This window comes from Antechinus flavipes, chromosome 4 (assembly GCF_016432865.1).
Source record: "Antechinus flavipes isolate AdamAnt ecotype Samford, QLD, Australia chromosome 4, AdamAnt_v2, whole genome shotgun sequence".
In the NCBI taxonomy this organism is placed as follows: domain Eukaryota; kingdom Metazoa; phylum Chordata; class Mammalia; order Dasyuromorphia; family Dasyuridae; genus Antechinus; species Antechinus flavipes.
The window spans coordinates 53,828,217-53,963,648 of record NC_067401.1 but is presented as its reverse complement, the minus strand read 5'-3'; the positions used below and the strand labels follow the sequence as shown (position 1 = coordinate 53,963,648).

Here is a 135,432-nt window from a genome sequence, read left to right as displayed (position 1 = left end):
ATATATGAATATCCTTATTATGTTTCCTCTTATTAGATTCAGCCCAATGTTCAAAAAATTCAACAGCAAAACATATGTTAAGTACTGATTAGTGTCAAATTACCATGTCACATCATGTACTGGGAGAATGTCCTAAATTGTGAGTATTCTATATAGAATTATATAAAATGCCCCACTACTTTGATGAATCTGTGATCTTACCAGTGTGAGTAAAACCCTCCAGTAATATATATGATGACCATCCATGCGCTCTTGTCTTATATAATTCTTGTCCTTTTTCACTTCCTAAAGATACAAAGCCAGAAAGAGTAAACCATTCTGGACCAAAAGATCTTGTATTCTGTAATTTAATCTGTTATCTTTTTGGATCCTAACTTTGCCTCCAACATATTTTTGCTCCTTTTAGTGGAACCCACTTGCAAATTTGATTAGTATGCTATTTATACCTTACTTTAAGTCTGTGTCAAAAATGCTAAATATCACAGAGCCATCTACAGATCCCTAGGACACCTCACTGTAGACCTCATGTCAACATCAAACCATTCATGATTCCTTTATTAGCCCAGTCATTTAACTAGATGAACAATATAATTCATCAATAATACAATCTAGGCAGCCAGCCCTTCAACTAGATGAATAATACAATCCATCTAATTGTATTATTACTTAGGCTACAATTCTTTTTCTTCTCTGCAAGAATTGCATAAGAGATTTTTATCAAGTGCTTTACTCAAATGAAATAAAATATAGCTACAGAGTTCTTTTGATCTACCATTCTAGAAACTCTGCCAAAAAAAGGGAAGTGAGCATAAGTGGCTTTTTTGGATAAAGTCATGCTGACTCTTTTTAAATGAATGAATGGAAGAACTAGAAAAAGCATTTATTAGGCACTTACTATGTACCAAGCACTGTATTAAGTACAATGAATGCAAGTTAAAAAAAAGATTGACCCTGCTCTCAAGGGGTTTACACTCTAATTTGGAGAGACATATAAAGCAACAGCTTCAGGGAAAATGTCATGGATCAGAATAATAGCTACTCTTGTTATAACCATTTTAAGATGTGAAAAACACAGTATGTGTCTCATTTGAACCTCACAACAACCCTGTTATTATTGTTATCCCCATTTTATAGATAAGGAAGCTGACACATAGTAAGTGTCTGAGGCAGTGTAAAAACTCTTATCTTCCTGACTTTCTCCATTTGCTTTGAAACACATAAATTCAGAGACATTTCTACTCCCGATGTTCAGATGTACTATTTGTGTCTGATCTTTGATAGAGCCTTCTGAGCTCATATTGGTCTGATCAGCTACAGTTGGATACATTGTACCTTGATCGGAAATAGTGATATCATTTTGGTTCTCGATGAGCATCAAGGACAACAATTATATATATATACTTTATTATCAGGTTGTTTTCTGCACCAGAAGTTTTGAAGTTGCAATTGGAGATCAGATACAAAAGTCAGGGGTGCACCAGTCATTTAGATGACAATGTTCAAAAATGGCAGTAAGGTAGTTATTAAAACCTGGTCGTCCTCCGTCTCAGCACAAGATTTGTAGATAATGACTGCTAGCTCATCCTGTGGCTATGAACAAACACAACAGTTTTCCCACTTAGCTACCTCAGAGAGGGTCTTGATGGCTTGAGGGTCCTTCAGGAAGGAGTAAAGGAAAGATATTGGGAAGAATACTCCTGCTTAAATTTCTTCCTAATTGGCCAATCCAAGTTTGTGAGGGGTTGGGCAGTCATTGAGGCAAAGAATAACAGCTCAGCTAAATACATCTTATATAGAGATCACATCTGTTGATGATGCAAGTGCATATATAACTATGTCTATGTATACAGTCTGTTAGAAGAGCAAAAGTTTACATTTCATTATCTCTTCTCTGGAGAAATTATTTTTTTTCCTATTATCCAGAGTTGATCTTTCATTCAGTGATCTTTTATTATCATAATCATTTGGTATATTGTTTTCTTGGTTTCTTTGCTTTCTTGGTTTTATTTACTTCAGCACAGATCAATTGATAGAAAATTTCCAACATTTTTCTGGTTTCCTCAATCATTCATTCTTACTTCATAAAAGTATTGCATTATATTTATATGCCCTGGAGATTTTTCTTGTTGTTCCTCTAAATGATATTTTTTCCAATTGCATTTTTAAATTTATTTTTTGCATTCTTTTTTTTCCCCCTGAGGCAATTGGGATTAAGTGACTGGCCCAGGGTCACACAGCTAGGAAGTGTTAAGTGTCTGAGATCAGATTTGAACTCAGTTTCTCCTGATTTCAGGGCTGGTACTCTATTCACTGTGCCACCTAGCTGCCCCAACATTCATTTTTTAAAGGAAAAACTTTAAATTCTGAATTTCCATCCTTTCTTCCACCCTTCCCTCCACCTACTGTGAAAGCAGGAATTGTGATATCTTATGCAAAACATATCCATGTTAGTCATGTTGCCAAAAAACCACCAAAGAAAGAAAAATAAAAAAGTGAAAAAATTATGCTTCAATCTTCATTTAGATTATATCAGTTTTTTCTCTGAAGGTAAAGAGAATTTTTCATTATAAGTCCCTCAGAACTCTCTTGGATCATTACAATATTGATCAGAATAGCTAAGTCATTCACAATTGATCATCATACAATATTGCCAATACCGTGTACAATATTTTCTTGGTTCTAAGCACTTCACTTTGCATTTAATTCCTATATATCTTCCAATATTTTTCTGAAACCATATTGCTTATCATTTCTTATAACACAATAGTATTCCGTCACAATAATATACTACAACTTGTTTAGCCATTCCCCATTTGATGGACATCCTCTCAGTTTCCACTTCTTTGCCCCCACAAAAAGCTGTTATAAATATTTTTGTAAATATGGGTTCTTTTTCTTTTCCTTGAATTTCTTTGGTATACAGTAATGGTATTGCTGAATTAAAGGGATGCACAGTTTTATAGCCCTTTGGGTAAAGTTCCAAATTGTTCTCCAAAATGCTCGGATCACTTCACAACTCTACCAACAGTGCAATAGTGGTCCAATTTTTCCACATACTCTTCAACATTTGTCATTTTCTTTTCCTGTGATATTAGACAATCTAATAGGTATGAGGTGGTACCTTAGAGTTGTTTTAATTTTCATTTCTCTAATCAAATTTGATTTAGAGCATTTTTAATATGAATATAGATAGTTTTGGTTTGTTTTCTTTCCAAATTTGCTAGTTCATATCCTTTTACCAGTCATCAATTGGGGAATGCCTCATATGCCTGTAAATTTGACTCAGTTCTCTACATATTTGAGAAATGAGGCCTTTATCAAAGAAAAGTGCTTTAAAAACATTTTCCCAGTTTCCTGCTTTTCTCCTACATCTTGGCTACATTGGGTTGTTTGCGCAAACCCTTTTTAATTTGATATAATCAAAATTATCCATGTTATATCCCATAATCTTCTCTTATTTGGTCAAAAGAGTGAGTTCTTGTCTAAAAAGCTTAAATATTTGATTTTACTGAGTTACTGTTGTCATTTTCTATGGTGTATTATGTCCCTAATCTGTTCCATTGGTCTACCATTCTATTTCTTAGCCACTATCAAATTGTTTTGATGATTACTAATTTGTAATACAGTTTGAGATCTGCTACTGATAGGCCATCTTCCTTCACAGTTTTTTCATTGATTCCTTTAATATTCTTAATATTTTTTCTGATGAATTTTGTTATTACTTTTTCTAGCTCTATAAAATAATTTTTGTTGGTTTTATCTCAATGATCTTTGAGTACACACATAGTACATGGAGTATGTAGCAAAGTCAAGAAGATATGTGTTTAAATCCTTCCTCCCTGATGGTGCTTCTGCATTAACACCTTTATGTTCTTTCAGTTTTAGAGAATGAAATTAATCTGGGTCTGGATACTGGAATCAGAAGGCAATTTGGTGCTTCCATTATGTCTTGGATTTTGATCCCATGTTAGCCATTTCAATTCTGTCTTTTTGAGTAAAAGAAAAATTGTTGTCTTAAACAGAAAAAAGATGAGAAGTAAAGTAAAAGTTGAATAAGTCTGTCTTCTTTCTGTCATTATCATCCAGCTCAAGCATTCATCTTAAATTTGCCTCAATCCTCCTCTTTTCCTCAAATAAAATTTAAAATATCCTTTTTTGTGGTTTTTAGAACTCATTATCAGCCTCAGTTCAATCTAGATTTTGGACTTCTTTAAATTTTTTTTCTATAGGACATGCTGTTTTTGTATTTATTCCCCAAACAAACCATGACTTCCATCTTTTGTTCATGTCTTTTAAGAATCATCTTTATCAATCCCTTTAGACAACTTTTTTTCCTTCTACATTGAAATTGTTTATCAGAGTGCCTTGAGAATTTGGCCTTGGAGAGTTTCCCAAGACCTGTGTACTTTCTTTCTGCAATCTTAGTTGATATATTAATGCATGTAGAGAGAGATGAGATCTTTCTTGAGAGGCAATGTATCTTTCTTGAAAGGATAGTGTTTCCTTTGGGTTTGGGAAGAATTAGATTGAAATTTTACCTTTCAAAATTACTTGCTCATAATCCTGAACTTCTGTTATCTTAACTATGCCTCACAGACCTTTCACCAAACTCATACAGAAAACATTAAAAATACTATGGAAAACTTAAAGCACTAATGTCAGCTATTTTTATTATAAGGATTCAATTTCTAGAACCATAATTATCATTGTCCCAACTGCTGGAGGAAAAGTCACACGTGGATTGGATTGATCAATCTTTTTTAGATTTAAATTCCAGTTCCCATACTTAGTAGCTAAATTATCTGAGTGAATCATGGAATGTTTTGGAGCTTGAGTTTCCTTTTTCTGTAGAATAGGGAATGTTAATACTTATTCTATGTATTCCCAATGTTTTGTGAGGAAAGCACTTGGTAAATCTTACAGCATTTTATACCTTGATACTGTCAAAGATCTGTGACTCCCTTGGTTCAGGAACCCTTCACCAGCTTCAGATTTATGCTTTTTATTCTTAAACTGAAAACATCATCATCTCCAGACACACCTTGGAGTAAGGATCTCTTCTGAGCTTAGAGTCTCAAAGACCTTATGGAGGTGATCTCTCAGCAGAGTACAAGCTGTGCTAAGCCTAACCAAGCTTGAAAGGTCTTGAAGGCAGCCTAGGGATGAACTATTCATCAGTCCACATAGGATCAGCCCAACTAAGCATGGGAATTCAAAAAAGGTCTATGATTTTGTCAGTGTGAAAACTCCCAGTGTGGAAAGTTCTTTCATCAAAGCAGAGCTCAACCCATCTATAACTTTGTAGATTAAGTCCTAGGGAGTTGCTTGTGTCACATAGAAACTGTGATTTCTCAAGGTTGAACAGATAATAAGTATCAGAAGCAGAACTGGCAATCTATGTTATCTTTTTTATTGAAGCTTTTTATTTTCAAAACATACACAAGGATAATTTTTCACCACCAACCCTTGCAAAACCTTATGTTCCAATTTCCTCCTCTCCCTCCAACTTCCTCCCCTAGATAGTAGGGTTATGTTATCCAATATATGTTAAACATGGTAAAATATATGCAAATCCAATATAGACATACATATTTATACAATTATCATGCTGCACAAGAAGAATCAGATCAAAAAGGAAAAAAATGAGAGAGAAAATAAAATTCAAGCAAACAACAACAAAAGAAGTGAAAATGCTATGTTGTGGTCCACACTCAGTTCTCACAGACCTTTCTCAGGGTGTAGATGGCTCTCTTCATCACACATTGGAACTGGCCTGAATCATATCATTGTTGAGCAGAAAAATGTCAATCAGAATTGATCACTGTATAATCTTGCTGTACAATGATCTCCTGGTTCTTCTCATTTCACTTAGCATCAGTTCATGTAAGTCTCTTCAGGCCTCTTTGAAATCATCCTGCTGGTCATTTTTTTATAGAACAATAATATTCCATAATATTCATATGCTATCGTTTATTCAGCCATTTTCCAACTGATGGGCATCCACTCAGTTTCCAGTTTTTTGCCTCTACAAAAAGGCAGCCTTTAAGATTTTCTTTGGGAATAAACCTAGTAGAAACACAATTTGATATGTCTTCTTGATTCTAAGAACAGATAATAAGTATCAGAATCAGAACTGGAAATCTATGTCTTCTTGACTATAAGGTAAGCATTTTATCCACTTGGCTATTACAATTTCTACATACAAAAAGCACATTATTGATGTGTAAACAATGATTATTATTGGGAGACAGATTGATGGGGTATACTTGGACCCAACTTCTGTAACTACTACCTCTGTGTGACCTTAGGTATATAATTTAATTTTTCAGGCTTTACTTTTTTTTTTCTAATAAAATGAGAAAGTCAGATCGACTGGTTTCTAAGATCCCTTCCAATTCTAAATCATCATTTTGTTACTATTCTACTTTTGTTCATGATGGTATTATTATAATTAAGAAAAAAATTGGGCTTGAGTTTCCCAAATAGAGTGATGGAAGGTTTTGTTTTACTTTTCTCCTAATTCTCTAATCATATTATTTAACCCTTACCACAATAAACAGGATGTGCTGTTGATCAGGCCTAGAGAATATATGAAGAACATTACAAAATTTTCTTCCATGGTTGGAGAGGGCTGTTGATAATAAGAGGAAAAATGGAAGCAATTCTGAAAAAAAAAGTGCTGTAGGGATTATCTCTGGGAATTATTTCTAGGCTTTCAGAGAGTAGTTTCCAGGAAATCTAATCAAAGCAGTTTCCAGTTTTGTCCTCTGCTTTGAGTTCAAATTCAGAAAGTATAATTTAGCAGGCAATCTCGGGACATATACATAAAGATCTTGTGTTTATAGATTGTTGTAAACATTCAAAGTGCTTTTACATCCATTATCTCAGTGTTATTGGATTTCCCCAATAACCCTCTGATATAGGCAGGTCAGATATTATCAGAATCCTCTCCCACTCTTTAAAAGTATGTATTAGTTGCAGCAGCAGATAAATTAATGAATGAATTTATGAATCAATAAACTCACAATATTAAAAGAAGATATCTGCTGGTACCTTAATAAAAGCAGGGGAAAAGATCAGCAATTTTGAAATGATTCATTTTAAATTATCTTATAAATCTAGGAAAATGAAGTTAAATGTTATTTTATACCTGGTAATGATTACTTACATGATTGGAATGCTCAGAACGCTCATATTAGTCTGATCAGCCACAACTGGACACACTAACTTCACCCTAACATAGCGATGTCATTTTGGTCTTCTTAGCAAATGAAGGATATCACCAACCAACCAACTTATGTGATACCAAGTAAAGTTCAAAACCAAACTAAACTTCAAACATGAACAAGACAACATTATAACCTTGGGTTTTTTCCAGAATTTTAGAGTTGGAACGAATCTGTGTCATTACAGCTAGTCACCAACCTCCCCCGCCCCCCAAAAAAGGACTCTCAGTACAACATATCTGGTAAGTGACCTTTCATCATCTTATCAAAGGATACTGTGAAAGGGGACAGCCCATTACACTATTATATAGCTTTAATTAGAAAAGGGTTTTTCTGATATTAAGCCTAAATTAGCCTATTTGCCAGCTATAGATATTAACTACTGACTTGCACATAATCATTGTGAAAGATCTTGTAAGAAGATCAAAGAAAAGAGATTATATGTTCAGAAATAGTGAGATATGCATACCTTACCTCTTCTTCCTTGGTCTTGTCCAAAAAGAAAACATTTAACATATGGATGGAAGTATGATTTTTGACAAGTTTGATAGTAAATCACAGTTGTCTGCTGGTTTAAAAAAAAGTCAACAAGTCACCAACCACTTATGAAGTACCTACAATGTGTCAGGCACTATTCTAAGGCTGGAAAGACAAAGAAAAGTAAATGTGATGGCTGCTCCCACGGAGCTAATAATTTAGTGAGGGGAGCAATATACAAACGATTTATTATCATTTTTCTCAGCTCTTTAATTTCACCTGCCCTCTACCAGTTATCCTTGTGTATTTTCTTCCAAAGATCCCATTATATTATTATACATATATATATATACATATATATATAAAATAAAATACATCTCTTTATCACTCCATGCAGTCTAGTAGGTTTTCCTACATGCTGCTACCAATGATCAATGTTTTCTTCCTTTGACTACCTCTCTTCTTGCTTTCCTCCTTTTATTTGCTCTTCTCCTATTTATTTAGTCCATCAAATCTAAGGGACACTGGATTAAACTCTGGCTCCCTGTCCCAGGCTCTACTCATTCTACTGAAATATCTCCCTTCTACTCCTTTACATTTCCTTCCTTTCTGGAACAAAGTGGATTTTTCCTCTCTCCTTTTTTAATCCTTTCCTAACCTTCTTCTCCATTTGGACCATGGCTTCTGATCCTTTTCCTTAACCAATACTTTCCTTCCTTCTCATCTAGATGGAAAAGTTTAATTTTAATTTTAATATATGTGAAAAAGCAGAACTTTAACTTTGGGTAAAGGTTGAGGGTGGGTATATAGAATTGTAAATGATCTGCATAGAGGTAATAATTGGAACTACCTGAATATCAAGGTTAAAAATAATGATAAGAAAGGGGATCAATAGCAGATAAAGCATGAGACCTAAAATTGAGAAAATTTGAGTTGAAATCTACCTTCATACAGCTGCTGGCTATGAAACTCTCTGCTTCAGTTTTCTCCTTTGTTAAATAGAGATAATGATAGCACCTACCCTCCAGGGGTATTGTAAAAAGGGAATGAGATAATATTTTCAAAGTACTTTGCAAACCATAAAGTGATATACCTTAAAATGACATAAATGCTAGTTATTATATTATCATTAATAAGGGACGTTGATCTTGGAGAAAGGTACTGAAGTAGGGTAATGAGACTTATGTTTCCTTCCCTTTATTTCTTTTTACCTATCTCACATTAGTCCATATATGCCTTTTGACAACTTAATTCCAATCTGGAATTATGCCCAAAAAGTTATCAAACTGTGCATACCCTTTGATCCAGCAGTGTTTCTATTGGGCTTATACCCCAAAGAGATACTAAAAAAGGGAAAGGGACCTGTATGTGCCAAAATGTTTGTAGCAGCCCTGTTTGTAGTGGCTAGAAACTGGAAAATGAATGGATGCCCATCAATTGGAGAATGGCTGGGTAAATTGTGGTATATGAATGTTATGGAATATTATTGCTCTGTAAGGAATGACCAGCAGGATGAATACAGAGAGGCTTGGAGAGACCTACATGGACTGATGCTAAGTGAGATGAGCAGAACCAGGAGATCATTATACACTTCGACAACGATATTGTATGAGGATGTATTCTGATGGAAGTGGATTTCTCTGACAAAGAGACTTAACTGAGTTTCATTGGAGAAATGATGGACAGAAACAGCTACACCCAAAGAAGGAATACTGGGAAATGAATGTGAACTATTTGCAATTTTGATTTTCTTCCCGAGTTATTTTTACCTTCTGAATCCAATTCTCCCTGTGCAACAAGAGAACTGTTTGGTTCTGCAAATATGTATTGTATCTAGGATATACTGCAACATGTTTAGCATATATAGGACTGCTTGCCATCCTGGGGGGGGGGGGGGGAGGAGGGAGGGAGGGGAAAAAACGAAACATAAGTGATTGCAAGGGATAATGTCGTGTAGAAATTATCCTGGCATGGATTCTGTCAATGCGAAGTTATTATTAAATAAAATAAAATTTATTATAAAAAAAAAAAAAAAAAAAAAAAAAAAAAAAAAGAAACAATAAAAAAAAAAAAAAAAAAAAAAAAAATTTTTTTTCTATAGGACATGCTGTTTTTGTATTTATTCCCCAAACAAACCATGACTTCCATCTTTTGTTCATGTCTTTTAAGAATCATCTTTATCAATCCCTTTAGACAACTTTTTTTCCTTCTACATTGAAATTGTTTATCAGAGTGCCTTGAGAATTTGGCCTTGGAGAGTTTCCCAAGACCTGTGTACTTTCTTTCTGCAATCTTAGTTGATATATTAATGCATGTAGAGAGAGATGAGATCTTTCTTGAGAGGCAATGTATCTTTCTTGAAAGGATAGTGTTTCCTTTGGGTTTGGGAAGAATTAGATTGAAATTTTACCTTTCAAAATTACTTGCTCATAATCCTGAACTTCTGTTATCTTAACTATGCCTCACAGACCTTTCACCAAACTCATACAGAAAACATTAAAAATACTATGGAAAACTTAAAGCACTAATGTCAGCTATTTTTATTATAAGGATTCAATTTCTAGAACCATAATTATCATTGTCCCAACTGCTGGAGGAAAAGTCACACGTGGATTGGATTGATCAATCTTTTTTAGATTTAAATTCCAGTTCCCATACTTAGTAGCTAAATTATCTGAGTGAATCATGGAATGTTTTGGAGCTTGAGTTTCCTTTTTCTGTAGAATAGGGAATGTTAATACTTATTCTATGTATTCCCAATGTTTTGTGAGGAAAGCACTTGGTAAATCTTACAGCATTTTATACCTTGATACTGTCAAAGATCTGTGACTCCCTTGGTTCAGGAACCCTTCACCAGCTTCAGATTTATGCTTTTTATTCTTAAACTGAAAACATCATCATCTCCAGACACACCTTGGAGTAAGGATCTCTTCTGAGCTTAGAGTCTCAAAGACCTTATGGAGGTGATCTCTCAGCAGAGTACAAGCTGTGCTAAGCCTAACCAAGCTTGAAAGGTCTTGAAGGCAGCCTAGGGATGAACTATTCATCAGTCCACATAGGATCAGCCCAACTAAGCATGGGAATTCAAAAAAGGTCTATGATTTTGTCAGTGTGAAAACTCCCAGTGTGGAAAGTTCTTTCATCAAAGCAGAGCTCAACCCATCTATAACTTTGTAGATTAAGTCCTAGGGAGTTGCTTGTGTCACATAGAAACTGTGATTTCTCAAGGTTGAACAGATAATAAGTATCAGAAGCAGAACTGGCAATCTATGTTATCTTTTTTATTGAAGCTTTTTATTTTCAAAACATACACAAGGATAATTTTTCACCACCAACCCTTGCAAAACCTTATGTTCCAATTTCCTCCTCTCCCTCCAACTTCCTCCCCTAGATAGTAGGGTTATGTTATCCAATATATGTTAAACATGGTAAAATATATGCAAATCCAATATAGACATACATATTTATACAATTATCATGCTGCACAAGAAGAATCAGATCAAAAAGGAAAAAAATGAGAGAGAAAATAAAATTCAAGCAAACAACAACAAAAGAAGTGAAAATGCTATGTTGTGGTCCACACTCAGTTCTCACAGACCTTTCTCAGGGTGTAGATGGCTCTCTTCATCACACATTGGAACTGGCCTGAATCATATCATTGTTGAGCAGAAAAATGTCAATCAGAATTGATCACTGTATAATCTTGCTGTACAATGATCTCCTGGTTCTTCTCATTTCACTTAGCATCAGTTCATGTAAGTCTCTTCAGGCCTCTTTGAAATCATCCTGCTGGTCATTTTTTTATAGAACAATAATATTCCATAATATTCATATGCTATCGTTTATTCAGCCATTTTCCAACTGATGGGCATCCACTCAGTTTCCAGTTTTTTGCCTCTACAAAAAGGCAGCCTTTAAGATTTTCTTTGGGAATAAACCTAGTAGAAACACAATTTGATATGTCTTCTTGATTCTAAGAACAGATAATAAGTATCAGAATCAGAACTGGAAATCTATGTCTTCTTGACTATAAGGTAAGCATTTTATCCACTTGGCTATTACAATTTCTACATACAAAAAGCACATTATTGATGTGTAAACAATGATTATTATTGGGAGACAGATTGATGGGGTATACTTGGACCCAACTTCTGTAACTACTACCTCTGTGTGACCTTAGGTATATAATTTAATTTTTCAGGCTTTACTTTTTTTTTTCTAATAAAATGAGAAAGTCAGATCGACTGGTTTCTAAGATCCCTTCCAATTCTAAATCATCATTTTGTTACTATTCTACTTTTGTTCATGATGGTATTATTATAATTAAGAAAAAAATTGGGCTTGAGTTTCCCAAATAGAGTGATGGAAGGTTTTGTTTTACTTTTCTCCTAATTCTCTAATCATATTATTTAACCCTTACCACAATAAACAGGATGTGCTGTTGATCAGGCCTAGAGAATATATGAAGAACATTACAAAATTTTCTTCCATGGTTGGAGAGGGCTGTTGATAATAAGAGGAAAAATGGAAGCAATTCTGAAAAAAAAAGTGCTGTAGGGATTATCTCTGGGAATTATTTCTAGGCTTTCAGAGAGTAGTTTCCAGGAAATCTAATCAAAGCAGTTTCCAGTTTTGTCCTCTGCTTTGAGTTCAAATTCAGAAAGTATAATTTAGCAGGCAATCTCGGGACATATACATAAAGATCTTGTGTTTATAGATTGTTGTAAACATTCAAAGTGCTTTTACATCCATTATCTCAGTGTTATTGGATTTCCCCAATAACCCTCTGATATAGGCAGGTCAGATATTATCAGAATCCTCTCCCACTCTTTAAAAGTATGTATTAGTTGCAGCAGCAGATAAATTAATGAATGAATTTATGAATCAATAAACTCACAATATTAAAAGAAGATATCTGCTGGTACCTTAATAAAAGCAGGGGAAAAGATCAGCAATTTTGAAATGATTCATTTTAAATTATCTTATAAATCTAGGAAAATGAAGTTAAATGTTATTTTATACCTGGTAATGATTACTTACATGATTGGAATGCTCAGAACGCTCATATTAGTCTGATCAGCCACAACTGGACACACTAACTTCACCCTAACATAGCGATGTCATTTTGGTCTTCTTAGCAAATGAAGGATATCACCAACCAACCAACTTATGTGATACCAAGTAAAGTTCAAAACCAAACTAAACTTCAAACATGAACAAGACAACATTATAACCTTGGGTTTTTTCCAGAATTTTAGAGTTGGAACGAATCTGTGTCATTACAGCTAGTCACCAACCTCCCCCGCCCCCCAAAAAAGGACTCTCAGTACAACATATCTGGTAAGTGACCTTTCATCATCTTATCAAAGGATACTGTGAAAGGGGACAGCCCATTACACTATTATATAGCTTTAATTAGAAAAGGGTTTTTCTGATATTAAGCCTAAATTAGCCTATTTGCCAGCTATAGATATTAACTACTGACTTGCACATAATCATTGTGAAAGATCTTGTAAGAAGATCAAAGAAAAGAGATTATATGTTCAGAAATAGTGAGATATGCATACCTTACCTCTTCTTCCTTGGTCTTGTCCAAAAAGAAAACATTTAACATATGGATGGAAGTATGATTTTTGACAAGTTTGATAGTAAATCACAGTTGTCTGCTGGTTTAAAAAAAAGTCAACAAGTCACCAACCACTTATGAAGTACCTACAATGTGTCAGGCACTATTCTAAGGCTGGAAAGACAAAGAAAAGTAAATGTGATGGCTGCTCCCACGGAGCTAATAATTTAGTGAGGGGAGCAATATACAAACGATTTATTATCATTTTTCTCAGCTCTTTAATTTCACCTGCCCTCTACCAGTTATCCTTGTGTATTTTCTTCCAAAGATCCCATTATATTATTATACATATATATATATACATATATATATAAAATAAAATACATCTCTTTATCACTCCATGCAGTCTAGTAGGTTTTCCTACATGCTGCTACCAATGATCAATGTTTTCTTCCTTTGACTACCTCTCTTCTTGCTTTCCTCCTTTTATTTGCTCTTCTCCTATTTATTTAGTCCATCAAATCTAAGGGACACTGGATTAAACTCTGGCTCCCTGTCCCAGGCTCTACTCATTCTACTGAAATATCTCCCTTCTACTCCTTTACATTTCCTTCCTTTCTGGAACAAAGTGGATTTTTCCTCTCTCCTTTTTTAATCCTTTCCTAACCTTCTTCTCCATTTGGACCATGGCTTCTGATCCTTTTCCTTAACCAATACTTTCCTTCCTTCTCATCTAGATGGAAAAGTTTAATTTTAATTTTAATATATGTGAAAAAGCAGAACTTTAACTTTGGGTAAAGGTTGAGGGTGGGTATATAGAATTGTAAATGATCTGCATAGAGGTAATAATTGGAACTACCTGAATATCAAGGTTAAAAATAATGATAAGAAAGGGGATCAATAGCAGATAAAGCATGAGACCTAAAATTGAGAAAATTTGAGTTGAAATCTACCTTCATACAGCTGCTGGCTATGAAACTCTCTGCTTCAGTTTTCTCCTTTGTTAAATAGAGATAATGATAGCACCTACCCTCCAGGGGTATTGTAAAAAGGGAATGAGATAATATTTTCAAAGTACTTTGCAAACCATAAAGTGATATACCTTAAAATGACATAAATGCTAGTTATTATATTATCATTAATAAGGGACGTTGATCTTGGAGAAAGGTACTGAAGTAGGGTAATGAGACTTATGTTTCCTTCCCTTTATTTCTTTTTACCTATCTCACATTAGTCCATATATGCCTTTTGACAACTTAATTCCAATCTGGAATTATGCCCAAAAAGTTATCAAACTGTGCATACCCTTTGATCCAGCAGTGTTTCTATTGGGCTTATACCCCAAAGAGATACTAAAAAAGGGAAAGGGACCTGTATGTGCCAAAATGTTTGTAGCAGCCCTGTTTGTAGTGGCTAGAAACTGGAAAATGAATGGATGCCCATCAATTGGAGAATGGCTGGGTAAATTGTGGTATATGAATGTTATGGAATATTATTGCTCTGTAAGGAATGACCAGCAGGATGAATACAGAGAGGCTTGGAGAGATCTACATGGACTGATGCTAAGTGAGATGAGCAGAACCAGGAGATCATACACTTCGACAACGATATTGTATGAGGATGTATTCTGATGGAAGTGGATTTCTCTGACAAAGAGACTTAACTGAGTTTCATTGGATAAATGATGGACAGAAACAGCTACACCCAAAGAAGGAATACTGGGGAATGAATGTGAACTATTTGATTTTTGATTTTCTTCCCGAGTTATTTTTACCTTCTGAATCCAATTCTCCCTGTGCAGCGGGAGAACTGTTCGGTTCTGCAAATATGTATTGTATCTAGGATATACTGCAACATATTTAACATATATAGGACTGCTTGCCATCTTGGGGGGGGGAGGAGGGAGGAAGGGGAAAAAACGAAACATAAGTGATTGCAAGGGATAATGTTGTGTAAAAATTATCCTGGCATGGATTCTGTCAATACAAAGTTATTATTAAATAAAATTAAATTTAAAAAAAAGACAACTTAATTCACTTTTAATTCACTCAGCATTTTCTTATAAAATTTTTCTGAAAGGTTTGGATTATACCACTTAGGATTTCTTTCAGTACTAAAATTCTGTTTCTGAAGCCAACTTGCAGTAGAGTATTATACTAATATTACTCACCAGAGGTCGCTCTCAGCACATCCTTCTTCCCATCTTCCTTTCATTCTCTATCACCCCTTCTATTGAAAAAGGCCACAGTCTCTTACTGCATCTATGGCCATCTCCAGTCATCCTGATCTTTATCTTGCTAATGGCTTCAGAGGAGAAAGTGAGGCTGGTGACTTTACGTAGTCCACCCTTACTTAAATCCAATTCACTTGCATGTCATGAATCACCTACCTAATGTTAATGGTCCTCTTTGAGGATGAAGGACAAACAACAATAACTCCTTCTATAGGCTCCTTTTGCTTTCTTCTCTTCAGACATCTCTGATTTCTTATTACTCTAATCTAAGATACCTTAGAGAGGAGTGTTTGAGCTAAATCTTGAAGGAAGCCAAGAATTCTTAAAAGTGGAATTGAGGAGGAAGAACATTTCAGGTACATGGGACAGCCTGAACAAAGGCACTGAGTTGGAGATGAAGTTCTTTGTGTGAGGAGCAACAAGAGGGCCAATATGAAAAGACCATAGACTGACTACATGGAGGAGAATAACATGTAAGAGATTAGAAAAATAGGAAAGAGCTAGATGACAGAAGAGTTTTAAATGCCAAATAGAGAAGTTTGTATTTGACTCCAGGGATAATAGAAAGTCACTAGAGTTTGTTGAAGTGGGGAGAATGACACAGCTAAGCCCATACTATACAAATCATTTGGCAGCATGTAAAAGATAGGTTGGAATAGGGAGAGACTTGGGACAGAGAGACCAATTAGAAAGCTATTACTATAGACTGGACATGAGTTGACATGGCCTGAGCTAAGGCTGCAACTCTATAAACAACAAAAATGTGTTGGATAGCTTCACTAAGCCACACAGTGCTAGTTTCTCTCCTATTTTTAACCATTTTTCATTTTTCTCCTTTTTCTTCTCTTTGCATAGGGAAATGGCACAATTCCAGCTAGTCTGGGAATGCTTTTGAAGTTGTTTATTCATGGTTTCTTGGCAAGAAAGTTTGATTCTGGAGAAATAGGGAAGGCGACTCTGACTCCTAAGAGACAAGAGAGTTCCATGGCATTTTCCTAAAAGTTCTTAGTATAGGACATCTAACCCTGACACTATATGTCCTATTACTATAATTTTGTCTGCTAACTTAAATTCTTATTTATGCAGTTTGTGGGTTATCTAACCCGGTACCTCCTTTGCCCTGGTTTTTCAAACTTCCCTCTCCCTACTATCCATTTTAACTCCCTACCCCTTTTGGCTCTTTCCTATTCTATAATAGTTCTATACTGTTTTCAAATAAAAAAAATTGAGGAACCTTTTTGAGTCTAAACCAGTTAAATACTAGTGAGGAGGTATGATATAGTGGAGAGAGCCCTAATTTTGACATGTTAAGACCAAGTTTTAAATCCCTCTTTAGTAAATATTATTTATGGGACTGGGGTGAATAACAAAATTTTCTGTGGCTTTAGTTTCCTTATCTGTAAAAGGAGGGAATTGGAATATATGACTTCTGAGATCCCATCCAGGTTCAGAGTATGAACCTATGAAATTTTCAATGCTTAGTCAGATTGAGTTCAGGACAATAAGGTCTCTGTGATCATGTGTCAATTTGCATCCTCTAGAGTCATCAGGTACTAACTAACATCAGAAAAGACTTTAGTATAATATCTCCAGATATGATAACATCTAACAGGGTTAAAGCAGCTTACCTAAGGTCTAAAGCTACAATAATACATTGAGGATTAGCTATGCATTTAACTCTACAGGAAAAGATAGTTTATATAGATTTTTGTTTTCTATGTTGTTATCAATCATTTTTTGGTTAATGATAATACGTAGTTTCACAGAAAAGTCCTATTCCAAAGCGTCTTCTTTATGGTATAGTTATGAAACCATAACTCTGGTTTCTACAAAGCTATACCAAGTAAACACAAGCTTTGATGTTGGAAAAGCTTTGAGCTAGGACCCTTTAACAGGCTCATCCTCATAGAGCCAGTCCAAGTGAAGGAAGCTCATTCCCAGGCTGGCTGAAAGGTAATAACATTTTTTTTAGCCAGATAAGTTTCCAAAATCATCTTTTAAATTGCAAAATGGTTGGGCTCTGTGTCAGTGAAAGAAGCCACACCAAGGCAATAATAAATTGAAAATATGAAAATACTAACCCATTCCATTACATTGTGTTTAGACTTCTCTCAGAGAACCCTCATATTTTGTTTCCCTCTCCCATCTTCATTTTATTATAGATACTGTCAATCTAGGATCTATATGGGTACACATATCTGGGACAGGCTCTATAGTCAAACAATAAGCTACACCCATAATTAAATAAGAGGGGAAGAGGATCCTGGATAACATTTGGGAAACTGTGCAGTGCTTAGCACTATCCCAAATATCTTTATGACGCAAAAACCCATTTAAAAAAAAAAAAACTGATGTTCTTCCCCAGATTTCTATATTATGATTTTGAACTATGAAACAAGAATTTCCAAAGAGTCAGAAGTATAGATATGAAAGGACAAAGAAAGAAACATAGTGGGCATAAGAACACTATCTCATATTACTCTTGAGGTTTTGTGTTCAAAAAGTAGTGTTGATGTTATTACCCAGGAAAGAAAGGAGCTAAAGATAAGGGTTGGACAGCTCCAACACTGCACCTGATTGGTACTTATGGAATTAGTCAATCATCAGGTGTTTATCAGGTTTCCACTAGACTGCTTCTAGGAGCTAGAAAATATTCAAAGACCTAGAGGAAAGCCTATATTGTGTTGGGTCGATACTCTATAGAAGATTTATGGAAAGATATGGAAAATAATCACATAGGATAAGAAGTTGTGAATAGGTAGTGGTCTGCACCAATGGAAGTTACCTTTACAGGTATCATAGGACTGCTGAAATATTGTGGCAACCTTAGCTACAGCTAGGCCAAACTCTGCTCCTTAATATAAAGTAATTTCTTTAAAGTCTACCCTACAAATTCCAAACAAGGAGACTCAGGAGAGGAACATGACTTTTTGGTGAGGTTCATATTTTCAACATTCAATAAATATTTATCCAGCTTTTCAGGTGCCCAGAACAGTATTTAGGTGCTGACAGAGGAAAAAGAATTGTTACTCTCCTGCCTTGAAGGAACTTACAATCCAGCTTGGGTAGAAAAGACATAAATGCATAAAAATTAAATAACAATATAAGAAATAATAGCAAGAGAGGCAATGTTGAGGGCTGCCACCAGGCAGTGCATAAGAACTTACTTTATGTGGGGTACAGTGAAGAGTTTGTTATGGAATGGGCCTAAAGCTGATTACACATTCTGGCTGCATAAAGTCCTTTTATTATAGAGACCTCAGGTGAGGGACAAAAAGGGGAATAAAAGACCCAAAAATGGATCTGGCTTTAGTATGTTAGCAAGTCTCTCTGAATAGAACCCGAATACCTGTCTCCCCAAAAGACCTGTCTCCTTTTTGTCTCTTTCCTTCTCTATAAATGGTGTCCCAGACTCGGCCACTACCCTGGACAGCTCCAGCACTCTCTCTTTGTTCCACCAGTGGGAAGACCATTTTTACCCAAGACTAAAGGGACCCAAGAGACTCTGCTCCCAGTCACAAACTCCAAGAACTGCAGGAGCCGCCTCCTCAATGTCCTGATTCAATCCCTGCGATAATTGCTGGTGACTGTTGCATCAGGTTGTCAACAAAACATACAAATACCTCCGAGACGCTCTTTTCCTCAATTTAGATTCCTGGGGCTGTGAGTAGCCGAAATTCATAGATCAAAAGGTCTCTTTTTCTGCAGTATCTTATGGATGGCTCACTTCAAGACAGCCTCTCTTTCCAGTCCCAACCTTTGGGGAATACCTTCAGTAACTACGAAACACCAATAATACAGCTAATGGGTGGGGCGGATGGGTGATTTAGAGGCACCTGCTTAGGGAGACACTAGAAACTTAGGGAGGGGAGATAGGTCAGGGGTCAAAAGCTCCTTTTTTTTTCTCGGTCCCTGGGGCTGCAGTGGGCGGAGCTGCTGATTGAAGAGCCAGCTCCCGAGAGGGTGACGAGGTAGGGAGGGAGGCGAGCAGAAGCGGTACGCCGGGCTGAGCGCCGGCAGTGACAGGGTTACTCGGCCCGGCGCAGTTGCGGACTCATCTTGGGCCCCGAGAGAGAACCAACCCTCAAACCCCGAGCTGCCGCGCCCCGGCACCTCATCCTCCCCTTCTGGTCCAGGCGCAGCGCCCCGTGCCCCGCGCCCCGCCCATCCCACCCCACTAAGGGCGCGCCTGGGTAAGGCGGAGCCGTCAGGAAAAGCCTCCAGAGCTGGGAGTCCACAGCCAAGATCCGTGGCAAAATCAAGAAGATTCTCGGACGTCTGGGTCTCCAGCCCAAGCCTTAGCAGAACCTCCACCTACTTTCTCGGACCACCTTCACTTCTGTCTCACCCTCCTCTTTGGCCAATCTCACACCCCACCCTCCACTTTCTCTCTCAGCCAAACGTCGTCCCCCCCGCCCCCCATCCCGACATGGGCAGAGGCTTGGATGGCGAGGCCCCCATTGCGGCTGGATCCCAGGGCCCCGGAGCTGGGGCGCTCCGCTGAGGTTGCCCCCACCCGCGGCGCAGCCCTCCAGTACTAAAAGCGCTCAGGTGCTAGCACTCAGGTCTCCCACAGATCAATCGGGATAATCCGCTAAGGGCGCCGAAAGCTCTGGTCAGCGCTACTGCCCCGCCCCTTAACACAGCTCGGCGCAGGACGCCCCGTCGGATTCCCCCGCCCGCCCGGCTCCGGCCCCCGCAACGCTGCACCCAGACGCCACCTCCCGGAATCCCACTCGCAGTCCGCGCCAAGGACCCAGGGACCCGAGCCTCCCCAGGTCCTACCCTCACCGGCTTGTTTTCCTTCTGCAGGCGCCGCCGCCTAGTCCAACGCAGCCCCTCCCCCGCCCCTCCCCCCTCTCTGCGTTGGATTTATGAATGGGGGGAAGAGGCCACATGCCGCCACCGCCGGGGCCGCTGCTGATGCTGCTGCTGCCTCGTGTTGACCAAGAGCTGCTAGGGCAGGCGGAGCCGCTGCCGTGAGAGCATCGACCGGGCCCCGGCAGCCTCTGCTGCGAGGACTTGTTGCTGCTGCGCTACCGCTGCCCCCGCTGCCCCTATCGCCGCCACCTCGGCCGCCGGCGTTACTGCTCCTAGCTTGGAAGAAGGCGCTCCCCGCCCTGAGTCCGGGTCTGGCTGCAAGAGTGCGGCTCCGGCTCCGGGAGCTGCGGGTGTGAGGCTTCTCCGGGCTGTGTGTGCGCGCCTCCCCGGCCCTTGCTGGTGCGGCTTTGGAGGCTTCTCTGTGCTTTGCGGGGGGGTGGGGGTGGAGGGTGTCGCGGGGCTCAGCGAGTCTGTACAGGCGTGTGTGTGTGTGTGTGTTGTGTGTGTGTGTGTGTGTGTGTACACGCGTGTGTGCGTGTTTGAGTGTGTCCCTGTGGGGTGGGGGAAGGAGGGTGTGTGTGTGAGTGTGCCCCTGTAGGGAAGGAGGGCGTGTATGTGTATGTGTTAGCGCGCTCACGTTGTGTTTGTGTGTGTGTGTGTGTGTGTGTGTATCTGTGTCTGTGTCTGTGTACGTGCTCGCGCGTGCCCCTACCTCTCTGTGTCCCTTATTCTGGCCCTCAGTTTTCCTCTTCCCGCTTCCCCCTCCTGCTGCCTTGCTCCCCCTCCCTTCTTCTCTCCTCTCTCTCTCTCCCTCCCTCCCTCCCTCTTTCCTTCTCTCTTTCTCTCTCCCTGGCTGCTCTGCCTCCCCAAAGCCCCAACCACCTGTGCATCTGAGAAACCTAACTCCTTTCCTTGGAGCCTCGGGGAGTTGTGCCCTGGGGGGGGAGGCAGGGGCAGAGGCACACCGCCGGGAGGGGGCTGCCTGCCTCTTTCTTCCTCCTCCCTTCCCTGCACCCCCCCCCCCGTTTCCCCTTCTCTCCTCCGCCCCCCCCCTTCAGTCTGACGCTGCCTCCTCAGGAAGGGTGTTTAGAGGGCAGCGGCCGCCCCAAGCCGGAGCCCCGCAGCGCTTCTTATGATCAGCTCGGTGTGTGTATCCTCGTACCGCGGGCGTAAGTCGGGGAACAAGCCTCCGTCCAAAACATGTCTGAAGGAAGAAATGGCCAAGGGCGAGGCGTCGGAGAAGATCATTATCAACGTGGGCGGCACGCGACATGAGACCTACCGCAGCACCCTGCGGACCCTGCCCGGCACTCGCCTCGCCTGGCTGGCGGACCCCGACGGAGGGGGACGGCAGGATCAGGATGGGGGCGGCGGCCGTGCGGGGAGCAGCAGTAGTTGCGGCGGCGGCAGCGAGTTTTTCTTTGACCGGCACCCGGGCGTCTTTGCCTATGTCCTTAACTACTACCGCACCGGCAAACTGCACTGCCCCGCAGACGTGTGCGGCCCGCTGTTCGAGGAGGAGCTCACCTTCTGGGGCATCGATGAGACCGACGTGGAGCCCTGCTGCTGGATGACCTACCGCCAGCACCGAGATGCCGAGGAGGCGCTGGACATCTTCGAGAGCCCCGACGGCGGCCCCGCAGCCGGGGAGGAGGCCGGAGAGGACGAGCGGGAGCTGGCCCTGCAGAGGCTGGGCCCTCACGAGGGTGGCAGTGGAGCCGGCCCTGGGGGCGCAGGTACCTGCAAAGGATGGCAGCCGCGGATGTGGGCGCTCTTTGAGGATCCCTATTCATCTCGAGCTGCCAGGGTGAGTAGATACCTCACCCCTTCTCATCAGGTGCACTCCCCTCACCAGAGACATCGGGGAGGTCATATCTTAACCCAGGTTTGAGTTGTGATGTAAGGGAAGTTAGATTTGGAACTAAGGTCCGGTCCTTCTCCCCCTGGGTGACCCCGTGTCTTTTTAACCTTTCCACCTGGGCCTTCATTTCTGAGGAGCTTATTCACCTGTTTACACACTTTCCTGGAAGATATATGCACCTGTACATTTTCTTTCCCATCTTAGACGCTGGACATTATTCGTTCTCTTCTCCTCCTTCCCCTAATCCCTAAAAGTAACTGTGTCCCCATCCTACCTGCTTGTCCTGGCCTGCTCCCCATTCTGGGACCATTTAAGGGTGTTACCTTGGCTTATGCCCAAATAGAAGCCTTCAGATGTGCTATATAACTGCTTCTGGCACTCCTTTAGTACAAAACTCCTCCACCTGATGGATATACATACTCTATAGTTCCCATACACGTAGGTGCCAACAGATGCAACTAAACAGCTATATAATGATTTATTTCTTCATAGGTTAGGAAAGAGTGGAAAACAAGGGCAGGGCAGGGTTGAAAGTGGAGTAGAGAGGAGATGGGCTAGTTTTCTGACCTTTAGGGAAGCAACATAGAGAAGCCTAGAATTTCAAATCAATGAAGCCTCTTTGATCCCTGATTTCACTGGTCTCAGCCTCATCGGGGCTTAGAAAAAGTGCCCACTTTGCCTGACCCCAGATGACTTGGGCAGAAATTGGGCTGTCCTTTAGGCAGCAGATTTGGATGCAGTTCTGGTGCTTGTACCTCTTCATTCCTATTCATGGCCCTGATTGTGTGTGTGTGTGTGTGTGTGTGTGTGTGTGTGTGTGTGTATTGGGGTGGAAAGAAGAAGAATCAGAGTAGTTTGAATAAAGATTACTATTCTCCTATCATGACTGGGGGACAGGGGGAAAGCATATATGAGAACATATGTGTGCACACACAAGCGTGTATGATTATATGTACACACACATATTCAACCTAGAGGAAAAAAGGGGAAGACTTCTATCCACACATTTATATTTGTGGCTAAAAATTTAAAAATAGGAATAGGATGGAGTTTAGCCCTCAAAATAACTGGAGTCATGTATGAGACAGAGACCCTTACCCAATCAGTGATACCCTTAGCCCAGGGTCTCCTCAGCTGTGATTCTATATAAAACACTAGTGGGTTATCTTTCCATCACGGCCCCTTACTTCAGCACAGAACAGTGTGTCTTGTATATAGTCAGTGGACTTTTAACTGCTTGCTAAATTGAATTGGGGAAAAGCAAAGTGCTTCCTTCTGGGAGTAGTCAGTTACCTCTAAGACATTCCAGGTTGCTTTATTAATGAGTTTTGTGAGGCAGCCATCTTCCCCCACTGCATCCTATGCCCAGTACCTCAACCCAGTTGCTGAAAAGTTCCCTTTCCCCCATCTGGGAGGAGAGAGCAGAGCAGAAGCAGGGTATGAGGTGAGACTGAAGGTAATGAGTGGGTGAGATTGAGTTGGCATCCTAACTGGAAGGAAGTATCCTTACTAAGAAGGAAGGGAGGGCCAGGGCCAGAGGGCAGTCCCCCATCCTGTGACAGTATGCCAGCAGGGACTCCTGGCCCCTGCTATGAACTAAAACAAATTCAGTGTTGTGTGAATTGGTTTCTTCCTTGAGCAAACCGGAGCCCAGGATTAAGGGAAGAACATCTGTTGAGGGTATTTGGACATCCTGGAGTCTGTGCAACTGCCTATTCCTCCAACCTGGCCTTTCTCACAGCTGGTTACACTAGCTCTTTGACTAAGGCACCGAGACGCTACAGTTAGATCAGTCACCTGCACTAATGATAAGAGACAGGGGCAAGAATAACTCCACAAAGTAAGATAATCCTCCCGATGACCTCCATTTGGGTCAGGGTCCAGAAGTAGAGATGAAGAGGCAAGAGGATTATGAATGATGGGAACTTGGCTATGACTGAAGTAGTGGGGAGGCAGCTGAAAAGATAGGAAGCTGGTGAGCTGAACAAAGGATTCCAGAATCAGTCCATTCATAAGCTTATACTCAAGATGCCCCACTTTCAGCAAGCTGAGGCCTTTGGGGGTTTCTAAGATTCTTCCCTCCAGGAATATGCCTTTCCCTGTGATGGTATCTGTGTCCCAAGCTCTTGGATTAGACTTCTTGTTTGAATACTATTACCTCTAGCTCGGGCCCAGCCATAGGGTTTCCTATACGAGAGATGAGCTTGAAATAGCTCTTCTGAATTACTCAGAATCCCAAAGCAGAACTAAGTTTCTTTGACATTCAGTCCTATATATGGTCATGGGCACCAGTTAGAATGGTGCTTGAGTGGGGCCCATTTACCTTGATCCAAAACTTGAAATGACCATATCTGGGGTTTAAGTATCCCAATTGGGGTGAGCTGCTCCTGGGGACTTATAATCAGTGACCCCTTTCTTGGAAATTAATAACTGACATTCATATAGTGTTTTAAAGCTTGAAAAGGACACTGAAAATATTATCTTACTGAGATGGAGGTGTCCTGAGAGAAACAGGGATATGTAAAACCCTTCCAGAGCTTCAGCTGATCTGGGCCTCTGGTGCTTGTATCCTCACCATTGTAGTGGGAAAAACATAATCACGTAGCATTCAGAACTGGAAGGGACCTCAAAGGGACCCCTCTGACTTGGGAGTCAGAAGACCTGCTACTTCCCACCTGTGTGACCTTCAGTAGATCTAAGACTTAGTTGCCTTATCTGTAAATTGAGGATGACCTTGGTGCAACATCTTCATAGTTATGTAAAGAATCATAGTTTTAAAACTGGAAGGGACCTAGAAGTCATCCAGTCCCACTACCCATTTTACAGATATGATAATGAACCCTAGAAAAATAAAGTAATTTACCAAAGGTCACAGACGTTCAAACAAGCGACTTTTATCTCCAAATCTAATGCCCCTTTCATTGTTTTATGCTTGGAAGAATTCTAGAAATGTCACTAAAGATATGCTGGGAAACAAGGAGAGCAGAATAAGCATTTATTAAGTACCTACTATATTCCAGACTCTATGCTAAGCACTTTACAAATATAATCGTATTTTTATGGAGAGAGGGAGGCAATTGGGGTCAATCAACTTGCTAGTGTTTGAGATCAGATCTGAACTTGGATTTTTCTGATCTGAGGGATAATACATTATCTATTGGACCACCTAGCTGCCCCTATTATTATCTCATTTGATCTTCACAACAGCCCTGGAAGGCTGGTGCTATTATTATCTCCATTTTACAGTTGAGATAACTGAGGCAGGCAGCGATAATGTAACTTGCCCAGGTAATATTTGAACTCAGGTCCTTCCCAACTCTAAACCCAGTGTTCTATACACTAGACCATTTAGCTGCCAAGGGGAGGGAAGTCCAAATGTCTCCTTCTGAATAAATTTCTTAACATTGGTATTTAGGACCTTGAATTTGGGAACTTAGGCACAAATCAGGTCTAATGTGGGGATTTATGGGGTAGAAGTCAAGAATTCAAGACTATTAGGGAGAGAAGGGCCAGACTTTTCAGACCCCAGAAAGCAGACAAGTAGCTCAGTCATTGAAGAAGTGGATTATAACAGCAGCAAAATAGAAATAAATTAAAATCAAGCAAAGCTGGTTATGGGAGCCTGTTGCTTGGCTACAGGCCTGGCAGGGGTCCCATGCAAGTTCAAATCCAGCCAGGTGCCTCATTCTTGGAGATCTATCACCTTCAAGGTGCTTTTGGAATACAGCTTGAGAATGAGGCTATTGCCTCAGCTCCTGCCTGCTCTGTTCCAGGCAGTGGGTAATGCTAGTCTGGCCCTTGGTGAAAGCTGCCACATCCCTGATTGTTGCCCAAAGGCAAGTAAGAATATTTCCTGGTGTGGCTTCAGAGTTAGATTAATGGTGATTTTGATTGAGCTGCTCAAACCAAATAACCAGAACCCCCTCCCTGGAGCCAAAAATAACTGCACCCAATTTTCTGTGGGGCCTTATAAAGTCACAGAAGAATAGGATATCAGAGCCACTGGGGACCTGAAGGATCAACACAGTGTTTGATGGTGCCCTGGGGCAAGGACTAAGATTAATAGTGAAAGTCAGAACTATAAGGAAACTTAGAGGTCACTTAAAACAGCCTGTAATTCAGAGGTCAAATGATGTTCCCAAGGTCACTAGCCAATTTGGAGCACAAAAAGGATTACATCCCAGGTTTCTTGACTTCCCACTATCAGACCTTGCTCCTTTTTTTTTTTTTTTTAAACTGTAATGATTTCTAAATAAGCCTCTCTGGACAGATGGAATAAGCCCCTTTCTGAGATAACAGAAGAATGATGTTTCTGGCTATGATAATTGTTAGTGGAATTGCTCTCTCCTGTCCTTTTGGTGGATGTCAGAGTGGGCAATGGGTTCACCCAGGTGGTCCTGGCAAGACTGGCCAGATCTCCCAGCCAGAAGAAAGGAGGAGGACAATAGCAGGGCCAGATTGGGTAGCCTTGGCAGGACTGTGGTTGGGTTCTGATACACCAGGGTTCTGGTATGGAGAAGGCTGATAGGGTCTGGTCCAAGAACCACTTTGAAGGCACTAATGTTTGCCCAGGCAGAGATGGGGGTGCTTCTGCATTTGGGGGCTATGATTGAATGCATGGCTTTCCCCTTTTCAAGTAATTCCTTCCAAGTAGTCAGAAAGAATCAGGGAAATGGTTCTTTTCATCCTCTTTTCCAATCTCTTCCCGAGCTCATTGTTATTCAGTTCCCTATGCCCCTCTCTCCCTGCCAACTTCACTCCAAGAGTTGCCTCCTACAAAGCCAGGGTACAATCTGATCTCAGATCAGAGACAGGAAGAAGGTTGGAAAAGGGAGTTATGGAGGAGGTGACAGAAAGAGCAGTGAAAGACACCCAGCGATAGTATTTGCCCTCAAAAGAAGTGGAATCAAATAAAACAATCAGAATGCCATTTACCTGTCCACCTCAAGGCCCTCGATCTTGCTCCAGGAGGACTATCCTTCTTAGAAGGATGCCTGGGACTTAGAAGGATTCAGGGATCTGTGCAGAACAGAGACATGACAGATCTCAGCCTGTTTCTTGACTCTCCTGGACTTTCGCAGCTGCCCAGTCTCTGCCAGAAAAACCAAAATTCTGAAAGACTGTGAGGGGATCTCAAGAGAGAGTGCCCAGATCTCCTGGGCCCTTCTCCTGGCTCCCTTAAGGCAAAGGAAGAAGCCTGAGTTCTCTGTTCCAGCCTCAAGCAATTTCCTACCCAAGTCTTCTGTTTTTGTTTTTCTGTCTCCTTTCTCTAAACAGAGTAACATTTGCTTTTGAACATCTTGTTTCTGGGACAATGAGGTGTTTGGGTTGTTTTTTGAGGGTTTTAGGTTTTTTTTTTTTTACTGGGGAGGGTGTTGGGAGTAGGTTAAAGAAAATAAATTTAGACTATTTTGAAAAGTGGAGAGTAGAGAAGAAGAAATCTGGATATCTGTGGCCTTCATTCTCCCTATTCCTTATCTTCTTGGGGTTTGGAAGAGGGATGAAGGGTAGGGTGGCTAGGGCCTGAGACCCAGTGCACCATTTTTTGGCTTCAAAACACAAAAGGAGCCAGTTAGCATTTGGCCTCTTGGTAGTCTTGTCTAGTTAACACAGCCCAAGTGGTCATGCTTAGAATGATCAAAGGACTGGCTTATTTCAGGGAGACTCAGCCTCTGGGATTTTTCAGGGGAAAGTAATGGATACCATGACCTGATCTGACTTGGATATTTTGGAGTGTTGACATTTTTCACTGAATCTTCCAGGTTCCAACCCAATATAAACTGTCTTTAAGAGTCCCTAATGCCAGCCTTGAATAAGATGCCAGACAGTAGGCTAAGCTTGGACAGATGTAGCCCCTTCTCTGGGCTGGCCAGAAATGATGGCAGAGGGTTGGAATTTCACACCGAAGATCACCCTGGAACACAGCTGCAAATGGAGCCCTGGTATCTGAGAGCAATCTCTCTCCTGAGCCCCTGGGCCTAGTTTTCCCAGGGACCATTTTCCATTATGAGGTTGCTGGGGGATATTGCCATTTGTCACTGGAGGGGAAACCCCTATATCAAAGTCTCATATAGAAAGGACTTCTTTCTGACCTTGATTGTCTCCTTGGACCAGAGAGATATCTTTGACACTCAACATTAGTTTTTTTTCTTTCCATGGAACGGGCAATTGATCTGCATTAGGAACAAGCGTTTCAGAGTTAGTATAAAGAACAAGGCTCCAAAACTGGAAGGAGACTTAGGCCAATCTCTTGGACCTCAGTTTTCTCATCTGACATATTTTTAAGGTGACTTCCAACTCCAAAATATTATAATTCTATGGTTCCCTTTCTTCTTCTTCCTTCTCTGCCTAGCTCTATCCCCATACTGGATATCTGGGCACATTCAGGATGCTCCGGGACACACAAGGTTGGTGGAAATAGGTTAATGGAAAGGTTTCTGTCAGATGTTATGGATCAAGAGGGGAAACTGAGGATTCAGACCTGGTGACTGAAAAGAAATACCTTGAGGGGGTTCTGACAGAAATGTGGGGTGACCTGTCCTAAGTCCATCAGCTTTGGATCTATCTAAACCCATCTAAACATTTCTTCAAACATTGCTTTGTTTCTGTGGGATCTGCAGATGGAAAAAAAGCTCAGTATTCAAACGCTGTCGCATTCTGAAACTGAGCAGTCCTATCCCCAACCCCCATCCCCTGGAGTTCTGGGAAATGAGGTTCTATTTCTCATCTTCCCTGTCTGACAGGGGAGACAATATAAGGAGCATCAGTAGGTGTCTCTAACCCAGTTTGAGTTTACAGCAACCTGTGGCCTGGTATAATAAAAAGCCCATCAGAACCAGACATCAGTGCCTTTGCCACTAACCAATTTTTTTTGTGGGGTGTTACTATGTGAGCTTATGGCAAATCAGTTCATCCCTCTGGGTCTCATTTCCTTGTCTGTAAAATGAGAAAATGGAGCTAGATGTGGTAGCCCATGCCTGTTGTTCCTGCTATCCCAGGGAAGCCAAGACTGGTGAATGGATTAAGTTTGGGAGTTCTGAGCTGCAGCAGATTCAGTGTGTACACTAACTTTAGCACCATATAGGGAGTCCTGCCTGTCCCACACCCCCATCGCTTCTCTGATCCTTTCTTCTGTTAGGGAATGGAAGTCACTGGGCTGCTTAAAGAGGGATAAACCAGCCGGAGACAGAAAGGGAGCAAATCAAAACTTCTCAGAAATGGGCTTGAGTCTTGAGTAGCCTCTGCATTTCCAGCATAGGTGAAATAGAGAGACTGTCTCAAATAAATAAATACATGAATAGATAAATACATATAGAAAACATTTATCTTGTATATATGTATAAATATACGTACATAAGCATATGTGTTTAAGTATGTGTCTATGTGACTATATATACATACACACACATATACACACATACATATGTCTGTGTGTATGTGTGTGTATTTGTATAGTGAGAGGGTTGAATATGTAAACGAAGGGTCCTCAAACTACAGCCCGAGGGCCAGATGCGGCAGCTGAGGATGTTGATCCCTCTCGCCCAGGGCTATGAAGTTTCTTTATTTAAAGGCCCACAAAACAAAGTTTTTGTTTTTACTATATTCCAGCCCTCCAACAGTCTGAGGGACAGTGAACTGGCCCCCTATTTAAAAAGTTTGAGGACCCCTGACTAAACTCTAGATCTGTCTGGGAATCTTAGAGAAATCACTTCTCTCATCCTGAGATTCTTTGGTCTTCGTTCAGCCTGATAAATATCTATTAAAAACATATCCTGTGTGCAAGGTATGAAACTGACTCTATAGACAAATGAGAATTGCTCCCTGCCCTCAGGGAGCTTACAATAGCACTATGTGGAAGACAGGCACATAACCATGGTACAGATTAAGAACCTAATGACGTCCTAAGAGAGATGTGGGCAGGGTACTCTTGTGGAAACATTACACACACACACACACATACACACATACACACACACATATACACATGTTCCTAGGTCCCACTGAACTCACTTTTTTAAGCCTTTTAGGAAATATAAAAAGGGTCTTCATCTCACCCCACCCCATCACAATTCTTCAAGATCAGAAAAGTTCAGTTCAGGTTTCCTCCCATCCCTCCAGTTCCCATCAATACTTTTGAGGGCAAACTAGGAGAACTGAAAGAGACCTAGTTATTTGTGCCTGGAAGCATCTGGCCAAATATCTTGGCTGATGAGCTGGGAAATAGATAGCAAAGAGGGGAGGAGAAACGCGTCACTCAGTGTCCATGAGCAGTGTGGGGCTGTTCTTAACTGAAGGCTGGATGGACATCAAGGGTTTTGATCTTTAAACCAACCCTGCTTCCCAGGATGTAGGGACTGCTTTTGGAGAAGAGTGGAGATGCAGCCAAAAATGCCCCTTAGACTGGAAATAAGTGGAATCCTCACCACTGCCCATAAAACTAGATATAAAATCATTCAGTCATTTTAGAAAATAAAAGTACCAAGTCATCCTTACATGAGAAATAGTTAATTTTGCAGGCACACTGGATACTAGACTGTGGATATGAGGGAAGTTTCTTAAAACCCCAGCCCCTGGGATTCATAGGCTGTTGAGCCCCCATGGGTTGCTTTCCCAAAGAGCTTCCTGTAGAGGCAGTGATACATATGGGGAAGATACCAGCTGTGGAATCAGATCTGAATTTGAATCTTACCTTCACCATCTACTCTTTGTGATCTTGATCTTGCCACTTCTATCTATTTGAACTTCCATTTCCTTCTCTGTGACTTAATTCAACAAACTTTTATTATCAAAATGGGAGGATCAGCTAGCCTTGAAAGCAGAAAGCCCTGGGTTCCAGGCTAGTCTCTCACACAAGTCAGCTAAAAAAGTTCAGGGGGAGGAGGCAAACCCTTCAGTGTATCCAGTTCGGCTCTCTAAGACTACAAGTTACAGAAAAAAAAAAAAAAAACAGTTCTTACTACTAATAATACTATTATAGTATTATCATATAATACTATATGTACCATAGTGCTTTAAGGTTTACAAAGCTTTTTACCCATGTTCTCTCATTTGATCTTCACAACAAACTTCAGTGCTATTATTATTCCCATTTTACAGATGAAGAAATAGAGGCTCAGAGATGTTCAGGACTTTTTCCCAGAGTCACACTGATAATAAGTAAGGGGCTGGGATAGGATTCAGTCTTCCAGAGTTCAATTGCAATGCTTATCCAACATGACACCTGGCTGCCTGAGATGAAGGAGGGTTTCCATACAATGATGAAATCCCAGCTTCAGACTATTGCTTATTAGGATCAAGGACACAAAGATAATATAAAGCCATGTCTGTCCTCAAGAAATCTAATTCATCAGAGAGAACTTTATTGTCCTCTTACAGGACAGATGTGGAGTGATATCTGTCAATCTCATGGCATTTTGTGGGGATCAGACAAGATGAAGCATATGAATGTACTTTCTACAATCTACAGTGCTTTGTGTGCAGAGATATTAGAATAATAAGTTGCAATTCCGTGGTGCTTTTCCTCCCAGGAACCCTGCAGGGTAGGGCAAATATCGGAATGCTCATTTGACAGATGAGGAAATCAGCTTCAAAGAACTCTGTGATCCTGCAGAGGCAGAACTGGGGTCTCCACCCAGGTTTCCTGACTCCAAGTCCTTCAGACCACAGGACAGAACATGGTCCCTGCTTAGAAACTGCTGAAAGTACTTAGACTGAGAAGAAAAGCAATGCATTATGTTCCTAGGGGGAGAGGAAGAGGCAGATGAGAGGAAAACTTGTATTCCAGATGTTGTGGGAAGAGGAGTATGCTCTTTTGTTTGGGGGTTAGACAAGCTGGAGTGATTTCCCTTGATTGAACCAATGAGGTACCTAAGATAGAAGAATGGTTTAGTAGAAGAAAGGAAAAAAAAATCTATAGGTTGGATTGAGAAACTTGAATTCCATATCTTATTTTTTTAAATTAAAGTTTTTTATTTTCAAAATATGTACATGGATAGCTTTTGACTTTTCATCCCTACAAAATCCTGTGTTCTAATTTTTCCCTCCCTTCCCCCCAGTCCCTCCCCCAGTCTACAAGTGATCCAATATATGTTAAACATGTGCATTGAATTCCATATTTTAACTACCTACATGACTCCAAGCAACTCTGGGTGCCTCAGTTACTTCAGTTGTAAAATGGATACAGTAAGATGCGCAGCCTAATTCTCAGGGATTTGTATGGCATAGAAGAAATGATTAAATTAGAAAGTGCTTTGGGGGAAAAAAAGCAAAAGGTTGTATACAAATGCTAATACAAACTGGGCAGCTAGATGTCATAGTGGATAGAGCACCAGGCCTGGTATCAGAAAAACCTGAATTCAAATCCATCCTTATTCGCTTATTAGCTAAGTGATCCTGGGCAAGTCACTTATCCTTGTTTGCCTCATTTTCCTCATCTGTTAAATGAGTTGGAGAAAGAAATGGCAAACTACTCTAGTATCTCTGCCAAGAAAACCCCAAATGGGTTTATGAAGAATAGGACACAACTGAAAAACAATTGAACAGCATTTCATTACACCAGAAAAAAAGTAATTTTCAGGGCCCCAGGCAAGTCATGGCCATTTACTGTGAGCCTTGGTATTGTTGGGTTTGCAAGTTCCTTTTGATAACACAGAAGGTTTGTCTTTGTCCCTGTAAGGAAACTGAGGCCTGAAAAAAAACAGAAGGGCTTTTTCTTTCCTTTCCTTCCCCCTTGCTTTATGCTGAACTCAGCCTCTTGGCTTCTCTATCTGCACTTGGTTTTTTCCAAATTACTAATTAACTTAAAGCTTTGGCTCCCAGATGAGCCAACTTCCCCACTCAGGAAGCAGCAGCATCCCATCACCCATTTGTTTCCATAGCCATGCAATACCCACAGAAAGAGGCTCAATCTCAGCCATCTCCAAGAGTCCTGCTTTAGTATTTTCTGCCCATTTTTCTAATGAGCAAAGAGCAGAGCAAGGAAGCTAATGTCAACTCTGGGTAAAACAGAAGCAAGTTCTTCTGACCCTTTCTCTTTCTTTGGTAGCAATCCCTTATCCTTTTCTCTCCTCACAATACACATCTATACGTATCTTAATCTGATAGGTACTCTTGTGTTCTCTCTCTCCTTCCCAGGAGGAAAACCTGTTCTCAGGAAAGGACCAGTAGATCATTATAAATAAATGAAAAGATGCAAAATTATCCTTCCTAGGAACAAGGTGAGGTAGTGAAAGGAATGCTTGCCTTAGAGGAAGCAAGTCCAAATGCCGTCTCTGCTACTGAGGGACAAATTATAACTTCAGTGGGCTTCAGTTCCTTCATTTGTCAAATGAAGGGGTTAGATTAGCTGACTTCTAAATCGAGCTCTAAATATATGGTCCCCAATCAATCATTTATTAGATGGCTACTATTGCTAAGTACAAAAAGAAACGAAAGATAGTCTCTTGTGCTCAACGAGTTTACAATTTGTGAACATTTGCATTTTATTTTTCTTTTTATTTCAATAATAACTATATTTTCAAAATTCAAAGATAGTTTTCAACATTCATCTTTGTAAAACCTTGTGTTCCAAATTTTTCTCCCTTCCTCCCTCCCTACCTTCTCTCCTAAAAAGAGAGTAATGCAGTATAAGTTAAACATGTGCAACTCTTCTAAACATATTTCCACATTTACCAAAACATTTGCATTTTAGCAAGGCAAAAGTATGACTGTTTCAGTTATCGATGAGTAGGATTCAAAGCTATTCTGGTAGCAGAGCTCTCTTTCACAAGTTGTACTACTTGACAACTGCCCATCCTACCCACCTGTAAGGCCTTAGAGCAGTGGTTCTCAAACCTTTGTTCTCAGTATCTTCATGTTGTTAAAAAAAAAAACTATCGAGGATCTATTCAAAGAGTTTTTGTTCACATGGGCTATATTTATAGCTATTTACTATATTAGAAATAAAAAAATTTGAATTTGTAGACCCTCTGTAAGGGTTTCAGAGACCCCAACAATTCTTTGGACTACACTTTGAGGACCACTGCCTTAGAGACAGGATTTTTCCTTATCTTAACTGACACCTACCCCGCTCATCCTCATTCCCAGGAATTGTGGGTCCTCAGTACGAATGCTCCTGGATCTCCACCTTCCTTCTGAAAGCATTATCATGTGTACACTCAAGGTGTCCTTGGGGTCCCAGGAGACACAGCCCAGCCAGTCCTATTCTTTCCCTGATCGCTCCCCTGCACCCCAGCTGCCTATAGAATCTGTCAATAAGCATCAATTTTGCCAGGTCACAGTGCCAAGGACAGGATATAGTCAAAAAACAGAAACACCTCCTGCCTCCAAGGAGTTTTCATTCCTAGGGGGTGAGAGACAGCACAAATGAATCATCTACAGAATAGTTAGAGGGATCCTCTACAGACTAGAAGGGGTGATGGCATGAGCTAGGACAGGGATGGGGGACCAAGAACGGTTCTGAAAGGGAGGTGGCCTTCAAGCTGACAGTGAAAGAACTATGGGTTCTAAGAATGGAAGAGTAGGAAGGAGAGTGTTCCAAGCATGGAGAATGGCCAGCACAGAGAGGCAGGAGATGGGCTTTTCCTGTGTGTGGAACAGTGGGTTAGGCTAAGATGATTGATCACAGCATGCACAAAGGGGGAAGAATATAAGATTGAAAGGGCAAGAAGGGGTCGACTTGTAATGAGTTTTAAATGGCAAACAGAAGACTTTATATTTGATCCTGGGGCCATAGGGTTTATTGAGCAGGACAGTAACATGGTCAGCCCTGTGCTTCAGGAAAATCACTGGCAACTGAGCTGATGATGGATTAGGGCAGTGAGAGACCAATGAAAATCCCAGTGCAACAGTTCAAGAGAGAAGTAATGAACTGGGGAGTGGCATTGGGAGGGAAGGGAAGGCAGGAGGAGTGTCCAAGATGCAGAGAAAGAAATTCTAAGGTTTGATGACTGATTGGATATGTGGGGTGGGTCAGAGCTGTGAAGTCTGAATCTGAGTGACAGGAAGAAGGGTAGTATCCCTGACAGTAATAGGAAAGTTCAGAAGAGGGGAGGGTTTGGGGATAAAGATAATCAGTCCTGTTTTAGAAAAATATTTGTCCCACAGGCGCCAGTCTGGCTTCTCTACAGGACAGGGGGAGAAAGTCATTGCCCAATAGGAAAACCTATGCCAGAGAGGTAGGTTGTGATACTGGAAGCCCTGAAGCTTCTCACTTGCCTTTCTGGCTCAAGGGAAAGTCAAGAGTCTCCAGGGATCTAATTCAGGGGCAGGAGCCTGCAGCAAATGGCGTTTCATGTTCTGCTAGTCTGAGGCATCTTATGTCTTACAGTCTCAACAGCCTATGATTCTCCTCTCTAATCATAGACCTCTGTGCTTCAGCTCCAAGCTTCTCAGAAGCTCGATTGGGAGGCAGTAAAAAGAATTGATTTGAACTCAAAAGACTTGGGTTTGAATGATTCTGATGTGCCAGAATTCCCTGTTCTGGACCTCATTATCCTCACCAATGAGTTTTAAGATCCCTTTAATTTTTTTTTGGGGGGGGGGGGAGATGAGGCAGTTGAGATTAAATAACTTGCCCAAGGTCACACAGCTAAGTGTCCGAGGTTGGATTTGAACTCAGGTCCTCCTTCCACTGAGCCATCTTGTTGCCCCATTCACCTCTAAATATTATGAGCTTTAAGGACCCGTGATTCAAAAATGCTACAGGATTTGAGTCCTTGTTCTGCCATTTCACATCACTTTTGTGATGAGAGCAAATCATTTAGCACAATATTTGATGTGTAGTAGGCAGTTAAATGTTTATTGAATTGAATTGAGTTGGACTTGTCTGAGCTTCCATTTCCTCATCTGTAAAATGGGGATAGAAATCTAGGATGATCCAATGATAGAATGCCAATATCAGAACCATGGAAGATGTGGCTTCAAATCCTATATCCTACATCTGACTGTGTGAGTGATTCTGGGCAAATCACTCAAGCTCTCAGTCCTCCCACCCTAAGAACTCTGGAAACCCTAAGTTTTAAGCAATTTCTTATCTTCATTGGTGGGGAAAATTTCCTCACTAAGTGTTCTTTACATCAATGAAATCTTAGGTTTAAACTCCTCCTCCCCCCAAATGGCAATAATAATACCCACCCTAGCTATCTCACAGGATTGTGGTTAGGATCAAATGAGATCACTATAAGTCAGAGAATGGCATAGAAACATCAGCTATTACTATTATGGAGGAGTTTCTGAATGAAGGTGACATACTCCCATCCACCCACTTCCCTACCTCAGCCCCCTCCAGTCCTGGATGAGGAAGTCTTAAACACAGGCAGGTGGAAGCAGAAGGTTTTGGGAGGGAAGGGGAGTGGGGATGTGAGAGTGAAGAAGCTGGCTGGCCTCCAGCTGCTGGGATCTTGACGGGTGGCGGATGGCAGCCACATGAATAACAGAGAAAGGTTCCATAATTGGTGTTATTACACATGCATTTCATCTCCATTCATAATGATTGGATATTTAAACCCAGTAGTTACTCGGCTGAGCCCTGCTCTCATCACACCAGTAGCTGCCTGGATCAGCCCCCATCACTGGTGCAGTTCTCTCTCCCTCACCCGACTTCATGAACTGAACTTCCCAGGAAACTTAGAGGCAAGAGTGATCACCCTGTCTACTCTCATCTATCCCCTTCCTTCCTTATCTCCCTTTCTTCAGAGGGTACCCCCTGTATTCTTCAGTATGTGTTCAGGTCCAGTAGTCTGGAAGGACATGGTAAAAGAGATTGAGAGGACAGTGGTGATCAGACCTCCAGCTGTGTATAAAAAAAGACTCTTCAGGCGAGAAGAGATTGAAGGATTATTTGTCCCATCCATCTACTTCTGGGCAGAGCCTTATCTTAAATACTATATCCCCTTACATTACTGTAAGTTGCTTGAGAATAAGGACCCTGTCTTAATTAAATTTTGTCTTTCCTTCAGCCCCTAAGATAGTGAAACTATTTACAGCAAGCATTTAAGGTTTGTTGTAGTTTCAATTCGGGTGCTATAGGCATTTATTAAGCACATCTTACAAGATACTGTGCTAAGTAACAAAAACCAGGACTTGCCTATCTTCAAAGAGATTACATTCTAATGGGGATACAGTATGCACACAGGAATAAATAGAACATTAGCAAGGCTGTTGAAGGGGCAATAGACAAATGGGATAAAATGTTCTGACAATACGTGAGTAAAAAGAAAATACTAAGATTTCCTGGAGATGCTGGCCCCTGAATCTATAAGAACGGTAAGGTTTCTGAAAAGTAGAAGGAGTATATTCCAAGCATGGAGTACAGCTTCTACAAATGCAAAGAAACAAGAAAATGCTATCCTTTTTTAGAAGGCATTTTTTCTTATGTTTATTATTACCCATAAAAATGTAAGCTCTTTGAAGACAAGGACCATCTTCATGTTTTCTTTGTACCCATAGCTCTTAGCACAGTACCAGACACACAATAACAGGTTAATAAATGTTTGTAGATTGATCAGCTAATGGTGTGGCCGAATCAAGGAACAGACAGTGGAATCCAATTGGACAGGAGTGTTGTGTGCATGAAGATTGAAATTGGATGTAAACTCCCTGAGGGCAGGGTCTATTTATATTTTATCTTTGTGTCTCCAGTGCCCCACGCAGATTGGATTTTAGTATCCAGAGAGATCTCCTGAGATGAGCACTTTGCACCCCTACTCCATCACCCATCCTGGGATCCTCCTCTAGCTCCTCTTTCTCAGACTACATACATTGCCCCCTACACCCTTCCTGCCCAGTCCAGGGAAGTAAAACTCCCTCTCATTCCACCAGAACCAGCCAAAGTGATATAACCCGGTGCCTCCTCCCCCCTTCCCTTTGTCTCCTCCCCTGCCCTGCAGGTTGTGGCCTTTGCGTCTCTATTTTTTATCCTTGTCTCCATCACCACTTTCTGCCTGGAGACGCACGAGGCCTTCAACATTGACCGCAATGTGACAGAGATCCACCGAGTGGGGAACATCACCAGCGTGCGCTTCCGGAGGGAGGTGGAGACGGAGCCCATCCTGACCTACATCGAGGGGGTCTGCGTCCTTTGGTTCACCCTGGAGTTCCTGGTGCGGATCATCTGCTGTCCAGATACACTGGACTTTGTCAAGAATCTGCTGAACATCATAGACTTTGTGGCCATCCTTCCCTTCTACCTGGAGGTGGGGCTGAGTGGACTCTCCTCCAAGGCAGCCCGGGACGTGCTGGGCTTCCTGCGTGTGGTCCGCTTCGTCCGAATTCTACGCATCTTCAAGCTCACCCGACACTTTGTGGGCCTCCGGGTCTTGGGCCACACTCTCCGCGCCAGCACCAACGAGTTCCTATTGCTGATCATTTTCCTGGCCTTGGGCGTCCTCATCTTCGCCACTATGATCTACTACGCCGAGCGAATCGGGGCCAAGCCGTCCGACCCGAGAGGCAATGACCACACCGACTTCAAGAATATCCCATTGGCTTCTGGTGGGCTGTGGTCACCATGACAACACTAGGCTATGGAGACATGTACCCCAAGACGTGGTCAGGGATGTTGGTGGGGGCGCTGTGTGCCTTGGCTGGGGTACTCACCATTGCCATGCCCGTCCCTGTCATTGTCAACAACTTTGGCATGTACTACTCCCTTGCCATGGCCAAACAGAAGCTGCCCAAGAAAAGGAAGAAGCATGTGCCCCGGCCCCCCCAGCTCGAGTCACCGGCCTACTGCAAGTCGGAGGAGACATCGCCCCGAGATAGCATCTTCAGTGACTCTAGCCCCCCCGTGGGGGAAGAAGGCATGGTGGAGAGGAAACGGGCAGGTGAGAGTTATATGGGAAATGCTGGCGGGGTGAAGTTCAGTAAGGCTTTCAAATGAATCTTCTGCCTTCTAACCTGACCCTCAGATTTTCAACGAACTGATAGAACGGCTCTGGGTTAAGTCCTTCTGGGATTGATTATTGATACTGCTTTTACCAGATTATGAGATACACTTTTCTGGAAGGGAAAATATTGGCTTTAGATTGCCCCATGTCATGTGACTTTCTGCCATTCTGGGGTTTGGGGAGTGAGATCCCTAGAGTTCCCTGCAGGTACTTCTCCACTAGGCAATTCAGTTCCAGGAGCATCCTAGTTAGTGCCTCCACCGTCATTTAACCAATAAAAATTTATATGCCAGGCACTTTGCTAAGTGTTAGGGACACAAAGAAAGGAGAGAAAAAAGACCCTCCTTCAAGGAGTTTACATTATTTTCCCCTTCCCCCACCCCCCCACCCCCGAGGCAGTTGGACTTAAGTGACTTGCCTAGGGTCACACAAAACAAATATCATGTTTTCTGAGACCATATTTGAACTCATATCCTCCTGACTTCAGGGCTGGTGCTCTATCCACTGCACCACCTAACTCCCCCTAGGAACTTACATTCTAATGGCAGAAGCTAGTTTGCATATAGATAAAGGAGAAGCAATGATATATAGTTAAAAACAACAATAACAACAACAACAACAAAACATAAAGACAACCTGCCTGGTGGCAGGTCTTAGATTTAGAAGGGAGCTCAGAAGCCATCTAGACTAACCTCCTCATTTAAAAATATTCATTTTAAACCTAAATACAAAATGAGAAATAAAAAGGACATTTCCATGTACACAGTAGAGCATAGAGGATTCAATATTCCATTTCAAACTGATTATTTTTTTAAATCTATGTAATAAATAGTGCACATTGTTTTCAAAGCTACCCAGCTTTCCTGTGCTTCCTTCTATTTCCTTTTGTTATCTGCTCTGTACTTTTAATTTTATCCCCCCCTCAATTCCCTCATTTTGTACCCAAAGAAACTGAGTCCAGTCCTTTCCCTCCTGTATGTATCATCTTAGCCTAAAATCTGGCAAGATTTAAATTCTTCTGAGTCACTTATTGTTTCTGTATTTCACTTTCCCCACCTGCAAAATAGCTATGTCCCCTGCCTCTCAGACAGTAGAATATACTGACTAAGGGATTAGTCTGAGAAAGGCAGCTTGAAGTAAAGAATAGACCACCAGATTTGTTATCAGGACAATCTGAGTTTGAATCTCCTCTCAGACATTCTCTCAGTGTGTACAAATCAATTTGCCTTTCAGACATTTCATTTTCTTAACTCTAAAATGGAGATAACAGAATTTTTTAAATTCAAGATATTAGCTTAATAGTTACTATTGCTTTATTATATATAAATGCATATATATGATACTAGACATTTTGAATTGTGTTTATCGGCAATCAGAGCCATGTTTAATAAAGCTCCAAAACAAAATTTCTCGATTCAGAGGCATTATGGGGTTTAGCTAGGACACATGCAATTTATTTTATTTGCAACACAGTAACAAGATTGTTATAAGGTTCGAGTGAGGTGTTGTGTATAAGATACTTTGTAAACATGATAGTGTTATATAAACATCAGCTCTTATTTAGTTTGTAGAGGGAGATCACCGACCTTACAAGATATATCAGCAAAAGAAACCCTTCCTTCCAAATATTTCCTGGAGCATCTCAGAACCTAATCGATAAGGTCACTTAAGGGTAGCACAATGCTGTCTTTCATTATGCTTAACAAGTCCTAACTTCAGATTTGGCCTCCCGGGTTTGAAATGGATGGAGAAAAATGGAAGAGAGGTCGAATTCATGTAAAGATAAGTTAAGAGTTACATGAGATAATCAACTAATGAGAATTCTAAAGAAGATGGAGGAGGGATAAAAGAACTAGGATCATGTGTCCTGGGAAGAGAAGGCTGAGAATTTGAAACCCATATCTCTAGTTTGTTAGCTACCCAGCTACCCAGAGTTTATAAGTGAACCCTGTTGACTCTGTCTTCCCTCAGGAAGCAAAAGAGTATTCTTTTTTATATTTTTAAACTTTTTTTAGTAATAGTTTCTTATTTTCAAAATATGTACAAAGATAGTTTTCTTTTTTCTTTTATTATTTTTTCTCTTCTTTTTTGTAAAGTTTTTATTTTAGCTCCATCATTCAGTTTAGGTAGATTGTGGTGTAGTGGAAAGTCACCCTATGTTCCAATCCTGACTCATGATCTTGGACAAATCACGTTTCTGGAGCTATTCCATTGTCTATTGAATGAGGAGAGACCAGAGCCCCAGGTAGGGAGTGGTTGATGAGTTGTCCAGGACTTTGCTTTGGGGGATGAGTGGATTGGTTCTGGCCTAGGAGGGAGCATCTTCCTAGCCTGGGCATTGAGACCATGTCCTGGTTTGCCCATGGTACACACTAGAAGTTGGATTTCTCAAGGTAATTTAATCAATAAGCACTTAATAAGTACTTACTGTGTGCCAGGATCTGTACCAGGCACTGGGATTATAAACACAAGCCCCATTTACAGGGAATTGTGAGTTTATAAGTGAACCCTGTTGACTCTGTCTTTCCTCAGGAAGCAAAAGAGTATTCTTTTTTATATTTTTAAATTTTTTTTAGTAATAGTTTTTTATTTTCAAAATATGTACAAAGATAGTTTTCTTTTTTCTTTTATTATTTTTTCTCTTCTTTTTTGTAAAGTTTTTATTTTCATTTTCAAAACATTTTTATTTTTTAAACACATGCATAGATAATTTTCAGCATTCACCCTTGTGTTCCCAAATTTTTCCTTCTCTTCCCCCCACCCCCTCCCTAGATGGCAAGTAATCCAATATATGTTAAATATATGTAATTCTTCTACACATTTCCACAAATATCATGTTGTACAAAAAAAATCAGATCAAAAGAGGAAAAAAATAAAATGCAAGCAAACTACATCAAAAAAGATGACAATACTATGGTGTGATCCATACTCAGTCCCCAAAGCTCTCTCTATCACAAGAGCATTGGAACTGGCTTGAATCACCTTGCTGTTGAAAAGAGCCATGCAGGATAATATTCTTAAAGCTTCCCTTTCTTTTCTTTCACCTAAAACACTTTCTCATTTCTCAATTCCTGATCTTTAGCTCCACAACCCAAGGTATCAGAGCACGTTCATGCCTTTGGCATGAACTCAGTTGTCTGGCAGATTCAGAGGGCATTTATGCCATTGTACTTTTGAGTAAGAATCATCAGTCTTATGCACAGATAATAAAATGATAGCTGGTATCAGTTTTCTTGCTATTATCAGGTCCCCTTTCCCATGCTGAAGAGCCTTGATCCTTAGGGTGTTTTCCAGCTCTGATATTTTAGCTCCATCATTCAGTTTAGGTAGATTGTGGTATAGTGGAAAGTCACCCCATGTTCCAATCCTGACTCGTGATCTTGGACAAATCACGTTTCTGGAGCTATTCCATTGTCTATTGAATGAGGAGAGACCAGAGATGCTATCCAAGGTCCTACCTGGTTTAAAACTTAATTAGTTACACTGCAAGATATTTCACAATACTGTCTGAAGCTTTTGAAGGGACAAGAGAGGGTGAGAATTATAGTTCCAGAGTCCAAAAGATCGGAAGAAAGGAAACATTCATGGCTTGGCCATCTATATTATACCAGATACTAGCCAAAACATTGTGCTGGGTACTAAGGGTACTGACAAAAATGAAATTGTTCCTGCTCTCAAAGAGATTTTTTTCTATGTATGTATCTAACTATATTAAAAGCATATACAGAATAAATACAATATAAATTTAGCAGGAAAGCAATAGTAGCTGTTAGAATAATAATGACACATGGATTGCTTGCTGTCTAGGGGAGGAAGGAGGTAGGAAGGGAAGGAGAAAAATTTGGAGCACAGGTTTTGTAGGGGTGAATGTTGAAAACTATCCTTGCATGTATTTTGAAAAATAAAAAGCTATTATAAAAAATAAAATAAAAAGCATAGAAATATATGTAATTTCCCTTAGAAAATAAAGAATATAAAAATTTTAAGAATAATAATGATAATCCTCTGCATTGATAAAGAGGTTTAACTTTTTTAAAGCATTTTTAGATCTAATATCTCATTTCAGCTTCATAAACATTATTTCAACAACCCTGAGAAATAGGTACTGTTATTGTTATTATTCTCATTTTTTTCATTGAGGAAACTGAGGAAAAGGTTGACTGGTTGTCCAGAGTCACACAGCTAATGTCTGGAGCTGGATTTGAACTCAGGTCTTCAAGATTTTTCTGTCCAACTAACTGGGGAGCCTGACTGGAGTTATCCTGATGGAGTTGCAACAATCCTGAGGCTGGATTTTAGCTGCCATATTTCCAAGAAAGCTAGTGAGGTCATTGCTTGGAGAGCTGGTTCAGGAATTGTGGCTGGCAAGAAGCCAAGGAGCCCAGTGTTAGGCTTAGTGTGGGGAGGCTGAAATCTGAGTCTCCAGGTGCTTTTTCTAATGGACTTCCAGCTATAACAAGGGAATCCCCTAGTGAAGAGCCATTTGTCTTGAAAGACCCTGTTATCCAGTCTGGAATCTTATGTAGAATAGTTAGTCCTCTATTATTTGAGACACTGAGAATTTGAGACAAAAAAAGGACCTATATGTTTATCCCTAGGCTATTTTTCCCCACGTACAGTTGCCCCAGTCACAGTCTTTTACCTTCCATTAGAAGTGTTTCTTCAGGAAAACAAATTCATTTTAAGACTCCTGGGGAGTCTTGATTCAGACCAAGCATGATGGAAGCTATGCTGATTTACCTATAGGCTACCATGTTGCTTAGCCCCTCACTTGAGGGAATTTGCTTTAACTGTGAATATTTATTATAAGATTTTTCTTTTTCTTTTTTGTGTGTTCAATTGGGGTATGGCAGAAGTGGGAGGTAGAGAAAATAATTGCCTGTTAATTGAAAAAAAAACTAAATTTAAAAAAAGCTAAAAAAGAAACTCCACACTATATAATAACTAGGAAGAAATATTTCCTTTTTTACAGTACTATAATATAAATGCTTCCCTAATCTTTCTTATTAATTTACTAACCCTTAAACAAGCATTTATTAAGGACTTAGGGGTACAGTACCTGGCACACAGTAGTCACCTCATAAATGCACAACAGGGAAAAGATTAACAACTATCATATTAGGTTCTTGCAAAGGCAATGAGATAACAAATGTAAAGTACTTTGCAAACCTCAGCATTCTATATACATTATAACTACCACTAGAGATTATTATTAAATGTGTTTTTTATTGATAGGTTGGTTGAAAGCACTGTGCCAGATGTTAAGGATACAAGAACAAAAAGAAAATAGTATCTGCAAGGCTCTTATATTCATCCTTCCTTCTTACCTTCCTTCCTTTCTTTTTTTTCCCTATTTTTCTTTCTTTTTCTTTCTTTCTTTCCTTTTTCCTTTTTTTCTTTCTCATTTCTTTCTCTTTCTTTCATCCTTAATTCCTTCCAACTTCCTTCTCTTTCTTTTTTCTTTCCCTCTTTCCTTTCATTCTCTCTCCCTCTGCCTCTTTCTTGTCTTTCTTTCTCTTCTCCTTCCTTCCTTCTTTTTTTCCTTCCTTTATTTCTTGTCTGCTTGCTTTCTTGCTCTCTTTCTTTCTTCCATCTACCTATCTATCTATCCATTTCTCTATATGTACATCTAGCTAGCTAGCTAGCCATCTGTCTCTCTTCATCTCTCTATCTCTCTATCTTTCCATCCATCTATTCCTCCATCTGTTTATCCATCTATCTATCCACCCATCTATCTCTTTCTATTTATCTGTCTCTCTTAACTATCCATCCATCCATCTATATAATTATATTCAAACATATATAAGATAAATACAGTGTAAATTTGGCTGGGAGGTAATAAAAGCTCTTAAGAATAATAATGTTGATAACATCAATAAAGAGGCTTAACCTTTCCAAAGTACTTTTTCTATTTGAACCTTGTGAGCAATTGGAAAGGTAGCTAACCCTCCCTATATGCTAGACCTCATCAGAAGGTCAAGAAAAGAGAAGCTAGATATAAGGTTTAAGGAAAGGGAGTAGATCATGAGAAAGAGGGGTCCACCGAGAAGCAAATGGCTCTTGGAAAATTGCCAAAATTTGCATGGGACATTCTGAAGTCACAAAGAGCTTATCCATTTCTTTAGTTCACCTGTGCCATGATTTTTCATCAATGGAAGGTGATCGAAGATCCAAGCACCAGCCAAGCAGAAAAGCTAGCACCAACATTGAAAGAGGATCAGATCCTCTATTCCTGAGGGTGTGGTGAAGGTTATAGTCTCACTTTTCCTGGCTCAGACTTAGAGATACTGGGGAACTTAGAAGTCATCAAGTCCAATTCTCATTTTGCAGATAAGCGAACCCAAAGCTAGAGATGATAAGTCAATTTCCAAGAGTCCTGCAACTAGCAAGGGTTTGAGGCAGGTTCCAAACCCAGATATTCCTGACACCAAGACTTCATCTATCTGCCAAACTATGCTATCTCTTAGACGGCCTTTCTCTCCAGAATGGATGGCTTCTATGGATAGGCAAGAGGGGATGGGAGAACAACTCCTTGCCCAGAGCTAACAGAAGCTGACCCACTAGTTCCAGGTCATTTCCCTTGATCTTCATTGTGAGAAGAAGGGACAGAAGAGCTGGCACTGAGGTGCCTGGAAAGGGAACAAGCCCCCATGAGGAGGAGTCCATTAGGCAGCAGCTGAATCTGGAACTGACCTACCTCAAGCCCAGAGGAGCATCATCCCTTTCTCCCCCATGGGTACAGACCTTTTAATCCATATCTTATTTTCCCTCTCCTCCCCACCATTAACAGATTCCAAACAAAATGGAGATGCAAATGTGGTGCTGTCAGATGAGGAGGGGGCCTGCCTTACCCAGCCCCTGGCCTCAGCCCCTGATGAGCGAAGGGCTATGCGCCGTTCCAGTACCAGAGACAAGAACAAGAAAGCTGCCACCTGTTTTCTGCTCAGTGCTGGAGACTATGCTTGTGCTGATGGCAGTGTCCGAAAAGGTAAGAAAGGCCCTGCTGTCCAATGGAGTAGGGACAGGTGAGCCAGAGTCTGGGGTGAGAGAGTCCCAGGGTGGAGCCCTTTCTACCATCTTTTCAATATAATAACCCTATCTTCGAAGTCAAACCACACTTTTGAATTAGATTTAGGCTTATCTACCTCCCGGCCTTTCTGTTTGTGCTATTCCTGGCCCCTTCTCTCCCTTTTTATACTGACCACCAGCTCTAGTGTGTATCCCAGCCTATTCTTCCAAGGACTTATCTCCTTTCCATCAACCCCAATTTAAGTGCCTTCTTTCTTCCTTCACCTTTCACTTCTTGACCTTCTTATATTGTTGACCCTTCCCAGGATCCACAGCTTAAGTCTAGTTTTTGCTATTTTCATCCCCATCCATCCCCAATTCAGCTTTCATCATTCATCCATCCATCTCTCTCTCCACTGGCTTCCACTTCTGACATTACCACCTGGGACTTTTCCTCTGCTCCTGAGCTTGGGGCCATTAGGGAACCTAATCAGTCCCTTTTTGGTGTTCCAGGTTATGTTTATTCTGGGCATGAGATGCTTTGAAAGCTCTGAAATGTGTTCCCAGTCTGCCAGGATTTTCCAGGTCATTTTCTCCTAGATAGCCCCAACCAGAAGGAGAATCCACAGCTGTTCCAAAGGCAGACTGTTCAATAACCCTGCATGAGGGAATGACAATAAGAAGAATAAAAGAAGCGACTTTCTAAAACTGAGATTTTAGAACTCATGTCCCACTTCTTCACCCTGGGTTTCGACTTGCCTAGAAGGTCAAGTTTCCATAGTTTGGAATGACCAAGCAGAGAGGAAGCTTTCCTACATTTGGATCTTATATACCTGAATTGGCTAGTGATTCTGCCTGGACTTGGCTATATGGGCTAAGCTGGAGGATTTTTTATGTCTCCCCAGCAGTGAGTGCTTCCTGTCTTAGACCTCTCCTCTTCCTCCTTGTCTATCCAGCTATTTTCTCCTCCAGTACTCCACATTCTCCATGCCTCTGACCTCCAGCATTCCTTTCTAGGTTTTATTATACCAAGCTCAGCCTTGAATATTTATCCCAGGTAGATAGGACTACCCAATCCCCTTTCCTCAACTCAATCCTTTCCCAACTTCTTACCAGCCAGGGGACCTAGAATACCAGTCCCTAGTCCTTCATCATTCAGTCCCACTATTTTTCCCTAGCCTATCTTTACCTTTTCCCTCCCAGAGCCATACCCTGGGCTTTGCCCAGGTGCCTACCAGCTCCTTCTTCCACCCAGCCTTCTAGGAATTTACCTTCCATGTATAAGAATGTTTCATCGGCATTAAGTTAATTGCCCTTCAGCAATACAGTTTTTCCCAGTTATCTTTTCATGAAACAAGTTAACAGTGGCAGAGTAGTATAGGCTTACAGTTTGAAACCCTTAGGCCTGCTCAGAGAGGAAATCCTAAGGCTAAATTGATAATAATCAGACTAAAGGGATGGACATATTTTAGTCTTTTGATTCCTATACTCAGCTCCTTTGGGCAACATGCTTACTTAAGCTGGAGGGAGAAGCAGGGACAGCCTGGCTCTCTTGTAAGGAAAGGGTATCACTTGATATCCAGATCAGAAGTTCATTTTTGGTACCAGAATGAATTGCCATATTATCCTTGGGGAATCATTTGCTGTTTCTTTTCCTCGGTGACTGTTTCTGGGTTCAAATCTGGTCTCAGACACTTAATGCTTCCTAGCTGTGTAACCCTGGGCGAGTCACTTAACCCCAATTGCCTCATCAAAAAAAAAAAAAAAAAAAAAAAAGGAAGAAGAAAGAAAGAGAAGGGAGGGAAGGAAGGAAGGAAGGAAAGAAAGAAAGAAAAGAAAAGAAAGAAAGAAAGAAAGAAAGAAAGAAAGAAAGAAAGAGAAAAGGAAAGAAAAAAAAAAGAAAAGAAAAGAAACAGTGGTCTATAGCATCCTGAGAGTGCTGAAACCAAAACAAGCCTACTCCCAGAGACCTGGGATTGATAGTTATTCTCATTAGGAATCATCCCAGAGTTGTTGGTAGTGGAGGATAGCTTCTCATAGGGAGTTGGTTCTTAGCTCCTGCTCTGCTTCCAGGGCCCAGGGGTCTCCTGCTTAGTCAGATAATAAAGGGCTGGGGTATATCAGATGGCTGACCCTTGTGCTGAAGGAGAGAGGATGCCTGAGGGGTTCTGGCCACATGAAGGAAGTGTTCCCAAGTTCAATTCCATGGCTAAATGTTGCCTGACCAGATGGCTCCTTCCTCTCTCCATCTGAGCCAGCTGCCCAAGCCCTACCCTATGGCCCTTTGTTCTGCCCTCATCCTCAGTGGCTTTGTACTCAAAGGTGAGAACAAAAAGGTTTTCTCCTTTTCTTTCCCAGACGTGGCACCTCATCCCAATGGGAAAGGTCTGGGTTTCAATAGAGAGAACAGTCCATATTTTTACTCCCATGGATCTCAATTTCCTGATCCATCAAATGAGGGAGGTGGAGATGGTCTCCAAACGTCCCTTCCAGCTACAGATCTATGATCCTATGCTCTGACCCTCTCCAAGGAGAGAGTACTGCCCCAAGCACCAGGGAATATGGGAGCCAGTAAGTGCCTTAGTCCACATGGCTCTATGCACACGGCTGTGTTCAGCATGTGCTTTCCGCAGTGTGAGTGACATCAGCGGAAAAAACCAGGTCTTCTATGGGCTTCTGATTCAATAGCCTACATGGACGGGTATTAGAGAGAGCATGCATTTCAAGGTTGCATCAGTGGATGGGGAGGTGGCAAGGATGCAGGAGCGTGGGCAGAGAGGACAAAAGCTGGAGGAGTGACATCTGGCTCTGGGGGTGTCCACATGTTATCATGTAGTAAGAACAAGTATCGTGTGTGTGTGTGTGTGTGTGTGTGTGCACGCGCGTGCCTCTGTGTGTATGTGTTTGTGGAGAAGGGAAAACCTGCCTCCTGCTGCCAACACAGTCTGTGCCTCGGGGAGAAGAGCCCTCTGGGGTACCCACTGGGCCCAGCTACTGTGTTTGTCAGATGCCTCCACACAGCTCCTTGGTAACAAATACGTTGCTTAGCCAATTAGAGTGACCTTCATGAGGGAACAGGTGGGTTGCCGGGAAACAGGCCCTGCTAAGCAAGCATGGCAATTAGCATTCTCGAACCCCCAGTGCTCGGCAACTTTCCCTGAACCTAGTACCCGAGCCGGGTTTGGAAACAGCGTCATGAGGAGCAGCAATGGCTGTGGCCCGTAGGGTTATAAGAACCCCTTGGCGCTATTAGGAAAGGAGGAAGGCGAGTTGAGTGAGGGATGCCTGAGGTTGGGGGAGACCCCCCCAGGAATGAAGCTATATGACAAAGGTGGAGGGGAGTGAGCCAGAGAGTGGGAATCATGGAAGACCAAGTCCTCTACCTGAAAAAGAAATCTCCCCTGCATTTTCCCCGGGAAGGGAAGGTTTTGTTTCCAGATGGGAGATGAGAGCTGGTAATCCAGGGGACATTTGACCCTGGCCCTGGGGGTTCCCTTTCAGTGCCCCTTGGTGGAAATACTAACCGACAGGTGCAGCCTCTCTCTCACCATGCGTCTGCCTTTTCTTCACCAAGGCTGCGAAAAGTCCCGAAGCCTAAACAACATAGCCGGAGCAGCAGGAACAAGTCTGGGGCTCTCTCCACTCCCATCGCGCTACAGCTCACCCTACCCTCCGAGAAAGCTCCTGCTCTCCCACCCCTTCCATTCTCTCACGGGCCCGACCCACGGACATGCTGCTCCTTAACCAGCCCGTCTCCAGCGCCACGGTGCATCGAGGCTGCTCCGGCTCACCCTCATCCTCCTCGCCTGCCCTCTGCCTCTCCCCCTCTCCTCGCCATAAGTCATGCTGCCCAGCCTCCTACACGACCCCCACCCAGCCCCCGTGCCTCCCCCGCTCAAGCCTGCAGCTTTGGCCCCACTTGGGGCGCCTCACTCCAACACCCCCCAACCCTTCAGAATTCCCACCTCCGGAGTCCTTGACCAAAAGCGGAGAACCGCAATGTGCTGCTCCCCAGAGCTAGGCCCTTCTGAGAGGACAAAGAAGCCCCTGGCCCTCCTCTGTCTCAGGGCTCCCCCACCTCTGACCTTCCCTGCTGCCTTCATTCTGGGCAGCACTGGGTGGGTGTGCGCCCAGGCCGTGCCCACCCTATCCTGGAGCTGCTGGGTGAACAATGTTGAGGCCTTAGCACCTTTCTTACCTTAGACGTTTATTTTTCTAATGTCAACAAAAACATTCCATTTCCATGCTGCCTTTAGTCAGGAATGAAATAGTATTGCAAGAATGTCTTTGTCTGTCTGTCTCCCAAGAAGAGCCTGGGCCCACTTAAAGCAAACCTGTGACCTAGATGGGCTTTCATTCGCTTCTCTTCTCCCCATGCACCATTCTCTCTCTCTCTGTCTCTCTCTTCTCTGTCTCTCTGTCTCAGGGTCTGTCTGTGTATATGTCTGTCTCTCTGTTTCCCCCTCTGTCTCTGTCTCTGTCTCTTTCTTCCTCTCTCTCTGTCTCTCTCTTATAGGATGGATGTGGGAGAGGATTAGAAACCTTTCTTTTACCTTGTCATTCTGCTTTTCATCCTGGAGGATTATATCAGGGATGGGGTCCTGTGGCAATAGAGGAGGATGGGGTTATCCTCTGGAACTCTCCACTCTGACCTCTGCTGATTGATGACTCAAGCAAAACTCTTGACATAGATGGGCTTTGATTCACTTCTCCCCAAATCCATCATTCATTCTCATTCTCTCTCTCTCTCTTTTTGTTTCTTTCTCTCTCTTATAGAATGGGGGTGGGGGAGGCTTAGAAACCTTTCTTTTACCCTCAGTCACTCTGCTTTTCATCCTGGAGGATTAGATCAGGGACGGGGGTCCCGTTAGAATAGAGGAGGATGGGGTTACCCTTTGGAGCTCTCCATCCTGACCTCTGCTGACTGATGACTCAAGGGAGAACCACTATGTACTACAGAAAGCACAGCTTTCACATGGCCCCCTTTTCCCTGGATGTTCCAGGCAACCTTCTTTCCACCACCACCCCCACTTCCCCACCCCACCCCCGCTAGACAGGCCAGACCACAGCAATAATCTGAACTTCAGGCACCCCTCTGTTTTCATCCAATTCCCATGTTAGCGTCTGTTTTTCCCATTCCTGATATCCCCCCTCCCCAAACTCCTCCTCTCTTGCCAAACTCTCCGCCCTGCCTGCCTCTGAGTCACCTACTGTTCCCACCCAGCCTCTCCTCTCTCTATTTCTGCCAGAAGCAGAGACTCATCTAATTTCTATAATTAAGTGTATTCATTTACCTAACAATCCCGAGCCTGGGAACACAACAGGTTTGTGAGTCACTAAGTAAGCATGTGTGTGCCTCGGACAGGAGAGAATTGACTTCCGTCTGGGCCCTACCTGCCGCTTAGCCAAGGACAGGGTTACCCTTTGGAGGCTGGGTGCAGTAGTTCCCCTGCAAATCTGGCCACCTGAGCCAGGCTTCCCACTGGGCTGGGGTCCTCCCGACCCTCAGAGCTCCTGGGCTTGCCCAGCAGCTGGACCTTCTGCAGGACCCAAGTTTCTCAGTGGAGACACTTCACAGTCTACCTGATGGGGATTAGATCTGACAGTGGAGCTATGTGCTCGGCAATTTTTAGAATTGGCATTATGCAACTTGGTGGGAATGACTAACCGTCCGTCTCTGCTCCTTCCAGAGCTGGCAGAGGCAAAGTTACAGCAAGAAAGCAAGTTCTGGGAGTGGAGCAGCAAGCAATAGCAACTGGGAAGCTTTGGAAGATAGAGATTAGGGGGTGAGGGAGGTGGACTCTGGTTCTGTGGAGGAATAAGGCCTGGGTCTGGGGGTTTCCTGCTTTTGATACTTCCCAAGTCTTAAGGTTCCCTTGAAGATGATCCCAAGGCTGGGCTGGCCAAGGCTTCCTGGGGATTCTGACGCCTGCGACTTGCTTTACCTCCAGCCCTACCCTCCCAGAATGTGATGTTCCCCATAGGAAAAAAGGGGAGGCGTTTGAAGAATCCTTCTCCCAATGGGGTCTTCAGAAATAATAGTAGTAATAATCATGATAGCCAATATTTACACGGCACTTTCAGACTCAGAATGCTTAAGAATGTGTCCAAGCAAAAGTCCTCCAGAGATAAAAAATAATTTCCCTGAGGAATCAGAAGAACCAATGAGGTACCAGAGGAGCGAGGCAGGCAGCCTAGGAGCATGGAGAGAGTCTCCTGGGAGGAGGGCAGGAAAGCCAAGGGCGCCAGGGGGCTAATTTGGCCCTGGCCTGGGACAGCGTGAGCTAAGAGCACAATATCACCCCCATCCAAGCAGAGCTATTTTCTCCTGCAACTCTGTTTCAGAGAATTGAGTTAGCTATTTCTGTGGCAACCTCAGGAACTGTCAGGAACCCAAGTTTCCACAGTACTTCCCCCCACCCCCTCTGCCCCTGGGAGGGGCACCATCCTTGAGCAAGCTGCCCTCGTGGTGGCTCCAGCTGGCCTGAGGCGGCCTGGTTTGGGTTGGTGCTGAAGCTGGCTCTCAAACTTTTCCTCCTGGCCCTTTGATGCTGACACATAACATAGCTGGGGAACAACTTGAAGCCTCTTGTAGCTCCTCTCCTTACCCGCCCCCAGGATCTGTAGGGGTTCTCCTGGTGAGAACAGAGACAGGGCCAGACTAAGGTAAGAGACCTTTTACAGTCAGTTGTGTCCGCTGTCTCTACTTCTCTAGGAATGCAAACTTCCCTTAATACCTGGGCCTTAAAGCCCTCCAGTAACACTACCTCTATGAGGCAGTCCCTCGTCAGGAAAGAAAAGTAATATAATGTGAGGCTCTCTAATTTGCTTATATGTTGTATCTGTAGAATAATAGTATTCAGCTCTTGTATTAGATAGGAAACCCCATGAAGACAAGATCAGTGTCTTACCCAACCTTGTGGCTCCCCCAGTGCACAATGCCCTGGGCCCAGCAGGCCCTTAATACGTGTTCCTTAAATTTAAATCTGTCTTTAGTAAAACATTATTAGGGCATTAGTAGTGAGGGAAAGGACCAAATTATTGAATGCATTCCCCATGTGGACCAGCCTTGAAGGAACAGTGGCTGCTCTCTGTTAGGATATTAGTATCGCTAGGCTTTGGGATGTGGCCCTTCACAATAGGAGAGATGGCTGGCTGGGACCCATCCACCTATCCATGTGGGTTGGCCCTTAACCTGTCCGTCTCTTAGACTCAGAACTCAGTTTCTTGAGCTTGAGGATTTGACAGCTCTTGGTTCCTTTCTCAGCTGCCTACCCATCTGGGGCTGACTATTGGGTTTCTGGTCTCTCGTGAGTACAGGACTTGTTTTCTCCATTTGGAGGATTAGACAGGATGCTCTTGAGTCCTGACATGAGGATGCATGATGAGCTTTGCACTTAGGATCAAAGTACTAAGATTAGCATGGGGGAAGGGGACCTTTTGCTCTTATTTTTTTGAGAGAGGCAGTCCTACAGCCAGACAGACTTAACAGTTTTAAAAGCTATCTCCTTCTGATGCCAGAGGAAAAAGTGGTATGGATCCAAGGGTTAGCCTTACCCCCAGTCAGGAATTCTTTCTAGGGGCATCATATAGACCAGTAATTTGGTCACCATAGTACACTGTTGACGATCACTGTGCTCAGGAAGGTCAAGGAACAATGTTTTCATGTAGGGGCCAGTTCTTTCCCTAGGCTTCTATCCATTTGACTCATCCCTCATTTCTGGCAAGTCCAGTAGGCAGATGTAGCTAGCAGAATGGGGAATCCCAGTTTTAAGAGGCTTTATAAGGGCCCTTCTAGTTTATCAGATAGCCCAGGAAAAGAATCATGGGTCTGGGGGCAGGGATTCATTTCTCAGAATCTCTCTTGGATCTCTTGGAGCACTAGACCATAGGATATTTAGCTAGAAGGAATCTTAGAGACTATCCAATCCAGCTCCCACATTTTACAGATGAGGCCCAGAGTGGTTATGTAGAATTATAAATGCAGAAGGGATCCTAAAGTCATCTGCTTCAGCTCTCCTCATTTTACAAATGAAGAAGCTGGAGCTCAGAGAGGTTAGAATAGCTTGTTCAAAGTTACAGAGTAACAAAGCCAGGATTTTAGCCTGAATTCTTTCTTCCAGATTTTATTTTCTTTCCTCCCTCCCTTTAGCCTAGCTCGGTTGCTTCCTTTTATCTTTCATACAGCCCTGCCTTGGGAAGGCTTGAGATTGGGAGACTGTGGGTAACCTTTCCAATCAACGAGAGCCTCTTTATTTATCCCCTCCTAAAACCTGACATTTGGCTCCAGGTGGTTTCCCCCTGGCACTGGAGAGAGAAGGTATACAATAGTGTTACAGATTTTAGAGCCAGAGTTGGGAGCAGGATGGAAGGCCTTCCCCTAGTCCCTTTACATCTGGCACTAGGAGGAATCTGCTTTGAACTACCTGAGCTGAAATTTGTTGTTCTTCCACAGTACAATGGAAAGAATACTTACGATGGAGTTAGAGAATATTTGTGCAAGTCCCACTTTTGGTTTTTACTTGTATCAATTTGGGCAAATTACTTTGGCAAATACTCTGTTACTCATTTATAAAATGAAGGGGGAGTGGCCTCGGAGTTCCCTTCTGGAACTATGATCCTATGAATATTGTTAATCTAGATCTGGAAACCATCTGATTCAACCCTCAGAGGATGCTCATGGTCCTACCAAAGGTTGGGGACAACTTCAAGTTTTTTTGCTCTTTTCTCTGAGCCACACTAATGCCTGAGACAAGTGGAAGCAACCTGGGTATCTGGTGACCTGGAGGAGGACTGAATGCTAGGATAGCAATATTACACACAGGGTCCTGCACAATGACATATGTCTTTGGATGACTGGAGGAATCGCTTCTCCTAATGGAAAGAGCATTAGACTTAGGAGTTAGAAGAGATCTGCATTTAAATCTCTAGCACAGCATAGTGTATGATTATGGGGAAATCCCGTAAGCTCTCAGAACCTCAGGGAAGGGAGGATAATAATATCCCCACTGCCTACTTTATAGGACTATTGTGAGGACAGAACTTTGTAAGCCTTTGGGTTACTACTCAGCTTTGGGCAGGCCCTCTGTAGATAGCTACAGGGCAAGGTGAGGGCCTGCTCATTAGGCTCAAGAAATGATGATTGACCATGAGGAAGTCGATCTCCAAGATACCATTTTGGATCCGGTTGGTCTTCTGGATTCACATGGTTCTTAGGACTTTCGTGGAAGATGAAAAATTGTAGGAAGGGTTCTAAAAGCTGGAAGAAGGGGTAAATAGCACTATCCAAAACCTAAATCTGTCACTTCTCCAACTCAGGGGATATTTGCCTAGTTTCTCATGGGGTTTTGGCCACCTTCATTTGTTGACAGAGAAAATAGACAAGACATGAGGTTTTTTGGGGGGTTTAGTTGCCTGTGTTTTGTGGGAAACATAACTTGTGTACCAGCGAGGGTGGGAGATCAGGCTGGTTGGACACAGGACACACTGTAGGAAACCACGAAACTTGGGAGGAGCCCTGTGATAGCTCAAAGGTCATTCCAATAACCCCATGATCAAATCTGCCAAGCTGGGCCCCATCCCTTTGAGGGGTTATTCATGGTTAGAGGGACCTGGGGACCTTCTGGAAACAGATCTGGATGTAGGGAACTGTTCTCTCCCTTCAAAAATTTTCCAAGAGTACTCTGAGTCTGTCCTTTCTATCATTCTCTACCATATCTTATACTTTTCTACATTCACATCAGATTCTCCCTTAATAGGTAGACTAAGCAATTTGAGGGCAAAGATAGGTTGAATCTCATCCATTTTGTGCTAGCCCCTTCTGCATTGGCCAAGTGGCTTTGGGCAGGGTCAACCATGGGAGATGTGTGGATGTGAAAAAAGAAGAGGGAACAAGGAGAGGAGAAAGAAGGGTGTTTTTTTTAATAGTTAACCGCTACCAGCTCCTCCCAAATCCTTCGGCCAAGAAGCAGAAGGCCTTTTGTCAGCTCTGTACACCTGGACTCCTGGATGCTCTCCATTGGCTTCCTCACCTGGGGGTTGCGGGTTTCTCCCTCCTAATTTGTTCTTGCCTTCGCCCTCTCCCCAAAGAAGGCAATGTCGATGGGAAAGTGTGCGTACCGGTGACTCACACCTGTGCTCTTTAAACACAGAGACCTGCCAAGACGTCCTCTCATCCAATTATGCCCAGGCCGAGGTCCTCACCTTCTCTTAAAGCTTGGCTCACGTGGAGGCCGGGAGCATGGAGAGAGACAGTGCGAGAGGCTTAGGGAAAACCCTGGATCTTTCACTCGGAAAGCATTGGAAATCCTTGTTTGTGCAGGACTGTTGGAACAAATACGCACACACACACACACACACACACACACACACACATCCAATGGCCCAGGATGGGTCCGATGGTTTATTATATTGTACAAATCTATAAAGATCTATATGCATATATATACATATATATTCTATATTCTTACATGCTGTACCCCTGTTTGTAGTGCATGTGTTGCTTGGTGGTCTGTCTCTTGTGTCAGCCTCTGCTACCCCTTCTCTCCCCCACCAGTCCCAAGCCCTACGGTCCCACCTCCTTTCTCACTCCTGGTTCCACATTAATTTTTCTGAAGCAACCCCGAACCCTCCCAGTAGAATTCCGACTGTGAACTGGCTGCTTGGCTGATGGGATTCCTGCTTCCACATCTCACTTGACTTGGGTTTAGCCAGTCACTCTGTATCCATCCGTCTTCCCATTCCAAACCACATGTATCAGGGGCAGGCAGAGCCTGACAGAAATTCAGACTGCCAGTCTATCCCCTCCTTCCCGACCCAGGGATCCCCTTCAAAGGAAATCCATTACTCCTATTCTCATGGCTTGTGGTCACTGGCATCCCGGCCAGGGGAATGGGATGAGGGATCCCCCGCCCATGTCCCCCTGCTGACCCGCCTGCTCCACAGACGAGGGTCATTTTGTTATTGTATATCTCTGTGTTGTCTCCCTCTACGTTTGTTTTCAAAGATGCTGCCAGGCGGACTCATGGGAAGGGGTGTCTGTCTGTCCGTCTGGCTCAAGGGTCCAAGGACCCACGGAAGCCTCGGGATAAAATGAGATGAGTCGCAATACTCTACTTCCTGACCTTGGGCCAGGGGATGCGTGCAATAGCAGAGTCAGGGCTGCCCCTTCTGCCTTGACCTCTGCCCCTTACCCCAGCACCCCTTCCCCTTTCCCCGACCCAACCTTCCCCAGTGTCTGTCAGTACTTTTCTAAAACTGTTACCTCTCTCTGTGTCCAAGGCAATACTCCGGCCAGGAGCTGCTGGTCTGTCCGCATGCCTCTGGCTGTTATACTGTGGTCAAGCCCCAATAAAGAGATTTGGAGCTGTCTCAATGCCCTTGCTGTGTGAATGGGCTCTCCCTTTCCTTGCCGCTCGACCGGGGATCGCATTGACTTGCACACTCTCACCACTCTGCTGGGACCCAGGGTCTCCCCTCTGGGGGTTTACAGTCTAACGGTTGGCATACACGTAGAGGGAAACACTCGAATGGTCACAAAGAAAGAAAAGACCCTGATCGGAGTCCAAGGACTGGTTGGAAATCCTATGTAGGATACTATACGATAGGCTTCCTTGGGACTCAGTTTCCTCACCTGTTAAACTGCTGGACGAGATGTCCTCTGAGGCATTTTACAGATTGATAATTCCATGATAAAGTTTATCTGAGGGGCCCCTCTCTATCCCACAATATTCCCTGCTCAACCATTTTATGAATGAAGTGTTCTCCTCATGAGAAATGTCCTTCAGAACTCCTCTCTCCCATACTCAGGTGACCTTTTTAGAGGGAGATGTGAATGAGTGGCTATCTGTACGGTTGAAGGGACCCTCCAAGTTGGTAAAATGAGAGTTCCATTGAGTAAGATCCATAGATAGAGAATGGATGTTTATTTAATTGAATTAAAATTTAAAACTGGACAGAACAACTCCATGAAGTCGATTTCTTCCTCACACATTGATATACAGCAACATCAGAGAGGGAGGCAGTATGGGACAGGAGAATGAATACTGACTCCAGAATCAGAGGTTCTGGGTTCAAATCCCATCTCTGATGTTGATTACCCTTCTTCCTGAGCTTCCTCAACTATAAAAGGAGTAAATTGGGCTAATAGACCCCTGAGGTCCTTCTGGCTATATATGTGTGAGCTGTAACATCTCCTCTATCTTTCAAGTCTTGTTTTATAACCTCAAGGGGGAAAAAGTCAACTTGAAAAGTCTTTTTTCTCTCAATGATCCTGGGAGACAAGCAGTACAAGTGCAATTGTACCCATTTTTCATATGAAAGACTGAAGAGAGACTAAGTGACAGTGAAGTTTGTCTTTCCACAGAGAGAAAGCTGGAAGATACAGTGGATAGAATGCTGGATTTAGCATCAGAATGAGCTCAATTCTAATCTGACTCTAGACACTAGCTGTGTGACTGGGCAAGTCACTTAAATTCTGTCTGCCTCAGTTTATTCAACTGTAAAATGGAGATCATAACAGAAGCTACCAACCAGAGTTACTGTGAAGATTAAATGATATAATACAGTACCTGGTACAGAGCAGGCATTCAGTAAGTGCTTTCTTCTTCTCTCTTTCTGTCCCTCCTCCTTTTTTTTCTTCCTTTTCTCTTTTCTTCATTCTCTTTCTCTCCTTCCTCCCCTCTTCCTCTTTTCTTCCTTTCTTCCTTTTTATCCTCCTTCCTTCATTCTTTCCATCATTCTTTCCTTCCCTCTAAGGTCCTTCACTTTCCCCCTTTCCTTTCTTTTTTTTCTCTCCTTCTGTCCTTCTCTTTTCCTTCCTTCTTTGCTCCTTCATTGCATCCTATCCTCCTTCCTTCTTTCTTTTCGACATTCTTCTGTTCCCCTTTTTCTATCATTTTTCCCTTCCCTCTTCTCCCCTCCTTCCTTCTTTCTTCTCTTTCTTTCTTTCTTTCTTTCTCTCCTTTCTCCCTTCTTTCCTGCTTCCTTTCTTCTTTATATCTTGCCTTCTTTCCCTCTTTCTGTCATTGTTTCCTCCTTCTTTCCCTTCCTTTCTTCTTTCCCTATTTCCTTCTCGCTCTCCTTCCTTTTTTTCCTTTCATAATTTTGAGGTTTCCCCCTCCAAGAATCCTAAGCCCAAGTTATATCAAGGAAATTTAAACAACTTTTTCTGAAGTGAAACAAAGCTGAAGTAGTGTAATTCCAACGTTTTACAAATGAGGAAACTGAGGTTCTAGAGGTGGGTGATGGGAGTGGCCCAAGGTGACTCAGCTGACCAGTGGCTGGGATAAAACTGGATCTCTTCTCTCCCAGCTCCTGGGATGGCACAGCCATTTCTGTTTCATGAAACCTCACTGCCCCCTCACTACACTACTGTAATTGTGGAATCAAAGGTTTTGTCCCTCTTCTATTAAAAGAAACCCAGGCATCAGGCAGTAGGAGGGGGAGGCACTATTTTGAGCGGGGGGCCTTCCTGGCCCCCCTGAAATCACACCATGCCTACGCAGGTAGGGCTGACAACGAGGACAGAGTACCCAGATGGCAGAGTAACTACTCTGAACCAAAACGCAAACAGCCAAGGAAAAAGTGACATCCCCTGTGGTGGGAAAGGGAGCGCCGAGGAAGCCCCCTGCCCAGCCTACGGCAGCAGGGACAGAAGCACAGAGGGCCTGAATTCAGCTGCCATTTGTTTGATACCCCAACTTTTAATACCTCCCCCTTGCCTTGGCTTTCTTTGCACCTCACCCCCAACATACTCACATAGACACACACACACACTGTATTCGTAACAGCTAATAATAATTGCTAGCATTTATAGAGCACTTTAAGGTTTGCAAAAACACATGGCATTTATTATTTCCTTTGATCTTTACAACTGCCTTGTGAGATAGGAGCTATTATTATCCCCATTTTACAGATGGGGAAACTGAGGCTGAGCAAAATGTTCCCAGCAGGATCCAACACACACGCAGCTAGCATGTAATGGACAAAGGATTGGAACTGAGGTTTTTCTGACTCCAGGGCCCAGCATGGTGTCCATTAACTCTCTCCTGCTGTCTGCTTCTCCTGCTTTACTTACTCACTAATGCTGTGGGTACCAGGCCATAATACTCAGTCCTAGAGCCTCTTGGGACTGGATCACATGAGAAAAGGACCGAATAATACAAATGGCTGATTGGAACTGTCCTGATCATCATAGGTCAAGGGAGGGCCTAAGGGGGCAACATCAAGAGAGGGGTTTGGAGTTCGGTATCAGAGAGAATATGAGGGCAGATTATCAGGGAGGGGCTAAGGGCTACTATCAGGGGAAAAGAAGAGGGGACCATGTCGGTGAAGGGTTGAGGGGAAAATATAAGGGTATAGTGTCAGAGAAGAGGGCACCCTATGAGGGAGAGGCTGAGGGATCCGTGTCAGGGGAGATGTTCAGGGGGTAATATCCGGGAGAAGCTGAAGGGACAGGATTAGGGAAAGGCCTGTTCCTGAAATGAAAGAGAAAAGCCAGGCTCCCAGCCCAGGCCAGCCTCTAGGAGATGGCAGACAGCCAATTGTCAATTAAAGATAAAATCTCTCCTCTCAGCCACAGAAGACTCTGGCCCTCTCAGACAAGAGAAGGCCATTTGCAACTGGGTTTGGCTTGGAGCTGCACGACCCGGCTGATAATGGGATTGGATGCATTGCTGGCTTCATAATGATATTAAGCGTCAGGGCCCTAGTCCAAAATTGCTGCTGGTTTTCGCTGATCGATGCAGAACTATTTCCTTCTTGGGGCTGAGAGCCTAGCAGTAGCAGGCTCAGGGCACCTGATGCTAGAGTGAGACCCAACGGTTGCTGCTGAGATCTGGAAGCAGGTCTCTCTGGACATTGTGGGCAGACACCCCAGCAACAAAGCCTTCGGAGGATGGGGAGGGGGGGAGCAGAACATTTAGGGAAGCATCCAGGGGACCTCCTTTCTGCCTAGGGCCACAGGTAGCTTGGTCTATCTAGGGAGGAAACTCTCCAGGCATTTTCAGATCTCTGCATAGAGTTAGTTAGGGAGGCCAGGCTCTACTGAGGCTGATCTGAAAGGCAACAGATGCCACGTATGATTTGGCAAACCAACTCTTCTTGATTTATTCTCAATATTAGGATCTCAAAGAAACCCCATTCCTTGATGGAAGGGGAAGGGGAAAGTCCATTGGGAAGAGCAGTTTTTCATATTTTTACATCATTAAGAAGAGACATCTTAATTGAACCTTATAACCATACACCCCTATTAGGTTGGCAGAGCATGAATTACAGCCCCCAACTTATATATAAGGAAATTAAAGTGCAATGTGTCCATGGCCACAGAGCTAGTTAGCTAAGGAAATGTGACTAAAACCCAATTTTCCTGACTCCTTTCCACTTGTACCTTTGTGGAGATAAATTTCTCTGCCATGCTAAGTTTTTAGAGAATTTCCTTCTAAACGATCCTATTTGGGGGCACACATTCATCCTAATTACCCCTCCCCCTTGCCTCACCTGTCCCCCAAACCAGGTGAGACATTTATAACATCTAGTCTCTGACTGGCCAATCAATGACTTTGAGGGATGGAGTGATTCTCCATCTCTAAAACAGGGGTAGCGATGTAGGTTAGACCTTTTTCCCATTGTAAAGAATGGCAAAAACTATTCCCCTTCTTTTCCCAAAATGATGTACAAGACCCTTACCCATCGAGATAGTCTACACACCCAGACACAGAAATTAAGTACACAAACACACACACACACACACATCCCTCTGGCCTACAACTTAGTTTCTGTGTGACCTTGATCAAATCAAATGAAATAACAAGAGCAGAGCTTTGCAACCATGGAAATGCTAGCTGTTATTATTAAATCATTTATCTGAGCTGCAGTTTCCTAATTTGGAAAATGGGGTTTGACCCAATGTCTTTTGAGGGGAAGTCTCTTCCAGATCCAAGTCTATGATCCGATGACTCTGTGATAGCTCAGGATTGTCCGGATCATCCACGGCCTGCTCTGGGACACACATTTATTTCTCAGTGAACTTCATCTAGGGCTTCATTGGATGAAGGGAGTGGGATGGAGCGGGGAAAGGAGGGAGGCTAGTCAGTGACTCAGATCCAGATGGATTCTGAAGGTCTCCTCTCCTCCCCATTTCTATGGATCTGGCCACACCCTTCCTCCCATTTCTGAGCCCCAGGTGCTGCCAAATAGAGAGACTCATGAGAGTGAACACCTGTCAACCATCTGTCTCCCAGCCATCCTCCTTCTCACACACACCCAGATCTGGATCTTTTGAGCAGTGCTAAGACTACAAAGTCTCCGCTATCAACAGGACCTGCGTGGGGTAACAACAATCCAAAGAAAGTGGTCCTCCCTTAGGTGTAAGGTGATTGTTAGGGACAAAGGATAATGTAAAGCTTTCCCTAAAATGCTTTTTCGCCATAGAAAGCTATAGGAAGCTGAGATTCAGGGGGTGGTTAAACCTATACTAGAAAGGAGGTTGAAGTCCTTTACAGCTAGGTGGCTAGTAGATAGAGCCTCACCTGGAGGAGGAAGACCTCAGTTCAAATTCAGCCTTAGTTAGTGGGATCTTAAGCAAGTCACTTAATCTCTGTTTCCTCAAATTGTAAAATGGGGATAATAATAGAACATAACCTCTCAGAGTTGTGAGGATCAAATGAAATCATAATTGTAAAATACTTAGTACAATGCCTGGCACTTAGTAGGTGCTGTATAAAAGCTAGCCTTTTTTTTTTGTTACTTTTATTATTATTGACATCTCTTCTCATAGAATTAGAGCTGGAAGAACTTTTGAGGTCAAATAGTCCAACACTTTTATTTTACAGACATGAAAACTGAAGACTCAGATTCAGTGACTTGCCCCAAATCTCAGAATTGGAAAGGGACCTCAAAAGTAATTTAATTCAACCATTACCTGAACAACAATTCTTCCTACAGGATCCTGACAAGTAATTGTATAACTTCCACTTGGAAACTTCCAGGAAGGGGGACCTCTGTTCCTAAGAACCTACCCGTTCCATTTACTGGAAGATCCTTTAGAATGTTTTTCCTAGTATTATGCCTAAATCAACCTTACTCCAGCTTTTAGCCATTGCTGAAACTGAGGCCAAACAGAAAAGGAGTAAAGAGCTTCACATTTGTTATCTCATTGGAGCCTCAAAACAACCCTGTAAGGTAGGTACTGTAAGAATGATCATTTTCAGTTTATAGCTGAGATTCAGATTCAGAAGGGAGAAGTAATTTATTCAGGGGCCAACAAATCTATGAGATGCATACTGGAGGTATCATTGTGCCTGTTAAGGTGTCTGCACACAGGCCCATTACTCAAATCTATCTGAACCTCTCTTTGTATTGCAAACTAAGAATGAATTTTTACATTTTAAAGTTGCATTTAAAAACATTCAAAACCATTCTTAGCTCATAGGCCTATAAACAATTGGCGCTCCATAATTTGCCAATTCCTAATCTAAGATAAAGATACCAAAGTTCAGAGTGTTTCCATAACTAGGGAAAGTTACAGTCAACTCTTGAATCCAGGTCTTCCTGCCCAATAATAATAGTAACAAAAATAATGGGTAGATTTTTTTTTTACAACACCACAGTGTTTTTCAGTAAGGATAATATTGATTTCCATATGACTTCCCTTAAAATATTTTAAGATTTCTATCTTTTGTAGTAGCAAAGAACTAGAAATGGAGGAGGTTCTCATCAATTAAGGAACGGCTAAACAAATGATGGAGTATAAATGTGATGGAACATTATCATACTGTAAGAAACTGGGAAGAGGATGGTTTCAGGGAAAGACTTGTGTGGGTAGAACCAGGAGAACAATTCGTATAACACAAGAACACAGTAGAGACAAAACAGCTTTGAGAGAATTAAGATCTCTGATCTAAACAATGACCAACCATGGTTCCAGAAGCTCCATCGTGAAACATATTTCCCTTCTCCTGACAGAGAAGTGAAGGACTCAGCATGCAACTGATTAGACAGACAGACAGACAGTACAATATATAGATAAGATAATGTAGTCAATGCCAAAATTAGTTTTGCTTGATTATTTAAAAAAAGACATCTATCATGTCCCTCCCCAAATGTTCTCCAGGCTATACATACCCAGTTCTTTCAAGTCCATCTCTTTCTGCTATGTTCCATATGCCTCTTGCTGTATTAGCCCACTGTCCTCTTGATATATGAGAATCATTTTTGAATTTAATCTCATTAATTGGCCAACAAGAAGTCCCAGGTCAAACCCAATTGATCATTGTTTGGACCCTGATGAGCTCAGAGTAAATATAAATAGCAATTGTTTCTGGCCAGAAATAGTGAGGGTCTTCCACTTCCAGACTGATATATGTATGTATGTGTATAAATATATATATATATGTTTTTTCTGACTAGGTAAAAGAGGTCATTTTCTGTCTTATTTCTTATCTAGCCTTATTCACTAATTGGGTATTGACTTGTCAAATTGAGACCTATTAAAGACCTTAGTTTAAGAAGTCCAAGGTCTCCCCCTACATTCAGGGTCACCTCCAGTTGTCTTGATCTATATCTTGCCACTGGACCAGATGGCTCTGGAAGAGAAAGTGACCCTGGTGACTTAGCCCAGCCCTCCCTCACTTAAATCCAATTCACTCGCATGTCATCCTTCCTGATGTCATGGTCCTCTTCAAGAACGAAGGACAAACAACCACAACAATCTTGATGTATACCAGCTTATAAATATCTTATAAATATAAATAGTCTAAATGAGGTCCAGGGAAGAATACAAGGTGATTGCCTCCCTTGTTTAGGACATTATGTTTTCTCTTAAAGCAGTATAATAATAATGACTAGCATTTATGTGGTACTTTAAGATTTGCAAAGCACTTTATAAATGGATCTTATTTTATTCTCTCAACACACCTGGGAGATTTTCAATTTCAATTTTTATTTGCCATATAAGGAAACTGAGGCAGATGGCCCAGGGTTACTCAGTAACTATCTGAAGTTACTTTTGAACTCAGGTCTTTCCAATTCCAAGCCCAGAGCCCTGTTCATTATACCACCAAATGTCAGATTAAATTAGCTCTTTTGGCTTCAGGTAATACTATTTGACACGTTTTGGGCTTGAAATTTTAGGTTATAGGAATTATATATTTATAGTTAGACATTTAGGCCTAAAGGAGTGAGAGACTATATGGAATGTTCAGTGGAACCCTTAGAGGATCCCCTTCCTGATCAGGACCCTAGGACATCAAGGCCATTTCAGGAGGAAACCCTCCAAGTATTTCTTATTGCCTACAGTGGCAAGACCAGAGTTGGTTGGGGAGATTAGGCCATCCCAATAGTTTGATCAGCAGCAATTTACTGCAACTCTGTCTTATCCACTCCCTTATGCAATTTTACATATGAGAAAATTGAAGCTCAGGGAACCTACATGTTTTGTTCAATGACCCATAGGTGGTAAATTGCAGAGCTGGAATTTGGAATTGACTCTAATCCCTGGATGTGGCAAAGTTGATTTTTGTATATTTGTGGAAATGATTTTTTTTTAGTCTAGGTATAGACTAGATTATCGCTTTAAAATTTCACTGCATTTGATCTAGCCCATTGTTGTAGTCTATCAAGATTTTTTTGTATGCTGATTCTTTCAATGGGTTCACTTATCCCTCTCAACACTGGATCATTGGAAAACTCAATAAGCATGGCTTCCATGCCTTTATCCAAGTCCTGATAAAAATCCCAAATATCACAAGGTCAAATACACACTCCCCTGAGGCACTCTGCTTGAGACTTCCCTCCAAGTTGATAGCAACTCCTTAGGGATGATACTTTTCTTTGCTTGGGGTCATTCTATTAATTCAAAGTCACCCCTGACAATACTATCATCCAGTTCACATCTCTCCAACTTATTCACAAAGACAGGGTGAGAGAATTTGTCAAAGGATTTGCTGAAATCTAAGCATCTGTATCTACAGCACTCCCCTGATATATCAGTCTAGTAATCCTGTCAAAAAAAGGAAATGAGGTTAGTCTGGCATGACCAGGCTTGATGAAGCCATGCTGATTCTCAGTAGGTGGGGGAGATGAACCAGAAACCAATGGTTGCCATCTTTCCACATCCTCTTTTATGTCTCTTCAGCTCCAAATCTAATCACTTACCCTCTTGCAGAGTCTCAGTTTTTTCCTCTGTGAAATGGAGATAATACTACTTCAGAATTGTTATAAGGAAAGCACTTTGTACCTTAACAGCATTATATAAAAGTGAAAGATCTGTCTCTCAATCTGTTCACCATTAAGGCATTCCTAGAAGTACCCAGGCACTAAAGAGAAATGCCTTTTGTCTCAATTCTCTAATTTCTTGTTGGGAAGACTCAGTGGGAGTGAGGAAGAAAGCAAAGGGAGAAAAGGATGAAGTAAAGACTAGGACAGGAGAGGAGGAAGAAGAGAGGAACAGGAGGAAGAAAGGAAAACTGAAGAAGGCAGAAGACAATCAGCCTTATGTCATATGAGGATCAGTTGAAAGAAATAAGAATGTTTAGCCAAAGAAGAGAAAACTTATAGCAGGGATGGGGCATGAAAGATGCCTTCAGATATTGGAAAGAATATTGAGTGGAGGGGGAATTAAATTTGTACTGCTTGGCCCCAGAAGGCAGGACTAGAAACAATAGGTGGGAGCTGCAAAGAGGCAGATTTATGTTCTGTATAAGGAAAAACTTCCTTAAAATAGTCTATCCAAAAGTAGAGTGGGCTGTCTTAGGAAAAAACAGGTTTTCCTTCTCTTCAGGTCTTTAAGTTGAAACTTGGTGACCACTTGCTAGATATGCTGGAAGGTAAGGGGGGGAAATCTTATATTAGATAGATAGATGGACTCTGAGGTCCCTTCTATCTGTGATCCCCAGAAAAGGAGGAGAAAAGTCTATGATGGGGGAGAAGGAAAATAACAAAAGAAAAGCAGAGAAAAGAGAAGAAAGGATAAGTGGGTAGGAGGGTAAAGACTGGGAAAAGTAAAAGAAAAAAATTTGATTTTGTAATTTCAACATTAAGTCCCTTGGTTCCTGTGAACACTTCATTCCTATTGCAAAGCACCAAGGACATCCTGTTTGGTTTCTCTGAGTAGTACCCAAGTTGAAAGTGTCATTGATTTTTCGGAGAGGGGGGAATCCATTATAACGCCTGATGAGCAGGCCTTGGCATTGGAGCAGGGAGGGGAGGCTGAGCCAATGACCAGATTTCATAGATCCCAATAATCATCTCTGGTCTGGATCAGCCCCTGTCCTTGAGGGGTAGAATGGGTCATAGAATCAAATCCAAAGAGGTCCATGAAGATATGAACTGTGCCCCATCTAAATTTTGTATCTCCCCTAAGCCTAATACAGTGCTCTACACACAGATTAATGGTTTTTGAATTAAGTGTCTATCTCCTAAACTCTCCCCATTAGTCTAGGATCTAGGGTATAGGATTGAATGGCTGGAGGTTCTGAATTTATACTGATCTCTGAGCCTCATGCCAAATATACAGCCTGACAAAGCACCCAAAATAAATAATTAAATAACTAAACAATTAAACAAACAAATAAATAATTTTAGAATCAAAGGACTTGGGGCGCAAATCCTGATTCTGTTAAATGTTACCTGTATAACGTTGGGCAGATCATTTAATCTTGTTCTCCATTTTTCTTCAGCTGTAGTATAAGAGATTAATCAATTTTGCATAAGAAGGGATCCTAGAGATCAGTCCCCTTTATTTTACAAATGAAGAAATCAAGGCCTAAGGAAGTTGTTGCTTACTACATAGGTAGTAAGTAAAAGAACTGAATTAAACTCAAAGTCTCTCATTCCAAATCCAGCAAGCTTTCCCCTGTGCTTCACTGCATCCAGCCTCAAGTCTATCCTCATGGGCCCACTAGTTAGTTTAACCTCAAAAGTGATATGTACTCCTGCTACTAAAAAAGCTGAGACTGAGAGATGCATTGGGCTTGGGAGTTCTAAGATCAATATTGATATGGCAACCTTCTAAAAGGTGAGGGAACACCAGATTGCCTAAAAAGAGATGAGCTTGCTCAGGTTGGAAGAGGAGCAAGTGAAAGGTCCCAAAACTCAGAAGATGAAAGTGGAACTGTGCCCTGTACTTCCAGCCTGGGTGAGATAATGACACATAAAGGAGAGAGAGAGAGAGAGAGAGAGAGAGAGAGAGAGAGAGAGAGAGAGAGAGAGAGAGAGAGAGAGAGAGAGAGAGAGAGAGAGGAGATAGAGAGACAAAGTCAGAGTTAGAGAGACAAAGACAGAGAGAGGCAGAGGAGGAAGAGAAGGAGGAGGAGGAGGAGGAGGAGGAGGAGGAGGAGGAAGGGGAAGAAGAAGAAGAAGAAGAGGAGGAGGAGAAGAGGAGGAAGAAGAAGAAAGAAAGAAGAATAGGGGAAGGAGGAAGGAAGGTGGGGAGGAAGAGGAGGAAGAAGGAAGGCAGGGAGGAAGGAAGGGAGGAGGGAAGAGAAGAAAAGAAAGAAAGAAAGAAAGAAGAAGAAAGAAAGAAAGAAAGAAAGAAAGAAAGAAAGAAAGAAAGAAAGAAGAAAGAAAGAAGAAAGAAAGAAAGAAAGAAGAAAGAAAGAAAGAAAGAAAGAAAGAAAGAAAGAAAGAAAGAAAGGAAGGAAGGAAGGAAGGGAGGAAGGAGGAAGGAAGGAGGAAGGAAGGAAGGAAGGAGGAAGGAAGGAGGAAGGAAGGGAGGAGGGAAGGAAGGGAGGAGGGAAGGAAGGGAGGAGGGAAGGGAAGGAAAGGAGGAGGGAAGGGAAGGGGAAAGAAAGAAAGGAAGGAAGGAAGGAAAGAAAGGAAGGAAGGAAGGAAGGAAGACCAAAATGTTGTTCTGAGAGTATTTTCCCCTGATTCAAATGAGGGGAGGAAATCCATCTTTACATGAATCCCCTCTCCATTGCCCTCTCCCCCCCCCCCCAACCAAGGCCAACATCATTCTTCTCCTAGGCCCCCTACCTCAGACCCCCAAGACTTGGCCCTGGGCTTTAACCACTTTGATAGGTCCCTTAGTCCAACTTCAAGATGAGAAGCATGGGGGCTGTTCTCTTCCTGTGTCCCTTCATCCCCGGACCAGGGGCTCTGGCTTAGTACCATGTATTCAGGGGCCTCAAGAAGAGTAGCGATCCGAGGCTGTTGCTATGGAGGCTTTCCCTCCCAGCCGTAGCTGCACCCGAGTTGCTATGGAGAGCTCTCAACCCCGGCTGAGGAGCCCCAGATGGCCCCCCTGGGGATCTTTAACCCTCTCCAAGCTGACTGGGGAGGGCACCTCTTGCTGCTGGCCTTGGGATGCCAAGGCTTCTTGGGGCCATTCTGTAGTTAGTTCCCGAGGCATTCACATCCCCACATACCCCCACACATACATATATACACAACACATTCTGACTTCTAGCCCCTAGAAACTCAGCAACTCATGGGAATCCCTGTATTTTGTGTTCTAGTCAATTATCAACACAGAACCTCTGGGCCCAAGGAGGGATGGTGGTAATTCCCAGCTGAAACTGGAGGTGGGAGTAGATCAGAATTTTCTCTCTATTTCTGGGTTCTAGCTCAGGAATCTAGTCAGTGCTAGGTAGCATAATATAGTGAGGTAATTTTGAGCTCAAAGGATCTGAATTCAAATCCAGTTCAGCTACTTACTTACTATGTTTCTGATCTGGGGCAAGGTACTTAATGTCCCTCCCTCCCCTCTAAAATGAAGAGGTTGGATGAAATGGCCTCTGAAATCTCTCTCAGTTCTATACATATGATCATAAATCACCTGTCCTCCCTGGGTTTCAATTTCCTCATTTGTTAAAAGAAGTCAGTCATTCAGCTGATGTCCTTCAGACTGTATCAGTGAACTATGAGATAGTTTAGGGGCCCCATCATAAGGCTCATTCCCTGGACTGCTCCTGCTTTTGCTGGGATCTTTTTATCTTCTCCCTAGTCTGATATGTATAAGTCATAGGAGGGAAACTGGAAATGAGGGCTCCAATGAGAGTCAGAAGGGGTCAGAGCAGATCAGTTCCAGGGGTCCTCAAACTAGAGCCCACGGGCCAGATGCAGCAGCTGAGGACGGTTATCCCCCTCACCCAGGGCTATGAAGTTTCTTTATTTAAAGGCCCACAAAACAGAGTTTTTGTTTTTACTACAGTCCGGCCCTCCAAAAGACTGAGGGACAATGAACTGGCCCCCTAGTTAAAAAGTTTGAGGACCCCTGAACCCCAACACCTTAATTTTCTAGACAAGAACCCTGAGACCTGGAGAGATGGTTCTATTTGACAATTGTCACAGGGGTAGCAGAGCTGGGATCGAAACAGATCATCTGCCTTCAAGTCCAAGGAGAAATAGAAGGAGGAATGAGTTTGTGGTCTTAGATTGCTATCATCTGTGTTTGGTAATAGAAAAATCCTAGTCAATATTGCATTTCTACCAAGTCCTTCAACTAAATTGGTTGTCACTCTGCTGCTGACTTTGAATCTTCTAGTGTCAAAGACTGGCTATGATTCCTCCATCCATTTTCCAGACTCTCTAATTAAAATCTACCTTGAAGGTGTTTTTCTTAGTGTAGATTACCCACTGTTGCTTGTCAATACCATTTCCAAGACAACCAAGACCCTCAGTATTGCAACGACCTGCTGATTGATCTCACTGCTTCAAGTCTCTCCCTTTACTCCAACCCATTCTTCCTCACCTGTCAATGATTTTCCTAAAACTCAGGCCTGACCATATTACTCTCATACTCAATAAACTCCAGTGGCTCCCTATTACCTCCAGGATCAATATAAAATCTCCTGTTTGGCTCTTAAAACTTTTCATAGCCTGGCCTTTTTCATGTACTTTGATCCATTGACACAATTACTTAAAGGGAACATTCAAATCTCCCAACTCTGGGCATTTCCCTGGCTGCTCCTATAACTGAGGTCTTTACATCCATCTCTTGGCTTCTCTGCCTTCACACAAGACTCAGTTCAAATCCTTCCTTTTCTTTGAGGCTTCGGGCTCTCCCTTACCCTCAGTGCCTCCGTCTAAGATTTCCTGCCGTTTATTCAGTAAGCATCTGATTTTCCAGTTGTTTGCACACCGATTCCCCATTAGAATGTAAGCTCCTGAAGGTCAAGGACTGTTTTTGCTTTGTTTTATATCCCCATCATTTAGTACACGGCCTGGCACATATTAGGTGCTTAATAAATGCTTGGGGAGAGGGGAAATGAGATATAGCAAAGCTGGAACAAAACTTGGGGTCATCAGATCTGAGTCTGAATGTCAGTGTTCGTGCTTATTGTACTAATTATATTATCTGGGCAAATCACTTAGCATATTATAATATTTCTCCATCTGTAAAATGGAAATAATGTCTTTTCTGCTTACCTCATAGCGTTGTTATGAAGAAAATCCTCTATATCCCCGAGACACTGTATCAAATTATAGAGCTACACTAAGACACACACGGAGACAGAGATATTGTCAGAAACACAGAGGGAGAAAGAGGGGGAGAGTCAGAAAGGGGGGAGGAGAGAGGGAGGGAGGACATATATGCACAGGGGAAAAAAATCACAGAATTTGATGTTGTGAGAATTGAGTTGAAATTTATTCTTTCCACTTACTAGTGGTGTTCTTTTTGCCAAATCACTTCCCCATCTTGTTTTCCCAATCTGTAAAATACAGATAAAAATACTACCTTCTATATAGGGTTGTCATGAGGCTTAAATGAGACAATGTATATAGAGTACTTTGTATACTATAAAATACTAGAAAAGTGTCAGTTATCCTCCAGCATTTCAAAGTTTGTTTTTTCATTATCATAATGAAGAGTTTTTCTTTTGTTATTTTTTTTCATTTTTTGAGCAACTTAATCAACATCAACATACAAACAAAATGAAACTATGAATCTCTGTTATATGCAACTTTTAAACTTAAAATTAACTAGATAGTAATGGGGGGGGGCTGAGTTCTAACCCCACCTATCCCCTCCTCACATGTACCTTTCAACCCAATGACACTGACCTTCTCACTGTTCCTCAAACAAGAGATTCCAGCTCTGAACTCTGGCCATTTTCACTGACTGGCCCTAATGCCTGGAATGTTCTCCCTCCCCAACTCCATGTCCTGACTCTTCTGTTTTTCTTCAAGGCTCAGATAAAATCTTACCTTCAACAGAAGGAAATCTTTCCAAGCCCCTCTTGATTCTAACTTATCTTTGTTGATTGTTTCCAATTCATCCTATGTATAGCTTATTTGCACATAGTTATTTACACATCTCCTCCATTTGACTATGAGAGATTGGTGATTCCCTTTTACCATTTTTTGTATCCCCAACATCTTATCTGTTCCCTTTAACTCACTGATTGATCTTCCAATGAGGAACCAAGTGTAGAGCTCTGTCTATTGTCATTTATTCAGCTTTTAAATGTCAAAAGAAGCTCTTGAATTCAGTTTTTTCTGACTCCAAATCCCGCAAGTTCATTGGCTGGGCAGCCATGATGCTTCATGATAAGTGATTGTGGAATTCCCTCTCAGCCAATGAGATTTTCCTTTTTTTCATCTTTGTGTGTGTGTGTGTGTGTGTGTGTGTGTGTGTTGTGTGTGTGTGTGTATGTGTGTGTGTTTATTTATTTATTTATTTTTGCTGAGGAAATTGGGGTTAAGTGACAAGCCCAGGGTTACACAACTAGGAAGTGTTAAGTGTCTGAGGCCAGATTTGAATTCAGGTCCTCCTGACTTCAGGGCAGGTGCTCTACCCACTGCACCACCGAGCTGCCCTGAGATTTTCCTTTAGTTGAGAGGGACTTCTGGCCTGGGGAGCAGAATATGGGACAACTGACCAAGGACATAACCCTTAGGCAAAGCAACATTTAAAACCTAGACTGAATTCGGCAACCAGCTGATGATGTGAAAAAAAAAAAAAAAAAAAAGATGATAAGTATTGGTGGAAAGTATCTGAACTTAGAAAAGACTTTGATTCCAACATTGGTCCTTCCACTTCTTTAGAATGTAGCCTTAGCTAAGTTTTGCTACTTTCTCAGCCTCATGTTCCTCATCTTTAAAATGAAGATATCTTTTACTTCCTATATCACATAGATATGAAGAGAATCTTTTGTAAACCTTAAAGATCTATATCAATATGAACTGTTGTTTTTATAGACTAATCACTGATGGGGGACCTTAAGCATTTCCTAGTTCAAACCTATGATTTTTTTCAAACTCATGATTTTATAGATGGAAAAACTGATACTTGGAAAAGGGAATCATCTACCTTGATTTGTAGATCATCTATACTTGTAGTAGCAGAGTTGAGATGCAAAATCAGATCCTCTGACTCTATTGTATTATCCTTTTGTGAAATGGGGACAATTCACCCCAGAGCTCAAGAGGAGGAAGAGGAAGAAAGGGAAACCCCCAAAGCCTGTTGATCAATTTTTAAAACACAGGGATTGATGAGTTTGGGTCCTCATGCCTCTTTTATTAATTGCAGGTAGGAACTGGGAGGGGAAGAAGGAAAAAAGAAGGAGCTAGTTATGGAATAGATCTGATTTTATTTCCAAACACACCTGTGAGCAAAGGATCTCAAGAGCCAGGAAAAGCCCTGACACCTGCAAGAGAAGAGAGAGAACAGAAACAATGAGGCAAGAGAGGCTCAGGCAGAGAGACTTCAAAGAAACTCAGAACAGGAGGAGGGAGAGGCAACAGCTAAGGCGACCAGGATGGAGGCAGAGTGAGTGGGGCTGTGGGACTCAGGCAGAGGCAGTGAAGCCTCAAAATTAACTGCACATGCCCAAAATAGAACAGTTGGGCAAAATCCTGGCTCTGTTTGGGTGTCTGCTGAGCTGAGCTTGTATGGGAATGGGACAGGTTGGAAAAATGGTTATTTCCTCTTATAGGTAGGTCAGACTAGGGGGGGAGGAGTTTAATTCTTGTTCCAAAAGAGATGGTACTTGGAGCAGAAGGGACTTTTTGGCTGAGGATACTTCCTCTACCTGCGCAGATCAGCTAAGAGTCTTAGAATGATCCGTGAACATTGAGAGGTTAGGTAACTTAGCCAAGGTCACAGAGCCAGAATGTGTTGGGGGAGGAGAGAGGGAGAACTTCAGCCCAGGTTTCCCTTACATCAAAGTCTTCTTATCTATCAATCTTATCAATCCCTCAGGTCTTCCTTACCCCGAAGCCAGCACTTCATCTAGAGATGTCAAATGTTCACATGACTCCAGAATGCAGTGTGCAGATAAAAATGTCACTGGGAAATGTTTAACAAAATAAATAAAAATACAATAGTTGTTGTTTGTTGTCCAATTGTTTTCAGTTGTGTTCAACTCTTTGTGACCCTATTTGGGATTTTCTTGGCAGAGATACTAGAGTGATTTGTCATTTCCTTCTCCAGTTCATTTTACAGATGAGGAAACTGAATCAAATAGGTTAAGTGACTTGCCCAGGATCACATGGCTAGGAAGTGTCCAAGACCAGATTTGAACTCAAGAAGATGAGTCTTCCTGACTCTAGACTCAGCATGCTATACACTATGGTTCCACCTAGCTGACTAAAGATACAACACACCATAGATAATATCAATTTGTAGTTTTCTAATTTAATTAGAAAATTGGGTGGTAGTGGAAAACTCAGCACCTGTGTTTTGGGGGTAAGACAATTGGGGTTAAGTGACTTGTCACACAGCTAGGAAGTGTTCAGTGTCTGAGGTCAGATTTGAACTCAGGTTCTCCTGAATTCAGGGATGGTGCTCTATCCACTGTGCCATTTAGCTGCTCCAGCTCCTTAGAGATTCATTACTATTTGAGTTTAATACCACTGCATTACACCATGTGATCTCTCACATAAATCATAATAATAATTAATGTTTAAATAGCACTTTTAAGTTTGTTAAGTTGTGAGGCACAGTGGATAGAATGCTGAAGCCAGAGTCAGGAAGACCTGAGTTCACATCCAACCTCAGACATTTTTTAGCTGTAGGATCCTGGGTAAGTCACTTCAGTCTGGTCCCTGTCACTGAGGAAACTGCCTCAGTTTGCTCATCTGCAAAATGGGAATAATAATAGCAACTCCCTCCTAGGGTTGTTGTGAGAAAGAATGAGATAACATTTATAAAGTGTTTTTTATACTAACTATTGAAGCTCTTTGTAGGCATTATTTCATTTGAGACTTCACATCGCATTGATAGTATTATTACAATTGTTTCTCTCCCTGTTTTTCCTGAGAAACAAACTAACATTCAGAGGAGTTAAGTGACTTTCCTGTGGTCATATCGCTATTGAGTGTCACACGCAGATTGAGAACTCTCAGTCACTATACTATACCACACAGATGTTAATATTTGAACCTAAGTTCCTCTGTTCTCCCTCCAGAGCTCTTTTTACTACTATATACTTCTATCTTAAAGAAACTCTCTTGTTGCAACCATTATATTTAATTACAATCTTAACAGCTTGATACCCATCCCTTCTCTTATTTGGGATGTCCACAGCTAGCTAACATGGACAGGTGTGAGATTCGAAATGAAATTTTTTTTCTCTAAAATTTATTGCTATTGATTTGAGGTGGAGAATCTAATTGCTGCTTTCCAAATGTTGATAGATTTAGTAAAACTACATAAGGACAGTCTACAGCCTGCAACAGAGGAGGGTGCCACCGAGTGGTACCCAAAGCAACTGCTGGTGGGTCTCTCATTTTCTACCAGAAGCATCTGATTTTTTTTCTTCTCCTTTTTATTTTTTGATTCCCTTTCCCCCTCCTCCAATACTTGTGCCCTAATCCTGCCAGTAGCCCCTATGGGAGTCAGCTTCACTTAAGACCTTTGGAAATAAACAACTTACTGATCTTTGGCGTGGTAGTCAGAACTAAGGCCAGATAGAACCGTAATTTGACCAGGTCATCTAGACTTCACCTTGGATGCAAAAATTTTCCGAGTATTAACAGTACTTTGAAAACTTAAAAACAGCTAAATCTAGCAATAGTTATTAGTTAAGATAGGAAACTACTAGGGATATTTTCCTGTTGTCCATACCCCAGATAAGCTCCTTCTTGGCCTGACCTTCCCTTGACTTCTGCCCCATGGCTGACAGTAGCCTCATGGGGTGCTGAGTTTTCCACCACCACCCACCACCTACCACCCAAGATGAAATAAATTGAAGACATATTTCATGCTATTTTCCCTCCACACAAAAATGGATTTATGGATTTATGAATCTGGGATCAAGTTGGGTCTTGACAAACAGGAGTATCAGATGGTTGTGGAAGACTGCTTTTTAGTCTAGCTGTGGGATGCTCAATATCAGAATCTTTCCTCTTATATAAGAACAGCTGTTTGTCTGGGTGCTAGGTTTGGCTCCAAGATTATTGGAACTGGAGAAGAGATTTAGATAGGAGGAGAAAGCCAAGTCATTTCCAAGTAAGTGACAGGAAATGGAGAGGAAGGATGTGGTAAATTTGGGTTGTAGGAGAGATAGAAAGATAAATGAGAAATCCATGACTGATAGTCATATAGTACTTTATTTCCTCTAAATGAACTTGTAATGTTAGTTATACAGGAATAAGTACTACTGAGATAAATGTTACTATTTCCTGTTTGTAGAGGAGAAAAGTATAGCTCAGAGATTGCAAGGGACTTTTCCTGATCTCAGATCTAGGATTCCAACTCTTTCTACTATACTATTCTGCCTCTAATAGAAAGCAAATAATAAATAATCATTTAGAAGTACCTACTGTGTGCAAGATATTGTGTTGGGTGCCTTAGTTACAAAAGACAAAAACAAATTAATTCCTGCCCTCAAGAAGCTTACATTTTGTTGGGGGAGACTAGAAGTATGAGTGTATATATGTGTATATACATATATGTATGTATGTACATATATGTATACATACATACACATATATACATAAATATCTTTATTCTCCATATATATATAACACAATATATAAAGTAATCATGAGGCATTTTGACAAAGGGGAGCACTAGGATGTGGGGCAAAAGCATCAGAAAAAGCCTCCTATATAGTAGAAGGTAAAATTTAAGTGGAGCATGGAAGAGACTAGAGATTTTAAGAGAGAAACATTTAGAGAGGTTGCATTCCAGGAATGTGGAATAGCCTATAAGAAGCTATACAAATGGTAGATTCAATGTCATGGGAGCAACAGCAAGAATGCCAGTTTGGCTGAACCAGAGTGTGGGTGAAGGGGAGTAATGTATAATAAGTATGAAAAGGTAGATTGCTGCCAGATTGTTGCTGTTTCAATCATTTTAGTTGGGTCTGACTCTTCGTGACCCCATTTAGGGATTTCTTGGCAAAGATATTGGAGTGGTTTGCCATTTCTTCCTCCAGTTCGGTTTACAGATGAGGAAACCGAGTCAAAAAGAGTTAAATGACTTGCCCAGTGGCACACAACTAGTAAGAGTCTGAAGCTGTATCTGAATTCAAGTCTTGAACTTTCGGACTTCAGCACAGAGTTAGAAGTAAAATTTGACAGCCATATTATTAACACAAGTGACTGGGAGGATGGTTGCATCATGGTCAATAAAAGAGAAGTTAGGAAGAAGGATGAATTTGGGTGGGAGAATAATTAAGTTCTAGAAGTTGTTGAGCCATCTCAGTCATGTCCAACTCTTCATGACTTCATTTATGGTCATCTTGGCTAAGATACTGGAATTATTTACCAATGATGTAGTCCAATACCTTAATTTTACAAATGAAGAAAGACTCAGAGTGGAAGTGATTTGTTCAGCCAGAGAGTTGATCTCAGTACTGGAACTAATATCCCAATATCCTAAAATTTAGCCAAAATTGTTAGAATTCTTACAAGGTGCTAAGTCAGTGGAATTGATAGAGACAATGGTTGTTTAGCAGGGTGCTTAACAGTTCTCTAGATGTACTTAGTACTTACTATAGTTCCACAAGATTCACACTTTTAAGAGAGCATATATAAGGAGGAGCCCACTAAAGGACAAGCCCACTAAGACACAAGCCCACTCTCAGAAGCGGAGTCGGATTCCACATTTGTGCTGGCTGGAGATTTGGAGGGAGCTAGAGGCTGATGCTGGCAGAGGGAAAGGACTAGTGGCAGGAACCAAGGAGAGAAATAGGCCTCTAAGAAAGCTAACCGGGCCCAAGGAAGGAAACAAGACTTAAAAGGAAACAATAAAGGATTTGGACTTTAATCCCTAGCTGCATTTGGGGAGATTACTCTGAACTGAAACTAAGGCTGCCTCCAGAAGCCCCCCAAGAAACCTGCTCCCAGAGAACATTACATTTTAGAGAACATTCTTTCATATTACTATCAATTCACTCCAAAGAGTTTTAGAATTGAGGGGGAGTCCTGTTCCCAAGTTGATTAGATAAGTCCTACTGTTCTGATTAGGACAATTAATGATGTGTTTAGTTATTATATAACTCCAAGTAGAAATTAGGACCCCAGAGTCCATTATTTCCCTAAATTAGTCAATTAGGAGGCAATTATTCATCAGAAAGATTAATCTGGGACACCTTTCACATTGCCTCTTAATTTGTCAATGAGAGAGATGTAGATTATCAAATAATCCCCTTAGTTCTTCTACCCCACCTCACCCTGTTCCCTGTGAAGATATGAATTTCCCTGCCCCCAGATCATAGATTTAGAGCCAGATCATATCTTAGAAATCATCACACAGCAACTCCATCATTTTACAAAGAGACAGACTATGTCATTTCCTGTCTCTCTTCCACAATTGGAAGGAATGAGAATTTGGGGGAATTAAGGGAGATGGGATATCCACTAGGAAATCTGATCTTGTCCCTGTCTGACCTGTCCCTTTGCAGAGAGTCAGGGGGGTAATGTCTGGAGGAATGTCTATAAAGTGCTCTGAGCTACTCGGATGTAAAGGGCAAAAGAAATCAAAGCTGAGTTGTTATCATGACTCCTGACAAGTGAAAACAGGCCAGTATGTCCTTTCTTGCCTGATTTAGTCAGTGGCTGGGCCACTGTCAGTGGGCTGGACTTGCTGTTGCTTTTTTCTACTTGACCCCAAAAGCTAACTGAGTGTCAGCCACTGAATCATCGATAGGTAGAAAGAGCTTCCTTCTAGCCTGAGCCAGCTGCAAAGCATTGATCTGTGACCAAAATGAGACTTCTTTCTGTGCTGGCCCCAGAGGCTACCTTGTCGCCTTGCTGTGAGTTTGGGTATTAGGTGTATAATTTGATATGGGACAAAGATATTTTTAGGTATCAACCACTCCCCATTCACAAGTAAGGGTGATTTGAGGATAGCAGAGAATAGGAGAAGACTGAGGCCCCAAGACATTAAGTTCTCATAAACAAATCCCTGTGGTCAGTAGCCTAAGTTAGACATAGGAGAGAGTTTGCAGAAGAACACCCCACCCTTCAGCCCAACATCTCAGAGATATATGTCTGAAGAATGAGTAGGGGCAAAGGAGGCATCTGACTATTTTCAAAGGTATCTTGAGCTTTCACCATGCAGCTGATGCCCAGGAGATGGGGGAAGGGGAGAAATGGGGAAGAATATAGGTAGGGTTGTCTTAAAATCTCTAGGCTATAATCTGCATAGGTTTCCTGAGTCCTTTCCATATATCAATCTAGGATATCATCAATCTAGGAGTCATGAGGAAATGAGTCTCTTCAGTGTGTTTAACTTTCTCTAAATCCATGCAAATTCAGCTATTCTAAACCTGAAAAACTACAGCAACTCTCTCTCTCTCTCTCTCGTTCTCTCTCTCTCTCTCTCTCTCTTGTTCTCTCTCTCTCTCTCTCTCTCTCTGTCACCTTCTCTCTCTGTCTCTGTTTCCCTCTCTCTCTCTGTCTCTGTCTCTCTGTCTCTCTCTGTCTCTCTCGTTCTCTCTCTCTCTCTGTCTCTCTCTGTCTCTCTGTCTCTCTCTCTCTCTGTCTCTCTCTCTCCTCTCTCTCTCTCTCTCTCTCTCTCTCTCCCCTTCTCTCTCTCTCTCTCTCCTCCTCCTCCTCCTTCTTCTTCTCATCCTCCTTCTCCTTCTTTTCTCTCTCCCCCCCCCCCCTCTCTTACACACACAAACACATGTCACTTTTGCTCCTGAGATTTACTGTTTAAAAGAAATAAAAACATTGAGTCCAGGGCTCATACTCTGACTGTGACTATAGAAGTTTTATCTTCCCCTGGTATATATGACTCTACATTCCACTTCTAACTTGGGAAAAAGGGGGAAAAGAACCATTTAGGTTTCCAAAAGACTAGGTTATTTAATTGAATATGGTGAAAACCTTGACAGCACTTGGAACTGTCCAACAATAAAACAGGCTTTCTATTTTAAGGGGACTACTTTAGTTATTGGAAGTATTAAATTAGAAGCTGGGCTATTAGGACCACATCTCAAAGATACAAGGATGGGTGGAGGGACTTCCTACAAGAAGTGGGAGTGTAGACTATCTATGATATTTCCAAGTCTAAGATTCTATGATAGAAAAGTCACATCTTCAGAGAGCAATACCAGTGTGCTAAAACCAAGTGGGACTGAGGTGAAAATGCAATGGTTTATAAAGTTGCTGTGTTGATTTCAATTGAACAATCACTTATAAGAACTTACTATTTGCAGAGCATGGTGCCAAGGGACATGAAAAGTTTAGATAAGACAGGATTGATGATTTCATGGAGTTTGAAGCCTAAAAGTTATTTGTTCTATTTTTAGAGTTGCTATGAGGAGAGACTCCTAGTATGATAAAAGAGCACCATATTTGGAGCTAGAAATTTTGGTTTCAAGTCCATCCTCAGATATTAGCTGGGTAGTATTGGTGGAACTCTTAATCTCCTTGGCCCTCAGTTTAGTAACTCATAGAAATGAGAAAGCTACAGTAGCTAGCCTCTCTATACATAGCGTCTTAATGTTTTTGAAACACTTTATAAATATCATTGCATTTTACCTTCACAAAAACCCTTTAAAGTAGATGATATTGTTATCTCCACATTACAAATGAGGAAATTGAAAATGATAAATTAAATGACAGAAATTAAGTGACTTTCCAGGATTACAAAGCTACTAAGCATCTGAAACTGGATTTTAACTTGGGTTTCCTTGACTCCCTCTATCTACTGTACCATCTAGCTGCTTCTAGGGTCTTATCCAGCTCTAAATGTTACTCAGCAAATGGAGAATTTTTTAAAAAATGCTGTTATTTCATGAAACATTTCCTAATTATGTGTAAGTTTTTTAAAAAAAAAACATTTTGAGTTCCAAATTCTCTCCCTCCTTTACATCCCTCCTGCTTCTTTGAGCAGGTAAGCAATTTGATATTGATCCAATATCATCCAATATATATTTCCATATTAGCTATGTTGTAAAGAAAATATACCCCCCCCCAAAGAAAAATAAAGAAAGTAAAAAGTGTGCTTCAATCTGCATTCATCAAGTCTCTCTCTGGAGATGAATAGCATTTTTTCATTATGGGTCCTTTGGAATATCTTGGACCACTATTATTTATCAGAATAACTATGCCTTTTACAATTGGTTATCCTTACATTATCCTTACAATGGTTATTTTAAGTGTTTATGGAAGAACTTTTTTTTTTTTTTAACAATTAAAGCTACCTGCATTTAGTTTTCTTTCTCATTTTTTTCCTTTTTTGTTCTGATTTTTCTTGTGAATGGTAATTGTGAAAATATGTATAGAATTGCACATGTTTAACATATATTGAATTACTTATCATCTAGGGGAAAAAATGGGAGGAAGGGAGAGAGAAAAAATTTGGAACACAAGGTTTTTCAAGCGTGGATGTTGAAAACCATCTATGCATATGTTTTGAAAATTAAAAAACTTTAAGAAAAACAGTAAAAGTTACCCAAAAAATAGACTTTTGGAGTAGTGAGTCCACCATCACCAAAGTTATTTCAAATGACAGCTAAATGCTCATTCATCAGGCAGACCATAGAGGAAATTCATGCTTTGTATTGAGGCTGGGTTCTCTAAGTTTCATTCCAGCCCTGGAATATATCTCTTTTTAAAATAACTTTTTATTGACAGAACCCATGCCAGAGTAATTTTTTCAACATTATCCCTTGTACTCACTTCTGTTCCTAGAATATATCTCTAACCTTAACCCCTGAAACTGTTAGCACAGTGAATGTGAGGAGCAAACATTAATGAAGATTGCAGGACTGGTGCTTCCAGGGATCAAAGCTAATGATTCTATAGAATAAAATCTGCTAAAATTTGCCTGGACTTGAAGTTAGAAAACTAGCATGCCCTATGAGCTTGGGAAAGGCTATGGCCTAGGTTTCCTCATCTGTTAAATGAGGGACTAGATGATATCTAAGACCTTTGTCAGCTTTAGGATTCTCTGAGAATCCCTCCCCTTCCAGGATGCTTGGAGGCTTTTTTGTCTCTTGGAGTCACCTTTGAAAACAAATACTCAAGCTATTCACAGCTAACACAACTTCTGTAATTATCAGTTAACACCTTAGCAGGAATGTGTTTCAAAGAGCAAAAAATGAAAATGTAGAAGAGATGAGAAGGATCCTGCTACAGAATTCTAGAGTAATTAATGTTGTTTGTCCTTTGTTCTTGGAAAAGAACCATGACATCAGAGAGATGATGCCATGACATGCAAGTGAATTGAATTTAAGTGAGGGATGGTTGGGCAAAGTCACTAGCCTCACTTTCCCCTTTAGAAGCAAAATTATGGGTCCAGTGATATAAATTGGTCTCAAGCCTTAAGAGGCTTCTTGGAAGTGCTTATAAGGGATTTTAAAAAACAAATAAGAGAGGTAGAAGAAAAAATGAGAAAAGAAATGAGAAGTATACAAGTATACAAGTATACAGCTTAGAAAAAGGAAGGTAATTCCTTAGAAAATACAATTGGCCAAATGCAAAAAAAAAAAATCAATGAAGGAAACAATACCTTCAAAAGTAAAATTAATCAAATGGAAAAAGAGATATAAAAGCTAACTGAATAAAAACTATAACAGGGCAAATGAAAGCTAATGATTCTTTGAGACATCAAGAATCAGTCAAACTAAAAAGAATGAAAAAATGGAAGAAAATGTGAAAAACCTCATTGGAAAAACAGCTAACCTGGAATATAGATGTGGAAGAGACAATTTAAAAATTACTGGTCTACCTGAAGGCCATGACCAAAAGAAGATCCTGGATAGCATTTTTCGAGATCAAGAAAAACTCTGATATTCTAGAAACAGAAGGGGAAATACTCATTGAAAGAATCCATTGATCACCTTTGGAAAGAGTTTCCACAAGGAAAACTCCAAGGAACATTGTTGCAAAACTTTAAAACTACACTCTCAAGGAAAAACTACTGCAAATTGTCAGACAATTCAAATATCAAGGAGCAACAGTCAGGATTACCCAGGATCTAGCAGCTTCTACAGTAAAGGATCGTAGGGCCTGGAATACCATACTGTAGAAGGCAAAGGACCTAAGGTTACAACTCTCCAGCGAGACTGAACATCATCTTTCAGGGGAGGCAATAGATCTTCAATGAAGTAAGAAACTTTTAATCATTTCTATTTAAAAAAAAAACAGAGCTAAATAGAAAATTTGATATACAAAAATAGGACTCAAGAAAGCATAGAAAGATAAACAGGGAGAAATATATATATATATTTCATTACTACATGTAAATTAGATTACATGAAGAGACACAAAAGACTTATTACAATCAAGCCCTGGATGACTGGAGATGGCCCTGGATGCAATGGGAGACCTTGGCCATTTTAAGCATCATTAAAAGGTTTCAGCTTGACTGAAGCAATGTCCAATCAGTGATTACTTAGGATAGTAGCACCTTTGGAAACTGTTGAGTCCATTGTGATAAGGACACAGAACATCCTATCTTCAGTTTGTCCGCCATGTTTGAAATACATGAATGCATTTATCCCTTGACTCTGGATTCTTAGAATTCCCAGAATAAGACTTTTCTTGATTCTTCTCAGCTGTTAGAAACTTCTCATTCCTACTCATGGTCAAGGGACAGGATTTTGAATATACATATAAAAATAATAACACTAATGTTTATGTAGCACCACTTTAAAGTTTGCCAAGCATTTTATGTATCTTTCATCCTCCCAGCAACTCCTGAGGTAGGTACTATTATTTTTTTCCCTTTTAAAAAATGAGGTTGTGTAAAGTTAAGTGACTTGACTAGGGTCACATAAATGATATCAGAGGAAGAACTCAGATTCTGGTTTTTTTGACTTGTAAGATCAACTTTTTATCCACTATACTCATTAAGACCTCTCTTTAAAGGCCTACATGAAACTTTTTTTTATAAAGAGCTAATATTATGACTTTGTAACTTCCACAAAATATTAAATGTGGAAATGACTTTAAAGATCATTGCTCTCTAAGACTAGAATACTCTCCCTCCTCTTCACCTCATCAATTCCTATGAATCCTTTAAAGCCTCACTCAAATGACCTCACTCAAATCTTCTCAAGGAAACTTTCTATCTTTTACTTTCTTAGAGATAATGTCCTCCCCATCCAACCACAAAACACTGTTTTATATTTGTTTCTTTTTTTAACTTTCCTCCTTTCCTTTCCCTTCCCCTCCTCTCACCTCCCTTTTCTCTTCTTCCCTTTCTTCTTCTTACCTTCCCCTTCTTTTTCTCCTTCTCTTCCTTTGCTTCCCTTTTCCTTTTTTCTCTCTTTCCCCTTTCCCTTCTCTATCCCTGTGCCTCTTACTCCCCTTAACCCTTTTCTTTTTTCTCTACCATTTTTCTCTCTCTCCCTCTCCCCACTTCCCCTGATGTGTGTATGTTTTTCTCCCCTTGCCTCTTTTCTCTCTTCCCTTCCCTTTCCTAATCAGGCCTGTGACTTCTTGGCTATAGAGACCTCTTGGTGAGAGAGGAAGCCCCTTTCCCACTTAGATATGTAATTTATAGTCTCAGACAGTTGCTTTTTTGTTTAGTTAATTTTATATTTAGCCAGATGCTCCTTGAAGATAGAGACCAAGTCTTATTTAATTTGAGAATCTTTTTCCACACTTAGTGCTATGTTCTCCACCCAGTGGGCACTTCATTAATGTCTGTAAATATATTTGCATCCTCTAATCCAAACCCTTCACATTACAGATGAGGAAGTAGACTCCTGGAGAAATGATGTGTCTTGCCCCAGGTCATCAAGCTGGTAAGTCTTGGAGCCAGTACTGGAATCTCTTTTCCCATATTCAGTGCTGTTTCTGCTTTACCAAAAGGCCACAATGCCTGTGCCATTTCTACTTTTGAACACTCAGGGGAATCTATCCTGAAAAAGATGTCAGAAGGAGGAAAAGGAAAGTTTAAATGTTGAAATTTTTTTGCTTTGCTGAAAACCAAGGTAGAGATGGATGAAGTTTGACCCTCCCTAAGATGGAACTTTGGTGACCCTCAGTTAGTTGGATGACCCAATGAGCAACTGTGACTTCTGTTTGAATTTCTCTAAGTGAAGAAGTGTCAGCATCCTAAGTCCCTGGGAATACCACCTAATAGCCTCGGCAGATTTCCTCTCAAGAAAAACTGAAAAGTAGAAGTTTGTCTTTAGCATCCTCCTCACTCCCCCATCCTATTTTTTGAAACTAGATTTCCCTATCTCACTCAAGTTGGAAGTTACAGCAGTCCCTCATGAGCCTGTTTGGCATGGAAGTTTTATGCCATTTATCTATCTTTAGGCAATATAGTGCTACCACTCACCTGCAAGGATCTTACTATATTGGTGACAGACTCAGTAAAAATGTCCCCACTCCCATTGATTTTCGCCCTACTTCAGCTCAAAACACAGTGGGTAAGTGTTCCTTCCTTGTAGCAGGGATTACAGGTATAGACCACTCCAACCAGCTCCTCTTAGCTTTTTATGTCCCTCTCCCACTTCCCAGGCACTAGGTACCCGGAGTCCCTTGGTTGTCCAGAGCCTGTGGTGATCTTCTTCCCAAATGCAGCCAGGTGATCAAAGTTCAGATCTTTTATTATCTCCAAATATAGCCCGGTTAGCTTAGAGGCCTATCTCTCTGCTTGGTTCCAAGAGCTCTTGCCGCTTTGTCCTTTGCTTCTGCCTCTGCTTTCTTCAGCCTCCAGAGCCAGCACCACTCTTCATGTCATTCCGGTGAAATCTGATCGAGAGCTTCTGTCTGTTTTTTTTATACAAGAGGGATGAATTGTGGGATACGAGAGAGAGGGATTATGGGTTTTCTCCCATAGTGCTCTCTGGCCCTAAGAGCTTTAAGGGAGGTGTGAATTCCCAAAGTTACAAAGTTTACTTTGTGAAGCTAGCATACTTGTGAACTCCAATGAGTAAAGGTGTGAACACAAGCCTTGTATTAATTAGTTCTACTTAGTACCTTGTTTCAGGTTCTGGCCAAAATCTTCTTGTAAGATTAGATCAACTCTAATTGGTTAGCAGTTAGTAAGGATTCCAACAAGAGCCCACTGCCTTTCAACCTGCCTTCCAATTCCTCATGTAAGCTCACTCTGCAGGACAAGTGTTCCATGCTCCAAAAAATTGCATTTCTCTCAATATCCTACAAAAGTTCCATTCCTTAGGACCTAATGATTGTTTCAGAAGAAAGCATCTGACCAAACTAATTTGCAAGGAAGATGGAGATCATCGAGAGTAAGTTTAATATACCCTTCCTTTAAAAATATTTATATTGTTTAGTAACCCCAAGGAATGAAACTCTAATGGTGGAATTTTGGCAGAGATGTTTAATATAAGAAGACCCTTGAGTTATAACGGAACTTACTGATAAGCAGGTTTAAAGAGGAGGCTTTCTCTATCCTTTGAGAAATTCTCAGTGCTAAAAGCTCTTCTGGACTGAGAAGATTCTTGTCTTCTCAGGTCTACTCTCCTTCTAATCCCTGGAGATCCTGGAGAATCCATAGCCTTCTGGCCCAACAACCCTTAAATTCTTATTTGTGGCTCAACACAACAAATATTTATTTTTGTATCTGCCAATTACAGTATGGGTTTTGTGCTTGGTTCTCTTGGGGATACCAGTATGAACAAAACACAGGCTCTTAAGCAGCTTACAGTTTAGTAGGAGAATAAGATAGTTCAAATCTACAAATATTTATGAAGTACCTGCCCCATTCAAAGGATTATACTAAGTATAAAGGATAAAAACACATTTAATATAAACCCTGTTCTTGAGAAGCTGACCTAATAAATAGGGGAAATGCTATATAAATAAATAACTATGATACAAGGGAGACCAAATCCAATGCAAAATAGAACTCCTCAAAAATATTGGGAGGAATTTTAAGAGAGAAATAATTTTTTATTTGGGAAAGGTAAGGTGAATGATGGGAAAATTCATGAGGTCAAGGCATAGTTCAGAGCAACAATTTGATTGTGGGAAGAGAAAAGAGTCAAAGATGAATCACCAGGTGATTTGGGTGAGTGGGAGGATGGTATTGTCAACAGAAAAAGAAGTTTGGGCAGAAAAAGATTGGGCAGATTTTGTAGGAGAGAAGATAGTCTGTTTGATTTTGCACAAGTAAGTACAGCCCAAGTCAAAATACAAGTACCTTGAGAGGTATTTTCCAACTGAAGAGGAGTGTCAGAAGAACCTATAATTACCTTTATTAGGCAAGGAGTCATCATAGAAGAGATAGCATTCCAGCTGGGCCTGGAGGAATGGGCCCTAAGAATGATGGATACAGATGGAGTAAGGGAATTCCAGGGAGATCTAACAGCTAGAGACCAAGGTGAAAATGGTTGACTAAGAAGGGAGAGAAATTCATTTATGCTTCATTCAATAATCATTTATTAAACAGTATTTAGAAAACACTAAGCTAGGGGCTATTTAGTTCAAAAGAATAGTGTAAGTGAATGAAGAGATTTGTGGTTCATAAGAAAAGTAGATTTAGAATAAACTACATCCCTTAGCATTTGAAGAACAGGGACTTTTTCATAGCTCCAGAGGCCATAACAGTGACAGGAACCCTTATCAGCCAACTTGTACATCAAATGCCTTACAGTTGAATTACATGGTAAATCCTCATCAAAGAAACATACACATTCACTTTCAGGAGAGAATATATCCCCTGTTAAAACTTCCAGCTGTAGGCTAACTCCTTGGAAAGTAATGGCTTTTCTCAGGTTTCTCTCTTGCTCCTCTCCTCTCCTCTTTTTTCCTTCTTTTTTTCCTGCTCTCCTCTCTCCCTTTCACTTCTCTCCCCTTTCTTTATCTTTCCCTTCACTCCAAAAAAAAAAACCAAAAAAAACAAAAAAAAAAAAACAACACTTGAGTGAAGTCAGTCAGGATCTAATAAGATTCTGACAGTTTCAAGCACAAGGCTGAATGTAATAAGATGAACTTCCATTGAGATGAATGAAAAGTCTTACATTTGAGTATGAAAAAGAAATCAACTGCTCAAATATCAAGTGTCAGAGAAAGGATGGGTAAAGAGAAGAGAAGTTGTTTTGAAAGGGAGCTGAAGGTTTTTGTGGGCTGGAAGCTTAATATCAGTGTAATGTGGCAAACAAAAAAGCTGAGTGATCTTGGGCTGCATTAGAAGGGGTGTAGCTCCTAGGAATAGGGAGGTGAGAGTCCAACTGTCCTCTGCCCTTGCCCGGTCTCATCTAGAGCATTGAAGTGTTTGGCTCAGGACAGCAAAATTTAAAAAGAAAATTGGCAAGCTAGAGTGTGTCCAGAGTGGGGAAAACACAATGACGAAGAGCCTTAAAATACAACAGCTGAGGATGGTTTGCAGGAGTTGGGCATGTTTAGCCTAAAGCTGATTTGACCCAGGGGGATATGATGACTTTCTCCAAATATATGAAGGCCTGATCTGGAGAGAAAGGAGTAGACTTGTTTTGTTTGGTCCCAGAGGACAATACCAGGAGCAATGGCTGGTACAAAGGAAGGAAACATTGATTAACTGCTTAACAGTTGCTAAATGCTGAGGATACAAGAAAAGGGAAGGGAAAGGATGAAGGACAGAATTTTGAAGTCCAGAGGAAGTCAGACACAGGGCCAGGAGGAAAACAAAAACATGTCAACTCCAACCCCTTTACAAATGGAATTCTGTGATTTTATGAAGAACCTATCATTTCTACGGGTGCTACCATGACAATCTCTATTTTCTAGCCTATATTCCTATTTATTTAATGAAAAAGGAGAGGGGCATCCATTTGGGACAACTAAAAACAGGAGAGGGAGAAGTAAGACCAAACAACATTTAGTAGTGCCAACTCAATAGCCTCTTGTGTCTTATTAATCTGACAACTGCAAATGTTTGTATCTTAGTTCATTTGCTTGTAATTAATAGGGTTTCTGTCCAGTCCTGAAGATTGCTGCATCTAACCAACGAGTTAGGACTGGTGACAACTTTTTTCTTACTCAGCTATTCCCATCCCCACATCCTATCCTTCATGACTTTTGAATCCATAATTCTGGTCATTCAAATAATAAGTGCCTGGCAAATTAATATATTCTTGTTGAAATTGAATTGAATCTAAAAGATCGATAATAAAAACTTAGATTTATGTAGCACTTTGCCAAATGCTTTTCATACATTATCTCATTTGAGACTTACAATAAAACTATGACAGAGGAAGTGAAGACATTATGAACCCCATTTTACAAATGAGGAAATTATGGCTCAGAGAGTTGAAATGATCAAAGGTTTTTAAGGAAAGGGTTATTGAATATGATGTAGTTGGAATTCTTTTTAAAGTATGGATTGGATTAGATCACCACCAAGGTCCTTCCCAACCCTGGAGCTTAGTTATTATCTAACTTGCCTACCATAATATAATAACTAACAAAGTCAGGATTTGAATTAGGGTCTTCCAATAAACTTCAGCATATTAGCAGTGTCAAACTCAAATAAAACATATAATCAGATCCCATCAAGTGCATATTGACTTAGAAAACCACATAACATTATCTGTTTTATATTTTTATTTAATTTGGGCTGTTTAATGCTTTTACCAATGACTTAGATAAAAGTATAGATGATAGTTGGTAGATGACACAAAGCTGGGAGGGAACCATAATAGATGATATGGTCAGGATTCCAAAAGACTTTGACTGACTAGTCCAAATTTTAATAGGAATAAATGTAAACTCTTATTCTAGGGTTCAAAAAATCCACTTCACAGATATAATAGGGGAAGGGATGACTGGATAGCAGTTTATCTGAAAAAAAAAAAAGGATTTTGAGGGACTCCATATGAGCCAACAGTGACATGCCCCCCCAAAAGCTGTAGTAGTGCTAGGTTGCACAATAAGAAGCAGTGTCCAAGACTAGGGCTATAATAGGAACAGTATCTGTTTAAGGAAGGAAAAGGGTCAAAGAACAAACATTTAATTAAGCATCAATATGTGTCAAACACTGTGCAAGGTGCTTTATCTCATTTACTTCACCTAACAATCACCCTGGAAAGTAAGGAGTGTTATTAATGCAATTTTACACATATACAATTTTACACAGAAGTTAAGTGACTAACCCAGCATCACGCAGTAAGTATTTGAGGTCAGATTTGAACTCACAAAGATGAGTCCTCAGGTCCAGCACTCTTTTTACTGAGCCACCTCACTGGAGGATTTTATTCAGTTCTGAAAATCATATTTAGAAATTAAATGTATAAACTGGAGAAATTGCACAAGAAGGCAATGAGGATGGGATAAAGGTACTGAAGTTGGTGCCATCTAGGGAATGCTGAAGGAATTGGGAATATTGTCTAGAAAAGGCTTGAGGATGAGAAGGGAGGGAAGGATAGGTCTCTTCTAGAAATTGAAGGCTTAATTCCTGCCTGGCCCCAGAGGATCTATCCAATGGATGGAAATAGCTAAGAGGCAATTTAAATTTGAGAAGAAGAAATTTAACATTTAAATTGAATCAAATTTGGGATATTTAAAGATGTCCCAAAGTAGGATGAGTTGCTTCAAGAGGCAATAGATTTTCCCCTGTAGGAAGTATTCACACAAAGACTAGCTGTTGTATAGGCTCCATTGAGGAGCCTACTGGGGCAGATGGGGGGTATCATAGTACACAGAACTCTGGCCCTGTAGTCTGGAAAACCTGAGCTCAAATACAGCCTCAGATACTCACCAGCTGTGTGAAGCCAGACAAATCACTTAACTTCTGTCCACCTCAATTTCTTCATCTGTAAAATGTGTATGATAACAGCAGTCATCTCCAAAGGTTATTATGACTATCAACTGAGCTATATGACCTTGGGCAAGACTTCTATCTGCCAGTTTTTTCATCTATAAAATGGGTAGTTATCATGCACTAAAGAATTGGTCTCAGAGCCAAGAAGTCTTGGATTCAAGTTTTACTTCTAACACTACTTGCTGGGTGACCCTGGTCAAGTCATTTAACCCCTGTCTGCCTTCTTCAACCTCCCGCACATTGTGAGGATTAAGTGTGGCGATATTTAAGTCTTTTGCACTATGCATAGTGCCTTCTTCATAATAAGGACTCCCTAAGTTTTTTTTTTTTTTCCCCTTCCCTTCTAACAGGGGATTGATAGCAAGGGAAAGCAAATCTATCCAATGAAAGCTACATGAGTGCAGCAAAAGATTAAGGAGAAAAGGAAATATCTTGGTTCCACTTGGATTCTTATGTTCTTTGCCCCTCCTTCTCCTTTTAATTGGCATGGAATATACAAAAAGTCTCAGAGTAAGAGAAAAAAATCAATGTACCAAATACATATATTTCTTGTAGGATTACTTTGTAGAATTCTCCTTGAAGTGGGTTGAGGGCACATGGTTCCCATAATGGAATTAGGAGTCGCAATTAACCAATCAGCAGGAGATACAAACAATCAATAGACATTTATTAGACACAATGTACTAAGCACTAGAGCTACAAAGAAAAAGAAAACACAATCTCTGACATCAAAGTGCCTACATCCTAATGTGGGAAGTGACATATATAACTTAGAACATACAAGAGGGAACTTCTAACCCTGCATCAGGCAATTGTCTGACACAATGCTCTGCTCTTTAGCCTTAGTAAATTCAAAAACAGATTAAATGGTTATGAGCTTTTAGCTAATGGCTATTCTGTGTTCCCCAAATGCTCAGACGATGGAGGTAAAAACTCTTTCCAGAGAGAATAGTCACTCTTAACTAATGGATCTACCTTTCTTTATGGGAAGAAAAGCAGCCATGGGCTTTCCCCTGGTCTGATACTGGGAATGTAAAGGGTTTAAAAAGTAATTAAGTTTAATCCTCTGGGTTTTAGGTTAAAAGAGAAAACCTATTCTTCCTTTCATGGCGAAGAGGCTGTAAATCAGTTGAGGACTCCAGCTGAACCTGGAAGGAGAGAGATACCTCACAAGCGTATGTCTACTAGAGCCATTCCTATCAGTGACCATAAAGCCACTGGGGCATTACTTGGCAGAGAATACAGTACACTGGAAAACACCAACAGAAAGCAGCACGATGACATCACCAGAAGATACTAGCAGCTCTAAAGCATCAGAGACATGTTCCTTCCCATTTGTATGCCCTGGCCACATCTGATTCTTACCTGTGTACCCATCCATCAGTGTGTCCTAGAGGTGTCTACTTTATCTGTGGATGGCATGTGTCTTGGGGTAATGGAGGAAATGTCCTATTTTTCTTTCTATGCTATTTCATTAAAATGTCTTTGTTTCTAATCGTGTCCTCTGAATGACTAGTAAAAACTAAACAAATAAATGAGGGTATTTTAAAATATTTTAGTAAAAGGCAGCTTTTGGGGGAGGGAAAGGGTGCTCATCACATCTGAGAGAAGGGATATCCCAAGGTGGTGTACTTTCATCTGTGAGTTTCTCTGATAGTTCTTGCTGGAGTTGGCTGGTACATAGACTTGTGCAGGCTCCCCTCTGCTTCATCTCCCACCCCCAACTCCTCCTTCCCCTCCCACCAAAAAATTCTACCCTTAGGTTTCATTTCATTTCCACTGGGGTAAAAAGTCCCATTCCCCAGTAGGAAATATCTGGCTCAGGCTGATCCTCTGGTAGTTTAGATATAATATTGGAATGAAATAAGACATTATTCATAGCTTAGAAAGGAGAATCAACAAGGATACAGCATTTAATTTAGATGTGGCTACCATATTAAAATGGGTCAGGCAGACAGGGCAGCATTTGGTGATTTCCATAGCCTTGTGGCATTCATCAAGTCTGAAAGGCCCCTGCTCTACTCCACATAGGCAGACCTTATTTTCAGTGATCAGAAAGCCAAATTTAAAAAGGCCATGTGAACAGGAAGTCTGGCTTTTATTTTAACCCTCAAGGCCAATCAAGTCCTGCAGCTGGTTTTAGGGAAAGAGCTAGACTAGCCTACAGGATTAGAGAGGGTGGGGAGGAGGGAGAAGGAATTCTGATAGATATTGATCCTATTATGTCTTCCCTAGGAGATGTGCATTTTAAGCAGGATCAAAGCCCTGTGCTTTTATATCCCTAAAGGGATGAAACTCAGGAGGAAATTTTTACTGGAAAGACGACCTCCCCTTCTGAGCTTGAAATCACAGGTGCTTAGACTTGGAAAGGGCCTTAGAATATCTCAAATTGTACATTGTCAGGAGGTCACAATAACCCAGTCCAGAGGAATTGGGAGTTCACTTTGACATAATCTAGAAGGAAAGGAATAAATCAGAGGATCACTCTGACCTAATTATTCCTAGAGGGTTCAGAGATCAATATGACCTAAGTGACTCCCGCCCGTTCTTACAAACATAAGTCCAAAGCAGAGCCCCTCAAACCCTCTCTTCTTCCCAGCTTCCCTCTTTCTGTCAATAGTGTTGCCATACTCTCGGTCACCGGCTCATGAACTGGATGAGAATCATCTTTAATTCCTTACTTTCATCCACCCTACATATTCAATCCATTGCCAAATCTCATTGTTTCTACTTTTACAACATCTCTCATACATGTCCCCTTTTCAGCACTCGCACCTTCACCAACCACATTGAGACCTTCATCCCTTCCAGCTAGACTGTTGCAAAAGTCTTATTTATCTCTCTCACTCCAAACCATTCTCCTCTCAGCTGCCAAAGTCATTTTCTTTTGTAACATAGGTATATGTCACTATCCAATTTAATGAACCCCAATGATCTCCTACTACTATCAGAATCATACATAAGCTGTCGCATAAATCCTTCTACAACCTGGTCCCTTTCTATATTTCTAATCAGATACTTGATTTCTCCTCCACATAGTCTATGTTCCAACTGTTGGCTTCCTTCCTTTTCCTCCCACACTCTACTCCATCTCTCATCTCCATACCACTTCCAATGGCTCTTCTCCATGCCTGGAATGCCCTTTTCAATCCCTATGTCATAAATCCTTTGGCTTCCTTCAAGACTCAACTCAAATCCCAACTTCTTCAGGGGTTCCAATCCCCCACTTCCAGCCTTCCCTCTAAGATTCTCTCCTCTCTATTCTGCATATATCTAATATATAGACTCCTACATTAGAATGAGAGGACATTTACTATGTTTTTACCCTTCTTTGTATCCCCATCACTGAGCACAATGCCTAGAATATAGGAAACACTTGATACATTCTTGTTGACTGATATTTCTACCCCATCTTCCCACCCAATGAGCAGGAAACAAGCAGAACTATAGCAGAAGACTATGTAGAGTCATCCCTGTAACATGGCTATTGGACTGACTATTTGGGTGTCAGACCCTAAAAGGGGGGAAGGAAGGTAGAGATGGGAAGAAAAGGGAGCACTGTTTTCACATTATAAGAGGTCTAGCAGAATTGACATCTTTCTTTAGGAAAATGCCAGGTTTAACTTCAAAATGTTGAGTCTGCCCAGGAGTACGCTCAGCAGCCCTCAGAAGTCTCTAGAGCTAGGCATTCTTAATGTTGATTTGCTTTTAACAGTGGAAACTTGTACCTTCTTAGACATAGGGAGGAGGTGGGCTAAATGACCAGAGGACAATATAGAGCAGGTGGGCGAGGTCCAGTTACTGGTGACTCAGTGTGACACACACAAAGAAATAAATCAAAGTAAAATTCCAGCAAAGAAATGAAATTCAGAATCCATTTCTGGCTGCTGTGAGCCATCTCGGCTTTCCTTCTGCAGTCATGGAGTTGGCCATTTTCAGCTTAATTCTCTGCCTGCTGGATTTGGGGGAGGGGTGCTGGAAAGTATGAAGAAAGCTCCTCTCTCCTGGGGTTTCTGTGGTTCTGGCTGGTTTGGGCAAAGTGCTAATGAGAGCAATGTGATAATGAGACTGAGGTCCCACACCATTCCCATAGAAATCCTGTTAACTTCCTTCCATTCTGCTGAGCCACAGAAGAGACCTCCTGATCTCAGCTGAGCATTTTGGACTGTAGGAAAAGGGGATGATAGTGGATGGATCATCCCTAGTACATCCCTGCTGATGGAAAAGCAACTAAAATATTATTATTATTAGCTGACATTTATATAGTGTTTTTAAGGTTTGCAAAACATTTTAAAATTACCTTATTTGAGCCTCACAACCACCTTCAAAAGAAGGCACTATCATTAGATTCATTTCACAAATGAGCAACTTGAGACTGAGAAAGATTAAATGCCTTGATCCTAGTCACAGAGCTAGAAAATGTCTGAGGCAGGATTTGAACTCAAATCCAAATATAATATTCTAACCAATGGGCCACTTTGATGTCTGAATATGTTATCATTGAAACAATAAGTACAAAAGATAAAACACTGAACTGAGTGGAGACCACGTAGATTCAGACCACTTCTGATACTAATTAGCTGTGACCCTGGCCAAGTCATATCTCTTAAGACTCAAGTTTCTTCACCTATAAAATGACGAGATTGGGATTGATGACCTCTATGATCTCTTCCAAATCTAAATCTAATTCTGATCTCAATTGATTCTTCCAATAGCCCTGTGAGGTATGAACTATAGTTATTATCCCATACTATAGATGAGAAAATAGTCTTAAAGATACTGTGACTTTCTGCTGGCCCTAGTAAATGGTGGAGTTAAGATTTGAACCCAGATCTTTCTGATTCTAAGCCTATTATACTGGTTTTATGGTTTGATGAGGAGGAAGTCATGGTATTCTAAGTTGGGGAAACAGCTTGGCATATATAGGAGAGGCAGAAATAAATCTATGATGCATCCACTAAATAGGTAAAGTTATCTCATGTCTTGAATGTGAAACTTTATTGTAAATGAATGAAATAGGTAATAGAAAACCATGACCAATCATTGAACAAGATGATGATTCAAAGAGAATAGTGCTTTAGGAAGCAATGTGTTGCCTCAAATCTCCTAGACTTGTGAATGACAAAAATTATAGGGACTAAATTGCCTTGCATCCATTTTCTAGGACATAGAATTTTAGGAAAGTTAAGGACCTTGACTTCTGAACATTTGAAAGATGTTTAAGTGGTAGAAAGACATGGGGCAATAGCATGAAGAGAAGCTATGATTCCTCTCCCTTCCTCTCCGTCCCTCCACACACTCATATATTTATGCCTCATTTTCCTTGTCTGTAAAATGAATTGAATTGACCTCAAGTCCTTTTCAGCTTTAGCAATAGGAATTTTTACTTGATTTGAGAAGTGTCCTTTTTATATAAATATGTTCATGTCATAAGCCGAGCCCTACACTCATCAGATACATTATAAACTCAATGAGGGCAGAGCTGGGAACTAAATTAGCTTCTTTGAAGAAAGAAATCCCCAAACATCCTCCTGTGCCCCATTATAATATCTCTTAGAATCTTAAAATTAGAAGGGTCCTTGAAATCAGCTATTTATTACTCCTAGTTGTCTAGGGTCATATAAAATAAACTAATCCCTCTTCCTCGTGACATCCCTTAAAATATTTGAAGACAGTGATCAAGTTCTTCCTAAGTTTTATCTCCAGGCTAAAAATCCCCTGGTTCTTTTAGATGATCCTCAGATAGCCTGATCTCATGACTTCCCTTTTCTGGATACTCCCCAGTCTACCATTATCCTTCCTAAACTGTCACCAAATTATTTTTTTCTCTTCAAGTCATCACTGGAAAAATGCTACAGCCTGTGAACAGCCATCAGATATCTCTTCATTAGCCACTGAGCCATCATCAATTGTAATTCTTCTCTTATCATATCACTCTGATAAGTGATTCATATCCAGATAACATAATGAGAGAATATGAGAGTGTGATTAATATTACGAGCAGCATCTTGATGAGGTGGAAAGAGGGATGGACTTCAGAACCAAAAGAGATCTTTACTTGTTTGTCCAGTTTCCTCATCTGCAAAATGCAAATGTCACACCTGTGCTACCTGCCTGGCAGGGTTGTTATGTGGTCAAATGAGATAATTAACATAAAATATTCCCTATACCCTTAAGCACTCTAAAATATCATATTTCATTATTATTTTATACTCATTTTTCAAGGCCCAACTTAAGCCTGACCTTCCTGTATAAATCAGAGCAATTTAGAGCTGGACAGGATATTAGAAGTCATAAACACACACACACACACACACACACACACACACACACACTTCAAATAAAGACAACTCTGACTCATCCAGCTTTCTTCTCTTCCAGATTTCCAACAGCACTTAGTTAACAAGTATTTATGAAGTGATTACTATGTATCAGGCACTGTGCTAAGCACTGGTGATACCAATACAAGCAGAAAGTCAGTCCAGGGCTTGAAGAGACCTTCTTAATATAGTTCGCCTTCCATCAGCTTCTAATTGCTTTTGTGCGTGTACTTAATTATTTTCCTCTCTGATTAGATTAGAAATTCCTTGAGAATAGGGGGACCTTCTATGTAATAAGGTACGGACTGATTTCAGAAATCTGTGATATCTGTATGTCCTCACACCCGAAAGTGCCTTACAGCATGCAGAGCAATAGGAGTCAATGCATTTTGATTGAATGTCCTGCACACAAGTCCAATAATTCCCCTTCTCTTTCCCCTACCGCTACCGTGGTTACAAAAGGTTTTCCTCACCACTAGCCTGTTGAATGAACACATGAAGATATCTGGGTCTGATTTTCCTCATCAGTAAGAAATGAAGAACCAGATTACTTTTAAGCTCCGTTTTGGTTCTAGCTATAGGATCCTATGAGCTTATGAGCTAGACGGTCTCTAAGGTCTCTTCTCCAATGTCCCAAGAGAACAGGTAGTGAGCTAAGCAGCTTCTAGCTCTGGGATGTAGGGAGTGAATACAAATACATTACAAAGAGTTATTCCCTAAAGAGTTAAGTGATCAAAAGATAGGAATAAACAGTTCTCAAAAGAATTACAAACTAGAAACCATATGAAAAACTGCTCCAGATCACTAATGATAAGAAATGCAGGTTCTACCTCCTGCTCAGCAAATTACATAAGTGAGGAATACAAGAGCACCGGGAACCCAAGTCCTCAGTGTATATTAAAATTCATACTATTTGAGTTATGTCTAAATTTGGGAATTGGTTCCAACTCAATGGAAATGTATCTCTCCTTCGGCAGCTAAGTGGTGCAATGGATAGAGCACCAGCCCTGAATTCAGGAGGACATGAGTTCTGTGGTCTCAGACACTTAATATTTCCTAGCTGGGAATTAATTGATACTGGGTAAGTCACTTAAATATCTTCCTTTCTACTCTTCTTCCTTCCCTCCTTCTCTCTTCTTCCCATTTTCCCATCCCCCTTTCTCCCCTTTCCTCCTCTTCTCCTTCTTTTCCCCTTTCCTTTTCTTTCTTCATTTTTTGGCATCTCCCACTCATAGGCTCAATCTCACTTCTGACATGGATGGAAGCTTTGATCTGTTCTACCTTTGACCTGGACCTGTTTACCTTTCCTTAGGGAGCCAGCCTTGTACTACTGTGTTCTCTCAATGTTAGGAGTCACCAAAATGGTGCCAGACTTGGTGAGGACACCAGACGAGTTTTAATTCTACTGAAGCTCGAAACTCCCAAGCTAGAGATTCATGGGCTTTTAGCCTCCCTCAGAAGCAGAGTTCCCAAGCATGTACCACCATGACCATCCAGCCTCCACTTGACCTGAAGGTGACAACTGTTAAACACTGGAAGCAATGGGTCTCGTTGCCAGGAGGCTCATCCTCCGGTCCTACTATGGAACCAGGAATGCTTGGGTAGTTCAGTAACCCTAGGTCTGGTGGAAACCACTGGCCCAGTGCCCCTGAGGGTGTGCAGAGACCCTGTCCCATTCCACATCAAATGTACAGGAAGCAGCCAGCAGGGGGAGCAAATGACCATTATCAGGCTCTCTGGGTAACCAGCCATCGGATCACTGCCCAGTGGATAAAGATAAATGAAAATTGGCAGATGTGCTTCCCGTTTCTAGGGAGAAGGAATAAAAGATCTAGGAAGGAAGCTGCAGGCTTTCCTCCCTTTTCTTCAGGATCCCTCTGTACATCAACTATGCTATGCTATTCCCCCATGATAATTCCCCCACCGATGGAAGCTGTCTTGCTTTGCCAGCCATGGGAGTCAGGTTGCACTCTGTCTCCCTCTCTCTCCTTGTGACTACAAGGCCAAATTGTCTGCCTGTGGCACAAGGCTTTTCCCTGATCAGAGCTCTGGGCTCATTCAGGGATTAAACCTGCAGCCTTGGTTTATGCAGCCCTACTCACACTATCTAAGCATGCTCTCTGCATCCTCCTAGGAGGATCCCAAAGCCTTCTCCTTTCCTCCTCCTAAGATTCTCCAACAGGATATTCCATCAGGGTCCTGTTCTTATTTAGATGGACCACATATGTGCTTGCACAGAGTTTAAGCAATATCATTTTCGGCATTTGTATCCACAGCATGCCTCTTGCAGTGCCGTGGGCCTAGTGGGCACTTAATTAATCTTGAATTGAATTCACATGGCAGAGTTGGAAGGGACTCCAGAGGCCATCTAGTTCAACCTGTACCTATGCAGGAAACCTCTCCACAACATGAAATGGAAAAGTGTTTATTAATCTTTTACTCTGCCGCAAGTATTAGGGATACAAATAGAAAATCAAGACCGTCTCTGCCCTCTGGGAGTTCCTATTCTAATTGGGAAAGGATTTTGTTTATGCTCAATTTATGACACATGGAAAGGCCAGGTAGTATCAGGCCAGTTGAGAAGTCTCCAAGAACTTTAGAAAATGAGGACCAGGCAGAAGATGGTACCCAAGTGGGTTCAAGTGGGTGGGATACCTCCATCAGGTGTAAGGAAGTGTGTTCAAATGACCTAAGGCATCCCATACCTTCTGGGAACTGAGCAATAAGACAATGAGGGTTGGCTGGGTAAGGAGCACCTAAGTGACAGTAGGTGGTATTGATCTGTTTTCTAGCTGCTAGAGAAAAAAGGGAGTGGGTAGTCATTCATACACACACATACACACACACACACACACACACACATTATATATATATATATTATAAGCTCTGCTGGAAAATATTTCTATTACCTATTCTACTTTTGGACATCTCTGATTAGCAAATTTCTTCTTACTTGAAAGAGAAGTCTACCTTTCTGTAACTTGGGAGTCATAGGCTTAGAATCTCATGGGCCATTAAGGATAATATATATATATATATTTTTTGGCACATGAAACTGCTAATCTATTATATAGAATTTGCTATTCCTTTTATTTTATTTTAAATAATTATAACTTTTTATTGACGGAACCCATGGCTAGGTAATTTTTTACAACATTATCTCTTGCACTCACTTCTGTTCCGACTTTCCCCCTCCCTCCCTCCATCCCCTCCCTTAGATGGCAAGCAGTCCTATACATGTTAAATATGTTGCAGTATATCCTAGATACAATGTATGTGTGCAGAAGCGAACAGTTCTCTTGTTGCACAGAAAGAATTGGATTCAGAAGGTAAAAATAATCCGGGAAGAAAAACCAAAATGCAAACAGTTTACATTCATTTCCCAGTGTTCTTTCTTTGGGTGTAGCTGCTTCTGTCCATCATCGATCAATTGAAACTGAGTTAGATCTTCTCTTTGTCAAAGAAATCCACTTCGGATGATATTAATCTAATCTCCTCATTTTACAATAATTAAGAAAAGTGAGTCCTAAAGAGATGTTCACACCAATTGTAACAGAATTTAAATTCAAAATGAAGTTGTTGTATTCCAAATCTAATATCTTTTCCATTACTACTTTTATTTCTGGCTTCTAGAAGGAAACAGAACAAGTTCTGAAAAACAAGAGTTGGAGACTCAATGACTATCTACGATACCTTTAAACTCCAAATATATTACCTTACCTCAGTCTAACCCCAGCCCAGTCGATAGAATGCAAGGCCTAGAGTCAGGAAGACATCTTAGACATTTATTAAATAATATGACCCTGGGCATACGATAGTATGACCTCTATTTGTCTCAGTTTCCTCATCTGTAAAACTAGCAGAAGGAAATGACAAACTGCTTTGATATCTTTGCCAAGAAAACTCCAAATGTGGTCATGAAGAATAGGACATGACTGAAAAGTGACTGAACAAAGCCATTACTCTATTTCCACAAGATCCCTTCAAATGCTTGAAGACAATATCATTAGTTCCCATAGGTTTTTCCTTTTTCAGATTAACCATCCCCAATTCCTTTAAGTTGTCAAGTCTATCTTCTGGCTCCTAGGGTAGGAAATGGGGAAACTCAGAGAAGTGCAAACTCTATTTGAAGCCTTTTGGCAATGTCTCACCCTGTTACACTCTTGGAAAATGTTCATTGTTCAAGCAGCTTATTACTTAGAGGATAAATCTCCCTTTCTGTAATTTAGGATCATAGATTTCTAGTTGGAAGAGGGATTTGGTGGCCCTGAGAATTGACTGGCTGGTCCTCTGGCTTTCTTGCCTTCCTAGTCATGGTCTTTTGCATTGTACTCCAATTTGTTATTGTCCTTCCAAAATTATGGAATCCAGTACTGAACAGGGTATCCCAAATGTCATCTGACTAGAACAGAGTAAAGTGTGTTTATCACCTTCGTAGAGCTGGACCCATGCCTCAATTAAAGCAGCCTAGGAGGTTTAGGGCATCTTTTCCTGCCATGTCACCTTGTTGATTCATCTTAAATCTACAACCTAAAATGCCCAGAACTGAGTTAATTTAGGTGAACCTACATAGACTTTACTGAATGTATTTTTGAAAACCTTAACATTATAGTCTAATTCCATTTATCTGTTGTGTGCATTATCTGTCTTGCCAAGGAGGCTGCAACTAGTAGAGACAGGTGAGGAACAATAGATATGGCAGGAGCCCTGGCATTGCCTCAGAGCCCCACTATTACTTCCTGTCCTGGGAAATGCAGAATTAATTGAATGACATGAGCCCGATTACGGGAAAGAGAAGGGAAAAAAAATCAGTGGATCCTGCCAAGGAGGATAGGAATTCATTCAGCCTGTCACTTTATACTGAGTTCCCTTAGAAGATATGACTGGAGCTGTCATTTCTCTCAGTCTAATAGAATCCTTCTCCGCTCCAAAGAGCATTTTTTTCAGTCCCAACCAGAGCTCTTGGGAGCCATAGAGAAGAAGGCTGGCTACTACCATTGGAAAACCGAGAGAATCACAAATTGTGACTAGCCCAGATTACTGCCCTTTATTCCCTGAACTTTTAGTTCAGGTTTCTTGGAAGCTTGTTCCCTTCCCCTCCCCACATCTTAAGGAATCCTTATCCTAGAGCTGAAAGAGGTATCTCATTCCCAAATCCCTCAACTTGAAGTCAGAGGATTTGGGCTTAAATCCAGTGGAATATAACTTCTTTGAGGGCAGAAACCTTTTGAGCTTGCCTTTCTTTCCCAAGTTCTTATTACTTAGAAAACAGTTAATATCTTAATATTAATCCTAGTAACAGCATTTTCCTGCTTAATCTTTCTGACCCTCAATTTCCTAACCTTCTTATGGGACCTACCTATGTGACCTTGAGCAAGCCACCACCTTTCTAGGACTCAGTTTATTCATCTGTAAAATAGAGCAATTACCTCTCTAGGACTCAGTTTATTCATCTGTAAAATAGAGCAATTGAATTCTCTAAGATTTCCTGAAGTTTATAAGGATGATCCTCTGATTTGGAAAACGATAATAATTATGCTTTCATTATTCATCTTCTGAGAGTTTTATGCTATAGAAATATATTACTACCATCATCAATCTATCATTTTGTCTCTTTACTTCTACTACCCCCAACCCAACAAAAATCCCTGCGAGGGTGCTTCCTCACAAGTTTTGGCAGATGACTAATTTTAGCTGCATCTTCCTTGTCATGGGGCTAGTCAGCCGCAGTGTTACTCCGGGTCTCCAGCCGGAGTCCAAGTCTGGTATATTTTTAGCCCATTGGGTATCTGAAAAGGTATTAAGATGCAGCCAGTGTTACAGACATTTGGGCAAATCAGTATTCTGTTACCGGCCTCCCCATACCAGCAATTTCCATTCAGTGTCTCAAAAGCAAGGGTTGCCATGGAGACCCAGTGCCAGGGCAACAGAACTTCCTGTCAGGAAGCAACTGCACAGGTAGAGAGATGGGCCAATGGGAAGCCCTGGAGCCCCAGGGATGTTGGTGGCTTCCTCTTCACAAAGCAAATGACAACCTGATACCCAGCAATGGGTGGAGGAATTAGGACAACTACCTAAGGAGTGCCCTCACCTCCAAGTTAGGAAAACATTTGAATGAGGGAGACAAGTTAACAACATGTAAATAATCACCTACTAAAAGATAGAGACAGAGTAGAGGAAGGTAATCAAAGGGGAAAGGCATTTGCAACTATGGGAGACTAGAAAAGGCCTTTTGCTAAGGAAGGTGCAATGGAGCTGAGTTTTTGAAGGAAGCCAGAGAAAAGGCACAGAGTTAGATGAGAAGCATCCTGTCTGAAGAGCAGCAAATAGGCCAGTGTATCAGGATTGTAAGACAGAGGGAAGGGAGGAAAGAAACAATCAAAAGGCAAGAAAGGCCAGATTAGAAAGGCTTTAAAAACAAGAGGATTTCATATTTGAAATTAGTTATTAGGAAGCCACAGGAATTTACTAGGTAGGAGGACATAGTCAGACCTCAGATTTAGGAAAACTCCTTTGGCAGCTGAATGGAAAAGGACTTGGATTAAGTAGATACTTAAGGCACACATTTTACAAGATACTTTGGTTCAAATTACATCTCGTCCTCAATTTGAACCCAAACTTTCTGCTTTATCACAACCAAAAGATCATGAGATTCTGTCTTTTTGCCATGGAGGCCCACATCTGGCAAGAGAAACGGCTTAGGAGGAAGAAGCTGGCAGAAGCCACCAAACAGCAGAAGCTCTTGGGGGTACAAATTGAAGATCTAGCAAGACTCACTTTATAGGGCTTCTGGGAGTCTTATTTTTAAAGTCTCCATGTAGTTGTTCAGTGGTTCCAAAATCTGGTTTGGGAGATAAGCAAAGACATGGGCCCATACTAAGTAGCCAGAACCTTTTTTTTTTTTTTTTAAATAATCTCTGTTTTCTAATTTCCTATCTCTCATTCTCTTTCCTCCACTTTGCTGGGGCAATCTCCATCCTTTCTTAAAGAAGAATGGATCAACAAATTAATCTAGATGATGATAATAGTTTAATGTATATACACATATACCAGAGCCCTTTCCCAGAGGTATTTGCTTTTTAAAAGAGGCTCATCAGGGAAAATCAATGCTTCAATCCAAAGAAAAGCATTCAACAAACATTTATTAAATGCCTATTATATGTAGGATAACAGGATTAGAGGGCCTGACAAAAGGCATTTATAATCTAATTAAGAAGAGGTATCAAAACTAAAGGAAAGTTAAAAGGGAGAAGGCTCCAAAGAAAGGATAAAATGTACATCCTTTCTCAGCTCAGTAGAGAGGGCTGATTGTTTCAATGATCAGAATAAGCATTTACATCTTGGAAATCAGCACTACAAACCATGGTTTGAATATTGCTTTAGTGATGATTTTGATATCATAATTTTGTCTCTTAAGAAAATGACTTTAAAAATGTTAATATCTCAGACAAAACTTAAATATGTTTTAGTGGGTTTTTTCCCTTTAGAGAGCTGGTTGTTAGACATTTTACTACTATACCCCTGGAAGTGGGGGACATTCATTATAAACTCATTTTGGAAAGGGAGAAATAATTTTCAGCTAGGTAATTCCCAGAAGGTTTCCTCGAAGAAGGAAACCTAAACTGAATTTTGAAGAGAGATTTCAAAAACTAGAGATAAGTACCTCTGAGAGCCTCTGTAGGCCGCAGCTGAATGCTCTGTCTCAGGGCCTTCATTCAACAAATACCACATCACATTAGTGAACTACTCCCACGTACATTATTTCATTTGTTACTCACAGTGGCATTATAAGGGAGGAAAGGCAGTAATATTTTTCATTTCAGAAAATGAGAAACTGAGGCTTAGAATGACCAAGTCGTGATGTAGTGAGTGTTGAAATGGGCTAGAATCAATTTTTCATGGTCCAATGCGTTTCCTAATTCACCAAGCAGATTCTAAATAACATACATGCTCTTTCAAATATTTATTAAAAATCTGCTGTATGTTAGTTTGTAAAAGGGCTTGTGCTCAAGGAATTTACATTCCCTTGTGGAGGGCACAGACGTAGGAGGGGTGGCCCTGTGGATAGAGTTCTGGGTCTGGAAGTCAGGAAAACCTGAATTCAAATCTAGTCTCAGGCATTAATTGTGTAGCCCTGAGCAATTCACTTATCCCTTCTTGCCTCAGTTTCCTCCTCTGTAAAATGAACTATCCCTGTTTGCCTCAGTTTCCTCCTCTGTAAAGTGAACTATCCCTGTTTGCCTCAGTTTCCTCCTCTGTAAAACAAACTAGAGAAAAGAATGACAAACAATTCCAGTGTCTTTGCCAAGAAAACCCCAAATGGAGTCACAAAATCAGACAACTGAAACATGACTCAACATGGAGGGCACTGACTATTCTGCTGAGAATGAGAATGATTATCTGGAGGGAGTCATCACCTTTCCCAAGGGTATCACAAAGTTCTCAAAAAATTATTAAATTAAAATGAATTAGAATGCATGTTCTAAAAACTATCTATTTGCTACAAAATGCTTTTAAGAGGAAGTTGAATGTACTCTGAGCAGCTAGTGGATAGAGGACCAGACTTATACTTTGGAATATCTGAATTTAAATCTGCCTCAAAACTTCCTAATTCTGTGATCTCAGGTAAAGTATTTGTGCACGAATGTTTCCTCATCTGTAAAACAGGTCATCCTTACTCTCATTTCCCCCTACCCATATCCAATCGGCTGCTAGTTGCTGTTGTTTCTTGCTTTGTCATATTTCTTTTATAGACCCCCTTCTTTCCAACATTGCCAGTATCCTGGTACAGGCTTTCATGACCTCAAGTCTAATCTTCTCAAGATCCCCACCCCCCAAACAATCTAACATTCTTTCACCTGTCAAACTGATCTTCCAAAAGCAGCAGACTAACCATGTCACCTCTCTATTCCAGAAACTCCAGTGGCTCCCTATTACTTAAATTATTATATTATATCACAGATATATATTTTACATATCTTCAAATATACCTCTATTATAAATACATATATATTTTATATATTTACTTATTATACTCACATACCTATACATATATAATGTATATATTTTATATCTTTTTATATATACCCATATTGTAAATACATATTTTATATATTTTCATACATGTATAAATATGTACACCTATATTGTTTGTATATAATCCTTAAATGTCATATCCTCCATTATACTGGGACCTCCCCCAAAACAGGGACTGTTTTTTGTCTTCTTTGTTTTGTTTTGTTTTTTATCTCCAGACCTCAGCAGAATGCCTGGGACACATGGGTAGACATTTAATAAATTCTTGTTGACTTAACTGAACATTATCATGATCATTTAAATAGGGTAGGGTTTTTGAATTATAAGAAGGGTGAGAATCATTTATTTGTATAAAGCCTTCTTCCTCCCTATCCCCATTCTATAACCCCCTATTTGGACAATAAACACACATAGCCACCTTCTGTCTGAAAGCATCTCAGGGATATATAACCTCCCCCATTATAGACTGCTCATTTGCTGAAAGACATATCCCCTTTGGGATTGGCTGGGCCTAGGCCTGAAATAATTTGAAGCCCAGCTAGTTATAACAGGAGGTGGACGACAGGGCTCCAAGAAAGAGTCTGGGCATTTGGCCCTAATCCCCAAGTAATTCACAGCCGGCTCCTGTTATTTATGAATCAGAGGACTCTTCTTAGCGTCCTTGTTTTGTGAATCAAGGACAAGAAGGAATCTTTACACACTTCATCAGTGGTCCTGAGAAGACTCTGAAGAGTTAAAGATACCAACCTCAGTAGGGCCTTAGTACCAGAAAAGTCTGATTTTTTTTTTTTTTTTTAAATTCACGTAGCTCAACTTGCTAGAATTGGGATCAAGGTCTTGATTCCATTCCAGTGACCCATTTATTGCCCAAGGGTTCATTCCACCAGGGAAACTCAGGGTGTACTTTGGAACTCCCTGCCCAGCCATCTTGCTTGGTGAGTGTACACTAGCCCATTCTTTCTAGTTGGCCCTGAACCCTAGGCTGTTCTTCACCTTCATTTCCCATTCAGCAGACCACACATATTTAGCTTGTTGATTGACAGATCCGCCCGAAGCCTTTTCCCAATTTCCCTTTTCATCTCTTGCTTTGCATATAATAATCAATAGTGCTATTGCTTCTAGAAAGAGTAGGAAATTGATTTTTCTATGGATCAACTCACTATGCCTGTGACTATAAAATACCCTTCTCCCACCACCATTTCCCATGTGGGCCCCTTTTAGAAAGTAGGCAACAAAGCAAGAGATGAGAAGTGAGAATGAAATAAGTCTTTAAGTAGACCAGTTAATCAATGAGTTCCTTGAGACCTTCTCTTTTTGTATTTGTATTCTGGGTATTTAGAACAACGCTTATATAAATGAGGGTCTGGACCATGTGCAGATCCCATCCACTAAGAGTTCTTCATATTGCAAATACCATACTAAGATGGCATTCATCACATGGGGGATATTGGGAAACTGCTTCAGGGACATAATTGTGGAATTATGGGCATTCATTAACTAGTGTCTTGGTCTTGAAATATCTCAGTTTCTCTGTCTCAGTTTTCTTGACTTGTAATAACTCAGTTTCTCTGCGTTAGTATGCTATGTCCCCCACCCCCTTCCTGACCATTAGAACTGAGAGAATTAGGGCTGCGGAGTCATAAAATTCCAGATGGTTTATTTCAAATACCTAGATGGCATCCTCTATCTTTCCTGGCCCAGACTTTCTGTCTCCTGCTTGACCACCTTTTTCACTCCCGACTTAACAGAATTTATGGCCTTCCTGAAATTATGACTTACTAAATGTTTCTTTCCCCTTGCCTTTGTTTCCCTGATAGTTGGAGTTCTATAAAAGTCTCTGAAATTAATGGCTGGATGCTAAGTGCTTTGAGACAAAAGAGTCTCATCCAGCTGAGTAGTCGAAGCTCTCCACTATTAAAATATTAAAAACCCTAATCTCTGTCTTGCCTCAGTTTCTCCCAAATTACAGTCTGTCTACCATGTGATTGGGAGGAGCCTCTTGCTATTGGCTATATAAACTGTTGAAATCTTTGAAAGGGTCTGGGTGAGCAAAAACTGGCTTTTGCTGCATTAGTGAGCGAGGGAGCTCTGTGACTCCATCACAAAAGGTTTCTGGTGAGAGAATCAAGCTTTAAGGGGATGGAAGGTCATATGAGCTAGTGAGAATCTTTGGCTTTTTCATTCTTTGTTTTCTGTTGTATGTTTGTAAAGTGGAATCTCCGATCTAGATTGGGAGCTCCAGCCATGGGGATCTAAGAATTCAGGAATCCAGGCCAGATGTTGCAGTCAGCCCTGTATCTATACCCTGAGGAGCAAGGATCTAGACCTCCAGCCTAGTGGAAGCCAGCAGCTTCTGTAGGAATTGAACTAAATTTTGAGCCTAATCCCCGCAGAGACCAGGAGGGCAAGAGGGGATTATGCCCTCCAGGTGTTTTGGGAAATGCTTGCACTTTGTTCTGGCTCTAGCTCTGAAGTAAACATTCCTTTGCAAAAGTGATACAGTTTTAAGTGGTTAAAGGGAACTGATGATATGGGACATTTGTCACTAGTCCTAAACAATGAGAGGAACACAGCCAGTGATGACTCAAACCTATGACGGAGAAGAAACATGCAGCAATACCTGCCTTTGAGGCAATAGGATCAGAGTCAACTTTACTTACTAAATGACTTACTAAATTGCACTTACTAAAACGACTAAATCTGATGTTGAATTTCCCTAAGCCTTCTAGCAGAATCAGCTATATATTTTTCATAACCAGCTGGACCTCCCTAATTCCCCTATGCAAACACCTGCTGTCCTGGAGAGGTGTTAGAAATGGACTATTAGAGAAGGAGTATGTTATGGGAAAATCCCCAGAATGGAAGTTCAAGTCTTAGGGACTAGTCCACTCATTAACTAGATGACCTTGGACAAGTGACTCACCTCTACAGCTATAAAACAGAGGGCTGGAGTAGGCTCTCACCACGGTCCTTTCCAGCTCTACCATTCTTTCATTCAAAGCTCTGCACAAGACTTTGTTCTCATTTCCTGCAGAGACTGCAACAAGCAAGAAAGTCCATCCCCCTTGGCTTAGGAACACCTTGATGCTGACAACAGTTTTGCCCCTCATCCTAGAAAATGTGGTTTCTTTTCCTTCTTTCTAAAACACTGGTGATATGGGATTGAGGGATGAGATTATAATGGCATATGAGAGGTCTAATGGCAGTAATAATAATAGCAGACATTTATGTGGCCTATTTCAATATGGATCTGTGATTTCACTGATTTGAGTATTCCCGCCAGCATTACAGATAAAAATCCATCTGTGTCTGAATATCCTGCTGAACTTTCTCCCCTCTTCTCCCTTCAGTCAGGCACAGCTGTGGCTCTGATCAGCCTCTTTCACATGTAAGGAAAGCTTGGGGACACCAGTAGAGAACAGAGGCTGTTCATCTATTATCCCTTATTCTCTCCCATTTGATTGAATGGCCTTTTTTTTGCAGTCATACATTTATTTGATGACTTCCTTTATGTCCTTCCTCTTCCTAATTTCCTGTTTTTGATGAGTTTCAATCCTATTCTAGTCACCCAATACCTCTCTATTGACCTTTGAGAGATCTTCATTTTCATTTCTTCAGAGATTGCAATGCTCCATCCCTTAAAGAGGTGTTAGAAAATGACAAGGCTTTCATATATGTAACATGTGGTATATTTATATACTTCTCTAAGAATCCTTGTCTCATACCAGCTCTGTGGGATGAAGGTCATGCAAGTATTACCCAGTTACTTTATAGATGTCCAGGAGACAATGAGCTGCTTTATGTCAAAGCCAAAATTTGAATTCATCTTCTAATTCCTGTTATATACTTCCTGTATATGTTTCAAAGCCTATATTGCAACCACCAGCTCCCTTTTATGTCATGATAGATAAGTTACAAGCCTTGCAGATATAATAGGAAAAATATGAAGCCTCAGTCAGCTACAAATTTTCCAGGTGAAGATGTGAAGAGAGATTTATACAAGGTCAGATAAGGAGGTTTGGCTAAGGAGCCAGACAGTGGAGCTGTGTCTGTAGTTGGCCATCACCAATAGCCTTCCATAGTCACTTACAGGCATTCGGGCAAAAATAAGCAGAACTGGAAGCAGGTCAACTGACAAGGTGTTGTGGAAAGGCTAGTCTGGAGGGACAGCTTAAGTGCCATCTCCAAAATGGAAGCATTTCCTGATTTCCTCCCCCCCTCCTTGATTAGCACTCCCTCCCTCTTGACACTACATTATATAAACTTATTGACATGGGAATCCAGGAATCCTCACTAGTCACAAAGTCATCTTGAACAAAATCCCTATTCCTCTTCTTTTGTCCTTGTTTTCAGTTTTGGAGCAATAATTAAATCAAATCTGTCATTGCTCCTGGAAAGGACATGAAAATCAACTCCCCTGTGATTCTATTCTCCATCTCTCTGTCTTTCCAAGCCCAAATATCTCTCGAAGCTATTACTCCTCCAAATATGCTGTCTCCCTATAGGAATATAATCTTCATGAGGGAAGGAACTAGCTAAGCTTTTCTATTTGTATATTCAGTGTTTAGTATAGTACTTAGCACACAGCCATTTCTTAAATTTTTTTTTTCATTCATTCATTCATAAATGTCTCTAAACTGAAATCAAAAGAAATAAAGCATTTTGAAAACTCTTAAAGCCTACCTAAATGAGAATTGGTATTATTACTTAGTAAAAAAAATAAAAGCTCCTTGAGATCTTTCTTCCCTTTTGTATTCATATTGCTAGAGCTTATCACAGGGTTGTTGCATAAAGTGGGACATCAGGTAATGCTTCCTGATGAGTGACGATAGTGATTATTGACTTTGAATTTAGCACTCACACATGGCCACTAACTTTCTGTGTGATCTAAAGTAATTGGCTTAACCTTTCCAGGACTTCATTTCCTTCTCTGGAAGAAAAAGGCTGGGGAAGGGGGAGGGGAACGAGAGAAGAATTGAACTAAGTAATCCTTAAAAATTCTTTTCTAAGCTCTAAAATTCTATTATTTTGTTTATTATAGTGTCCCAAACAGATTTCCATTTCCTCACATTTCTCCCTTGGCACATATGCATAAAAACAGGAGCTTCATTTCCCTGAACTGGTGCATCCCTGCTGCTCTATCCCCCTCCTTCCTCTGGACCTGGCTTTCTTTTTCATCTCTGTAATGTGTCCAATGACATCATGGTCTCCACAGCAACCACTTGTGAGGTCACCCACAGAGGATTTGGGACCTCAAACCCCAGGGGAGCGTCAGGAAGAGTGGAGGCTGGAGCTTTCCCCAAAGATCCCTTATGCATCTCTGTAAGAAGGAGGGGGAAAGGAAGGAAGAAGGGAAGAAAGAAAAGGGAGTAAAGGAGGGAGGGAAAAAGGAAGGAAGGAAGGAAGGAAAGAAAGAAGGAAGGAAGGAAGGAAAGAAGGAAGGAAACGAGGGAAGGAAGGGAGGGAAGGAGGGAGGAAGAAAGGAAAGGAGGGAGGAAGGGAGGAAGAAGGAAGGAAGGAGGGAGGAAGGAAGGAAGAAGGGAAGGAGGGAAGAAGGAAGGAAGGAAGGAGGGAGGAAGAAGGGAAGAAGGGAAGGAAAGAGGGAGGGAGGAAAGGAGGAAGGAAGGAAGGAAGGAGGGAGGAAGAAGGGAAGAAGGGAAGGAAGGAGGGAGGGAGGAAGGAAGGAAGAAGGAAGGAAGGAGGGAGGGAGAAAGGAAGGAAGAAGGGAAGGAAGGAGGGAGGGAGGGAGGAAGGAAGGAAGAAGGAAGGAAGGAGGGAGGAAGAAGGGAGGAAGAAGGGAAGGAAGGAGGGAGGGAGGAAGGGAGGAAGGAAGGAAGGAGGAGGGAGGGAGGAAGGAAGGAAGAAGGGAAGGAAGGAGGGAGGGAGGAAGGAAGGAAGAAGGGAAGGAAGGAGGGAGGGAGGAAGGGAGGAAGGGAGGGAGGGAAGGAGGAAGGGAGGGAGGAAAAGAAGGAGGGAGGGAAGGAAGAGAAGGAAGATGTAGAGGGGACTCTTCTTGTATGTGGACTTATTCAATCTGGCCCTCTACAGGGAGAAACAAATGAACATTTTTGTTCATTCTGTGCCAGGCACTGTGCTAAGCACTTTACAAATATTAATTCATTTGATCCTCACAACAACCCTGGAAGATAGATGTTATTATCCCCATTTTACAGTTGGCAAAACTGAGGCAGCACAGAGGTAAAGAAGAAATTCAGAATAATGAAAATTCCTGTTTAAAAAAAAAAAAAAAAACTATTGGGAGTTGTTTCTCTCACCTGAGCACTGCACAGTGGGAAAACATGTGAACACTTTTTTAGCTGTATGACCAAAGATGGAAGACTAAATAACATTGGGAGGTGGCATAATGGGAGAATGCTGAGCTAGAGTCAAGAAGATCTGAGTTCAAATCCCTTCTCAGATACTTAGTGGCTTTGTGATTCTGGGCAGGTCACTTAACCTTGTTTGCCTCAGTTTCCTCATCTGTAAAAATGAACTGGAAATGTCAAATCACTCCAACATTTTGCCAAGAAAAACCCAAAGGGGGTCATAAAGAGTTAGGATGAAAAAGACTAAACCACAAAAAAAATCACAGGGTTTGCATTTACTTATGTTTGTCCCTTTGTATCTGAAGTAACCCCAACCATCCCTCTCACCTTTCCTCCCTCTTTTACTTTTCTTGTTGACCATACTCCTATCTTACAAATTATCCTGAGGAATGAAACATGGGGATCATCTTGATCTCTTCCCCTTCTGCATCTGCTTAGTTATGTTCTTGTCCTTTTCCTTCCCCATTATAGCTTGCTTCTCTACCCTCCTTCCCAATCAAACAGTCACTGACAGAATCAATTCGGGTCTTTGTCACCTCTTGCCTAGACTTTTGAAATAAGCGCCTAATTGGTTTCCCTCTTCTAGTCTCTTCCTTTTGCAATCTATCCTTCATCCAGCTACCAAAAGATCTAAATTTAGAGCTGGAAGAGTTCACAGAGCAAACTCATCATAGAATTTTTGTAAGATTATAAGCAGGACCTCAGAGACCATTTAATCTAGCCCCTTTTACAGACAGACAAAGGCAGGCTCAGAGAGGTTATCCATATTAAGATGAGTATTAAAAATCAGAGGCAGAGTCAGCTCTTTTTTCCATTTCTCCATTATAATGTCCAAATGACCTATCAATGGTATTGGTCCAACTACACTGGTGCCTTACTCTAGAACCATCAGCTATCTGTTAATCAGAGATGAAAAATTTCTAGTTTTTTATTTATGATTCTCTTCCCTATCTTAGCTCCAATCTATCTTTCCTCTTTAGTCATTTTTAAATTTTTATTTTCAATTAGCAAGGCATTTATTTATTGGAAAAATAAAATACAATTGAGAAAAAAATTTAAATAGTGCTTCCCCCCCCAAAAAAAAAACAAAGCATCTGTTTTCTTTTCCTTTTTATGACACTAAAGGGAAAAAAAATTTTATAACAAATATTCATAGTCAAGAAAAATATTTTCCTGCTTTGCTTAGTTCAAAAATATGTTTCATTCATGAAATCATTAAAAAAACTTGATAACAAATATACATAGTCAAGGAAGCAAGGATAGAAAGATTGACCATGAGTCCATCATCTCTCTGTCAAAAGGGGGTGAGCAGTCATTATTGGTCCTCTGGATTTATGCCAATCTTTCTACCCTTATTTCACATTATTCTCTTTCATGCATTCTATATTCCAGACAAATTGGGACTATTATTCTCTGTTCTTTCCCCTAGTCTCTCTGCCCTTGGTGAGCTATCCCTTATTCTCCTCTATCTCTGCATCTCTGCCTATTGAGATTCATTTCTTCAAGGCTCAGCCAGAGAGCTTTTTTTTTTTTTTTCTGAAATTGATCTCTCCCTCCTCAAATTTTCATAGCACTTTGAACTTTTCTTTGGCCATTATCATAATCTATCTTGGACCTCATATTCATGAGCTTGAATTGCTTCTTAGACAAATGGAAAATGGAAAGAAAACTGGCAGAAAAACCTGTGTTCACATTCTACTTCTGACCTTTAGTACTTGTGTGACCTTGGTCTATATAAATGCTAGCTGTTCTTATTAGACAAACAGGTGGTGCAATGGATAAAGCATAGGACTCAAGAGTCAGGAAAAACGAGTTGGAAACCTACTTCAGATATTTAATAGCTCTGTGATCTTATATATTCTTTGTGTCTTAGTTTCTTGGAAAATCCAAATAATAGTAGCATCTACCTCATGAGGTTGTTGTAAGGATCAAATGAGTTAACATATATAAAGTGCTTTGCACAAACCAAAGTGCTACAGAAATGCTAGCTATCATCACAATTTTTATTATTATGTAAAAAGATATCAATAAAAATCTATTTTAAAAAAAGAAATAGGCTGGGAAAGAAGAAAATGGGAGATAGAACAGAGCAACCCCAACCCCTACTATTGAGTGTCTTCCTCCTTGTCAGGGTGCCAGACCTTGGATTCTATACATGGATGAATGCTGGGGTAAGGGTACAAGAGAGAAACAAGAGAGGGTTACAGATTGGTGACACATCCAGAAGTTTGGAGAAATATCAGTTTAGGAATGAAGGGGAAGGATAGAAGCCATTCTTCCATGCCTGTCCTGTCCTTGATTCCATTCCACCATTTCTATTTATGATGACCAGGCAGCAATAGTTGATGAGCCGCAGTGCTACATTGAGATAGGAGAGGATTTAGAGGAAGGGGACTCGCTAATATTCTCAGCCGTCCCCCCAAAAAAGAATGGTAAATGAAAAATGGCCAGAGTAAGAGTGAAAGGAAGACCATTCAGGAGGCTGTGGGTGGGAAAGCAGATGGAGGACTCTGACTAACTCCTGGAGAGAAATCGAGTCAAAAGATGTGACTTGTGTTCCTAAAATTCCTGAATTGAAGACCTCCCTATAGTCTGGTTTTGAACAGCCTTGGTTTATGAAGAACAAAGGTACACAAGGCCCCAAGACAATTGTTTTAATTATTGGTTTTGTTGCTTTTGCTTTGGGGATGATGAGTAAATATTATTTGTCAATCAACAAATGGTTACTAAATGCCTTTTATGTACCAGACACGTTACTAATCACTGGGGACACAAAAACAAAAAAAGAAAAAGATTTTTGGCCCTCAATAAACTTATGCTGTAATGGGGGAGACATGTATGGCTGTATATACACACACACACACACACACACACACACATATACATATATGTATTATATGTATATATACTACAAATGCATGTGTGTGTGTAGTGCAGATATTACATATACATATTTACAAAACACACAACACGCAGGGTAACCTTGGAGGAAAAGGTACTAGCTTCTAAGATGATCAGGAAAAGTCTTAAAGAAAGTTGTGCTGGAGCAGAATTTTGAAGGAAATCACCGTTCTAAGACATGAAGGTGAGGAATCAGAGATTGTCAATATTAAGCCCTGGAATAAGAGATGGAGTGTCATGTGTGAGAAACAGCAGGAAGAGACAAGACGAATAGAATTCATAGAGGGCTGGAAAAAGGCTGGAAGGGGAAGAAGTGTTGGGTCAGATTGTGACAAGCTTTCAAAGCCCAACCGAGGAGCTTATATTTGATCCCAGAGGACTGAGAAAGCCCCTGGAGGCTACCGAGTAGGGGCACTATGCGGTCAGAACCGCGATTTAGGAAAATCACATGGGCAGCCATGGAGAGAGAAGCAGCTTGAGAAATGGAGACCAATTAGGGGTGCATTATAGGAAAGAGAAATTGGAAGCTGGGAGACCAATTATCAGGTTATTGCAAAAGGCAATAAACTTCTGAACTGGACAATGGCCTTAGGGAGGGAGACAAAAGGATGAATGCAAGAAAAGGGCAGAAAAAGGAAGAAGAGCCAAGGGCCGGCACTATTATGTTAGGCTCTGGAGAGTCTGTTTCCAAGTCTAGAGCTCTACTTTCCCTGACTTGGGGAAGTCCTCACCCCCCAGGCCTGGAAGATCTGGAGAGGAGGTCCCAGCCAATTGGGAGCCTGAGCCTTGGATGCCATCTCAGCCCCTGGGTGTGAGTTACAGTAATAACTCCAAACCCTGGGCCAAGATACATTTAATGACATCCTGGGAGTTTTGGGGGCATGAGACATGCTTTAAAAATAAATGAGAATTTAAGATTTCTTCCACACCTGCTGGGGGAACACAGCCACATGTCTGGGTTAATATTAAGGCTGTTTATTTCCTAGGGTTGACATTTCCTTGAGCAGTATGAGACTGTTGCTGGGTGCACTGGGTAAAATGAGTGACATTTACCTTGGCACACTCTATCCAGAAAGGATTATTGAAGGATAAAAACGAGCATGTCTGGGCTAGACGGGAGACAGACAGACATCTGTAAATATGGGTATCATTCCACATCCTACTGAAATCTGATATACAGAAGATTCTATGATAAGATGTGGCAGATTCATACTTTAGAAAAGGTTTGGGAAGGAAGATTGCCAGGGCCCTAAAAAGGAAGGCACTTTGAGTTTGGGATAGGGGAAAAAGGGAGGCAATGGGGAGAGAAAAAGCATTCTCTAGGAATTTTAGCAAACCAATCCTGGAGAAAGGGCCAAGTAATGTGCAGGTAAACCCAGGGACCAGATTTGGATAGAATGCTTCATTGATGGAATAACCTAGATTGCCATCTAATGCATTCAGAAAAAGAAATCATGGTTTGCTGAGGCAATCATGGATGGCTTCTTCTAGGAAGACTTGAAGGAAGATTTCAGACACATCAAAAGGGTAAAGAGGCTTCCAGGTTGGGGTTACAGTCTGTGTCTTTATACATATAATATAAAGTATATAATTTAAAGTTAACATATATACAAACAAGATTTCTGAAAAGTCGTGAATATATTTCTAAACTTAAAATAAGCAACCTTAAAATTGAACTAAAACTTTTGGGACACTCTAACAAGGACTAGCTTGGTGAAGTTTAAAGACTCCTTGAAAGGTTAATTGTTGGATAATCATAAATCGCTTCCTAATTGGCTTCCTCTCTTCCAGTCTGCCACTTCCAATCCATAATATAGCAGAATATAGCATAGTAATCTTATGAAAATATCACTGAAATGCCCATCACATCTCTTCTCTACAATTCTAGATGTCTCTCCTACCTTTCTGATTATTCCTCCTTATCCTTCTCTTCTGCTGGCTCTTGGCTGTACCTTAAACACGGTGCACCCTACTTCTGGGCTTGGACTTTTTCTCTTTTCACTAGTTTACTCTCTCACCTCTGACATCAATCAATCAACTAACAAGTTCTTATTAAGTCCCTGCTATGTGTCAGGTATCATGCTGGGTGCTGCAGATAAAAGAAAAAAGGATTAAATAATTCCTGATAGTTATATTCTAATGGGAGAGACAAGTATGTGTAAAATATAGGCATATGTGTGTATACAATATATCTATATATAATTATATAATATAGTATACATATAGTATTAAGTATATAATTTTAAAGTTAACATGTATACAAACAAGATTTTTGAAAAGTCTTAGTATATTTCTAGCTTTTTTTCTTCCTGAGGAAATTGGGGTTAAGTGACTTGCCCAGGGTCACACAGCCAGGAAGTGTTAAGTGTCTGAGATCAGATTTGAACTCAGGTCCTCCTGACTTCAGAGCTAGTGCTCGATCCACTGCACCACCTAGCTGCCTCTATATTTCTAAACTTAAAATAAACAACCTCAAAACTGAAATAAAACTTTTGGGACACTAACAGACTCCAGGATGTGATAAAAGTGGCAATTAAGGCACGTTCCAAGAGAAGGGATTGCTGTTCTGAAGGAAATTTTGAAATTGAGTGAATATAACCAGGAATAGATATAAAAGGAGCTGTGGCTCTCTCCCCTACTCCCACCTCAGAACCCAACAGCCCATTGCAGGGGTCATCCTTTCCATCTTGGCAGAGATGCTGCCTGATAGGAAGGAGCTCTCCTTTTTTTGCTGGGACAGACAAGAAGGTTCTGAATTTTCATGACAAAGTCTGGAAAACCAGGGAGGGAATGGGGAGCAAGGCTGGAGACCTGAAATCAAGCTGAGCTAAGCTGAGCTGGTCTGGGCTGGGCTGAGCTGGGCTGGGCTGGACTAGGCTGGGCTAGGCTGGGCTATGAACAGCTGATGTGAGAGAGAAACTGAGAGAGAAACAGAGCCAAGAATTTACTTAGAAACCTGGCAGCAGAGTCTTTAGAAAGCCTCTTGATAGCAACTGGAGCATAAATAGCAAACACCATTCCACCAAGGCCCTGGAGGAAAGAACTCAAACCCAATGACATGGTGAGCAGGAGAACCTCTGGCCTCTCACCAGGCTCCCGGGTTTCACAGCATCCCAGAATTGGCCAGAGTCTCCATCTACCTCAGGGTGGTGTGGGAGCAGGAGGGAGGGGGCTTCCTCCAATCCCAGTCACAGCCTCTCTCCCTCCTGCACCACAGCAATCAGCAGCAGACACAAACACACAACCGTCCTTTCTTTCCCCAAAGGGAGCTTTCCTTAGAGACCTTCCAGCCTGCTATTTGCTAAATACTTGTGCCATCCAGGGGTTACAATTTGTTTTTGCTGTAGGCAGCTGCAGAGATGCCATTTGCCACCTGGAGCAAAAGGGAGATGAGAAGGGGTAGTTAATATATCAAAGGGGGTGGCTAGCAAGTGGAAACTCTGAGAGAAGGCAAGGATGGGAGGTAGCATTGAGGGGAAAGGGGGAGAAAAAGCACCCACTGAAATTGTCAAAGGACCAGTCCCAGCACGTACTAGTTATATGTCCCTGGGTCATATATGTCACTTTGCCTGTTTAATAGGGGCGGGGGTAAGCTAGATAGCTTCAGTGATTCTAGACTTGTCATTCTTTTTTTTTTTTTAATTTTTAAATAATTTTTTATTGATAGAACACATGCCAGGGTAATTTTTTACAGCATTATCCATTGCATTCACTTCTGTTCCGATTTTTCCCCTCCCTCCCTCCACCCCTTCCCCCAGATGGCAAGAGTCCTTTACATGTTGAATGGGTTGCAGTATATCCTAGAGACAATATATGTGTGCAGAACCGAACACTTTTCTTGTTGCACAGGGAGAACTGAATTCAGAAGGTATAAATAACCCGGGAAGAAAAACAAAAATGCAAGCAGTTTATATTCATTTCCAGTGTTCTTTCTCTGGGTGTAGCTGCTTCTGTTCATCTTTGATCAATTAAGGCTCTCTTTATCGAAGAGGTCCACTTCCATCAGAATACATCCTCAAACAGTATCGTTGTTGAGGTATATAATGATCTCCTGGTTCTCCTCATTTCACTCAGCATCGGTTCATGTAAGTCTCGCCAGTCCTCTCTGTATTCATCCTGCTGGTCATTCCTTACAGAACAATAATATTCCATAACATTCAAATACCACAATTTACTCAACCATTCTCCAATTGATGGACATCCTTTCATTTTCCAGCTTCTAGCCACTACAAACAGGGCTGCCACAAACATTTTGGCACATACAGGACCCTTTCCCTTTTTTAGTATCTCTTTGGGGTATAAGCCCAGTAGAAACACTGCTGGATCAAAGGGTATGCACAGTTTGATAACTTTTTGAGCATAGTTCCAAATTGCTCTCCAGAATAGTTGGATGTGTTCACAATTCCACCAACAATGTATCAGTGTCCCTGTTTTCCCACATCCCCTCCAACATTCCCCATTATCTTTCCCTGTCATTCTAGCCAATCTGACAGATGTGTAGTGGTATCTCAGAGTTTAGACTTGTCATTCTTTATGCTTCAGTTTCCCCACCAATAAAAATGAGAAAATAATAATGAATGTTCTATCTCATCAATGCTTGGAATACTACTCCCCCATCTTACCTCCTTTTTTGTGCTCTCTTTTTAAATCCCACCTCAAATGGTACCTCTTCCATAAAGCCTTCCCTTACTTCCAAAGAAAAGAAACCTCTTCTTCCTCAAATTTCTTATAGCATGTAGCCTTGATGACATTCTCATTTTGATAAATTAATTGACTTTGTTGTTGTTGTTCAGTCATTTCAGTCTTATATGTGACTCAATGTGGGGTTTTCTTAGCAAAGATACGGGAGTGATTTGCCAGGTCATTTTACAGATGGGGAAACTGAGGCAAACAGTTACATGACTTGCCCAGAAATGCACTTTTTAAAAGTGTCAGACCAGATTTGAAATCAGAAAAATGAGTCTTTCTGATTTTCTTCCTACCAGTCTATCCACTGCACCACCAAGCACCCAGTTAATCTATAAGCATTTATAAAATGCTTGCTATGTGTCAGTTACCATACAGGCCAATAAAAAAGTCAAAATCAAACAATCTGTGCTCTTTTGTACCTTTTAATCACAGGAACATGATATTTAGAATGGGGAGGGACCTTTGAAGCTATCTAATAATAAGGAAACTGAGACTCAGAGAGCTTGAACAATGTGCCCTATGTCAGGCCCATGTGGAGTAACAGAATCAGAATTCAGACTATGTTGGTCCTCTGACCCAAATCCAGACTTTCTGCAGTTGTCATGCTGCCTGTTTCTCTCTTCCTCTGTCTTTTGCCTTACCCCATTAGATTATAAGCTTCTTGAAAGTAGCTTTTGCCTAATATCTATTTTTTAATCTCAAGGGCCTAACAATTCATAATAGGTATTTAATATTCATTTGTCAAATTGAATGGAACTTTGCTTCTAACCCCTTTCTGGCAACTGTCCTATAATTGAAGATGAAATTCAATAGGGATGAATATAAAGGCTGACATTTTGTTTCTAAATTACAAGATGAGGGGATACATGGTTAGAAAACAAATTGTCTGAAAAAGATCTGGGATTTTGGTAGATTACAGCTTCAATATGAGTCACCTGTGTGATGCAGCAGCCAAAAAGAAAAAGGAAAAAAAAAACATCTCTGGCTGCTTTGAGAGATAAAGCTTTCAGGAATAAAGAACCGAGAGTCCCTCTCTCTACCCTGGACTGGTACGAACCCATCTAATGGATTGTGCTCAATTCTGGACATAGTCATTAAGCAGGATGTATATAAGCAAGGGAATATTCAGAAGAGATAAATGAGGATAGTTCAAAACTTGAAGTTCATGTCATGGAAGGACTGGTTGGAGGAATGAAGTATGTTAGATTGAGGGGAAAGATGGAGGTGGGGTGCTCTTTCTAGAAGAACTACCCTATAGAACTCTTATTGGTAGCAAAACCAGATGCAAATTTTGAATTTAGAATTTAAATTTAGGATTAATTTCTCAACAAACTTTCTACAAATTAGAGCTATCTCCAGAGCAGGTTTTCTACCCACCCCCATCACTGAAGATCTTAAAGAGAAGCTGGTGCCACATCAGATTGGAAATTCATTAGTGGAAAGAAAGTACTTGGAATTAAATCATCAGTTCTACTGCAACAATCACTACAACTACTGCCTGTATGACTTGGGATAATGCATTTAACCTTCCTGAAAATTTCAGGAACTTCATGTATGAAATGAGAGAATTGGACTGGATGATCCCTGAAGACCCTTTCATTTCCTAATTTGTGGTTCAGTGTGACCAGATGGCTTCATATATTCCATTTTCCAACAGTGGATATATAGAAAGTGAGAAATTTAAAGTTATTGGGGTAGAGTGGAGGGAAAGAGACAGAGAAAAAAGAGGGGAGAGGGAGCGAGAGAAGGAAAGAGAGAGAGGGGAGAAAGGAAGAGAAGGGAGGGGAGAGAGAGAGAGAGAGAGAGAGAAGCAGGAGAGGGGAGAGAGAGAGAGAGAGAGAGAGAGAGAGAGAGAAGAGAAGAGAGAAGAGAGAGAGAGGAAGAGAAGAGAAGAGAAGAGAAGAGAAGAGAGAGAGAGAGGAAGAGAAGAGAAGAGAAGAGAAGAGAGAAGAGAAGAGAGAGAAGAGAAGAGAAGAGAAGAGAGAAGAGAAGAGAAGAGAAGAGAAGAGAAGAGAGAGAGGAGAGAGAGAGAGAGAGATGCTATTAAAAGCTACTGCCTCAGCTGCAAATCAAAACCACTGAGATGAATTAAAAGGTCCAGATAACCTTGCAGAGGCTGGGACTGAGGCAGCTTAATAGGCTGGTGATCTTGTTTCAGTCCATTCAGTGGGAATCCCTTGAGAGGCTGGCAGTGTGATAGGCATACTTCTTAGGAAAGATAGGAAGGATTGCAAGCCAGAAAAAAAGGGGGAAATGCAAAGACAGGCAGGCAAACCCTGATAGAGAAAAGTTAAGAGTCAAGGAGAGAAGAGGGACTGGCAGAGGTCTAAACAGGAGTTCCGGAGAAGACCTTTGGGTATATCGGGTGAGGGACTGACTTTGTGCCTGTAATTCAGCCACTGAGTGTTAGGAAGCCTTCAGCCAGAGTGGCTAAGGTTGGATGCCCTGGAGGGCCAAATTGAATCCATTAGTGTGGTCCATGGACTGCTGAGACCCTTTTAGGGGTCCAAGAGGTGAAAATTATTTTCCTAATTATACTAAGACATTATTTGCCTTTTAAAATAGTATTTTCCAACTGCATAGCTTGGTGAGACTGGATTTTCTTCATATACTTCAAAACATCAAAACAGAAGCGGGTATGAGGATTTAGCTGTCATCTGTTAGATTAGACATAAAAAAGACTTGCAAAAATATGTAAAAACAATGCCACTCTTCCCATTTTTTTGATAAGGTAAGATGAAATGGGATTGTTATTGTTATTTTTAATGAATTAATAAATATTTTAATAATCTGTCAGTCTGAATTTCTAATAACAGAAAGATGGATGGGAATATTGATAGACACAGATATATCCCATATAAACAAAAGCTCCCTGGGGAGAATTCTCAGTAATTTTTAAGTTTAAAGGGATTCTGAAACAAAAAAAAAGTTTAAGAACCATAGGCTGAGAAAGCTCATCACAAAGAGGCTTTTCATTGCAGCCTCTGACTGGTCTAAAGGTCTTTCAACCTTTGATTTGGAGCATTCTGGGAACAATGAGGCTGTCTATGGATGGGAAGGGCCCACTGCTGAGCAGATTTGGATACTGGTGAGCAGCTGGGCAAAGGGTTCTTTGAAGACTAAAGTAAAAGGCCCATTCAGAAGCAGTCTGGCTAGGAGGCAACCTAGGGGGCTGCAGCTGTGATGGAAAGGTTTGAAGAAAAAAAAGGCAGTTGAATTAAAGAGCCAATAAGTTCAGCTTTGTGTAAATGCAAAGGCCAGAGCTATTGAATGAAGTACAGACTTCCACACATCACCTTCTGAATAAAGGGAGAAGATTTTTTCCTTTTTCCTCAGAGATTAAACGAAAAACCCAAGAACTTTGGGGCTTCAACTCATGACATTATTTCCAGTCCTAAGCAATGGGGTTCTGGGGAACGTAGGTACCATTCAGAAGAAGTGGAAATCATCAAAAGGTTGGAGAGAATGAAACAATAAATTGACCAAATGTTTGATAAACACATACCATCCCTGCATTTGTCACATATCTCCTTTGCATCTTCTTTTGTCCGCTCATTTAGCCACAATTCTCACTTGGACCTTTATCATTTCTCACATGGATGACTGCCATGGCTATTGGTGGATTCCAGACCTCACATCTCCCCACTCCAATCCATCCTTCACTCACAGCCAAAGCAATTTCTACAGTGTAGCTCTATCTGTGTTACCCTCCCCACTTATTTTTGTCTTGCTCAGTAAACTCCAGTGACTCCCTACTATGTCCAGGATCAAATACAAAGCCCTCCACTTAGTGTTTAAAACTCTTCCCAACGTGATCCCTTCCCAAATCCCCATGTTTCTCGTCCCTTGTTCCTTTCCAAATCCTCCAGGATCCAGTCACACTATTCTCCATTTTTCTGGCACCATGTTTTTACATCAACTGTCTGCCATCCTTGGAATTATCTGCTTTTTCACCTTTATCTTTTCAGTTTTCCTGACTTCCTGTAAGACTCATCTCAGACCTTACTTTCAGCAATATATTTTCTTCCCCTACTGCTAATGCCTTCCCTTTTCTGATTTATTTCATCTATTTTGTATATATCTAGTATATATTATTTTTGTTATTCATTCATTTCAGTAATGTCCAAATCTTCTTGACTCCATTTGAGATTTTCGTGGCAAAGATGCTAGAGTGCTTTGCTATTTCCTTCTTGAGCTCATTTTACAGTTATGGAAACTAAGGCAAAGTGGGTTAAGTGAATGTTGAAGTTTGCATGTATTTTGAAACTAAAAAGCTAGAATTATTTTTTTATTATAGCTTTTTATTTACAAGTTATATGCATGGGTGATTTTACAGCATTGACAACTGCCAAACCTTTTGTTCCAATTTTTCCCCTCCTTCCCCCTATCCCCTCCTCCCAATGGCAGGTTGACCAATACATGTTAAATGTTAAAGTATAAATTAAATACAATATAAGCAAAAATGTCCTAACAGTTATTTTGTTGTACAAAAAGAATCGGACTTTGAAATAGTGTACTATTAGCCTGTGAAGGAAATCAAAAATGCAGGCGGACAAAAATATAGGGATTGGGAATTCTATGTAATGGTTCATAGTCATCTCCCAGAGTTCTTTGCTGGGTGTGGCTGGTTCAATTAATTTTTTTTTAATTTTTATTTAATAATTACTTTATATTGACAGAATCCATGCCAGGGTAATTTTTTTCTTTACAACATTATCCTTTGCACTCGTTTCTGTTCCAATTTTTTTTCCCCTCCCTCTCTCCACCCCCTCCCCTAGATGGCAAGCAGTCCTTTATATGTTGGATATGTTGCAGTATATCCTAGATACAATATATGTTTGCAGAACCGAACAGTTCTCTTGTTGCATAGGGAGAATTGGATTCAGAAGGTATAAATAACCCGGGAAGAAAAACAAAAATGCAGATAGTTCACATTCGTTTCCCAGTGTTCTTTCTTTGGGTGTAGCTGCTTTTGTCCGTCATTTATCAATTGAAACTCAGTTAGGTCTCTTTGTCAAAGAAATCCACTTCCATCAAAATATGTCCTCATACAATATCGTTGTCGAAGTGTATAATGATCTCCTGGTTCTGCTCATTTCACTTAGCATCAGTTCATGTAAGTCTCGCCAGTCCTCTCTGTATTCATCCTGCTGGTCATTTCTTACAGAACAATAATATTCCATAACATTCATACACCACAATTTACCCAGCCATTCTCCAATTGATGGACATCCATTCATTTTCCAGTTTCTAGCCACTACAAATAGGGCTGCTACAAACATTTTGGCACATACAGGTCCCTTTCCCTTCTTTAGTATTTCTTTGGGATATAAGCCCAGAAGTAACACTGCTGGATCAAAGGGTATGCACAATTTGATAATTTTTTGGGCATAATTCCAGATTGCTCTCCAGAATGGTTGGATTCGTTCACAACTCCACCAACAATGCATCAGTGTCCCAGTTTTCCCGCATCCCCTCCAACATTCATCATTATTTTTTTCCTGTCATCTTAGCCAATCTGACAGGTGTGTAGTGGTATTTCAGAGTTGTCTTAATTTGCATTTCTCTGATCAATAATGATTTGGAACACTCTTTCATATGAGTGGTAATAGTTTCAATTTCTGAAACTTTGTCTGTTCATATCCTTTGACCATTTATCAATTGGAGAATGGCTTGATTTCTTATAAATTTGAGTCAGTTCTCTATATATTTTGGAAATGAGGCCTTTATCAGAACCTTTAACTGTGAAGGTGTTTTCCCAGTTTGTTGCTTCCCTTCTAATCTTGTTTGCATTAGTTTTGTTTGTACAAAGGCTTTTTAATTTGATGTAATCAAAATTTTCTATTTTGTGATCAGCAATGGTGTCTAGTTCATCTTTGGTCACAAATTTCTTTCTCCTCTGGTTCAATTAATTACTTCTCCATTGGAACTGATTTGGTTCATTTCATTGCTGGAGATGGTCACATCCATCAGAATTGATCATCATATAGTATTTTTGTTGAAGTATATAATATATCCTGGTCCTGCTCATTTCACTCAGCATCAGTTCATGTAAGTCTCTCCAGGCCTTTCTGAAATCATCCTGTTGATCATTTCTTACCTAACAGTAATATTCCATAATATTCATATACCACAATTTATTCAGACATTCTCCAATTGATGGGCATCTGTTGGAATCCTTACTAATTAATACAAGGCTTGTGTTCACACCTTTACTCATTGGAGTTCAATGAGTTCACACCTCCCTTAAAGCTCTTTGGGCCAGAGAGCACTATGGGAGGTGTGGACTCCCTTGAAGTTAGAAAGTTTACTTTGTGAAACTGGCATACTTGTAACTCCAATGAGTAAAGGTGTGAACACAAGCCTTGTATTAATTAGTTCTACTTAGTACCTTGTTTCAGGTTCTGGCCAAAATCTTCTTGTAAGATTAGATCAACTCTAATTAGTTAGCAGTTAGTAAGGATTCCAACAGGCATCTACTCAGTTTCCAGTTTCTGACCACAAACATTCCTGCACATACAGGTCCCTTTCCCTTCTTTAAGATTTCTTTGGGATATAAGCCCAGTAGTAACACTGCTGGATCAAAGGGTAGGCACAGTTTGAGAACTTTTTGAGCATAGTTCCAAATTGCTCTCCAGAATGGGTGGATGTATTCACAATAGAATTATTCTAAAAAATAAAATAAAATGTGGGGGGATGTGATTTCATTGGTGTAGGGACATTCTAGTGAAGCAACCACTTCCACAAGTGCAGATTAGCAGCTCTTTTGCAAATTAGAAGTTGCAATTTCTAGTTTTACAGAATTACCAGAGGCACTGAAAAGGTAAATTACTTACCCAAAGTTACACAGTCAGTAGGAATATGAACTGTGCTATGAACCCAGAACTTCCTGACTCCTATACCACCTATTCTTCACTACCTGAAAATGCATTTTATGATCTAATTTAATCCTGTAACTGGGCACAGATTATTTATGAGAAGATTGAAGGCTAAGGTTTCAATCCTAAATTCTATACCCTCATGGAGGAATGAGGAAAGGCAGGGCTGGAGATATATGGGAATCCCTTACATAAAGGGGAAAGCTGAAGTCATGTGAGGGAATAAGATTATCATGATAAGAAAAAGGGGGAAAAAAAGGGTCAAGGAGAGAATCTTGGAGAACACTAACATTTAGGGATCTAAAAGGGGAAGGAAAGTATAAAAGGGGGGAAAGTTTAAGATCCAATGATGTATGATATAAGAGATACCAAGGGCAAAGGAAAAAGGAATAGATAAAGCATGCATACACGCACATATATATATGAAAAAGAAGGTGGTCCCCAATCTCAAGTAGCTTACATTCCAGTGGGGGAAGATCCCCACTTAGAAGAGAAGCTCAAAAACAAGGTGAAGAGGACAAAATAATCTGGTGAGTCATGGGCTGGTGTGGGTTTGAAAGGAGAATAACAGTGGGTCCAAGTGCTTCCTCAAATGAGAAAAGGGAAAGAAGGATTGGTATGACCACGACTTCTGGAGCCAGTCCCACCTTCCTTCAGCAATAGTGATTGGAACTCACATAAACTTGTTATCCTGTGGGATTTGAGTCCACAAAGCAATCAAGGCTTACTGAATGAATGATATCATTTGCCCCTGACCCATGCAGGAATACCTCTTGGGAGAATGAATGAGGCCATTAAGATTGAATTTTGAATCAGAAATTTTCAGTTCTGAAGTTGCAACTCAGCTTGGATTAAAAATAAAATAAAATGTCTCCACACAGGCAGCAATAACACTGGCAGATGGAAACAATCACCCAGAGGTGTTCTACTTTCTCCAGTCAGCCCTCAGCACTACATATCTGAGTTGGTTGCTGTCCTTCACTTTTGAAGGGGACCAAGATGACATCACTATCTTAGAGTTGAGTTAGTGTGTTCAAGTGTGGCTGGTCAGACCAATATAAGCTTGGAATGCTCTGTCATAGGTCTGCCATCAATAATATCAGTTGGGGATGGTTTCTATCACTTCATAGATCTAGAATTTCAATTCTGCTTTGCTCATAGAACACAGCACCTTCTCCGATGAGGGCATGTCATGCTGGGCGGTCCTGTGCCAACTTGTCCCACATCGTGCAATATAATCCAAAACAATTCTTTTCAAAGACATTTTTTAAGAATTTCTACAGAGTGGTGCAGCTGGTGGAACAGAGAGCTTTGGCCCTGAAGTCAGGAGGACCTGAATTTGAATCCAGCCTCGGATACTTAACACTTGTTTGCTGTGTGACTCTGCATAAGTCACTTAAACGCAACTACCTTGCCAAAAAAAATTAATAAAATAAAATAATTTCTACAGGGTGCAAAGCATTGTGTTAGGTGCTGGAGTTAAAAAGAAAAAAAAAACAACCCCTTCCCTCAAGAAGCTTTTACTCTAGATCTCTGTTAAATCTATACAGATACTTAGAAAGAAACTACATCTACACAATTTATAGACATCCAATGAGAGTACAGGCTATATCTACCCACAGTTTGTCCAGGATGGTCTGTGAAGTACTTCATAGTTTTTAGATTCTATAATATCCAGAGGAAGAGAATAATCTTTCCATCACAGCCTGTTCCTTAGAATGGCAACCATTTCAATGATACTGCACTGACCCTGAACAACTTTCATGAAGCGTGCTCTTTGTTTGGTCACAGGGCATGAAAGGCTAGTCAACTCAGCTGGTTAGTTAAAGCCCTTTGCTCTTAAGAACAGAGCTATGGATTTGATCCCAGCTTGGTTCTGTTTCAACAAATCCATCCCAACTCTAAAAAACACTGACAATGGATCAGTGAGGTCAAGAGAAGAAAATGTTCTGTATGTAACAAACATACAAACATGCTAAGAGCTGTCTCGCCCAACAGAATACTGCAGTTAAAAAATGCCCGTTAGTCTTGGACTCAGAAGCCCTAAAGCTGAGTCACTCCTTTACCATGAAAGCCGTGGGACTGTGGAGCCACTTCATTTCTCACCTGTGTCCTCTGTGATAAATTTTTTTTTTTTGCAATTTATATCTCACAGAGCTGTAAGTTATATTTCACAGAACTGCAATGAGGCAAGTATTTTGTAAACCTTAAAGTACTCTAGGACCAAATCATGTATACTCTTCAAAACAGCAATACCTTTTTTTTTTAAATAACTTTTTATTGACAGAACCCATGCCAGGGTAATTTTTTACAGCATATCCCTTGCACTCACTTCTGTTCCGATTTTTCCCCTCCCCCTCTCCACTCCCTCCCCCAGATGGCAAGCAGTCCTTTACATGTTAAATAGGTTACAGTATATCCTAGATACAATATATGTGTGCAGAACCGAACAGTTCTCTTGTTGCACAGGGAGAATTGGATTCAGAAAGTATAAATAATCCGGGAAGAAAAACAAAAATGCAAGCAGTTTACATTCATTTCCCAGTGTTCTTTCTTTGGGTGTAGCTGCTTCTGTTCATCCTTGATCAATTGAAACTGAATTAGCTCTCTTTATCGAAGAGATCCACTTCCATCAGAATACATCCTCAAACAATATTGTAAAACAGCAATACCAATAACTAGACCTATATCGCAAAGAGATCACAAAAAAGGAAAAAGTACATGTACAAAATTAATTATAGCAGCCCTTTTTTGTGGTAGCAAAATATTAGAAATTGAGGAAATGATCATCAAATGGCAAATGGTTAAACAAACTGTGGTCTATGAATGTAATGGAATACTATTATTTTATGAGAAATGATCAACAAGAAGATTTCAGAAAATCCTGGAAAGACTTGTAGAAATTGATACAAAGTGAAATGAGCAGAACTAAGAAAACATTGTACACAGAATCAGCAACACTGTATGATGATTATCTATGGATGATTCAGCTCTTCACAGTAACACAATGCTTCAAGACATTTCCAAATGACAGAACGTGCTACCCACATCCAGATAAAGAAGTGATGGTCTCTGAATGCGGATCAAAACACATTGTTTCACTTTATTGATTTTCATGATTTTTTTTTTTCCTTTTTGATCTGTCTCTTCTTTCTCAACTGTGACTAATATGGAAATATGTTTTACATGATAACACATATATAAGTTACATAAAATTGTCTACCATTTTCAGAAAAGAGAAGAGAAAAAAATTAGAATTCAAAATCTTGTAGAAGTGAATGCTGGAAAAAAAAAAAAAAAGAAGTGAATGCTAGGGAAGCTACAGTAGATAGAATACTGGCCTTGGGATCAGGAGGACCCGAGTTCAAATTTGACCTCAAACATTTGATATAAATTATTTAACCCCAATTTCCTCACCCCTTTCCCCGCAAAAAATGAATGCTAAAAATTATCTATACATGTTATTTGGAAAAAAAGTACTATTTTAAAATAGCCAAAAAAGTACTCTAGGATCTTTTTTTAATGGAAAGTGGACAGATTTTTTTTTTTTTTTGGAAGGGAAGCAGGAATGATGGGATTGAATTGATAATAAACAGCTTTCCCATCAATGTCATTTTGAACTTTGTATATTACTGCCTGGTAGCAATGTCCTGCCCATGGCAGGCATTTAACAAATATTTGGAATCAATTAGTATAAGAATAGAACTGTATAATATAATGTTGTTAAGTAGTAGCATGGAAGACAGCTAATTTTGGAGTTGGGGAGTTGATATTCAAGTTCTAACTAATGAGAAATCACTTAAGCTCTCTAGGACTCAGTTTTTTCATCTGTTAAAAAAAGGGGGGAGGGGATTAGACTAGATGTTTTTAAGGGTCCTTCTAGTTCAAAATCTATGATCCTACTATGCCTGTGTAAACATATACACATATCTACTTCTCCCTGAAGAACTTTGGAATTGATTGTGAGACATGGGGGACACTGGCAAAGCATGGTGTGCCCAATAAAAGAAGGCCTTGTCCTCTATGAGCAAAGTAGAATTGCAGTACCTCAAAAGAAATATGAGATGCACAAATTTAGAGGTATTTCCAACCTTAATGTTCATATGGACTCTGTGCCTGATTTGTGGGAGCTTTCAGAGCTCATTTTAGTCTGATCAGCCAGTTAAATATACTATATTTTGACTCTAACACAGTGATGTCATTTTGGTCCTCTAAGCACCAAGGACAACAGCAACATAAACACATACACAACATTATCTGTGTGTATGTGTCTATAAACATTGCACAACTTTTAATTGAAACTCCAAGTTTTTCTTAATTGCCAAGGCCTGTGTAACATACAACATCATCTCTGCTTCCCCTTTGGTTTGGGGGCATTTCTACGCCCCCTCCCCATTCTAAACTTAGCCTTTTTTATGCCTATGTTTTGAGTATCAAAGGAACTCAGGCTCACTTGACAGGGGTGATATTATAAGTGAAAGCAACAAAGAACACACATCATTTTAAAAAATGGGCCAACAGAATGTCTTTGAAATTGCTTAGTTTTAGCTTGAAATGTGAAAGAGTTTGGCCGGGGCAGGTTCTGACTGGCATGAGGGAGATAATAGAATACGTAATGTTACACCCTCCTAGTGCCCCTTCCTATGCCGTGGGCAACTGAGTACAAGCAAATTAGCTGTGGGCTGTTCTTTTTAAAAAAGAAAAAAGAAAATTAGAAACCATTTGTGAAATAGCCTGCCATGGTTCTTTTTATTACATTGCTTTTCCAGTCCTTAAAATAACTCATCTGGTAAGAGAGCTCTGAGTTGTTATTGTCTAAGGATGACATGAGAACAGACCCTCACCTTTTCCTCCTTTTTCTGTTTAATGGGCTGCAGTGCCTGTCATGTAAGTAGCACTCCCGGGCCTTGGAGTCCCGTAACTCTGCCAATTTCCAGGACAGGAAAGGTCTGGAGATGGTATAGATAGCAAATCCTGCCTAATTTTATTGCTGGGAACTGCTGCCTGTGGTGAGCTCTGCCTTCCCATCCGCTCCACGCAGGTCCAGCCACATGTGAGGGGAACAGACTCCCACAAATTACAGGCTTATGTGCCTTTCTTTATATTATATAACACATTACTTTGAGGCTTTGCAAAGTACATTGCAAATGATGTCTCATTTGATCCTACATGTGTAGAGATTGTTAGTATTCCCGTTTTAGGGAGAAGGGAAAGGGATTGGACTGATGATTTCATCAGAATATGGGTAAATGAGGAGAATCCCTTTGCCAATGCAGGTGGGCATCTTTTCTGCAACCTGGAGGCTTAGAGAGTTGTCTAAAATACAAAGAAGTAGATTGATCTATATGGTCACAGAGCAAATAATGCCAGGGGAAGACTTGAAGTCAGGTCTGCCTAGCACTGAGACAAATCTCTATTCACTACGAGTTCCCATTTTATAGACAAACTGAGGCTCAAGAAGGATCCTGTGATTTGTTCACGGTTACAGAGCTCCCAAACATAGGAGATGCCATGTCTTCCTTACTCCCAAATCCAGCATTTGGTTCATTATTTCATATCACATTATCAATTATCAAAATTTTGTCATTTATTCCTTGATCCTAAAGATATTCCATTTTCTAAGTTCTATGCTGGAGAGGGACCTAGAGCTTCATTACAAAGACAGAACTTGAAGAGGTACAGTATTCTGTGTCTCCCATATGAGGGAATGTAGAACTCATGGTATGGCTTTTCTTAAAATCAGTGGAGCACTGGCTGCATGTAACCCCAAAGAGCTGATTCTTGCTCTTGGACATTTCTCTCAGATATTTCAGGGTCAGAGGTAAAACAAGGGACTGGTTAGGTGCAGGTTGGACAAGACAGCCTCCAAAATGTCTTCCATCTCTAGGACTGTTAATTCTGGGAGGCAGAAATGAACTATTAGGGATAATTAAGACTAAAACAAACACAGCATATTGGAAACCATTCCAATGAAAATGCTTAAGACCAGGGGTCAAATTCTAGTTCTTCTCTATAACATCTTAAGTAAATCATGTCCCCTTTCATGGGCTTCATGGAGGCAGATAGGTAATGTAATTAAAAGTACTAGACAAATCAGGAAGATTGCAGTTCAAATTCAGTCTACTACTAGATGTCCAACAATAGCCAAGTCATTTAACCTCTGTCTACCTCAGTTTTCTTGTCCGTAAAATGGAGATTATAATAGCTCATGCCTCCCAGGCTTGTTGGGAAGATAAAATAAAATATTTATAAAGTTTAAAGTATTAATATAAAACAGGCTATTATTATCAGATTCATAGAATTCAGTGTCCATTTAGTTTAGCCCACAGAAATTTCCTCTGCCCTACAGGAGCCAAATGGTGACCTGATGGAATTATTACAGTCTGTGAATTGAGATTGGAATAAGAAAATAGATCCCCAAATTTCCCAGTATATCCCAATGTATTCCCAGTGTCAATATGTCTTCTATATCTATATGGGTCTGCACAGATGGATGGATGGATAAATGGATAGATGGATGGATGAATGGATAGACAGATGGACAAATAAACAGATGGGATAGATAGATGAATTAAATAGCTAGAGACACAAAACTTTAATTTATATTTAAATGTGACACCACTACTTCACTCCGTATATAACAAATGGTCATCTACCTTTTCCTGAGGACCTGGAGTGGGGGTGAAAGGACCCCATTGCCTTCCAAGACAATCAATTCCATTTTTGAATACTGATAATGGTTTGAAAATTTCCCCTTTTTTCAAGACTATGACTTCCACCAATCATCTCTTGTTCTGCCCTCTAGGACTAAGCAGAACAAAACAGATGTCTCTTCCACCTGACAGAGCATCAGATATTCAAGGACAACTAGCATGTTTTCTCCCCTGCCCCTTCAGTCTTCTTTCTTCAGGCTAAGTATCCTCAGTGTTCAGATATGGCAGAATCTCTAGGCCCTTCCCTTTCCAGTTCAGTCTCACCCAGCTGCCCTCTGGCTTATCATTGTCTTTCCTAAAAGGGGGCACCCTAAATAAAGTGACCCACATGGGTTCTGACTACTGCAAAGTACATTGAGATAATCACTTCTCTGGTCTTGGGTGTGATGCCATTCTTAATGCACTATGAGATCTAATTAGCCTTTTTGGTTGCCAAGCAGTGAACTCATCTCAAAAGGACGGGGTGGGACCAGATGACTTCCAAGACCTGTTTTGACCTTAAACCCTATGGATCACTTGTCATTCTGACCTAAGTAAACTGGGAGTCCCATTGCAGGAGAGTACAGAAGTTAACAGGTAAAGATAAAGAAAAGCTTGATGGGAATTATAACTCACAGAGCTCTCAGGGCAGGGAGAGACAGAGAAGAGAAAAGGAAAAATTAATCTTAACATTTTCTGAAGCTCAAGAAAAGAAAGGAAGGGAAAGAAGGGCAAAGGGGAAAAGCACCTACTATATGCCAGGCAATTGTTAAGTGCTTTACATATATTATTTCATTTGATTTTTACAACTTTGGGAGGTAGGTGCTATTGTTATTTCCATTTAACAGATAAGGAAACTAAACCAGAGTTGGTTAAGTGACTTACTTAGGATCTCATAGGTAATAAGTGTCTTAGGACAGTTTTACACTCAGAGCTTCCTGACACCCTATCTAGCACTCTAACCACTGAACCATCTAATTGCCTTTAATTAGCAATTTGGATATAGTGGAAACAAAACTGTCTTTCCCAAGCAGAGAATCATATTTGTTATTTAGCTAGCAATCATTTATTGGGCAGTTACTACTCACTCAGCACTGTGCTAGGTGTTGGGTGATTTTTCTTCACTCATTTCAGTCATGTCTAATTCTTTGTGACCCCCATTTGGGGTTTTCTTGGCAAAGATACTGGGATGGTCTATCATTTCCTTCTCCAGCTGATTTTACAGATGAGGAAACTGAAGTGAACAGGGTGAAATGACTTACCCAGGATCACACAGATACGAAGTATCTGCGGCTGGATTTGAATTTGGGAAGATAAGTCTTCTTGACTCCAAGTTTGGCACTCTACTTATTGTACCATCTATCTGCACTCTCTGTATACACAAACACACACACACACACATGCATGTATATATTATTGTGTATATGTATGCATATACATGGGTA

The 135,432-nt window shown here is 41.0% G+C and overlaps 1 protein-coding gene across 1 annotated transcript; it reads left to right on the top strand.

Moving 5' to 3' along the window:
- Positions 1 to 20,971: 20,971 nt before the first annotated feature.
- KCNC4 (potassium voltage-gated channel subfamily C member 4) lies at positions 20,972 to 92,640 on the top strand. The gene is given in 6 exon segments (XM_051993085.1): positions 20,972 to 22,130; positions 38,072 to 38,657; positions 38,660 to 39,007; positions 45,861 to 46,058; positions 85,122 to 85,176; positions 92,223 to 92,640. Coding segments are annotated over 6 exon segments (2,085 nt in total). The 5' UTR covers positions 20,972 to 21,455; the 3' UTR covers positions 92,446 to 92,640.
- Positions 92,641 to 135,432: the final 42,792 nt, after the last annotated feature.